We start from the raw sequence: 101,609 nt of genomic DNA, 5'->3' as shown, positions 1-101,609 counted from the left end.
CCGTCTTGACAAGCGTGGTGCAAATAAAGGAGCTGCTTGTCCTTGATATTCATGGCAGACATTTAAAAGAACATTTAGACACTGACAGTGTGTTCTGTTGTGTAACCTACAGCAAGTGTTAAGAACATGACTAAACCTTTCTTTTAACAGCTTACATGTAACTCCTGATATTGCCAATAGATGGCAACACAGGGTCAGACTGAAAACGCTCCATGTTTCAGAGACAGAATATACTTAGGAGATGGACTTGATAGTTGCATAGAGTCAGTAGTGGAAAAAGTATTCAGATCCCTTACTTCAGTAAAAGTACTAATACCACATTGTGAAATTACTCCACTACAAGTAAAAGTCCTTCACTCAAAACTTACTGAAGCAAGTACAAAAGTTTCAAAATGTACTTAAAGTATCAAAAGTGTAAGAACTCATTATACAGAATGGACCCACTCAAATTGTTTTATATATTCTAAATATATTATTAGATAGATTCATGTATGTATTTATGTAAGCAGTGTTTTAATTTTGTAAAGACAGGGCTCATTTTAACTACTTCAAATACTTTTATGAGTTGTTGGGTTTTTTTTGGTTTTTTTTTTAAGTCTAATCACTTTAAATTGAAAAAAAGAAGAAGTATTTCTCATGTTAAATCTTGACCTGAAAACGAACTAAAGCTGGCAGCTGAATGTCGTGGAGTAAAAAGTACAATATTTACCTCAAAATATAGTGGAGTAAAAGCATAAAGTTACATAAAATAGAAGTACTCAAGTAAAGTACAAGTATATCAAAATTGTACTTGAGTACAGTACTTGAGTAAATGTACTTAGTTACATTCCACCACTTATAGAGTAGCATCGTACATAAACAGGACAACTAACTGCAACACAGACAGAAACAATATATAAATATGAAATGCTTCTAAACTGCAGTCAAGCTAAATGTAATAGCACAAACTTATAATGCTAAAAGAAAATTAAAATAATAGTTTGGAGTTTCTGAAGGGGGGGTTGTGTGAAGTAATTATCCACAGTCTGTGTACTACCTACAGGAGATGGCAGTCAGCAGGCCTCCAGTATGGAACAGCATGGGAGCTCAGAACTGCACTGATGTGTAGAGGGGCAGCAGCAAAATGTATTTTAGCTATCTAAAAGAAGACCCCACCTTAAAAAAAACCCCATCAACATCAGTTTAAGTGTACGCTATATATAGAATATTATCACTGCTTACATTGGCATCAGTCAACCTTTTACCACAGGAAACTAAAGCCGTTATAGGCTCTCATCAATGTCTAGAGTCTAAAGCCTAACACTTTGCAGTTTTAAAGAGTTAGTTTGGATTCACCAAAATCACACAGTAATACAAACTAACGAACCAATCAAGGCAGCAGTAGACCAGCAAATCTTGTGTTAAAAATTAAAAATTACTAGTTTTGTCAAAGGAGTCTGGTGGCTTTGAAGAGAGCATAGAACGGCTTCAGTTCCTGCTGTGTAAACATAAACAGTGCTGTTTTAGGCGAGCTAAAGGGATGAAAATATTCTAAATATAGTGTGCACTTTAACAAATATTGATCTGTTTAGGTAGCCAAACCATGTTTTGTTCCCAGCAGTACTTTTCTTAGCTTTTTTTGCGAGTATTAATGCCCGTTTCTTCAAATTGCCGGGAATCTGGCCAACAACAACAAGAACACTCTCCATCAAGAAGTCCAAAACAAACTTGATTAGAAGCAGCTGATTGGGAAAATTGCAGTCACATCTCATTATAAAGGAAGGAATGTAACTCTACAGGCACAAGGACCCAGCATCCTCTCTCTGCTGCTGAGCCTGCAGGTTGTGTACTGGTATATTTGTCCAAACGGGAGTACATTCTTGTGAGAAAGAAGTTAACATGGAGCAACACTGGTTGACAGTTTGTGCACTGATTTTAGCTCTCGGTGCAGTTGTGCATTTTGACACAGTTTTTGTTGCAGCAGCTGGTGGCAACTTAACAGGTAGCTATGTTTGTTTGATTTGTATTTGACAATGTGTTTTAATGTATAATGTGCCAATTTTGACTTCCAAAAAAAAAGTGCATGCTTGTGTGTTTCAATCCACAAAGGAGTTGTTTGGCAACCAGGCACCTTCATTGATGTTGTCCCAATCCCCGCAGCTGATTGTATTGTTCTGCTTCACTGCCTTTGTCTCTCAGTGATTCTTCCTAAACCAGGCCACTGCCCACGTCTCCTTAATGTTATCCCATCACATAAGGGCTGTGTGTGTGATGAAGACTGTCCCGCTGACCACAAATGCTGTGTCTTTGACTGTGGAGCTGTCTGTGTCCCTCCTGCTTTCAGTACGAGTCACAATGTTTAACTTTTTCTCAAGTGGGCCATCTTCTCAGTGACAGGCGCGAGAATCAAGCATGGACACTTTTAAATTTCAGGTCGTAGCCCCCTTTGTATATATTAATTTCTCTTTTCCCCTTCAGCCAAGCCAGGAGTGTGTCCTCGCAGGAACTGGGGTGTAGGAATGTGTGCTGAATTTTGCTCCAATGACAGTGACTGCCCCAATGATGAGAAGTGCTGCAGCAATGGATGTGGACATGCTTGCATTGAACCCTACAAAGGTCAGATGTGAACAATGGTTCCCGTTGTGTCTGTGCAATCACATGGTGTGTTGACACTGTGTTTGTTTTTGTCTTGTCAGTGAAGCGGGGCCGCTGCCCTCTTCCCCAGGGAACCCCCATGTGTGCAGAGTACTGCTATCATGATGGCCAGTGTCCAGGAGAGCAGAAGTGCTGCAAGACAACCTGCGGCCATGCCTGCACTGAGCCCTGCTGATCACACAGCTCAGGGACTCAGATACATGAGGAGCACTTGGTTGGTTTCTCTAATGCAACAACTCAACTCAGAAAATGTATTATGTTCACTTTTTTTCTTTCTTTTTACCATTTCTACTCCGTAGTAGCACACTTTGGTACAATATTTGAGCACTGGTTTGCACAAAGTTTGACTCTTTATACTGTTAAGATGCCATTTTATGTCTGTACTATAGTTGAGTACCCTACATTTGGAAAAGAAAGAACTACAGAATAACATGGAGGAAGGTTGATAGGGCACCATTAATAGTGTGTTTGAATTTTACCTTGATTAGTTTACAACATATTATTTCAGGTCATTTTATGTTTCTGTATGAGTACTGATATTGTATCTTCTAGAATATTCTAAACGGATGAAAAATGTACTATACTTATATATCAATTCCTTTTAGATTTTATAGAACAATTTGCATTTCAACCAATAAATGTTTCCAAGAGAAGACATGTTTTATGTTTTCATCACCTTGCTGCTTGTAGGTCTCGAGTTTCACAGGTTACATTTATGGGAGGTTTTTAAACGAGAGTTCGGTTGAAAAAACAACTGATGAAATATGCCAAGAATGGAAAGTGGTTACTGGCAGACACAGGACTATTTAAAGAGGTGGCCAAGAATGTCTGCTTCTGAAAGGTTTCAACACTGTTGCAGCTGAAATTGATTATATAAACAGCCAAATCTATTTTTGTAATTCACAAAAGTGTATTTGTCAAGCTAATCACAAATATGTGCTGAATGAAGTGAAGGCTGTGTCACAGAGAGCTGTGAAAAGACACTTTCTAACTGAAGATATGCATCCTCTAAACCCAGCCGGCTGAGGTATGTTCTGACTATGTGTATCTAATTAATGGAGGGATAACATAGTTCACAGCTGACCAAATGAACATCGTTTATCTGGAATGCTGCTTTTTCCTTTGTTTTTGTTACATGCTTTTGCCAAATGTGCGGGGCTGAGAATCGTTGACCGGCCAAACATAGAGACGTCTGTGTTTGCTCTCTCAGAGTGTGCCAGAAGTGGGGCCAAGTTTGTTTACACAAAAATGTGGGCACTCAGTGGGAAGTAACTCAGCTCCAGCTCTCATGCAGTTTTGAACAGCGTACGTTCTTTAACAGCTAGAAAATGTGAATGAAATGACGGAAAGGTGTTTCGGTTTATTGAAAAGGCAATAAAGAACATTTAAGTTTCGTCCCACATATGGTACCGCTTCGCATACTCACGTTCTGCACACTTTTTTCACAGCAAGTGAGCCAGAGTGGACTTCTAGGCAGACAAACATAACAAAAGGTTTAACAAACAGATGCATGGTAGTATTTCATGGTAGGGTACTATGAACTTCCATAATTCGCTATAAGAAGCACTTCAACTGCATTGTACTGATGAGTGAATGAGATAACAATCCGACAAACTATAGGCGATTAATTATGGAGAGACCTGCTGACAATCGTAATTAACATTCAAGCATGCATCCAACAAGTGCAAAATATATTTTTTTGGTAGCAGGGGCTGTTCCCTTTTTATATTGAACAAGTAGTTTGGAACTACGAAAGTAGTTCCAAACATGTAATGCTATGGTTTGGTAACTTTTCAGTATTTTTGTGGGCATCTCTTCTTTTCTCATATGTTAATCATACTATAAAACAAGCGTGAGATAACAAAAATGAATCAGGGACTTTTAAATAAACAGAGGGTACCACTGGATGTCCTATATTGTCTTAGGAGTAATTAAAAATCCTGTCATAAATAACGTAAATTCTGACTAATTCTGATTCTGACTTGGAGGCTAATTTTGTTTCATCTTTCCCAGCAGGAAGATAGCAATCAACAGGTCAGGACCACAGTATGAGACCAAAGGTGATCGTCCTTTTTCTTTCTCACCCCTGAGGAACTCGGGTAATGCTGTTTAAGGCCACCAGTCTCGTATGTGCAGGAACATAATAAAGTAACAAAATGTCTCAGGGACACTGGATTTATAATGATGTAGTGGAGTTATGGCTTCAAACACCCAACAAACAAAAACAATCAAACCCAAACAATGATGCAGTTGCCATAGCAGCCTACTGCACAGCATCAGTTCCTTGTTAAAACATAACAGAGCTCTGACTTTCCATCCAAGTAGGGAAATGTCTATTCTCCTGTCCATGGCCAGCAGGAAAATACCTGAACAAATTTCAGTTCAAAAGAATCATTTGTTTTCTTCCATTTGAAAACAAAACCTTCAAGTTGACCGTATTAAAAACATTCATACCAGTGCTTGACTCAGTTCTTCCCTGAATGTCCCATGTTTACCAGTGCTTTCACCAAAAAGAAAACTTCCTTTCTAAAAGTAGAGCCAGCTGTCGTCCATGTCCAGCCTCAGAGTGGCGGCACACCCCTCATCTTGCGGATGACGTTGGCTATCCGCTTTGCCAGTCCCGGGCTGGGCTCTTCTATCTGGAAGCTCCGGGTCAGTAGGTTGTAGAGCGAGCCGTAGCCCACGGCTACCACAGTGCAGGTCAGGCAGATGACATTATAAGGCATGCTGAAGTCCGGAGTTGGCAAGTTGACCAGCAGAGGCTCTGTATAGACACGCACAAAGTAGCTGGACTCCTCTTTACAGGGAAAACTGGAGGGAGATGAGAAATTTGATCATTCAACTTTCCAGACAAATGTGATTTTCTACAGGAACCGAAACGAAACATGAATGAGGAGTAAAAACAGACAGTTTCCCTTAGAAAACAAACAACTGTTATACGTACAAGCTACTGAAAAGTGGCTGTTCCACAGTGCTGTTTGTATCCATGGCGACAATGCTGGGTACAAGAGAGCTGATGACTGAAGACCTGCATGTTAAAAAAACAGATTTTGGTCAATTTGTAAGTCAGAAAAAAGGCAAAAATCCAAAGAATAAACACAGATTTCCAAACCATCCACTCTTACTCGGACTGTCTATTGGTATCGAGCATGATACCTTTAATTATCACCATCTTAACTTCTCCAGTCAAACAATGCATTGTTTCCTTATCCCCAGATATAGAAAAAAAATATTATTTGTATAGTTTGCACTCTTCCAATCACCACAAAAATTCTTCTTTAATAATGCGATGTTTAATAATGTGATTCGCCCCCAACAACCCATACAGTCTGAGGTGTGATGAAGTCAAGCGTGATGTGGTGTGATGATTTGAAGGAGTTGGCAGTTGAGCATGTAATGTATTCATGTAAAAAATAATTTGGATGGGAAGGAGTGGTGGTGGCACTTTACGCAACTGAATGCTTCCATTAACATGATGGGTATCAAATGAATTGAAAAGAAAGTATCAGATAAGGCTTTTTACTGGTATCTCTATCACATTGAGGGTATCCTCAGCGATACCCAGCACTAACTCGCCTCAAAATCACACAACACCTTCAATTTTTGAAGGGGCATGAGAAGCAACACGTGCTTCATCTTCTTTTAGCAACCTCTGAAAAATAATCCGTTTTGAGAACATGTCTGCATGCTGCATACCCGACATAGAAGCCGTGGTTGGGATCAGGGGTGTATTCAGTCCACTTGAGCAGAGCCCGCTCAAACTGCACCGTGACCTCGGTGACGGAGTTGGGAGGAAGCTGCACCAGCATCTCCAGCAGGTGGGGCCTCACACGGTCTTTAGACGGCTGGTAGTGGATGTAGCCTGGCAGAGTTAAATTGTAGGTTTCATTTTAATACAGTCATCGAAACATTTCAACCAAGCACCAAATAGGTAGGTTGACCAAGAAAATTTCTTTCAGCTTTCATGACAGGAAATATGACTCATGTTCTCCTCCTTCTGGTGGAAAGATGCATCAGCATGAAATTACCTGAAACAATGATTTCTTTGGGGAAACTGGGAAGGTACAATATACGTCACTCATGTAGCTGGTTCAATCATTTACCTACCTGTGTAGAGGCAATAAAAACTACAACAGTATGGCATAGTAATCAATAAGTTAGTGCATTATAATTATTTAAAAAAATAGTTATTTTCACTTGAACAGAAGCTTCACTTTCCACAAAACCGTGTGTGGGAGCCAAGTTAGATTTATAGAAGTATAACTTAATAAATAAGAACAATTTCAGTGTGTTTTTACGTTAAGTTAAAATCTAAATTTGTTCAATTCAGATAAACATAATAAGATGTTATTCTGATCATGTACGAATAATATTTGAAAAAGAAGTTATTTTTTGTACCTTTTGTTATGAGCAGTAAGGCAGGTTACTTTGACTTTAAGAGAAAGAGTAAGGACCGAGCTACATGGTTTCCTTATCGCAGTTATAGTTTATGATTAGGGGAAATCCACATTGAACACTCTTGTAAGAACAGAACTGTGGAAAAAAGATTTTTGTTAATCGTTTTCACATCGGTGTACTGTGGAAGTTTTTTCGTCGTCAAGTAACTTAACACTTACTATATTAATTGAAATACACTATCACCATCACGTTGTAGGACGGAGAGATTCAAAAGATCCTTCACTCCTACAGCCATCAGGCTGTCTCATTCTTCGAGAGATTCTACCAGACTAACTGAATTTCCCCTCGGGGATGAATAAAGTAATTTTGATTTGATTGATGTAATATTTTGTCTCATTTTACATTCCTCTTTGTATAAGGATAATTTTATTACTATAATCTCAGAAGTAACCTTTCATTCATTTATCAATCATAGACAAACCGTTCCAGCATTTGGCACATTTGTAATTGTTAATTTCACACCGTTATTTTTTTTTGTGCACATGCATACTTCTCAGCTTTCCAAAGTGACTCACTGGGTGTGTTGTCTTTCCCCTTGCTGGTCACAGTGAGGGTGTGGATGTAGAGACGAAGGTACCAAGGCACAGAGTCCAGCAGAAGCACAGGGAAAGATCTGTAGGGGTGGTTGTTGTACATCAGTGTGTGAATCTCTCCTGTCTGCAGCCCATAGCCAGCCACGTAACGCTCACCGTGGAGCAGCGGACGCAGCATGTGACCTGCAGGAGGAGGGGATGAGACAAGGAGGCTTAAGAGTCGACAACGTGGGAAACATTGTAGCAGGAAATATGTTCAAATTTAAGAAGTAGCAGAGCTGGAAAATTAGTTATGACTACTACAGTTGAAATCAGAACTCCAGCCTGTTTCTCATATGTTAAAAACAACTGTTAATAAGCAAGTTCACCCCCATGTTTGACAAATTAACAAAGGAACATTGAGGAACAGATAGCAACAGTGTGGCTTCAGTACAAATCACAACAATCTTGGACACAAGAAGTGTTTCCTTATTTGCCGTTTTGGCTTAGAAAATGTTTTGTAAAAACGGTTAGGCAATGCAATCTGAACATTGCTTCAGCTGCTACTTGCTAAGGACTTTCTGTCTGGAAACAGAGAACAGGTTGCAAAGGAACAGATTGCAGATAAAATGATAATTGCAATGCAAACACAGATCACACTGAATACAGAAGAACAGTAGTTACAAGATACAGTGATATGAAAAACAGAGGCCACTGACACATTCTTGTTCACTCCTTTATAGTCCTTCCTGTTGCATCGAATAGTTAAAGGGAAAATCTGCCAGCTTTAGTGTGGATGTCCAATAGTTCTTGGTCAATATAGCACAGTCTGAAGAATTCATGGCTTCAGTCAACTGCATTTACCATCAAAACTGATTGGACATCTGTAAAAAAGTTGCCAAAATACCTTTAATACTAATGTATGAGCCTGGTCTCACTCACCCTCACTGGATTTCCAACGGATAAGCAGGTTGAGGGAGCGCGCAGTGCCAAAGGTGATTGGTTGGGTCAGATCGTAGACAGAGAAGGTCCGCCTGTCCCCCAGCACCACTGCCTGGCTCAGCAGGGGAGTGGCTGGGCTCAATTCAAACTGCTCCCCCTGCAAAATTACATTGAATTTGTTTTGTGTTGCAAATCTTCATGCATACTGTAGAAAGATTATATCTTGCACATGCTGATACATCAATACATAAAAGGCAGCCTATGGAGTTTTCTTGTAAACAAACAAAAATTATGTTTACATTCAATGCAACAATTAGTGTTAAAAGTTAAAGTTAGGTGTATTTCATTCCTCATCTAACATTTGAAAAATATATTTCTAATTTAAAATTCTGCATTGTTTACATCAATATTTCTGTGTTAATTGTTTTCTTCCAAACTGTCTGTGTTGGTGCATTTCACCATATCCTGGCTACCTTAAAAATAAACAGCTCCATGCTGCTGCCAGAGGTCAAACACTCCAAAGGGACCCTTTAAATAGTTCCACCTTCACTGCTTTGACACTTCAGAGAACTAATCGTCTTTTGCTTTCTGTGAAGTTTGCATGGAGGGAAATAACTAATCTAGTTTAGAATTGATGATAGCATATTATGTGGGAGTCAAACCTCAGGGTTGTCTGTGATGTCGATGTAGATTTTACTGGAGGAGGCCAGTGGACAAGCTTCGGTCAGCGTCCGAGAGAACATTTTAAACAGCGACCACTCTGAAGGAACAAACAGCTCAAGTTAACTATGGTAAGAGAGGCAACATCAAATTTATCTACTGCAAAACACAAAAAATCTTGAACTCTAAGGTTAATTGTGGGAAGAATGCAGGAACAATGTTCTCTGCTCACCTCGTTTGCCCTGTCCAGGAGTGTACAGGTCAAAGACCACATTTAGCGTCTGTCTCAGCTCCCAGGATGTGGTTTTGCACTGCCAGTCCTGACACACGGGTCTGATGTGCACTGCCTGGGAATGGAAACTGCTGTGGAAGAGTTTCTCCGACTTCAACAGGACAGCAAGACCAGCCTGCAAGTGCAACATGGCCACATAAAGAAACAGAAGAAACTGAGTTAGCTGAAGAAATATGCACACCTAATATTTGAGTTCTGCTGTGCTTGTTTGGAACACACACACACACACACACCTTGGATCCACATGGCAAGAGTTTCTTCCAGGGTGTCAAATTCTCAGTGCAAACAATCTCTCGTGGGAGGGTGGCATAGCGAAGGAAGCGGTGGTCCGACACTTCAAATTCAACACAAAAAAACAGTCTATAAGTAATGAAAAGCATCTTTGACAGTATCTGTGTACATTATATGCAACACTTTGTGTGTATCCTTGAGCTAAAAAAAAGTGTGTTAAGTGCATTTTCTTCCTCATCAAACATTTGAAAAGGATATTTTTTTAAGTATGCATTGTTTACATCTATATTTATGTGTCGAAAATATTTTTCTTGTTCATGCTGCATGAGTTTTAAGTGTCAATCTCTTATTTGGGAGATTGGTGAAGCCGGTCTGTACCGTTGCTTATGCCCAGCGGTTTGAAGGATGCACTGGGCTGAACAGTGTTGGTGGAGTCAATGAAGTTCAGTGAAGCACAGAAGATCCCCGACAAAACATTTGTCAGTTCCTTCCACGTGCCGTCGACACTAAAAAGTGCAACAAAAAAATACAGATGAACATTTTTCTTACAAATCCACAAAGACAGAAAAGCTATTTCACCTCCACCAGAGGGCCATACTCACTCTGTCACAGAGTCCTGGAACCAGACCCAGAGTTCAGCCCCAGGAGGGGCCGGCAGGAAGGGCTGCCCCCACTGCATGGTCCTCCAGTAGCCCTGGGTGAAGGAGATGTGCAGCTCGCGCACCGAGAACTTGGAGATGACCTGGCCCAGAGACTTGGGAAAGAGCCGGTAGTGGGACACTGAAAAACACAATAGAACATTTTACAGTTTAGGGGTATGGTGAGCAATGTGTACGGTACATCTGTCTTATCAATTTTACTTCACTAAAGTATATATAAATTTAAAACGTATTTATACAGGAACAGATCTTTCCTGTTATAAACAACATTAAGAATTTTAAGCTATTTTACTGCCAATAAGAGGACACAAAGTTTTTTATTCATAACTGAATAAAAAAAAAAAAAACATGTTTTAGAATATAATCTTTTCCCTATAATCATCAGAGTTAGAAGCCTTGTAGCAGCCTAAAATGTAATAATTTCCTGATAATGTAATAACGCCTGAAAATGTAATAAAAATTTGCAATTAACTTGATTGAAAATGTAATAAAACCCAGTAATGTAATAACTTCACCAAAATGTAATAAAATATCCTGACTGATAGAATTCCAGCTCAGATAAGCTTCTGAGCAGCACTGGAGACCCCAGGTAACTCTTCCCTAAACGTACCTGTTATGTTTATAAGTATATAAAGTCATAAGGTATAACATTATTGGTAAAATTGTTATTACAGTATCAGTCAGGATATTGTATTACATTATTGGTGAAGTTATTACATTATTGGGCATTATTACATTTTCGATCAAGTAAAGTGCAAATTCTATTACATTTTAGGCGTCATTATGTTATCAGGAAATGATTGCATGATAGGGTGCTACAAGTTTGAATAATGAACATTAAACACTTCATAACTAACACAACTCCAAACCACTCCCATATTTCATGAAATATATTGAAGCCCATTTTAAAACTAGGAAATTATGTAAATAAAGATGCTGTAACTCATTAGAAAGAGACACTTACTAAAATAAGGACTTAGTATGTCAAAATGTGATACTTTCTTATAACATACAAAATCATTTTTGATAAAGTTTCACATTATTTTGCCATACCAAATCAATATTTTGAGATACCTTCTCATTATAATGACTTACTGGATCATTTTGTCATCACATTAACAGAACAGAACTGGGCTACCATAGCATTAATCTGAATTGATCAATGACGTGGAGGGTTTGAAAGTTTGCATTCTGTTACAATAAGAATAAACAGCATGTCTCTTCCTGACTCAGAGTGAATGGCATGTGTACTCAGTGCTAACAGTGCTGTAAATAAAGATGCTGTAACTCATTACAAAGAGACACTTTCTTTAATAATTACTTAGTATCTCATTATGTGAAACTTTCTTAAACATACAAACTCATTTTTGACGAGGTTTCACATTATTTTGATTCACTAAATCAATATTTTGACATACTTTCTTAATATAATGACTTAGTATCTCAATATGTGATACTTTCTTAAACATACAAACTCATTTTTGATAAGGTTTCACCTTATTTTGCTTCACGTAATCAATATATTGAGATACTTTCTCATGATAATGACTTACTGGATCATTTTGTCACAGTGAACGGGGTGTGTACTCAGTGCTAACAGTTAGCTTACCTTTGTTTCCCTTCATGAAGTCAGTCTCCCACAGGGTGCGGAACTGGAAGCTGGCGTAAATATCTCCTGAATGCAGCGGCCTGATGACCAATTCCTCCTGAAAATCATCTTTCGGCTTTGGTACGGGGAAGGGGGCTGCGGTTTCAGGGGCAGGAGCGTCCTGTGTGTCGGCTGTAGCATCACCCGGAGTCTCCTCTTCAACCTCAGTAGCTTCCCATCGCCTCTCCTCCACCGCGGGCTGCTCGGCCGTTTGTGTCGCTTTTTCTGTGGCTGTTTGCGGACTAGTGGCATGGTGGTCAGTTAGTGTCGATTCCTGGCTGTCTGCGACGGTAAACACTGACAAACTACAAAGAATAAGCAGCAGAGCCGAGTAGCTGCACCTGAGAGCTGCCATCTTTCTGCTACGGCGGACAGTGCCTCACTTCCGCATTGGCGCGTCATACGTGAAAGCAGCCAATGAACTGCCTCCATATGTATTGCTGTGGCACTGATGTGAACCGTCTTTGTTTTAAGCAAAATATTGTCATTTTATAATATTTTACGAGAAGGTACTAATAAGGAATTATCTACCATTGTAACCATTATCTACCTTAATCCAAGCAATTATTCTAAGCACATGGTGTAGAGTGTAGAAGTTATGTTTAATGTGGCAGCGGTGGCATAGTTATCCACAGTCATGGAAAACATTATTAGACCACATTTTTTCAATTTATTGTTTATTTTAATGTCTGATACAACTAAAGGTACATTTGTTTTGACAGCTATAATGATAACAATTAAATAGCTCATAAAAGTTTAACTTAAGAGCTGATATCTAGCTATTTTCCATGGTTTCCTTCATAATGATTTTGGTCAATATCAAGATAACCATGGAAACTCTTATGAGCTATTTTTGTTCTTATCATTATATTTGTCCAAACAAATGTGCCTTAATTGTTCCAGGAATTAAAATGAACATGGCTGTATATCTTAATAATGCTTTTCATACATTGATTTGATTTGGATTTAGATTTGTAGTTTTAATTTCATTGTGCTTCTCACAGTATGCATGTCGCGCTTCTTTTGACGTAATAACGTCGTATCGTAAAAAACAGATTTGTGCATTCTTCTATATGAATGCACATACAATGCTTTGTGAAGGCATAGAAGAAAATGTTAAACAATACGAACATTAAAATACATAGAATATAAATAAATATCGCTAAATAATTTATTTCTGTATATGTGTACAGCGAATGCACATCATCAGGTGACCATTGCATGTAGTGTGTTTCATCTAATTAACCAATTACATGCAATGTCATATAAATTATCTAAATGAGCCTATTACGATGCTTGCTCGACTTAATATGGCATTTTATAGCGATACCGTGGCTGTTTAAACATATAGTAAAGCTTACGGACCCTAAATAAACGATGTGATGGGGGAGCATAAAAGGGCACTCGTTGCCTTTAAGTTATCGCCATAAAATACATAAATATTAATTAGAATATCTCAAAAAAATATATATGAATATGTGCAGCATGTTGGCTGGTATGTTGTATATTTTGTCGTGTTGCTGGACAGGGACGGGCATCATCGGGGGCATATCACCCCTCCCACATCCACACATCCTCGCGCACACAGCCCAGACACACACGCACACACACACATACATACACACACACACACACACACACACACACACGGAATTTCTCCTCAGCCATGGCTCCCTGGTAGATGCTCAAAGCGGCTGTTGTCAGAGCGAATTAAATCTGCACTCGCTCGCTGCTTTTCCTCCTGACCTTGCCTGCCTCTGGTTGGGTTTTCAATATTTTATTCAGGATTCCTGTGCTGTCTCCCCATGGCTACATCGGATGGACTAGACGGCTGTCTGCAACGAGGCAGATCTCAAAGTGACCCGAACATACTCACCGAACCGGGCATCGATTTGGCTCATGGCACAGGTAAGATAGACGCGTCATTGTCTGGATATATATTTGCTATATGCTTCAGTGTTTTTATGTTTCCGCTTGTTTGGCGATGCAGCGGTTTCCAAAAAGCATCATTGCCTGCCCAGTGGGATATCGGAACACCAAGGGATAATTAGCGCATATGCTTCCAACCTTGGACGTAAAATACAGGCTGTACTAAATCGTGGAGCTGCAAATTGAAAATGAATGTGCTATATCAGCGTCTATGAATGGCTGCATGCCTCCAGATTTGCGCGTTATAAAGACGCCTGTAGCCTATTGGGCTGTTATGGCTGCAAGTAGTATTCAGGAATCAGCGTGTAGGCCGTTTAATACCATATTAATGCCTGCAACATTTATACTATCTATTGCTTTCTGCAAAATGCCAACCAGCCTTTGGAGCGCTTATCGTCACAAAATCCGCATGCATGTGTGGTCCATGATGCTAGGCTGAGCGTATTTGTTGTCTTATCCAAGCCACCATTATAGTCTCGTTATTTAGGAGACACATGGGTTTTGGTGTGTTGGATTTTCAAAATGCATATGCATTTTTTTGCCTATAGCTCTGCCATATTGACAGCTCTGTCTGACGACCCATCCCCGCTCCCCCCCACACTGAAATGACCACTGTTGTGATCAATGACCGGCTGAACACGTGATGTAGGCTATGGGTGGAAATATCCCCCAGTTCAGCACAGCCATGCATTCACAAGCGATCTCACCAGTTCATGCATCCTTGCAGGTGTGCTCTCCAACATGGAGCCCTTGTTTATCTATCTGTGGTGTGTTACTCCTCCCTCTGCATATGGAATAATGAATTGATCGTTCATTAATAACAGGAGAACACCAGGGAGCAGTCCTGTTCTGCACTTCCCTGATGAACTCCTGCAAACAGACTTCATGTGCTCCTTGTTGTAAATGTCTCCTCACTCTTGAATTAAACAGTGGATTCAGTGCAAATACATGGTTTGATTTTTTATGTAAGTGAGGCTATTTTTGGTCATGTTGTGTGGGTTTGGTAGGAGTCATAGCCTTTTACTCCCACGCATGGTGAGTTTTACGCACATGAAGGGTACTTCACTGAATGATTCAGAAAAAAAACTGTGTCATTCACCTTTCAACTGCTCCCTAATGTTGCTTGTCTTTTTTCATCTCTCAAATCACACCTGTCTGCAGTCATCAACTGCCCATAGCACATTTTTAATGGACCCTTGCTGATTTCAACCCTCCTATGGCTGGTTTAATTCACACATGAGGATGTGATAATGCCACAGTGGGTCTTTGACACACCTGAATAAACAACACAGCAGCTTGGCACATCAGTCAGTGCTTGTGATGAGGGCAAAAGCTATCAGGGAACACTGGATATCAGGCTCTTTTTCTGGAATATGCACATCTGCATTACTGTCAAAGATGTGAATACAGTTGTCAATACACTGCAAGGACAATGTCAGTGTCTGGTGACCCAAAGTACACAACATCGCCCCCGCCCCCTCTCTGTGTGGATCATCACTGCGCTAGCGTCTGGGACACCAGTCTTTGCCAAAGGATTACTTTGGCAAAGGCTGCCTTTTTCCCCCAACACAGTGGCCCTTGCAGCTGCAGTGGCTGACACTGTATTCATCCACTTACTCAACACTGGGGAGGAGAGTCAATAGAGACAGCAGTCACAGTTGCCCATCACACAGAATCAAAGCAATGTTTTCTCTTGAATGAGGGTGCAGTAATGATACAGCAGGACAAGTCAATCCAACCATCCAACAATCCAATTCTACTTTTTATTAAGTGCAACATTTCAAAGTGCTTAGGCTCAATACTGTTATCTCTTATTGCTGCTATAATCTTTTAGAGTTTGTATTGTGGAAACTGAATGGAGACATCCTCTTTGAGCTGTTGATAAATATTTCACAGTTATTTCGAAACATAAGTCTGGTAACAGGAGCAGCAGCATAAAAACTTGTTTAGTCAGTTTGTTCAGACAAGGACCCTTTAAATTCTCCTGCTAATAAAATGTCACTCTCGCTCAAACTTCCACTTAGTCATTGCGGAGTGTCGAACAAGGTAATGGTGTGGAGAGGACACCTTGAAGCTTTGCGGACAGGGATCGTGTCCAAGCAGGGCTGTCCCTTTGGCTTCATTCCACTGAGTAATTCCTCTGCCCTATAGAAAGATGTACACAGAGAGAGAAACACCATTGAGGAAGATTTAGGCAGGAAGTCATTTGAGAGCAGAGTAGAAATATCAGAAATAATTCAGTATATAGACACAAATAGTGCTTATGTAATAATGTAATAAAATAATAAAACATGCTCACAACTTCCAAGTGCTAAAGAGGATGTCTTCAGATTGCTTGTTTTGTCTGATAAACACTCAATTTAATAGAAAATATTCAACATATTGTACAATGATACAAGACAGTAAAGCAACATTTCTCCACCTTGAGTAGCAAGAAATGTTTGCTCCCATTTTACAAAATGAAGAAACAAATTATCAAAGACTTTTGAGACCCTACATAACAAAAAAATGTGGTAATAATTCAGAGAGAACATTGTTTTTTTTCTAGAAACTAGAAAGGCAGACTTCCACCAAGGCCAATGGTGCATTCACATGCTCCTTGGATCGTCCCATTTCCCAAGTTGGGAAGTTCTTCTAGCTTTGGTGCCTTCATGAACTTTAGGCTGTAAACTGGCATAAACGCTATAAAGAAGAGGTATTGAGCATTTAGACATCACATTGATAACTGTTTCCAGTATTTGCGTGTCAACAAAGAGCAAAGGATTCAATGAGCAATGAAATGTTAAAAAGGAGCTAATTTTTTAAATAATTTTAACACTGCATGAATGTAACTGTATCTTGCAATGTTAGCACAAGTGAAAAAAGATTTATGCAATTGCCCATGATTCAGATTCAACACTTAATAAGTCCTTTCCCAGTCATGCTAAACTTTCACCAAGTTTTATGGAAATTGGGCGAGTAGTTTTTCTGTAATCATGTAACCAAAAACATAATCTCCTTGGAGGTGGTAATGAAAAAACAGTGTCCCTTGAGTTTGCCATCTTCCTGAAGGCGACTTCAACATGCAGGATCTCAGTTCACATGGCGGCTTTAACCTGCAAACAGTCAGACCAAAATTGTTCAGTTATCGTACAATGTCTCTTATCCCACGTGCCAACTGATCAGGGATCTTTTAGGTCTCATCCTCCTTTGCCGGCCCGACTGACACCTGGATAATCCTCTCAGATCTGACATCAGAAGAATCTCTGAGGATTGTAGATATAAGTGGAGCCCCCCTAATGAACAAGGAGATACATCAAACCCTGGGAAAGCTAATATTGAGCCGTGACGATGACTCACCCAAAACAAGAGCAATGTCTAGTACATAATACCTCCCCTATGCTGAGCCCTTGATGAGTAAATATGAGAAATTCTGAGTCAGTGGGTCTTATATAATGTGCTCCCCATTTAACTAGAACTTTGTTATGAAAATGAAGAAGTCATAAGGGATGCAAAATGGTATGAGTAACACAGGAAAGATGCAAGCTGGTTGTAAGATGGGAATGACTTGCTGTAGCATGAAATTAAATCCATCCATCCATCCATCCATCCATCCATCCACTGTTTCCAGTGTATCTATATTAGATAGAAACCACTTTATATGAAGCTACTGCCAAAAAAATGTTAGCTTAGCTTAGCTTATCTTAGCATAAAGACAATAAACAGTGTCCAAAAGCTACCAAAATCCACCTACTAGCACCATAAAAAACAAATGGCTATGTACCAGAATATTTCCGGCAGCTGGTCCCAAGACAGGCTAGCCGTTTCCCCCTGTTTCCAGGCTTTGGCACCTATTTTTTGGTGCCAATCCACTCTTATCTTTCCATTTAACTGCCAGTAAGAAAGCAAACCTCACAACACTCTTTTCCATTCTTTCTATTTTTCTGAATGACTGTCAGCCTCCTCTAGATACTAGAAACTTGTTATATTCAGCTGTGGATCATATGTGGTAAGTGGATAAAACAACAGAAACTGTGACTGAGAGGTGAGAAGTTTTTCAGTCTAAAGAAAGTGGGAAGAAGTGAGAATCAGACACCAGAAAAGAATTCCTCTATCACAGTGCAAGTCTGTAAATACCTCGATATGACATCACGCTGTCTATGTTTGGCCAGGTTGTCAGTGTTACGAAGCAAAAATACAAATTGAAACCTTTGAATAAAGGAAAGCGAGGGAAATTAAATGCCAATAACTGTGTTATTAGTATGGGAAATGTTAAAGGGGAGTTCTTAAATTTAAATTTTAAATTTAAAGTGATCTTATAAATACAGTAATATAATAAGCTATATTAATATTTGCATCTTTTTGAGATCTGTAATATATTTTAAAGCTGAAACAATTAGCTGTTTAATTGATTAGGTGAATGTCAGGCCATTCATTGGCAACACTTTGATAACTGATCTTTTTTTTGAGTAATTTGTTTTAAGCAAAAATATTTGGATTTGCTGCTTTTCTGATTTATATCGCAATAAACGACTGTTGGATGGAGAAAACAATATATATGAAGATATTTACCTCTGGGGAATTATTATGGGCATTAATTATTATTTATGGCATTTTATCAACAAAACAATTGAGAAAATAATCCGCAGATTAACTGGTAATGAAGATAGTTATTAGATGCAGCCATAAATCTCACAGTTTATGGGGGGCTTGTTGCTTTCTGGCCAAGTCTCCATGTGATGCAATGTTGATTATCAAGTACATTTCCCTCTCCTCTGCTTGTGCTCTTTTGTTTTTTAATTGTTCATCAAGCAGAACACAATAAAACACATGCACACAGAGATGATAGCAAGCTTACAGGAAACACTGTAGCTGCATTAAATCATGAGAACAGAAGAACCACCTGCACCTAAGCGAATCTCTGCCTCATTAAGCTCTTACTTCCCATTTCCAGTAGCGAAGCTGCAATTCACGCCAGCGTCACGACTCATTCGTCACGGTCAGCCTTAAGGGACTGTGAGTCAGTCAAGGCCACCTGTTAGGAGTAGCCACTGGAGAACTATTTATCTCTCTCCTCCTTGGTGCTACAGGAGAGAGGTCCCCACAGAGGCCAAGGAGAAGCACTCAGCCATCCAGAGTCTGAGAGAAGCTTCCTGTTTGCCAAACAAGATATCTCTGTCATGAAAAGTTTAGTTGTTATTATTAATTGATGGACTGTGGGAAGCAAAGGAAAACTGTACGTTAAGATAGTGATACATATCTGTCGGTCCATCGCTACAAGCACTGACTCATTCAGTCATGAAACACTTTATGTTGTATAACATTATATCTTATTTTACACAATAATAGTCACTTACAGTCATGGAAAAATATTAGAACACCATTTTTCTTCAATTTCTTGTTCATTTTAATGCCTGGTACAACTAAACGCACAGGAGTTTAATTTAAGAGCTGATATCTAGCCATTTTCCATGGTTTTCTTGATAATGATTTTGGTTATCATCAGGAAAACCAGGGAAAATGGCTAGATATCAGCTCTTAAATTAAACTCTTATGAGCTAGTTCTGTTGTTATCATTGTATTTGTCCAAACAAATGTACCTTTAGTTGTCAGGGTATCAAAATGAACAAGACATTGAAGAAAACAATGGTTTAATAATTTTACTATGTGTCGGTCCATCTCTACAAGCACTGACTGATTCAGTCATCAAACTCTTTATGTTTTGTAACATTATATATTATTTTACACAATAATAGTCACCTATATAACAAATCAGAATAAATGATTCATTCTATATGGAACGGGGTACGAGGAGTCACTAAATGGTTTAATTAAAATAATATGAGTCATATGCTGCAGCCTTCACAGTCATCAGACCTTTCAGAGCAACGTGTTAGTTTCTCCACACACATATGAAGGAATATCTGTTGAATGGTTTCATCCCTTCACTGACATTCTTGGAGAATCGATGCCAAGAAGAATTGAAGCTTTTCTTATTATTTCTTTTTTTTTTCTTACAGCTTCCTACTTTTATTACTTTCTTTTAATGTTGGGTTTTTCCTTGAATCCGTCACCCATCTGATTACTGGTATTGTTAGGCTTCTGGGAATTTAATTGGAAATTGTTTATGAAGTGAAAATAACAAGTTGGGATGTTTTTTGTGTGGAATCAAGTATAACATATTTGACAATCAAGGCACTTCATTACATTGATTAGAAAATAAATATTGCCATAATGCAAAGCCGCCCACTGATTTGCAACACTGTCCCCCACAATGGATTATTTCCGTAAGAGATATTATTGTAATACCTTTGTTGGAATTACAAAGCAATGGTGGAAGAAGTACTCAGCCCATTTAGAATAATGTATGTTATAGTATTGAAATTATAATTACTGATGTATTAATCTTTGTATCACTTTAATATTGCAGCTGGTGAAGTTGGAGCTCATTTGAAATACTTCAGATAATGCAGTATTTATAAAAAAAAATGCATCAATCATGCATTTTGTATGAATAAATGTAGGAGAGTAAAAATTACAATATTTGCCTGATTTGTAGTGGAGTAGAAGTAGAAGGTAAAATACATGGTTACCCATAAAGTTGGAATAATTTTGTTTTCAGACACAATCCTCCTGTTAATTGTGGTTTTTATTTTCATTGTGATATGTCTGGAAGAGATTAATTAATAAAGTTTTGAGAAGATATACACTTTATCTGTCAAGAATAAATCACATTGTCACAATCATTTCATTGAAAGAGGTAAAAAGTATTTTATTCCAACTTTATGAGTAACCTTGTATAATGGAATTGTAAGTGCAGTACTTGAGTAAACTTAGTTACTTTCCATCATGACTGGAAGATAAATCTCTTCTTCACTGTCTCTTAGACTGTGCTGCACCAAATATAGTTTATTAGTCCATCTACAATTTGTATAATTCATTGTTTGATTTGTAAAATGTCAAAGAGTTGTGGGAGGAAAAAATTAGTCAGAATAATCGTCACGATTTCATTACCAAGTTTTTGTCTTGTTTTTTTCCAATCAACTGTCTCAAACCAATGAATATTTAATTTACAATGATATAAAACTGTGGCTCATACTTGTATTTGAGAAGCTGTTGCCAGACAGTTGGCATTTTTTTGTGTTCCTTTCTTCTCTCTGTCTGAAACATAACTGTATGTTGAACCAACTGCATTGCCACATTGTGGATCCATGGCTGCTGAGTAGTGAATGGGGATAAGCTGCATCTGGACGCCTTGTTGAGCTCCACTCTCTGTGGACGCCTGCACTGTATTTCAGCCGCCCATTAAAATGGAGCACAAAAAATGACGACAACAACAACAACAAAAGCCCTACATCACGCCTGCTCCCTGTGGATGCGGTAGCAGATTAGGAATTTGACAGTGCTTGAGCCATGTGTTGTTTGCATGCGTTCACCTACGTGTCTGCGTGATTTTTTGGTGTGTGCATCCGAGTGTGCATTGATCTGCTGGAGAACTGACAGGTCTGCAGACTCGTGCAATGAAAGCAATCACAAAATCACAGCCAGAATATGCTAGAACCAGACAGTGAGACAGTTCAACAGATTAAACCCTTGGAGAACAGAGAATGAAGATCCAAGCAGCCCCCAACACCTGTCAGAGACCCCAGCATAAAGGCAGCATGTAATGGAGCTACTTAGTCTTTTAAAGGCTGAGGTTAAGTGGAGTTCAGGAAGTTGCATGCACTACACTGTGAAGGGTAAAGTGCTAAGAGGGCGAATTCCTCTGGGTATCCAGTCTGCAGAACAGTGGAGATGGGGTTTTTTGGTGGAAAGGAGAAGAAAAGGAGAGGAGAGTGAATTAGTGAGGCAGAAAGGAGATGGAGGAGAGGGAAACAGAGCAAGGAGAGAAAAAGATGAGGAGGAGGAGCTGGCCTGTGTTGAAGAAAAGCCAAGAAGTTGTCCCTGTTGCTAACTGGTCATGTTGAGATGATGGATAGTCTACAAGAGACCATTAACAAAGAGGCTGTGTGGGTCTGATTTAGAAAGCCTCTGCAACTCCAGAACTGAACAGTTTTCCATGTAGACTTAAGGTGGATTTTTTTCTCATTTACTTCACTTGCACTTCTACATTGTTTGTTGTCTTTGTTCCGTTCAGCCATTCATGGCAATAAAAATACAAGAATCAACTTGAAGAGACTTGAAGATGCTCGAGATAGATCAGTCATTATGGGGAACATTGGATTGGATTTATTTAGTTCAGTTATTGTTGTGAGCAAGTACTGCTTTGGAGATGCATTCAGTGAAGCTCTGAGATCTGAGATTTACATGACTGACTTGCTGCAGAATATATAAATTATATTTAGTCACAAAATTAAAATCATTAAAGACAAACACTAAGCAAACAGGGACATTATTTAAAAAACAATATCATTCAAGTTTGCTATTTTCTTGTAGTGCTACAACTCATTTTCATCACCCATTCATCTCTGTTATTGTTTGATGATTCCGTCAGTTGTTTGTTGTTCCCATGGTGTCATTTTCAAACTAACAATTCAAAATCCAAAGATAATAAATCCAGTCAGAAAAAAGAGTAAGAGTAAATTACGTCTAAATGTTTGTAGATGAAGTCTCTATTAAAAGACTTCAATTTAATAAAAAAGTGATTTCAGCACAAGCATCTTGTATTGAACAGTTTATACTTATTTCCTGACAGGCTGCATGGAAGCGAGCAAATCCTTCTTAGAAATGGTGAGCATGTAAAATGTATGCGATTCATGATTAATATTCTAAAACATGCAAATCCATAATTTATGTGTTAAATCCATAGACTGTATAAATAATCATGGACGTAGTCACTGCATGCTACATGGGGCCATTATTTGAACTATTAACATCAGATTGTCTTGAAGAAGATTTTTTACTAGTGATTGAGACCATAGTGTTGTCCTAAAAAAAAATTTCTGAGGTAATAAATCAAGTGAGAAGTTTTCTCATTTTGTATTGAAATGAATGGACCGAAATGCTTCTGCAGCCGCCATCAGCGCCCCCTGTTGTAATTTTCGGTAGAATGCAGCTTAAGGCACTTCCTGATTTGCCTCATTGCTCAGACCTGGAGGTTGCTGCCTGCTTAAACCATTATAGCTGTATTTTTTATTTTTATTTTTTATTTTTTTATCGTATTTTGTTCTCCACCAACCCCTGAGGAAAAATATCTCCCACTCTAACACCAAAATATCCCCCTGTCCACCAGCTTGTAACATTGTCTGTTTTGTATTAAAAAAAAGGCAACAGCTGCCCAAAAATGACTCTATTGATAGCCGTGAAAGTGAAGCATAACAGTTCCATGCTGTAAAACCAAAACAATTGGCTAAAAGACACTATAATCTCCATCTGATCATAATTGTATGTAGTCGTCATGTGATTCACAATTAATACAAAACTATTGATTAAAGATGCTTTAAGCAACGCTGTATGACACAAAAGTTTGTTTTTTTAAAGTCCTATTTATCTTCTTGCTCCCACCTCAGAGACACTCATAAATCGATGTGCTGTATCCCCACACCTGTTCATAGCCGCTGTGTCCCTCTCTCCTAACGAACCTGCCAGATCCAGTCAGAGATAGATGAAGAGGGCAGAGGGGAGTCCCGAGCCCCATCACCGATAAACGCTCCTGTCTGCAGCGGAGAAACATAGGGGACAGGCAGGCATAAATTAAGGCTGGAGTGAGAAAGTAGACGAGCCAGAGGCAGGTAAAGCTTCTAACGTAAGGGAGGTATGATGAGCCAGACTGACAGACTTTAAACAACCGCAGAGATGAGAGGAAGTGGTGTGAAGCCTTCCATAGAGTGACTGTTTTTATAGGCACTTACACTACAGTATTATTGAACATCTCCGCAGGGCCTCTCAGGAGATGGTAAATTAAATACATAGCCAGATCAGATAACTGTACTCCAAGTAATACAGTCATAAAAAGGAAATGAATCGAAGCTTTTCATTGTGTTGTTGGACCGACTGTGTGTGAAGTGAAGAGAGGAGCTGGGAGGGAAGTGAGTGGAGAGTTAGATTCCTTGGCTGCGTTCGAAATCACTTAATATTCCCTACACACTAACAGTTTGAGCTATATTTTGAAATGTATGTACAGGGAAAAGTGCATAGCCTGTAAATCATCGTTTTTGCATCATCACTGACTCATTTTTTAACAAAAGTAGTACATACTGTGCTATGGAGGCACAGTAAAAAAAACAATTTCAGATAATACTAACGTAAGCTTTCTTTCTGCACAATGCATGATGGCAGATAAATCCTGACCAAATTAAATTAACATTACTTATTAGGTTGCATTGTGGGGTGATTTAAGTCCACTATAAAGGGTAATATGATGACATTCAGAAAGCACTACAGCACTATTTTCATTATTGTTTAATCTTTTGATTATATTTTTAATGAATTAGTCAACTTTTTAATTACATTTTGAAAAAAGCCCCGTCTTATTTCCCAGAGTCTGTGGTGATGTATTTGAATTGCTTGTTTTTTTAACAGTAACAGTCAAAACCTAAAAATATTCATGTCACATTCACACAAACAGAAAATCAGCAGTGGATTACACTTCATGACTTATGGATCATAATCATTTTTGCTCCATCATTGTCACATAACTGTATAAATCTATAGTGTAGAGCTGAAATGATTAATCACTTCACTTGTTCATCAGGCAAAAATGTCAAATATCCTCCAGTTCCAGCTTCTCCGATGTGAAGATTTGCTGCTTTTGCCTGTTTGTCAGAAGGATTACAGAAAAACTACTGGCTTGATTCTCATGAAACTTAGTGGAAGGGTGTAGCACAGGCTTAAGAGAAGGCCATTACATTTCGGAGCAGATTGTAATAACAGGGCAGAGACAGGGTATTGCATTGGTGGAGGTTTGCACTCTCCAAGTTCCCTTCTGGTTGTAGATTGAGTTGGGATTTGAACCGTTAATCAGGTGTCACTTGGGGCTCTGGGAACTGGGAAGATTTTCTTTACTGTTTTTGGACATTCATTGACTAAATAATTAATGGATTATTGGAGGAAATAACCAGCAGATTCAATAGGTCAATAATAAAAATCACTGTTTGCTGAAGCCCCACTGTGGTGAATGCAACTGGTGGATATTGAGGAGTGACAATCTGTTTTGATTACAGTAGAGTAAACAATACTTGTGTTACGATACGATTTAGCATTTTGCAATATGGTGAGTATCGTGATACAATATATTGTGATTTAACTGTTTAACTGCATTTTGTGTCCACAAAATTAAATGTAATTGAAGAGAAAGAAAGAGAAAGAGAAAATTCTCAGTCTATTAATTTCACTTCAGTCTTTTTATTTCTCTTCAATGACAATTATACACACAGTCAGGGGTCACATGACTGCCTTGAAAATCACAATGAAACGTCAAAAAAATGCCAAACTTTGCAGCATTATTTCAACAACGTCCAGACATGATATCCTGAAAAAAAGAAAAAAAAGGCGAAAATACTGCTGGCAGAACGCTAAATATCGATAAATGGCCATGAATCGATATAATATTGCCACGCAAAATATCGCAATACTATGTATCAACTTTTCCCCCAACCTCTAGCAAATAATGTGGATGATTTTTACACTTATAATTTTAAAACTCAAAACAGTGGGAAGGAAATGTATAGCACCAGGGAGCTAATAGGGAGTGATATTGGACTTGAGTTTTTCTGGTATTATAGCAGAGTGAGTTTCAGCACCATGGACAGCTCCAGCCTGTGCATTGCAGCAGGCTGCTGAACCGAGCGGAGCCGTGTTCTGTGTGCTGATAAGTCTGTCCTGTTCCACAGATGCCTTCGACTCAGCCGCCTCATGATCTGCTGGGAAAGAGACCCAGCTATTTTTTTTTCTTTTGCACCGATGACACATTAATGAGGAAAGCACATTGTGCAGATCCAGGCACAAATTCCATTTAATTTAATCATCCCATACATCCATGTAAGCCAAAAGCTCAAATCCAATCCCATTAAAACTGCTATTAGAACTGTGGCCAAGCCTGTAGTACAGAGTTTGTGGTCATTATTGATGAGTGAGTGACTGGCTTCTAGCAACTTCTCCATCAACACTTATGGCCCAAACTTGTTTGGCTACCAGATAATGTCTTTTTTTCTTCTTTAAAAAAAACCATGGCAGCATCTCTCTTGTGTTGAGTCACTGCAGGAAAGCTGCAAGTGTGTGGTCACACAAGTGAATGTGTTTGTGTAACTGGGCAAAATCTTTTGTGGACAGTTTTCCTGCCTGCCATCAGTCTCAGACAGCTCTCACAACAGATTCTACTGGAGGGCTGACTCATTTTTGCTCCAGACCAAAACAAATGTTCAAAACAGCAACATTTTTTTCTATTGACATCTTTTCAGAGATCTAGATTTGGATCTACTTGTAGGTATTTATAATTTAGATGGAGGGATGAAGCCAATACTTTGCTTCCAACACGCAACATGTAATTTTCTGCCACTAAAGGTCTCTCAATCAAAGCAATGCCAAAATATGCAGTTTTAACATGGTCCAGCTGCAGCTTGTAGCACCTGCAGTCAGCTTTTCCCAGTTAGGATTCCTTCATTACTCATTGTTCAGGAGGTTTTTACCAGCAGCCAAATTATCCACAGCGATATTGAATCTCAAAAACAAATAAACCAGGTGATGAAAACAGGTACATACGCTGAATAAACCAGTTTCATGTTAAAATTGAGTGTTACTCCAATGCAGTTCTGCAGACAGCTACTGCTGGCATTGGCTCAGCTTGTTTCTCTCATAACTTCCCCATGTCCCCAGTATGTCTTTCATGATATGCATGACATGGCTATTGACATGGTTATTACATGGCATAATGACAAATAGGACCATGCATGTAACGCCTGGCCTCTTTAAGTATATCCATATGTCCATGACAAATGAGGTTACTGGACAGTTAGCGCACTGACTCGTGTCTGTACTGTCTGGAGTCACAAAAAGGGCTGCTGGCCACTGTTCATCCTGGTCAGGCGTGATCTATTTGAGGTCCAGCACATGGGATAAACACAGCTTTTTGGACAATAACATGGTGAAAAATGTCACGCTATTTTTACTCACTTTTGTGTTCCCCTTTAGGAGTAGCAGCTTTGCACACACCACTGCACATTATGGCATCCTGTTCTAGTTCCAGCTACTGCTTGGGCTGCTACATGAAGTTGTTTTTAATAGGCCCAAACCGTCCCACGCTCGCACACTTGAGGAAATCCAAATGCTAGAGGTTTTCTTGCAGTGGGAACTTGTTTGGAGATTACTGCTCTAACAGTGGTGATTTGTTCTGTTCCTCTGTGCACCTCCCATTGTCTTTCCTGCCTGGAGACTGTGATGTGTTCTCCTCCCTGCAGAGCGATGGGAGCCCAGTGGAACTGAGCTATCAGCTTCTGTATCAAGTGTAGACACAAAACATGTACACACGCTCATGTAGCCACACAGATTGTGGTTGCAGTGAATATTTACTCTCACATGCTCGCTCTCTCTGTCTCATGCACACACTCCGTATGCTTTATCTAAATGTTTCAGGCACTGACCTAAATCAGTGGAAATAACAGGAACAAATTACACTCCAATGCTCACCCACCTGACTCTGATACTGGAGTCTATTACTAGCCTTGTTGACTGAAAACACCCACGCCCCACTGGAGACCACAGCTAACTCACCTGAGCATAAACTTTGAGAGTACCAGCTGCTTCCCGGAAGCAACACATTTGCATTCGCAGTTATCTCAAGGAAATAAAAAAGGCTGTTAAGGATATTGTTCAAGGACGCTTGAATATCCTGTTGATAGACACGTTGAATGCTGGAGGATTGAAGCTGTGACCTTTTTGTTGCCGGGAGAATCTTTGGAAACACAAGGCCACCCGCCACTTTGTAATCCTCTGGGTCTAAAAGTGTAACTTCATAATTAAACCATTTCTGTGAGGATGCGAATATTTTGCAAGCAGCACTTTTGATTTTATAAAAAAGAGCTGAATGAGTCAATATGAATCTTGCAGTTTGTTAGATTAATGTGATAGACTGCTGAAGAGCCCAAGGTACAAAGGGTGAACCAAAACTTCCATTACCTGATTAGAGGGAGCTTTTTGATGGAACAGGATGAGATTTCTCATAACAGGAACGCAGCCCAAAACTTCACTATGGACTGGAAATCTTCTTGGACACATTCAGGGTCTTCTTCTTTTTCTGTTGGTGGTTGTTGTTGTGGTTGTTGTTTTTGGGTGAACAGGTTGGAATGACATTTTCCGAGGCTCGCCCTATAGTGTGGGTGACAGGAAGAGCACTTTTAACAGGAACATTTTAGACTCACTGGGTGGATGTGATGACTGCAACGAGGCTTTCACAGTTTGTCCAAGATAGCTTGCCTTTTTTTGGTTGAAATGCAGAGGCGTGTCTGTAAATGTGGCATGTGTGTAAGTCATCCATAGTTTAAGTAGCTCTATAAAAGCATGGGCATAGTCTCCGTCACATCACATATAGGTTTCTGAAGAGCCACAATTAAGCTCAACAACCACATCTACATGTTTAATAATATAATTATAATAATTCTTTGTATATTTCCATCCATCCATTCTCGTCCGCTTATCCGGGGCCAGGTCGCGGGGGCAGGGCAAAGCAGGGCATTCTAGGCGGCCCTCTCCCCAGCCACAACGTCCAGCTCCTCCTGGGGGACTGTTATAATGTTCAGATTGATCCAAAACCATTTGCAAGCCAAACCAAGTTCTTTTTTTTTTAGCCCAGAGGGAGCTGCTTTAGTTGACTTTCTTAAGCTTCATTAACTGCCATTCAAATTAATTTTATATTTAATTTATTACTTCTTATCCTAACAAACATAAGTACTTAAAATTAAAAGGCCGAAACAGATTTGGTTATTTAACTTGAGATATCTGTTGTGGTGTTTTTATCTGCTCACTTCTCATTTGTTTTAAAGTGGGCGAGGCCCAGTTGGAAAAAAAAAACACATCTGGCTACCAGTCACACTTCAGCAACGTTTAAATCAAAATGTGATGACAGCTGATGTGTTGTCTCCACCCCCACACAGTCCTGATAAAGCAGATGAGTTTTTGACTGTTAAACTCAGTACATAATAAGTATGTTTCTTGGGTGTGGAATTTTAACTTTGATTGTTGCCTATATAGTCAGTTATAGATCACAATGTAAAAGTAAATACAGAGCTTAAGGGGGCTTTGAAGAAACAAAATTAATATTCATTAACATTATACAATTCCCTCAACATTTGAGATAATTGTCAGAGATTGTTTAGTTTTAGCATAATAATAACTTATTTTTCTTTCTTTTTTTTGCTTTTAAGAGGCATGCTGAGAGTTGTGAGGGACCAAAGGGTGACGCATCCTTACTGTTACCTAGCTTGAGTCAGGCTCCAAAAACACTGAAATGCCAGTTTGAAGTCTCTGAGGAGAAGCTATGTAACTCTGATGACATCACTAGGTGTCATTTTTGTCAGCAGAAAAAAAAGCCCCTCCAGAGCCACAGAAGACATCATACAGTAATCAGGCTCCGTAGTACTACTGTACCTCCATTATTATGCAATCACTGATAAACAAAAAAACAAAAAATTATATTTTTGTCACTACCCGTCCACCATATTTAAAAAAAAAACGACAAATGGAATCAGAGAAACAACTTTCATAAGAAACTAAGAATGAACTAGATTCTTGGTTCTCCTTGGTGATGCTGCAGCAAAGGCTTACACACGAAAGCCACCCACTAGTCTCATTCTCAACACCAACATATGGTAACAAACAAGGGCCTCGGGCATTTCCGATTGGTTGCTGGCTTCACTGACATCATTTCACTCTCTTGATGCCAGTAGCCCACACGCTGCAGTTTCACACTTGGGCTGTAATCACTTTGATGATCTGGAGGCTTGACCTTTGCAGACTCATGTAGCCTTACACCACACTGCCCGATCTTCCCAGAAATGAGTTTCCTTCCCAAACAAGTTACTGGGTGGAAAATACATGTTTGGATGAGTCATCTGGGTGGGTTCACCTAAGGGGCGCAGCTAGTTTTATTTTTCATTCATAAGAGTTCATATGGACCATTCAGTAAACAATGTCTTTTTTTCCCTTTGTTGAAAAATTAATTTAATTCTCATTGTCAAATGAGAATGTTGTGCATTGTTGTATGAAAAATGGAAATGAATGATTAGAGAAATAAGGACATGACCTCAGGTCACAGAGGCCTTATGAATGCTTTATGTAGATGCAGAAGCGTCCAGAATATGTTTTATAATAAAACTATCCTGAAGAGAAGAACAGTCTTTTACTCATTAGAATTTTTATTATCTATGTATTTTTGAAACACAATTCAATGAAATAAATATTGGTGATTGGATGTAAAAATCTGCAGTGGAAAAATAAATCTGATACAGTAGAAGAAAGAAATCAGTTTGAGACCGGGCTTTGAGATGTCATTAATTTCCAAGTTGGGTGGACCTTGGTCTTCATCCGAGGCTGAATAGAGTCATTTTTGTAAAAGTGTTAATTATTTTCTCTGCTTTCCTTTGATAAATGACTCTACACCTGACCACTAGAATTCTTGATCTCATCCTTTGTCTCTCATTCTTACTATTTTCATCTTACATCACTTCGGTCGTTCTGCTCTTCACTCTCTTCCTGCGAGTTGTTAGCTGTGTGCCCTGACTGTGCCCGGGCCCCCGAGGCAGCGGGGCTACGGACAGATGGCAGCACAGTTGTAAAGCCAGGGGGGATAAGTGAGGAGGTTAGCTGGCGTGGCAGCGGGTAAGGAGGTGGTCCATTCAAGGGCACATTGTCAGTTGCCTGGGTGGAGGGAGCAGGGTGGCTTTAGCGTGGAACCGAGGCACTGTGGGGCCTGTGGAGATGATGGGAGCCATGGGTCGGTCTCATGTTATTTATAGCTGTTATGAGACCTCTGAAGCACACACAGTGTTTAGCAGGGAAGGTTGCACAGTGAGATTTATTTTTTGTTAATAGCCACAGGTTTGGTTCACTCTGTGGCTGTGAGGCTGTACTTAGAGTCAGCCATGCTTTGAGCAAAATGCTAAAGGTAGCATGGCAACACTGGCAGTGCTCACATAATGGTTGGCAATTTTCCGTACAATGTTTAACATTAATATTTTAATTTTGCATGCTAACATTTGCTTATCAGACTTAATAAACTCAAGAACAGCTGATACTGTCATTACTTTTTGAGCTCGCTGGTCATAAACCAAATGGTAGGACCTGATAATGGTGCTAGAGAAGGGACCACCTAAGGTGTTACAGTTCATCCTGAGGTGATCAATACAGTAGACTGTATAAATGAAGTGAATGTAGCCACCGTGACATCCCCCGTTGGTTTGTGGACGACCATGTTGAAGACTGTTTTGGCCGCCGCGATCTTGGTTGACTGAAAGTAGTTCATCACAGAACAGGAGTCAGAGGAACAGCTTGGTTAGCATGGTGAATTCGTAAAAGTGTCTTTTAGTATAACATTGATTGCAAAAAAGTTGTTATGTGTAAAATTGAAATAGAAAAAAAAGTCATAATTTTTAATTCTTCTGCAACATATTCTCAATTGAAAACTGTATAAAGACAATATACTGTATATACAGTACAAAAATCTTAGGCAGGTGTGAAAAAAATGCCTTCTTCTGTTCACTCACTTTGCATTTTGTTAACTGATATATATAGTAAATATACACTATACACAAATGGGAACATAATTAACAAATGGACATCATGCTGTTTTGAAGATGACTTGAAACAGCGATTGATATCGCTTGAGACCATAAACTCATGAGGAAAATGTTTGCTGAGGTAATAAATTATGTGAGAAGTAGAATAATTTTCTCATATACCTCTCATCTTACTTCTTCTGCAACCAGGGGAGTCTCCTCCTGCTGGCCATTACAAAGAATGCAGATTAATTAATTTCCACATTGACATCATTTTTCAGTCCTGGAGGTTGGTGCTTGGTTGAACTCAACAAACTGAGCCATGCCACTAGCGTGCCTACAAAATTACGCTTATAATTAACTGAACAGATCACTAAAATGTAACTTTACTGTGCAAGACAGTGCACCAGACTGTACTCGTTTTAAGATGTAAATAGTATTGTGTATAATGTAATAGTATTCGTAGTAAAATAGTATTTTCTGACTCACTTGACAACCCTCCAAGGCCTTTTCTGCTATTCTGGTCTGAGTGCTGATTGTGCTTGAAAGGTTTAAGCACCTGCTTGCAAAAATAAGATAATAAATACTTGAATGTTCGATGTACTTGTACTTTAGTTGAATAGTGCAAGCACTTTGGACATAATTTGTATCCCAGTGAATCACTGGATTAAGACTATTCTGATTTGTCTTTCAATACTACAGAGAGAGCTTTAAAAACACAAACCCACTCAGCAGATCAGGTGAATCAGGTGATTCTGCAAAGCAAGGCTTTGCCTCATACAACCTCCCTGCTGAAACCGTGCCACTAATATTATCCTATCCCTCACAGTGAATCCCTTTTATTGCAAAATCTGAAAAGGTCACATACAGATTCAAAGTTGTATTCATTGCTCACACACATTTTTTTTGCAACTGTGAAACAAAGCATGACAAATTGGCACTTCTTCATTGACAAAGCACTTTTTATTTAAAGTTACCTTTTCTTTTTAGACTTCCTATATTTTAGCAGAACATATTCCTGTTGGTTCGCTCACCATAGGTGCTTGAGAAAGGGATGTGTACATGTGGGGAAAGATCTTATGCTCCTGAATGTGCTGACAAGCTGGTTAAGCGGGGTGTGGTCCCTGGTGGCACACTAACACACTCTGATGTAGATTTCTTGCCAAGTCACATTATCATATTGCCTACTTTATTCCACTCTTAAATCATTTTGGAGTTCACACTGCAGTAATGCACCATAGAGTGAGGCATTCAAAGTTTTTATTTGCCTGCACTCCTGGGGTCGTTTATGAATTATATTACATTTTCTGTTGGGAATTTAATCTTTTAACTTGTGTAAAGCCATGACGCCACCACCTGATTGGAACTACAGTGTATGCAGACTTGTGTTGGAGAGGACTGTAGGCATAAAGCAAACGGCTATTGGTCTACTGCATCAGCATGACACATGGATTTAATAAATCCTATTTGCATTAGCATATTAATTAGAATCACCACATGGTGCATGTAGTTCATTCATGCTTATCTGACACACATTTCAATACATCCTCATCCGGCGGATAAAATAAATCTCCATGTGCATGCATGTGTTTTCACCTAATTCCTGTGCTCCTGTCATTTTTCTGAACAACCACCCCTTCTATGAAAAATGAAGAGTTACTTGATATGCATTATAAATAGCTGCTCCGTGATTGGACGAGCCCAGATTCTCCTGCAAGCTCTTCCGTATAGCAACAGCCCCCTCCCATCCCTCCTTCTCGCCGCTTCTCCCTGGAATCCCCTTTCTCTCCTCCTCCTCCCCCTCCCCTCCCATCTCCTTCCCTCTTTCAAAAATGCAGACAGATCTCGTCCTCCATGTGGCTTCACCCCCTACCCACAATGCACTGGGTGCTGCCACTGGCTTTAGATATGGCAGGCAGTGTCTGTGTAGGGGGCTCCTCTGCTCTCCTCCTCTCCTCTAAGCTAGAGACTGACTCGCTCCTCCCGCTGGCTCCCACTGCTGCGGCAGCATCTGGATGTGGATGTGGTCGCCATGGCAACAGCAGTGGGCCTGACCCCACCTCCTCTCCCCTTCTTTTCTCTCTCCCTCTCTCTCCACACATACATACACACTTTCTCCCTCACACACACAGACACAACGTTTCAACCCCTCCTGCTCCCCCTCTCCTTCTCTTAAGCTTTTTTTTTTTCCCTCTGCGCGACTGGGTGCGTTTCCTTCAAGCTTGACCTGGATTCTGCGTGCGGCGCCACGTCTGCCACGCTGCTTGTGTGACAGTAGTGATGATGACACGGTGAGGGGCGAGTGTGCATGGTCAATTGACCTGTTTCAAAGAAGTTTTAGGGTCAAACTGAAAATTGTCTCCTTTCATCTCATGTATTCATCTTTACTTCTCCTTTTGCTTTCTACCATTACTTTTTATTTCCTGTTCCCTTTCCTTTCATGTGCTTCTTTTTCCTTGTGTAGCTGCCTTTTCTTTCCTCTTCTCTGCTTTTTTCTGTCTTGTTTCGTCTTTCCTTTCCTCCTCTTTTTTTGCTTCTCCTCTCCTTGTTTCCACATCTTCCACTTTTCTCTCCTCCCCCAAGCACTACCTCCATCCTCTTTCTCCTCCCTACCCATGTGCTTCAGGGCAGAATCAAGAGGCTGCAAAAAAAAAAAAAAACTTGAAAAGAATTCAGCTGTATCCTCCCTCCTCCATCACTGTACTCCATATCACACCCTCAGCCACTCTACACCCCTCTCCCCGATCCCTTCCTCCCCCAACCTCCCCCATTACAAATCCTTGCCTCCTCCTCAGCTGAATATTTGAACAAAGATATCAGCTTCCTGAAGGCAGATATTGCTGCATTTTTGTCACATTGACGCATGCAGCTCTTAAATACATGGAATTCATTGTACATTTCCTTTTTCTTGGCTCTCTTTGTGACTACAGCCCAGCAGCAATGTTCACATGGATCTGTAGAGCCACACTTTGCCTGATATGAGTCACAGCCATCATTCATTGAAATCCAAGTTTCCTTTAAAGACAGAAAAGGACTCTGTGTGCAGGGATGGCAGCACGGCTCATTATATTAAAGATAAATTAATATCATGGACTGCTCTCAGAGACCGCTGCATGTGATCTGTTTCATTCTGAAGAGTCAGTTTTTTCAAAACCAACATGGCTCAGTTCAAAATTTTGTTTCAAAACAAAATTTACTTTAAACTGTTTTATTCCTTTTATCTGAAACATAAAACTAAAACAGCTGAATATCACGAAGATGTAGTTCGTAGTTTGTGTTTTGGCTTTAATTCATTTCATCCCTTTTATTTGCAAAATAAACTGATTTATTTTCTGATGTTAACTTTACATTTCATTTTACTTTCACTTTAATGCTTCATGTGTGCTTTTGAATGGATATATACAGTCATGGAAAAATAATTATTTATTAGACCACTTTTGTTTTCTGCAGTTTATTGATCATTTTAATGCCTGGTACAACTAAAGGTACATTTGTTTGGACAAATATAATGATAACAACAAAAATAGCTCAAGAGTTTAAGTTAAGAGCTGATATATAGCCATTTTTCTTGATACTGATTTTGGTTATTGTCAAGAAAACCATGGAAAATGGCTAGTTATCAGCTCTTAATTTAAACTCTTATGAGCTATTTTTGTTTTTATCATTATATTTGTCCAAACAAATGTACCTTTAGGTTTACCAGGCATTAAAATGAACAAGAAATTGAAGAAAACAATGGTCTAATATTTTTTTACATGACTGTATTTTTATGTGGACCCTGAGTGATCAGGAAGCACTTTGTGGGAGCTAGTTGAAACCCCAAAAAAAGTATTTATCTGCATGTAAAACACAACATAACCATGACCACATGTGGTTTGGTTTCATAACATAAACACAGACATAAACACACCCATTTCTTTCTGCCTGTTATGCGGCATTATGGAACATATTTACACATTTGCACCTCCTGAGAACACTTGTGAGGAATATGTCCTGTGAGAGTGAAGACAGAGGACATGTATATGCAGCAGAGGTGCGGTGTATTACAAAAAAATCTGGTTGATACAATAAAACAATCAGCAGTGTTTCAGCAGGCAGGCACGTCTAATGCTGTTTCTGGGAAAGCGGTGATGCTGGCACACCTGTTGGTCCCTGTGGAAATGCATCTTTTGTAGTGTTATGAGGCTGTCTGTGCTCTTATGTTCCCTCCAATTCTGCACTGGCTGAGATATTTATTTTGATACATGACGTATGGCTCGGAGGGAGGCGATTCGCGGGAAAATAACAGCCGTGAGGGAGTGTGCCTTGATCAAATTAGTCTTTCTAATTCAATCTGTTCACAGCACTTGGAGTCCATCATGGTTTATTCAGTAAGGTGAGCATACTAATTGTGCTCTGCTTTCTCTCCCCCTCTCTTTCTCACCTACTTTTGCATATTTGCTGATTTTTTTTCCCTTTACCCCGCATCCCCACCTCCATCCTCCCCCCTCCCCCCTTCTCTTTGCCCTCTTTTCCCTGCTTTTGATACTATTCCCAACAAATCCACTCCCACTCATTCCTTACCCCATTTCATCCTCATGCAACAACTCTTCTCTGGGCTTCTTTCCCTTCTCCACTGTCTCTGTAGTAGAGTTGGTGGACCAGCAGAGGGTGCTAAGGACCGGTTGCCTGGTGTCCGGGGTCCACACTCCACCCATCCGACGGAACAGCAAGCTGGCCACCCTGGGGCGAATCTTCAAGCCGTGGAAGTGGAGGAAAAAGAAAAATGAGAAGCTAAAGCAGAGTTCCACAGGTATGGTGCTGGATGGGTGGAGGGTGAAGTGATGGCACATATAAAACAATACATGACAGGCACATCACTCACTGTGCCCAATGGGATGGGTGTTAGATCCAAGAAATAACTAGCAGAATAAGAAAATATGTTCGACAAATAGCTCTTTTGTGGAGGATTTTTAATGCAAGTGATGTTCCAAGCCAACTGCCTCTTCTTCAGACTTCACAACCCACAATGCAATGCCTCTACAAACACATTACATATCAATATATATACAGTCATGGAAAAAATGATTAGACCATCTTTGTTTTCTTCAGTTTCTTGTTCATTTTAATGCTTGGTACAACTAAAGGTACATTTGTTTGGACAAATATAATGATAACAACAAAAATAGCTCAAAAGAGAGTTTAATTTAAGAGCTGATATCTAGCCATTTTCCATGGTTTTCTTGATTGATGATTTTGGTTATTATCAAGAAAACCATGGAAAATGGCTAAAGATGGCTAGATAGAAATTGGAGAAAAAAGGTGGTCTAACATTTTTTTCAATGAGAGATGAGATTAAAGAACAGTGCCTGCCGGCTTAGCACTAACCCAAGACCCCATGAATGTTTTATCAGTCTTAAAATGTAGCACAATATGGCAAACTTGTAAAAAAAAATCACATATAATTAGATTAATTCAATGTAAGTGTAATGTGTTACATCAGACTTGTGCCTTTCATGAATTACCATTACATAAGAAAGAAGCAGTCAGTTTTAAAATAACAATAAAAAACCTGTGACCTTTGTAAAAACAGAAAAAAGAGGTTGCTTTCTTACCTAACATCTGTTCTGAAGGTATTTCCGGAACCCAGTAAAAGACTTGTTAACCATCTGGGTGCAAAACAATATTTTGTACAATACAGCAGATTTTTAACCTGTTTCTGTTTCTGTTATGACTACACAGTCGCCCATAAAGTTGGAATAATTTGGTTTTCAGACACAATCCTCTATTAATTGTGGTTTCATTTCCATTGTGATATGTTTGGAAGAGATTGATTCATAAAGTTTTGAGAAGATATACAATTTATCTGTGAGGAATAAATCACATTGTCACAATAATTTCATGGAAATAGGTCAAAAATATTTTATTCCAACTCTATGGGCGACTGTGTATTTCCTGTTCAGAAAGTCTGAAATGTCATGTGTCCTTCCTCTCTTTTTTTAGAATAAGAAGAAAATATATACACACATTATTTTGTTTTAAAATAAACCGTAGCACGCTAGAGGGTAACACCAGCAGAGAAAAACTGTTAAATCCTTTAAGTAATGCTCACCACATGAAAAACAGGTTTAAAAATGAATCAGCAAACAATATAACAATGAATATTTTTTCAACCAGATGGTTAAAGGACTCTTTGAGTATTCTGGAAGTACCTTCAGAGAAGCAGTTAGCTTTGTGAAACGACCTTCAAGGATTTTCAAATTTGCCATGTATTTATTTATTGGAAAATTGTATGTTTATCTCAAATATAATGATAACACACGGGCCACAAGGTTAAGCTTATCTTTAAACACACTTCTCTTCCAATCATTAACAGACATCTACCTAAATCATGGTACAATTTACTGAAAGTTGATCACTTAGTCACCTTGCTGTTTAAAGCAGGCATAGCAGCTATCTACAGTATGTCCAGCATTATATTTGCTGAACACATGGCTAAATGTGATGCTCTTGCTGTAATGGAGAGTGCTACGGAATCAAGGTGACATAAAGAGTGAAAGTCATTGAGGGAAATGGGGACAGTTGGCCACATCGGAGGTTTGATGCAGTGGACTGCAGTAGCTGGACCTGCCTTTTCATGCTCTAAATTATATCTATTTGTAGAAAATTGTATTTTCACTTCTATCTCATAGTGCACAAGGTGAAAATAAATCCTTAAACCAACCTAATTTCACTGACTAAATTGCAGAATCATTCTGATTTAACAGACAATACTCACATGGAGGAAGTAAGACACTTGAAATGCTGTTTCATTGTTACTGTATCAATCAGCCAGCTGAAAAGAGAGGAACAGAGACAGAACGGATTAAGCAACAGGAGGTCAAGCATCAATAATTGCAGTTGCTTTCTGATACTGGTAGTGATGGAAATAATCATAATCACAAAATCGTACAAATTTGGTCGATCACGTGGAATTTTTAATCGATCTGTGTATTTTTTTATTTTAATTTTCATCTCAGACTGCTTATCAGTACTCACTGAACTGAAACACGTCCAAGCGTTCAGTTCTGTGGTTGTACCTGAATAAGCCAATGAGCTGAGAACTAGAGTTTGCAAACTGAAACTTGCAATAACAATTATAAAACATACAGAAATACAAGAGTATTAACTTGAGCAAAACGTGCTTGCTGTATCAAACCTTGCTAGGTTTAATTTTACCCAAAAACGTATTTAAACACAAAACACACTTAAATATGCAAGATTGCTGTGAAAACTAACCTCATACTTCTCCGGTGGCTAAAACATAAAACATTGAACTCCACCTTATCTTTAGTTTAATCTCACTTGAGTTAGTTTTACTATCGACAGGAAGTCTCTTTTTGTCCTTTCAAAATAAAAGTGTCTATTATCAAAGTAGGCTTTTGTATAGTACTGTATATACATATCTTTTATTTTGCCCATGTATGCATATAAAATTATAGCGATAATCGATTGATAGTTAGCGTTATAGATGCTCAAGTTGGCAGGTTTCTTCCAAACCCCCCTCCCTTGTTACTGGAGATAATTCATATGAACGCACTAAGTTCTGTTTATCCACCTTACTGAACCCTCTGTCCCCTCTTGTCCTCTCACAGATGTAGCATTATCCAGCGGTCTTCTATGCCACGACCCAAACTCCCCCACTCAGGGCTGCTGCTCAGACGGTGCAGTCCTGCTTGGAGGATTCGGGGGACCTTTGCACCCAAACCTCACAGTCAGCAGTGTGGAATACCTTGGTCCTGAGGAGGACCTCCCCCCTCCAGGTAGGACAGTCCCTCGCTGTACTGAGTGAATTAATCAATAGACTTTATAGAGCTGCAAAAACAACAGTTGATGAGGGAAAATGGCTGGGTGTCTTTTCCTTAGCTTTGTGGTCGATCAATATGAGAGTGTTAAAGACTGCTGTGAACCTGAAATAAGATGAACAGTTGTATACTGCTTTCTTACAGCAAAAGTTGTTGATGTTATGACATAATTTCAGGTGAGACACTACAGGCAAAAACATTATTTTTTCTTTAACTGATCAATTTTGAGATTTCTGGCATGCTTCCATAACATGTTTTCTGTCAGATTTGGGTGGAACAAAAACATTCAACATCCACATTTAAGTGTTTATTTTACTACACTTTGTCTATTTATGTGCTGTTAATTTCTCCTAAATTCATCAAAAGTTAGCATTAGATAATGCCTAATTTTCATATTGAAACTAGAATTTCAGAAAACATACAAATACAAAAAAAATACCTGACATTTCTTTCTTTTTTATGGTATTCAGTTGTAGTGTCTCCCTTCAGTTATTGCTATATGTAAAAGTTTTGTGTCAATTCTCAAATGTACAAATGTACCATTAGAGGGCAGCAAAGACAATTCAATGACATTTGATGCCTCCACTCTCATCTGCTACAATATGGATAAACCAGTACAAATAGTATATTTCAATATAGTGGGACATTGTGACAGACAAAAGCAAAATGTGACAGCAAAAGTAATATTACCTTCATTTTAAAAGTTTTTTAATGTCTTCCAGTAGCTGCCCCTCCTCCGGACTGTGAACGGGTGGAGGAGAATGTATTACTACCGGAGGAAGAGGGAGGTGAGGAGGCGAACCCTGATGGGGATTTACCTGAGGGGCTACAGGACGCGGGCGAGCAGATGGAAGAACGGTCAGAGGAAGACATTCCCCTGAGAACGTCCCCACCACAAGTACCTCCGAAACTTTTGCCCCAGCTGAGTCCTGGAGATGGTGAGTGCTGTGAGGTTAAAAAAGGTCATTTGAATCTCACATACATTCACTGTGCATTCACAGTGAAAAGTGGCCTTATAAAACCTGTTTCTGTTCATATTGAACTGTAGACGAGTGAAAATTTAAGGAAAACTGAATAAATTAAAAATGATAACAAAAGGGTCACTGAATGGTTGGAGAAAAAAAGTGACACTAGAACACAATAATTAACACCTATGTACTTAATCAATTCCACAATGTAAAAATACCCCATTACAAGTAAAGTCTGTACATTTAGAGTTCTACTTTAGTAAAGAAATATGAGTGAAATATACTTATATAAGACAACAATAAATATACAAAAGTAAAAGTACTTTTTCAGCTCTCGTCTGAGTGATACATTCTTAAACCGATACTGACACATCAATACATGACCAGCATTTTACAATTCCTGCGACTTTGAACTTTTCTGTCTAGTTCATTAGTCTAGTGGTTCCTAACTTTGTGGTTGGTAAAATAAATCTGAGAAAACACATATTTGTATTCACTTTTTGGGATTTTCTCAAATTTCTGCTTTTGTTGCGTAATATTGTATAACTTGGGCCTCAAACTGATTTTGGTCAGTAAGATGCAGAAAGGTTTTGGGCCAGATATCAGTCAGAGATAATCTAAACTTCTCCAGTCAAATGACACCTGCAGTTGATTCTTTTTTGGTACCCAGATCTAGAAATAAAGAAAAATGTTGAAAGACATAAGTGCTAGACAGGCACTTTAACCAACTAAACCACATCACCTCTTAAAAAAGTATATTTTGTATGGTACTGGAGTAAATCTTCTTAAGAGACTTTTCACTGCTGTCAAAAATCGAAATAACTAATCGTCTTTTGAAAGAATGGTGTTCATTCTTCCAAATAGAGTTCCTGCAAATCCTCAATCTTGTACTTTTTTAGCCAAGAGAACACACATACTTTAGAAACACTGCAAATGGCATGTTGGCAAAGTTTTTTGCTCTCTAATTTCTTTGCAAGAAACCTTGTGGAAACTGTTTTATTTTTCCTCCAGATGTTCAGTTATCCTCTCTTATTAAACTGATTTGCAAGCCAAACGTTAGCCCCATTAGCCTGCAGATGATTATGAGGATAAGAAAATGAAAGAAAGAGAGATTTTGTTGATTAACCTCCAGTGTTTATCTGCTCTTCCTTCTCTTTCAGACTCAGGCCCTGCGTCTCTCCCCACTCACCTGCCCAACTCCTACCTCCCCAAGGAGCCTCCACCCAGGGCCACAGAAAGCATGGCTTCAATGACCCTGCCGCTGCGAGGGTCCCTGGGCAACACCTCAGGGTCCCCACATATAGGCAATATGATGCACCCTCCCATGCCCCCTAGCTGCATTATGGAGGAACTGCAGAGAGCCTTCGCTTCCAAGAACAGACAGGAGAGGTGAGTCCTCAGGTTGACACATAGACTGTATAAATAATGAATAAATAATGACCGTGACATCACCCGTTGGTTTGTGGACTGCCTGCTTGAGGCATCTAGTTCAGCGTTACACTCGTTGCAATCTTGTTTTCGGAAACGGGGAGCAGACCATATTTGGACTGTGTTAACATTTACTGGAGCATTGATTGGGACGTTAGTTTTGGCTAGCATAAAACAAAAACAAAATGTATGTTACTGACCTAAGAAAAATGAACAGCGACTCCTTGGAGTGTCTATTAGTCCAACCACATGCCAAACAAGACATTTTCTCATAAACAAAATGTTCAAATAAACTGTCATTAAGTGAGAATATAGTGTATAGGGTCAAAGTTATGAGACCAAACTGGTAAACGTCCTTATATATATATATATATATATATATATATATATATATATATATATATATATATATATAACTTTATTGACACGTTGCCGTGGATACCCATTGTTCTGCTTCTCTCCTCATGACGGCTCGCATTGTTAGTGACCTGTCAATCAAAGGTAGCCACGCCCCAAATCATATGATTCTTTATCTTCTATTTTCTTCTAAATGGGGCCATTATTTACACTATTGACATCAAATTGTCTTGAAGAAGATTTTTTACTAGTGATTGAAACCATAGTGTTGTCCTAAAAAAAAATTCTGAGGCAATAAATCAAATGAGAAGTTTTCTCATTTTGTATTGAAATGAATGGACCCAAATGCTTCTGCAACCTTCGTCAGCGCCCCCTGTTGGAATTTTGGGTAGAATGCAGCTTAAGGCACTTCCTGGTTTGCCTCAATGCTCAGACCCAGAGGTTGCTGCCTGGGTTGACCCCATACTAGCATCCTCACTCAGACGTACTGGCACTGTGATTATCAAATATGTTGCTTTGTTCAGTATTACTTACTGGTGTCAAATCTTTAATCCTTACATTCCTCCTCCTCCCTGTGTGTCCAAAGTGTCCATGAAGGGTGTGAGCAGGCCTCACCCCCAAGGCTGTGGTGTTCAGACGGACGTCTCTCTCGCTCCTGCAGCTCTGAGAACCAACACACGTCGTCTTTCGGGGGCGGCTGCATGGGGGGAGGGTCGGACTGGCCCAAGAAGGAGGCAGAGGAGAATAAGGAGAACATGCGGCTGGACCAGTGCTTCTCCAACACCTCAGGCCTCCCCACCGACTTGGATGGCTGGAATGACTCTGTCATATCTGGTGGGTTGAAGAGCTTAAAAACATGGTGACACAATTACGAATTCACACATTTCAGTTTTGGCTCTGTACTGAACCTATTGGATCTAAAATTAAACAATGACTGGTGAAGGAAGAACAATGTAAGGAAGTAAGGGGTCCAAGGGGCCTCAACACTTTACGTCCCTGTCCCACATTGCAAATTAGCACAGAAAATGTGTTAAATGCCACACAGAACACGGTGATTCTTACAAAGAGTTTACAAAGGATGATAATAAGGTAGAGTTTCCTGTGTTTTAATGCATACACATGGTTGCAGGTACACTTCCTCGCAGGCTAAGGAAGGAGTTGCTGGCTGTCAAACTACGAAACAGACCCAGCAAGCAGGAGTTGGAAGACAGGAATATCTTTCCAGCCAGGAGCGACCAGGAGCGCCAGGAAATTCGCCAGCAGATTGAGATGAAACTTGCCAAGTAAGAAATTAAATCTTCTCCACGTTGCCATCTGTGTCTGTGGAGTATTAGTGTGAAATATTTAAATGATATCAGTAACAGAATTTGTCTTTGTTCTTGCTTAAACACCCTTTAATAATATAGTCAGTCAGTTCATGATTTCTGCGTTATTCATGGTGCAGTAATGCAAATCCATGACAGATCTGGGCAGTGCTGTTTGCAGGGTAAACCTATATGCTTAATTGCTTCAGTTATGTAACACCCCATGCCAGGAGGTGAGATCAAAATCTGATCTAAACGGATTATCTGATTGTTTTGCACAGACTTGATGTATGTTGTGTAATCTGCTGCTGCTCAGGGGAGACTGTTTGGGTATAACCTCTTTACACAAAGCCAATCTACAGTCATGGAAAAAATGATTAGACCACCCTTGTTTTCTTCAGTTTATTGTTAATTTTAATGCCTGGTACAACTAAAGTTACATTTGTTTGGACAAATATAATGATAAGAAACAAAAATAGCTCACAATAGTTTAATTGAAGAGCTGATATCTAGCTATTTTCCATGGTTTTCTTGATAATAACCAAAATAATTTTTAAGAAGACCATGGAAAATGGCTATATATCAGCTCTTAAATTAAACTCTTAAGCTATTTTTGTTATAATTATATCTGTCCAAACAAATGTACCTTTAGTTGTACCAGGCATTAAAATGAACAAGAAACTGAAGAAAAAGGGTGGTCTAATATTTTTTTCCAGGACTGTATATGCTTGAAATATATTCCAGAATGACTCTAAACCTTAGAAAATTAGATTCCAATGTGGGAAAATTGTATATCTATTCAAACTACGGAGGCCAAATAGTCCCAAAAGTCCTTTGACGCAACAAATACACACATTTAGTAAATTCCTGGATGCTTTTAGAAGCAACAACAGCATGTTTCTTGTCTTTGGAGCAATGGGTCCAGACAGACGCTGCTTCCAGGAAATGTCCCTGCACAAGACATGCCACTGAAGTTTGCATCTGTGCTCTCCTGCCGGGACAGTAACAGAACAGGTTTTTCTAACACAACTGAGAAGTTAGTATGCAGAGACTGACAGCAGCAGTCCTGTGCATGAATGTGTCACAAGACCCAGGTTCTTTAACACCAGCGTATCAAACCGGGGCACACCACGTCGTTACATAACCTGCTGTGCAATATCTAGCAGCCAGGCACAGAGTGCCACCCACACTTTCTAGAGAACAAGATCTATCGCCTGTCTGTGAGACGACTATGAATACATCTCCCTGATCTATTCTTAGACTCACTGGAAGAACATTTATTGTTATCTGTGAAATGTATAGGTGTTCACAAGCAAACAGCTTATATAAAGGTGAGGACTGAGCCCGACTGGAGCTTGCATAAGAGCCAGTAGGGTCTGTGAGAGAGAGAGGGTCCACTTGTAACATGGCGGTGAGAGGCTGCTTGTTACATAAAGATCAGGTTCTCCACAGCTCCAGATTCAGCGAATCTTGAACTCATCTTTTTGATTTATAGCTGTTCAAATGACAGAATACTACAGATAAATTATTGATCTCAGGAGGGAAAATGAGCAGCCTTATTTCTCTGCTTCGTGCAAATAAATACCATAAAAACCATAAAGGGTAAACCATATGGCAGCTGTTTTTTGCTGCTCTATGTGGACTTCACCAGAGGCTCTAAAAACATATTTAAATGTTACTTCACCTACAGTGTCAAGCATATGCAAGAAAATGCATTTTCTTCCCACAGTACAGTACATGAATAAATTGAAGGCACACTGCACCATTTTAGAAGGAAATCCTGGCTAAAAATAGTTCAAAAGGGTGAAGAGGAGGCAAAAATCTCATTTCCCATGGGCATTCACAGTGAATGACAAAACAATCCATCACACATTCCTCTGGATTTCTCCGGGTGACTCCCACAAAAGATTCGATCAGCTCTTTTTCCCCAGTCTTATCTGCAGTTCGCAATGAAAACCTACTGTTCCATCTGTTGCCGATCATGCAGAAAATGCCATGAGGATGTTGATAATGACACCTTGTCTGTTCATCGTGTCAGTGATAGATGACCTTTCTATCTTTAGAGACTCCCAGCTTGGCACTCACACTGCAGCCGCTCTCTGCTGTTTCTAATCTTAGCTCCTGATACTGTTCAATAATGCATCTCCCCATGCTCCACAAATGTGATGCCGGGGAGTTATATCAGCAGAAATAATATGGGGTGAGAAGCAGGTGGGGGGGGCTGCTACTGTACTAAAAGGGAGAATGCTGGGAATGGCCAAATTTATCTCCGTGCACAGTTGGCAGCTGAAATAAAAGAACAGACTGGAAGCCTCTGCCACCCACTCGTTTCTTTCTTCATTCTTTTGTTTGGATTTTTTATTCCTCCCCTGGCAGGCATAGTTAAGGTTTTCTATTCTAGCTCATTTTTTTGTTGCACATCCTGAGTGGGAAATGGAAACCCTCATGCCAACAGGCGTTTATGCGTCATCCCGGTATTCTGGGGTATACCTCTCAAAATCTAATTTATGAAATCACATCCTAAACCCGTAAATAGAAAGCAGTGAGTCAATGTTTTATAGTGATGATCATCATCCCAAATAAGCCATCTTCTGTCACCAGAGAGCAGCAAAGTAATAAGGTTCTTTTTAAATGAATGTGCCTCACAAAGAAGAACATGATTTTGTTATCAAAATAGTCGACAGTGATCTCTTATTTTTTTCCATCTAAGCAGCAAATACAGTGGTCTGATGCTAAAAATAGCCACAGACTCTCTGTAAAGCACACACACCTCCGTATGCAACAGTGAACTCTCCATTAGTGTGTTGCTAGGGAGAAGTGAGAATTTCTGCGGGAAGACTCTGTTGTCTCAAAGATACCGAGAGTTGTTGCTAAGCAACTCGTTGGCCAGGTCAATAATACAGTGGATGGTCGTATTCGCTGGGGCTTTGGAAATGATTTTCTGTTTCATCTGTTTAAAATGTAATACACTAAGAGCTGCGGGGAACATTTTGTCTCTTGCTTTGTTTATCGAAGAGGCTTGAAACAAAAGAGTGCTCGTGACTGGCTGAGATAGTGAGACAGCAACATGATAAAAGGGGGACCCTTCTCACAGAGAAGGAGGAGGGAAAGCAAATAGGAACAAATTGATCCAACTCTTACGTGCTGATTTTGTGAAAAACACAGAAATTGTTCTGGACCACCTTGTTTGTGTTCTTTTGTTTAATGTTATTTCTCAGATAGGGAAGTCAAATTTTGCATTATTACTCATCCTATTCTGGGATGCCTAGTCACACATGTACTCACTAACATAGAACAGATGTTTTTTGGCTGTACTCATTACTGTATAGATATCTACAAGTGTGATTTTGTGTCTGTGCAGTCAGTCTGTTTCCTCTGCCAATGTTCTGGTGTAGAGAACAAATCTAAGACAAATACTTATTACATAATACTGTTCACTTTTGATGTCTTATCTGTTTTCATGGTAGCATCTACTGTTATACTCTTCATTGCCCATCTACAAAGTGGTACCCCCACACATTGTGCCATGTGCTTTGTGGGTGTCCAGCTCTCAGCCCCTGTGACCTAACTTTGATCTCATACAGGACAGAACTATAAAGTCCCCAGTGTCATCTTGGGTGAGGGGGATAAAGAGAGTCGTGCTGCGTGGCGGCATTCTGCCCTCTCTGTCCTTTCCACCCCTGGGATGGTGCTGTGGGGTGTGCCACATGCCGTCTGGGGCTGAGCCTGTTGTGCTGCTTACATTTATTATTTATACAAAGTATAAATAGTTCACATGCACAGGGGTCTGCGGGAAAACATTGGATTTTGGAGACCTTTTGGATGCTTTGATGGTGAGGCAACGTGACAGCTTTAAATGACTGTACTACTGACAGTGTGAGCTGAATGTTTAAAATTGGCCATCAGAGCAAAGGAGATACTTGAAATAATGATAAAATAGGCTGCAATATTTTTTTTTAATCCATCACATATTGTATTCCCTGTTTGAGATAGGTTATTTCCCTTCCTCTGAAAGATGTGTGTTTTACGTGACTAAAATAAAATGGACTGGCAACAATGTGGGTAAACTGACTGTGCCAGTAAACCAGAGTAGAGCAGGAGGAGGTTGGGGATACCGTGAGTAGGAGCCCTGTTAAGCTCCGCCTCCTACAAATTATGCATGCAGTAACCGGGGAAACTAGGGGAGTCGCGCCCCAGCAGCTCATCACGACCCAGCTCAAAAGCGCCTGTAGTGTGAGTCGGATAGTAGAGAGGAGTGCTCGAGCTCAGTAAACGCAACACGGCTTCACCTGAGATGCAGCATCTCGACAATTAATTTGGTGGAGAATTCTCAAACCAGAGAATTGCGCTTCTTTGATTATTCCAGATGTGGGGAGCGCCTCTGTCGAAACATCACAGCCGGGGTTTGGATGCGAGATGGAGACATAGGGGATTCCTCTCGAGAACGCGAACAGTGAAGAAACTACAGCCGGTTTAAAGAGGATAGGACAGGGGCAGCTGAAGGCAAAATGGTTCAAAACGTGGTTTTGGTGTTTCTCCGCAGGAGGCTGAGCCAGAGACCGAATGTGGAGGAGCTGGAGAGTCGGAACATCCTGAAACGTAAGTTTAAATTCTTCAGTTTCTGTCTTTAAAACTATCGCCTGTGTAACCTTATACTAATATTTACAACTTGTAAAAAAAAATGTATAGAAAAGCCCTGATCAGAAACACTTAATCCAGGGCATGAAGATGCATTAATAATAAGACAGGTTGCCCAGTGTAGTACATTATTTAGCAGAGTAAGAACGCATGAGCGCACATTTCTTCTCTACACTGGGAACCCTGTTGGTGTCAGAAGCTGAATTTATGAAAAACATGCTATGATTTTTTTTAACATCAATTTAATTACGAATCTGTTAGTTTTAAATAAAAACAATAACATGTAGCGTATTTTAATACACACACACATATATGTGTGTGTGTATACATATATGTGTGTGTGTTATTTTTTTTTTTTTATGTTTACTTGTTGATGTGTAAATTTCTAATTTGACTGTTTTCTTTCCTCCAGAGAGAAATGACCAGACAGAGCAAGAGGAGAGGAGGGAAATCAAACAGCGGCTAAACAGAAAGGTACAAATTTTGTTTAACTTTTCCATACATTTAAAAAGATTTGGTCCTGATAACTAACACCAAAACAATATCAACCAAATGAATACTAAAGGGCATGAAGCTGGGGCTGCAACTAACAATTATTTTCATTATCGATTATCTGCCAAATATTTTCTCGATTAATCTTTTGGTCTATAATGTCCATCCTAGTTTCTCAAAGTCCAAGGTGATTTCTTTAAATGTCTTGTTTTATCAGTCCAAAATCCAGAGATATCCGGTTAAATATTATATAAAACAGAGAAATCTCCATATTTGAGGCAGAAAACATAATTTTCTGCATGAAAAATAACAATTAATCAACTATCAACAAATCAAAATAGTTGGCTATTTTTCTTCTGTCATTGACTAATCGATTGGTTGACCACTTGTTGCACCTGAACACGATATGCATGGAAATTCTGGTTGATTGATTCAAACTGAGTAAAAGTAAACGTTTGTCCAATTTCTTGTGTTCCAGCTCAATCAGCGGCCCACGGTAGACGAACTACGAGACAGAAAGATTCTGATCCGCTTCAGTGACTACGTGGAGGTGGCCAAAGCTCAGGACTATGACAGGAGAGCAGACAAGCCCTGGACTCGGCTCTCTGCAGCAGACAAGGTGTGTATTTGTATAGAACACAGACAGATACTTGATATCAGAGATAGAACAGCCATATGTCCTTTATGACCTGCCAATAACCATTCAGACTTATCAGCTAAAGCAAATTTACATTTTAAGGGCAGAATGATAACAAATTCCCCAAATTCTATGACCTTTAGCTCATTAAGACTATCTGCATCGTATGTTGCTGTTATCAGCTTATGTCACCAAATCCCCATGTTCTCTTTAGTCTTTTTAGACTGATTATCTTTCCTCTTCTTCCTGCTGTCACTTTGCTGTCCAGAGGTTGCAGCACCCTGATGGCTCAGGGTGTACTTAGAGACGCACTAATGTTGTTTTTCCTCTTTTCCTCCAAAAGGCTGCCATCCGAAAAGAGCTCAACGAGTTCAAAAGCACTGAGATGGAAGTGCACGCCTCAAGCAAACACCTCACGAGGTCAGCATTCTAAAGTGCATGTCTGCATGTCGTATGTTTGGGAATGCGTGCGCTATTCTGGGCTGCAGCGGTCTAAATTTAGCTCTCCTTGCTCATCCAGAAAGCAGCGAGGAGCTAAAGATAGATGGGAGGGCTTGTAAATGTGGGGGTTGGGGAGGTTGTCCTCTAGAGAGCCCGTACTGCCGAACAGAGAGAAATGATAAAACGCCACGCTGTCCTTGGCTAAGCTTGTTTGGAAAGCAGGGGTCCTTGTTGCGAGTTGTAACAGTGACCCACAGGGGGGACTAAATGCATTACATTTCCAGCCCTTCAGCACATGTAATGACAGTGCTAAAAATAGCCTCACAGAACTGATGAATAGCTGCAATTGAAGCTGGGTGGCATGACAAAGGCACCCTCTGCTCTCACGGTTTTCACCTTTTCACACTGTTTCTTCCACCTTTCTATCTCCAGGTTCCACCGGCCATGAAAGCGAGGAGGTTTCTTCTGTGAAGAAATGCTGATCTTGGAAATTTTCTGAAGCTGCTCAGCGGTGGACAGTTCAAAGAGCCTGGAGCCTTTTCGTCTTCAGTGCGTCTTTAAGCATTCTCCCAACACCCATGGCTATCATGTCATCTGTATGAGGGCGCGGGTGTGGGAGAGAAGATGACGGTAATGTTTGCGGCAGCGTGTCCTGGAGACTACTGAACGTCGCCACATGGAAGCTGGCTGGTGGAAGAGGACTCTGGTGGAGCCTCCGACTCTCATGATGAGAGCGGGGGGAAAAACAATCTTGTCATTCAGTCAGTGTTGTTTTTTGTACTATTTCATGGACTTCTATGACAGGGCGGTTTGAATCTGTGTAGTGGGAAGAAGTTGTGCATGTGACCAGCTTCACCTTTTCTTAACTGATGAATAATGTGTCACTTGGACTGTGTAAAGACTGTGCAGTCTGGGGGAGGTGGTATTGGGGATGAATTTGATATTAACTGTACATACAGTATGTCAATCTGAATGGGACCGTCAATGTCTTCACTGAAAAGAGAAATAACTTTGTAAGCACTACTTGTCTTCAAAATACAAGGTCTTTTTTAAGAATGGCTTATCTCGTTTTTGAACTGTTTTATTTTCAGTGAAGAATCACGTTGAAGAGATATTTAAAAACAATTGATGATTTCAACACAAGTATTTAGTTTTTCATTTTTCAACACTTAACTTACCTACATACATAAATCAGGAATTTGTATTAAAAATAGCCAAAAAGCTTATTACCTGTATTTACTTTCAAAGAACACTTTAAATATTGGAATTCATAAATTTCATCAAAAAAATATATATCAGAACAACAAAAAAACATATCGCAACAACACATCCAGTCAAAATAAACCAAACATGTCCACATACAATAAAAGCAGAGCCTGGGAAAATCAACACATCAGGCAAACACTTTGAAATGAAACCAGCACAGCTCAAGTACACAGCGCAGTGTATCACGTGCTGTCATGAAATACACAACCTTGTTTATAGTGTTGAGACCTTTGGCAGGACTTTGTTCAGCTCAAATCTTTGCTCCGTCAGGGGAAAAACAAAGCATGCAGGCTTCTCTTCACACTCTGGATCTCTCCCTCTTGCTACAAAAGTTACACAAGCACAAAGAAACAATCAGGAAAGATACTTCAGTTAAAATCTCTCAACATCAAGACTGTGTTATAAACTCCTCAAAGAAAAGGTTTGGAAACATTATTTCGGTCAATTACTTCTCCCCTTTAATAATACTAATTGGTGTTGTATTAAATATTGTTGGATAGTCTGATTAGTTGCCTTTATGACAAGGTACAACTTTTAAGGATCGTGCTTCTGTGGAATGAGCACCACACCTGAATGGGTGGGTAGTCCCCTGCAATATTCTCCTTTTGGTATTCACTCTTGTTTTGAGTTGCTTGGTGGTTTGGATGGTTGCACTCTTGCCACAGTAATAAGGAAAAAACAACACATATTGACCATTTTACACTGTCAGGGACCTCAGTAGCGTGTGGGAGATCCATATGCAGCCACATTAATGTTTCCAAACTTTTTTTTGAGGATTTTATATACAGACTTTCAAACGCAGTGAAGGATAGTGTTCCTGGTCCTGTACTACGAAGCAGAATTTTTGGTTAGTGAGGTATGTTCAACACCTGCCCTGCTTGGAGCAGGTTATGTTCAAGATTAAAGATCAACACAGACAAAAGCACCACCTTCTGATCAATCATTTGGGAAATTAATAATAATATAGATTCTGGTCAGCTGGACTGAGTAGTCGACTGTATAAACGTCGAAGCCATTTCACTGAGTTTTTATACTGATATGATCCTACAACAGAGACTGAACTGCACTAAAGTATTGTGCTTGTTGTACTTGTACGATATTAAGATATGAAAGTAAGTATCATTACTGCTTTGACTTGTGTTTTTAGATTTATTTTTTCATTCGATTTCATACCACTGGTGTTGCAGCTCAAAGGATAAAGCTAAACTTGTCATACACGCTATAAGAAACACATCCAAGCAACACATGTATTTAGTGGAATACCCAAATCTATTTATAATCAGATCTACTTGTGCCAACTTAAAAAGTTCATTACCAGCGTCTTGTACTGCTTAGCCTGATTGTTGGGTAAATTGAAGCCAGATAATGGAAGCAACTTCATAGTACAGGGCCTGGTCTAATCCATGCAGAAGGATTGTCTGTGTCATGTCTACTCACCATCTGACTGAGGAGTCTGTCCTGAATTGACTTCATGTCGTTTCTTATCAGGCACATCTGAGAGCAGCAAGCGGAGCAGCAGGGTGTGAAACATAGAATATGATACAGTCAGGACAAGCAGGGGACGAGTTGACACGTGAGACAATGAGATAAGCAGAATAGGCCACTCAGCAAAAAAAATATTACTGGAGAGTCAGGATGACAGGCAGATGTTACACTCTATTTAAAAAATGGGTGAACTGTGAATTAAAATCCTTAATTTAAAGCCACCAGAGCTCTGGATTTACACAGCTAATTAGATGTTTAACACTTGGGCAACACAATGGAGCACATATTAGACGTCAGCTGTGAAGTTAAGGCCTGAGGATCACACCTGGGATATGAATATTCTCTCCTCATACTCCAGGCTGTGACACACGTTGCTCTGGAGGGCTTTCTTCAGGGCCTCATTGCTGGAAGGAATGGACACAGACAGGCACACAACCAAATGAAGGACAGCCAAAGAAGGACGGAGAACACACAAGCTCAAGGTACAGGAAAAAAGTAAACAGACTGCAGGTTGAAGGAGAACAGGGGAAACACTGAATAACATTAAAGACAATATTTCTTAACCCTTCTGCCTCACTAGGGAGCTTTTTGGCTTTTTAAATTGACTGTTATTTCTTACTTTCAGAGTTTTAGGAAGTTCAACCTCAAGCTTTAATTATACAGAAGGATTATTGGATTGGATTATTGTTTGCAGTTGTAATTAATAGTTTTTGTTGTTTTTGTTTAGTTTTTTACCATTTTCCACTGGATTGAGCCACTTCCTCACATATACCCTATGGGGCAAATACTGTACATGTTAATTTCCTGGATTTAACTCGGCTAATAATGCTGTATTATGGAACCCTGAAGTGCTTAATGCAATGTATCAAAATCAATGGTGCTAATCATTGACATATACCATGACAAAAGATCAATTTCCCCTTATCATTAATATATCAAAATAATAAAAAACATTTCCATGATAAAGTTCAGAATTATGTAAGCAAACTGGCAACATCTGAAGGGTTAAAATACAGATATTAAAATGAACAGAGCAGCTTATTTAAGTGAGGTTTGAGGGTTGAACAGTACCCTTGGTGTGGAAAATTATTTCTGGTTTACTTGACACAATTACAGTTCTCTGAAATTCAAAATGGTCTGAAGATGTATTCAATATACTTTTTATGTTTTTCATGATATGTACCAACAATTAGAACATTTACCACTGGCCCACTTTAATGAATTTCAGTAATTCACTATTAATCTCAATTCTTTCCTTGTATGGAAAGGCAGATAGCCTATGACGAAGTCTACAAATGTGAGAAAGCATGGATCTGATCAAGACTAAAAAAATATTTTGGGTATTAATGTTAGTGGCCAAAAAGTAGCAGCTCACCCACTTAACACTATCACTTCTCTGAATCACAAACCAGTAAGATAAGACACTTGGCGCACTTCAGCAGAAGGAACTAAGATACTTATATGGACAGAGTGAATTGGGTCAACTGAAAAACTGATTATTTTGAGCAAATTCAGAGAGAGGAATTATTTGCTTTTTTGAAAGTTGGATGCTCTTTTTAAACACAAAAACCAAGTACTTTGTGACCATTCAAGCTACAATGACAACAAGATGGCCTTTGGCATCAGGTCAGCAGTGCCTGACTGGATAATGGTAGGAAAAAGCTTAAAAAATAAACATCAGTGAACACAGCTTAGTCATATGAAGAAACACTTCTAACCCCAAAATAGCTGAGGGTGCATATCAAGCTTATGATGATTAGCCTAAGGAAGAACTTATTTTCCAAGCTTGTCAAGCTTTTTAATCTGTGTTCCACTGAGGAAACAAGTGTGTCATTCAACCTTTTACAGGGTATTTGGGTATAAGCCTGTGGGAAGTGGATTGATCAGAGTGTGGCAAGAATACAGCACGAAACTAACAATATGGCTCTTTCAGTGCTTACACAAAAACACACACAGGCCTTAATTTCACCTCATGGTTTCTTGCTCGTGGTAAGAATGGAAAGCCACGCTCTGCTTTTTCCAGAACATCTGTGAAAGAACAGAGACCAAATGCTGATCAGAAAATGGTCAAATAAACATCAAGAACACATCAGATTTATTGGCAATTAGGGCTGTGATGATATGGATTTTTTTTATCAATGCAGTGAAAAAGCAATGTTGCCCCATGTGCCAAGGCTCGCCCTAGTTGAGTCATGGAGTGTGGGAAGCAGAAAGTGATGTCCTCAGTGAATACAGGTGGCGTACAGGAAAAGTTTAACAGTAAGTTTTTAGTATGGCAGTAGTACAATACAGGTTAAAGTGTGTCACTTAATAAACACTGCAACTTCATTAATTCATTCATCATCTTTAACCGCTTATCCGAGCCGATCCAGGCTGACATAGCTGACACAGAGACAGACAACCATTCATGCTCTCATTTACACTTCTAATTTAGAGACACCAATTAAACCTAAGCTACTTTGGACAGTGGGAGGAAGCGCAAGAACGCTGACACGGGGAAAACATGCAAACTCCACACAGAAGAGCTGCAAACCGCATTCAAACCTGCAACCCTCTTGCTGTGAGGTGAAAGTCCTATACTGCAGCTTCTCAAAAACTAATCTCGTCTGTTGTTAACTGCTAGAAAAGTTAAGGGGGTGTGCCATTCCAAGGAAGGCTGTGGTACGATCCTATCCCGTTCAGTAGCTTTAACGCAGCCTTGTATTTAGGGACTTTAAATAAATTCATAATGATAAATCAAATACTGAGTCTCATATTTATCAATTTTTTCCGTGTTGAAAACTGTACTTTGTTGTTTTTAGTTGTCCATTAACAATCCCCTTGATGCCTTGGGTTCAACCTGTACACCAATCAGAGGCTTCCTGACTGTGGATATGTGTGTCAGTTCTGATTTCAAATGCATTGCGCACTAGAATAACAGGAAATTGGCAGTACAAAAAAAAATTGGGACGACAATGGTGATGATCTCATCACTGGGTAGGTTCTCGTAACCGTGAAGATGCAGTTTCCGTTTTTAACAGAGTGCTGTGTGGTGGGGATCTTCTTGAGAGAGAACACTGGAGTAGAGTAAGAGGGAGACATACGGTCATGTCCTTCTCCATGTTTTTCAGCACAGCGTCATTCTGCTCCAGTTTGCGAGTCTCTTCGAGGAGGACCTTCTGAACCTGTTCAAGTCTCTGAGTCCTGTACAGAGGAGAGAGAATTTACCATTGCAGAGTCAGTCAGTGCACACAAAGTGCTTAAGTACTAAAAGAATAAACTAAATATTAGTCTGGTAAATTAATCTTGACTGCTGACTGCACAGTTGTTTTCTCTAAATAAAGCTTTATCTTAATGTAAAAAAACATCAAATGTGCATATTTATTTTGTAAAATATTAGCCAATATGATCAGCGGATGGAAATGTTATCTTTTCAACTGTAACTTAATTCTAACCGACCTGTGTTTCATAACCTGCTTGTTGAGGGAGGAGACATGTTGCTGCATGGTCTTCAAAGTCTGCTTGTTGTAGACTTCCACCATATTAGAACGGTTCTGCATAGAGAGACATTTGGTATATACTTGTTCTGCTAAGCCATCATTAAACATCATTTCAGAGGTTCAGGATTATGAAAACAGAACAGATTTAAGACAAAAAGTGCTAAAGAGAATTTAAATTTATGAAGTCTAAAAAGGTTATGGTCACCACACAAACACATATTTTTTTTCAGTCAGTGCCTTTTATAATTCCTAAAAAACAAATTATATAATGCAGAGTGTCAGTTATGCAGTTACTGCATCAAATTATTGTTGCCTGTTGAGTATTTAGATGTGTTTCATTGTGTGTGTGTGTATCTGTGTCCAACCTGGAACTTCTTTTTCAGCTCAGAGCTGAATTGCTGGCACAGATTATTCGGGTTCACAGCAAGTTTTGGCAACCTGAAATCCTCATCCGCATCCATGTCCTCATCCTCTACTTCAGCCTCCCAGTGACTGGAGCTCATTGTGTTGGAAGAAGATGCCACGCAACTCACCTCACGCGCAGCAGACACCTTAACAACTGAGAGTAACAGACAGACCCGATGCTTTGTTAGAAGATTAAAAACTTATGATGACTTATTTAAATTATAAAAGTTGAGTATAATGTAAAAAAAAAAGAAGGCCTTGAAAACCAAGGAGTTGTGAGAAAATAATCATAAAAACTTGTTTTGGTGGTTCTACAAGAAATGTTTCACTGTTGGCATACAGTTCTAAGTACAATCAAAATAAAAAGTGAATGCCAGAAAACAACTGCAAAGTAGGATTCTAATGTCTAGTAAAAACTGGGGAAAAGAGTACCTGTGGCACGAGGTGCATCTTTTAAAGTCTTATTCTTGATATTCTGATATCCTCCTGTTATCCCTTTCTTTTTAACTTTTAAACTTCTGTCCTTTGCCCTGCTTTCCTTGATTTCCTCTTCTTCTAAACTGCTTTGCTCTCCACAGCTCTCGGCCTGACCATGAGGTTTGGTTGCTGGAACAATAAGGAAATATGTCTAATACCCCACATGGAAGTCATTTAGAGATAAAAACAATGAATGTGCTCACTCAATTGTGTGAATTGTATTGAATTTTGTATTGAATTGATAAGTAACTTATGATCTGCAAGAGTGGCACAGATTTTTCAACAGATGTTATTGTACGAGGACATTTGACATTTTTTTTTATTCCCGACTGAACTGACCACTCCTTTCGCTGAACTTACAGGACTTGAACAGCTTCCTTGGTTTCATCCGAGGGGACCGTTGCCCTCTCATCTTGCATTTCTTCCTCTCTTCCTTCTCATCTTCCTCTGAATCACTGAATGAGGAGATGTGGCGCTTGCGACTGGGTCCTGTGACAAGAACCAACAGTACTTACACAGAAACAGTACACAACTGTTTCTTGACACAGGGCTTTCCTTTAAAACAGAGCAGTAACTGAAGATAAGGCCTGCTCATAATGACTGATTAAATTATCAGTACAAGGTTGGACTGTAACAACTGGGAAATCCATTGATCCATTTGCCAAAGACCAAGTTGAACACAAAAGATCTTTTACCTGAGATAAGAAGCTGATCAGACTTTATGTCTTGTTCTGAAGACGGAGTTTTCTGTCAGGATAGACAGTAACGCATTAGTCGTTTGTTACAGCTCATCAAAAATCTACGAAACTCAGTGGTTTAATCGGTCAATCATAAAACTAAGTGTGGTAAAGCCTTACCTCTTTTTTCAGAGACACAGCCAGGGCAGCAGTGGGGCTGTCCCCAACTCTATTACTGATTACTGAGGACTGGCTCAGTGAAACCCAGGATACTGAAGACACTTTACTGTAAAAATGGCTCCCATGATTGACAATGTCTTCTGGTAATGGAGACTGAGGAGGAGAGGGCACGGATGGATTGAGGAGTGTAGATGTAAAAAGGGGCCGGGTGGACAGAGACAAAGGAGACTGAGCTGCTGAGGTTAGCTGCAGCTGAACTGGACTTGTCTGGAAACAAATAAAAGAATGTAGAGGGGAAAGAAAGTGATGAGAAAATGACGGACTAAAAAAGATGGCCAGTCATTTAGTGGTTATCTAATCACCATGTCTGTCATGGATTGGGGACAGTAAAATGATGGACATTTTCAACCATGCAGTAGGAGACACAGATGAAGTGTTGCAGCACTATTATCTGCTCTGTCTGGAGTTAAATAGGTCATTTCAATCATGCGACTTAATCATTTAGATCATCATGTGCAATTTCTACATCCAGTATATAATTACATGATGTATTTATCTGGGAAAGTTGAATTTCTCACATGGCTGCTTCAGACACACGGTAACACATAATTATCTTGGCTTGGCTTAGTAAGACCTCAGTCCTCTGCTGTTGTGGTTAACAGTAAGCAGTTGAGGCTGGGCAGTTTGACATCCAGTGTAACCAAACTTCTACAAGAGCCAACATCAAAGACAAAGTATCACTTCTTTACTTTCTCTGCTCACGTTTTCTCAGCTTGCCTGGGAATTTCAACCAGCAATCCTTAAATTCTAGGTTACTGTTTATGAAGGCCTTTAGTCGTCTAATAATTCACGCCTCCTTTACGCGTGATTCTCACGTGATTGTCGAATGACGTCAATAACTTCCATGTAGTGTAAAGGTGTGTGAATCACTCTAAGATGTTAAATACCAAGGAACTCCATCGTTAAGATAATGAGGCCAAGTTAAAATAGACAAATATAACATAATGTAGGCTACAATGCCAAGATATATACGGTCATCCATAAAGTTGGAATAAATTATTTTTTTTATCTATATCCATGAAATAATTGTGACAATGGGAGTTATTGATAGATAAAGTGTATATCTTCTCAAAACTTCATTAATCAATCTCTTCCAAACATATCACAATGAAAATGAAACCAAAAATGAACAGAGGATTGTGTCTGAAAAACAAAAATAATTCCAACTTTATGGGTGACCATGAATATATTTGGGGTGAAAGGGAGTATGTGGCATAATGCTGGACTAAAAAGCTCTTAAAGGAATAGTTCGGAATTTTGGACATAGGACCTCATTTGCAACTTAGCCGGTGTAATATAGGTCGGTGGAGACCGTTTTCAGCACATTTTATGCAGTCCTTATAGTTGCACAAGTCACTGTTGCTAAACTGGTGTTGAGCTAGCGCACGAGAATAGTAACATCCAGCCACTAAAAACAGCTTTACCTGCTCCGCAGAACACCCGAGACAAATGCATTATAACGTCGGACTATCGATGTACATGTCTGTGTTGATAGAATAATTTTAGAAATTAAACCAACCTTGCATAGCATTGGAATAGCTTATACTTTGTTCCCTGTTGTTGCTTAGGCTACGGCAGCGGCGGAGTGATATTATCTCCAGGCTAGTGAGGCTACAGTGGAAGACGGTTTCGGTTTTGCTGACAATCTGACTGGAGGGCTCTTCTGGTTTCGTTTTGACGCACTACTACTAACCCACAAAGTAAAATTCCGCTGCTGCTGAGAAACTAGTCCCTCAAAATGTTTTAACATTGAAAATGCAAGGTTGGTTTAATTTCTAAAATTATTCTATCAACACAGACATGTACATCGATAGTCCGACGTTATAATGCATTTGTCTCGGGTGTTCTGCGGAGCAAGTAAAGCTGTTTTAGTGACAGGCTGGATGTTACTATTGACGTGCGCTAGCTCAACACCAGTTTAGCAACAGTGACTTGTGCAACTATAAGGACTGCATAAAATGTGCTGAAAACGGTCTCCACCAACCTATATCACACCGGCTAAGTTGGAAATGAGGTCCTATGTCCAAAATTCCGAACCATTCCTTTAATGTGATTGTAACCTTTAACACAGAATCCACATATGACCATAAGATCTACATAAAGTGTCAGAGAGGTGATGTTACCTCCAATGCACTTTTTCCAGTGGGAGCACTGGGTGCAGGGGTTCGACATATGGGGGTCAGTGAAGGGAGAGAGGGAGAGAAATTCTTGGCTGAGTTGCGCTTCTTCTCTGCACTGTAGAAAGAGGAGGGCCTGAGGTGTCCTTTACTGCTGACTGTAGAACAAGGTTTGGGTAGCAGCAGGATTGGCGAGGGGGTGTCCTTGCAGGGAGGGCTGGGGGAGGCAGGGAGTGGGGATCCCCGCGGGCTGAGGAGAGGGGAGCAGGTCAAACCCAAGGTTGGGGCTGACCTCTCAGCAGCTGTGAGGGTCCAAAATAAGCACAGATGTTGAAGCAGCTGGCCTCAGAACTTGGCCAGAGAGTAGAAGGTCAATATATACATGCCTTTCTACATATCAATTTACAGCTAAGAGGTTGGAGAGCAATTGGTTCATTTATGTAACAGTTTTAAAACTTAACACATAAAAGGTGAGAGTGAAAATCAACATAGTGCAAAGCTAGATGAATACAGGCTTGTTGTGTTACACTTTAACAACCACATGAGGACTTGACTAAGATGAAGTCAGGCCCCCTATCAGTCTGAATAAAGACAGGTGGCTTCATTTATTCGTGAGCTAGTTAAATAAATATGCAGTGTCAAGACACCAAGTGAGAACTGAACATTATCCTGCTATACAATCTTTTCAATGACGAATAACAAGTTTTAAAGTGTCAAAAGTGTCTTAAGTACTTCTTGGGGCAAATGTGGTGGAGTTAACTTAACTTAACTGAACCATCTGACCCACTATGAAACATATAATAGACATTAAATGATGTCAAAGGAAATCTAACTGTTGATGTATGGCTCTCCAAAGTCTTACATCTCATCCTCTCGATGAAAGGAGGGGACCGACAGAAAGAGGTCTCGCGGGCAGCCCAGGAATCCTTCAATCCATTTGTCTGTTCTTTGGCAGGGATCACATCTTTCTTATTTAACTTTGAAGGTTTTGGAATAATGTTCTCAGGCCTCTGTTGCTGAAAGGCAAAGTGTTTCAGTTATATATTATGTTTAAAAAGTATTTCAAAAAGCCATTCTCCACCACAATGCGAATGTTCAAATTCAAGGATCATCCCCAGCTTAAACAGCTAGAAAGTAACATGATATTTAGATTTGTATTTTTTTCAGTGACTTTGATGTTAAGGTGTTATGTATGTAGATATGTATACATCAGCTTTTGAATGTTTCTTATGTTTCTACCTGGCATTCATAAATGCTATAACATTTTGCACTGGCTAGCATTTTTTTTGGATGTTCTTTTATATATATATATATATATATTTCTATTTGTAGAATGTAACTACTCATAACTATTAGCAGTCAATCTTCACAATAAAAAAAACATCACTTGTGCTTAATTAACACAAACTATTACTTTTCAGAAGGTAAGCTGGAATGACCTATAAATAGAGGGCTGGGCTCCCACCTTCAGACCAGATGGCTTTTTCAGATCTGACTGGTTGTTGCAGTCCAGACTCCTGTATGTATCTGTGGATTTCTCAGTGGAGGTTTTCTTTCTTTTCTCTACCACTGGAACGTCTACACGGGTCTTCTCACTTCTCCCCTTCTGGCCTCCAAAATAATTCTGTTGGCAGACAACCTGAAATGTAATGACACGCTTATGATTAAAGGTAACATTGGGTATGTACAGATCCAACATAATCAGTCCTAGTACCAATACCTAGGTTTTGGGTTTCAGCTGATACTGAGTACCATTCCAATACCAGTGCTTTATGTGTGTCAATAATAAGCTCTTTGCCTTACTGGGTGGAATAATTAAAATAATAAATTATCTTGATAAAATTCCTAAATTAACTAGAATCACCAATTAAATGTAAACATTTTAAATTCAGCAACAAATCTGTCAAAATATAAACAGGAATTTAATTTCCAGTATAAAATTAAGATTAAGATTAAAATTTCCTTTATTAGTCCCACAATTGGGGAGTTTCCAGAGTTACAGCAGCAAAGCGGATAGCAAAATAACAATAAATAGTAAACAACAGTATAAAGTAAATCACTAGTGCATCACAAATTAATGCAGCTGGGATGTTAATTTGATTTGTGTATTCTCAGTAAAAGTAGAGTAAGAAGATTTGTGTGGACTGTTAGAAAGTATTACAGGTGAGAAAAGTTGCCAGTGGCTGAACTTTTCTTGGTCATTGTCTTAAAAAACAACAATTTGGTTTCCACTCCTTGTTGTTATCTTGCCAATGTAATTTTGTTTAAAAAAAAATAACAGCTTTAACAACTGCATTAATTCAGAATACATAGTTCACAGTGAGTTCTGAAATTTGAGTGTCTGAAAAGTTTGATAGATGCTATCTAATACATGCCCTCACACTAGATAGTCAATTAGTCACATAAAATAAAGAGTTAGTTTGTGGTGAAATGGATGTTTTCATATAAATTTAGACTAACAGATTCTTTGTGGTGTCCAGAACAGATAATCACTTGATATCAATAACATGAGACATAACTCAATGACCTTGGAAGTAGCTGGCTGTTCGGGCCCTGAATCCGACTCTGACTGGCTGCTTTGACGGTCGCTCTCTAGCTTTGTCGAGATTTTAGTTACATGTTTGCTGGCAGCCTTTTTCTTTGTCACTTGAGCAGCCTTGTGGGCTTTGTCAGCATTCTCCAGATGATTGGTGGAGGAGTTCTATTGTGATGTGGACAAAGACAGAAGAATTTTAGTTTATTTGCGACAGCACTATATTTAACTGTAGTTATTTTAATATCACATAGAATTTCTGTGCAAGACATCGTCAACTGTGCATGCTCCCACAAGTTTTTTTTTGCTTGTGTACTTGGACTGTGGAATCTACCCGAACAAAATTTTGATGCATCACACTTAACTGAAAAACACTCAGCATTTCAAGTATTTTTCTTTCAAACACATATTACGCTTGCTCAGGAAAAAAACATTTAGAACTTTAATAAAATACTGAAAGAATTGGCTTGGCATTTTCGCTGAGCATTGCACTTTGTGTGCAAGAGAATGAGAGATCAGGATTGTATGTGTATATTAGTGTGAGGAGTAGCACTGTATGAAAACAAGGTGTTTCATTATTTAATAGGATGTTTGGAACCATGATGTATTTTCTTTCTTGACACCATGTTTGTACAGTACTCCCTGTCATGCAACTGCAATGCAGGGAATATAATACCTTTGACTGTAGATGATAGATAGATGGTACCATCATTTTTGTGCTAATTGGATTTTAGATGTCTGCTCCAGTGTCATGCAGACTTTGATCACACTGTTCTGCAAGACTACTTAAATAATAGCTATAATAACAGCAATATCTAGAAGAGAAAGTGACATAAGATATTGGGAATTATTTTGCCTTGGGAACAGGAGACTTCTCTGACTCTGACTGGCTGTCATCAGTGTCTGGCTCCCTGTAACTCTTGGTACAGGTGGCTGCAGTTCTCCGGAGCCTCCTGCCTGCTGCATGTGGTCTGCTGGGTGCTGCTGCTGGATTCACAGTCTTGTTTGGCTGCTCCGCTCTCCCCTTCAATTCAGGCTTCTTCTGATTAAACAACAATGACACACTGTGGCTGACTGGGATAGTGCATCAAAGGCTTAATGCGCATGGTTTACAATGAAACAAAAAAAAAACGCCCATACCTTACTGAGCTTGTCATTGTGTTTTACTGGTTTTTGAGTGTTTGGGGGTAAATCTGGAGATTCATCTGTAATGAAATAAAGCACATTTGGTAATGGAAATACTAATGTTTCAACACAATCATGTATCAACAGTCAATGTGATGAATTCCAGATTGTGAGCAGCCTACATGAAGTATGAGGTGACAGAGCTTTAGGCTTGACAGGCGCCTGTCTGGAGTATGTGGTAACTCTGGGTTTGGGTTTCCTGCTTGATTCCCTCAGCCAGCTGACATCTGTCATGCCACAGTCTGCATCTGTGTCACTGAACAGATGCTTCCTCACATGCCGCTTGTCCTGCAACAAACAAGGTAGTGGAAGACAGGGAAGAAAAGATACATTGAAAGAGACAGAGAGAGACAGAGAGTGGGATGGTTTATTGTATGGAACATGTTGTATTTTGATTATGTTATTGCTGCATAATTTATACCCTAATGTATGTGTAAGCCATAACTTTTTAAGTGGGATTTCCTCATTTGTTTCCTGACAAGAGCTTTATAATCATGATAAAACACAAGAATACAAAGAAAGCATACTTTTGTCACAGGTGGTCCTTTCTTGTTTGTGCTGAAGAATCCTGAGGAGTCATGGGTGCCACTGTCAAACAATATGCGGAATATAAAAATCAGACAATTTTCAATACAAACTTTTAACAAAATGCAACCTTTTCAAAGATTGCATTTTTCAAAAGGCCATTCTCAAATGTGAGACCTACCTGCTTGATATTGTTGAAGTGTTATTAAGTGTTTTGTTCTTTCCCTTAAGAAAAATAAAACTCACTTTAAATACAACAGTGGCATACCAATAATACATTTAGATGACAAGGTATTAAATAAATTAGTAATACTTACCCCAGCATATGGCTCATCAGTGTTAAATGCATAAACATCTTTTCTGTAAAACAGAGAAAGAAATTAGTTAAATACACCCTAAAATGCAAACATCTACATGCTGCATAAAACGTAATATTTTAACTGAATCACGTACCTCTGCCTAGTAGAGTTTGTTGCGGTTTTGCTGTGGGATTTAACTATGGCTCCAGATACATCTCTCTATAGTAAATAAAGATCATGTTAATCAAGTAAATCAAGTCTTAATTTTGTTTTACTCCTCATCATGAATAGGTAATGATCACCTACTTGATAAGTTGAGAACCAGCTCATATTAAAGACAGGCCTGTTACAAAAACACGCTCAATAAGGCACAGTTATGCTAGCAATAACATTTGTTGATTTACTACGGCACAACATACTGTAGCCCTATTATCATAGATGTTCATACCTGTTGACAAGAGGAGGGATGCAGCTCTTAGGGATCATTTTTGCGGTATGTTTCACTGTAGGCTGGGTGTTCATCTCATAACGGCTAGAGATGAGCTTCACCATGCTGCCTGCAACCTCTGTATCTCTCTGCATAAAGACAGTGGGTGTGAGAACCACAATATACAACATTTCTGATCTTCTACAACCTACAGTGAGATGCTTAAAGCTTACAGAATTCTTACCTTCTGTTTGCTTGAAAGGGCCCTGTTATTGTCACCTATAACATTAAGTTGTGTTTTCTTCTGCAGGGCTTTGGTCGTGGAGGCCTTGGCTGGAGCTTTTATTGGAGCAGCATCTGCCCCTGCTGACATTTGGCTTTTTCTTTTGCCTTTGGCCTGGCCATTTCTCTGGGTCTGCTGTACTTTGGGAGTACACAGTGTTGAAGCACTACGATCCACAGAGCTTTTGCCTTTAGAGTCTTTGCTGACAGACATTTTTATCTGGGGTTCAGATGGCTGCAGAGGTGCAGGATCTTGGTTCCTCTCATTGAGGACCTGCTGCAGGCGCTGGGTGAGTTCTATATGAAGTTGCTTTTGGCTGACTGAACTTGACGATCTCTGGGCTGAGGATGGTTGCTCCTGTTGTTGGGCCAAACTTGAACAGAACTCTAAAGAGCAAAAGAATTTAATAAAGGTTGAATTTTTGTTACTAGCTTTTATTATACAAAACATTTAGTGATGTTCTTTCAGATACTAAAGACCTGATAACTTATTTGCTTACCAGGTCTTGACAGAGAATTGATTTTCTGTGTAGGCATCATAAGCATTTCAGAAACTGACAGTTTGCTCCAGTTCAAAGTTCTGCAATTTGATTAGGAAATGTTAACATATGCAATCTCTATACATATACTGTATAAACACAAACACACACAACATTACCAATCAGAACACTGGCTAATCTGATGGGAGTAGATTTGCAAACAATGTGGAGGTCCTTCACAGTGCTTACATGTTTCCTCCAGTTCTGGGTTGGGTATCAGGCACAAAAGTAGGCTCTGTAAGTAAAAAGATCAGTGGTGTGTTCAAGCGGAGTTTCTAGCGGAGCTAAATTCAAAGTTATTGTAGTTATATAATACCCAGAGACTGTTCTCCTCCCTGTCCAGTTGGAACAAAACCTGTTTTTGCCACTGCTGTGCCCTGTGGGACAAGCAAAGACAGCAAACGCTATATATATTACAACAAATATAAATTGGTGTGTCAAAAATGATGGGTTAAATGCAGAGTTTGAATTTCCCCATTGTGGGACTAATAAGGGAATCTTAATCTTAATATATTTAGCACCAGTCAGCTACAAGAGACCAGTCTTTGGTTGGGATCTATAGCCTCAAACATTATTTGGGCCTGGGGTTATCAGATTTGATCCTAATCACTAAGATGATTCAAAGTTATATTACTGTGTTCATAATTCAATCATATCATACCCTCACACAGTACGTGTATGGTGAAAACAGTTCAGAGGGATTGTGCAAATGTAAGACAACATATTCTAGCGTGACTTTGCTCATAAAAATAATTAATTTGGTAACTATACCTTTTTTTGTTTGTCAATCTTACTCTTATCAGGCAGTTTGGAAGCCTTGCTCTGTAGAGATGTAGAACTCTGAGACAGACACAATAAAATTAAACAAAATCATATTTCGCATGCTTTGATGTCATTATGGGAATGCTGAGCTTAAATTGAGTATTCCGTATTGCGTCATACGTAGCCTGGGTATACCCATACTGCCTTGCACGCTCGATTTGATTTCGAACCTGCAAGCGGTCTGGCAACTAAGGCCGTTTCTTAGCCCTGTTTTAGGGATCCAATCACAGAACGGGGAGGGACGGCAAGACGATGACACATACTACTCGACAGATGGAAGCTTGTAGTTTTCTTACGGATCCAACATGGCTGCAGCAGACGTGAAACTCTCTTTTGATCTAGCTGTAGACGTCGTTTTAAATAGTTTAGAGCGAAAGTTGATTTTAAAAGAAGAACAACGTTTGACTTTACACTCCTGTTTCACCACGAAAAAGGATGTTTTAGCCTTGCTTCTGACAGGATTTGGCAAAACCCTAATCTACCAACTAGCCCCACTACTGCTCACAGCTGTAAGGCCAGTGATCTCGATACGAGCCGGGAGCCAGCGGAGCCACCGAGAGACCCGCAGCAGCTCGTCTATTGCCCATAAAATCAGTGGATGTGTGTGGCCGAATAACATGAGGGGGAAATAAGGCGTAAAAATGAATAATCTTGCAGAAATCGAGAACTGGAGAAGCAGAGCAGCAAGCAACACTCTCTCACAGACACACACAGACACACCAACACTGCTGGTAGACTATGAGCAGCCAGAGCCAGAACATGCTGCAGAAAAACGTTGCAGAAGCAGAATTGAGCATTTTAGTCTCAAAGTAGAGATGGGCTAGTCTGGCTATGTAAACATCAATTTCTGTCGCTCTACATACGTCATCTGGTATAACTGATACGATTGGCTAAGAGCTACGTACAGATGCTTTTGATAGACATTCGTAGCGCCCAATAAACGGCTCTGGAGGATCGTAAACCACGCCTCCTCTACGGAGAAATGAATTGCTGGTGTCCAGACTAATCTCATTTGTGATTAGTCTGGCGTTAGCCAGGCTACGTCATACCTGCTTGGTCATGCCACCTGCTACTGTGCTTTTAGGTGTTGTGCCATTACTACAGCTCTTAGCAGTTGTTCTCAGCTCTCCCAGGCAAAATTCCTCTTGCCTATCACACGAACGAACCATCTCCAGAGGTGGCTTTCCTTTACTCTTGGCTGAAGTGTCTAAAAAGGAAGGAAGAGGATGAGAACAATGTTAGAAAGTTGAAAGCTAAATTGACACACCTTGCTTAAATTCATCGTTGTCAAATAAATAATTAATTTCTAACTGTTAATCCTATATTCATCGAAGAAGATAAAAATATAGAAACTAATTAACCACAACTGGTGTAGCAGCTATTCTGGACGATTTCGGGTGACACCTACTTGTTGACATTACAGCAGAGAGGGAACCGGCACTGTGCACTCTTCCTCCTCCACTGCCGCTGATGAAAGTGGTAGACTCTGAAATTCTCGTCTTGAACGGGGTCACCATCTGGATCGAAAATCAGAATGTGCTTGTGAATCCTTTGTGTAGCCTCCGATGATGGTCAATATAAATGCAATACAGAAGGTAATAACACCTTATTAATAATTACCTACAGAATAGAAACTTAGAAATTCTACAGTTAACAAGGATTCAGTGTCTGCAGAGTCAATGATTCCTTAGTAGGACAGAAAAAAGCTTGAGCTTCTCTGCACCCCCTACTGGCCTTACCTGCTATTTTTAAGGTATTTAAGTTGGAAATCTATGTTTCATCTTATTTCAAAGTCGTTTTAACTATCCCTCATAATATCCATTCCATCAAACAATCTACTTGTTGGAAATTTTGGTAGGCATAAATCATAGTGGTGCTATGTACGAAATAGCTAAATTATTATTATTATTATTTTTTTTTTTTACCAAATACTTAAATAACTGGACAAAATAACTGGGGTAATTAGGAAAAAAAATATGTTAACAGCAGACTGAATTAATATTAATTACTACTGTAACCAAGTGACAAAATGACAAACCTATGTGTTGTTAATTAAACTTCACTGCTACATATTCACCTGCACAGGTGCAGCTGCAGCAGGTAAAGGGTAGGGGGCAGTATTTTCTTCACTTTGACTTATGGACATCTGACTCTCTGGAACGACCTACATGGAGAGATATAGTACAAACACACAAATGCAACAAAGCTGTCATGCTGATTCACATCCTCCAGTGCTTTTTTACGATTTCAAACGCACTTCTGATGCAACAATATCACATTATTGTGAACCTAATTTGTAAGCGATTCATTTTCTTTATCTAAAACCATATCACCGGCACCTTGTAATCTGACAATGTGAGCCAATCGCAAAAATGTGCCTGTCCAATCCATCAAAATGGCACCTGAGGCATCTCAGAAAAATGCATTTTCGCATTTGCAATGACCACACCTTACCTGGGAGCTGTTATTTTCCATTATAATTTGAACTGTAGTCTTCACAACAGATGTGCTTGTCTTCCCAACAAAGCCCTGACAGGAAGAGATGCTTGTTAATGCAAACTGACAGAACGCACTTTAGACTAGAGCCAAGGCAAGAATGTGGTTTCAAAATACATTTTTTCACAGTTTGCCAGGTTCTTCTCAATGTCATTATTGTATTGCTAACATTTAATAGCCCTGATTTTAATGCCAGAAAAAAACAATAGAGTATTCTTATTCACACTGCGGTCAATAAGAGCGGAGGGAATAAACCATGACATACTTTGTCTTTGCTGTGACCATAGACAGTATGAGCAGCCTGCAGGATGTCAAGGGAGGGGCTGAAGTGGATGGTGAGACTCGAACCTTCCGCCTCACCCACAATCACCACCTCTGACAACGTTAACCGCAAGACTTTCCTCTTGCCCTCATCTGGAGATAAACAAGACTGTTTTATAATTACACATACACGCTTGCTCACACACACACACACACACACACACACACACACAAATACTTTAAAGACAAGGCCTGTCGCATGCAAATCAAAGTGGAATGTAATCTTCCTGAAATGTATTGCTCTTGAATAATGTGTTATCCTTATGTCCTGAGTATAAAAATGTCTTTAATCACATAAATCCATCAATTTTAAGATTCATACAAGATAAAACGGTGGTTTAACAGAGACAAATGTGATTTTTCAATCAATCCAGGTATATGAGAATGTGTGGAATATCATAACACAATATATAACATTCAAATACAATGTTTAGGTAAAATTTGCAGCTAGAGTGCTGAGCAAGATAATACAAATGCAGTGGACTCTGTGCTGATTACCTGTAACAGTGTAGCTTTGGACTTCATTTTCATTGATACATATTGTTTCCCACTGGCCCTCCTACAAAAGAAACAATTATTTCTTAGGCTCTAATAGAAATACATCTACTGTTAATATAAATATTGATTATATAAATGTCAATTTTCATTGTGTTTTACCTGTGCATCTTCATCAGGCAAAGAGAAGTAAAAGGAGATGCTGTGGCTGTCAAGGTTAAAGTCGATCCAAAATTGTTCCAGCTTCTCATCAGCGGGCATCAGTAGCTGAAAACATAACCACAAATCTCGTAATACACTTAGGAGTACAATACAGATTACGACATTCCACCTAACATACAAACTTTCTTAAATGAACAGTTAATTGTACCAAGAAGGCAAAGGCTTCTTTATATTTTTTATATCATCGCCTCAAATTTGAGACGGACAAAACCTGTTTGTTACTTTGTCCCTTTTGACATTTTTCTTTTGACCCTGTAGATACTGACCTCATGCTTGTCCAGATAGGCCTCCAAGCAAGGATAAGAAAACACTCTGTAGTAGAGAGGGGACATTTAGGGAGGGAGATTTTTATGTAAAGATACTGTTAGAAATAAGCTGTTGCAGAACTACACAATATTTTATTCTATGGATGCATATTGCTGGATAGAGGCAGACCTAAGACCAAAACACTTTGTTTGAAATAACATTTAAACTAAAATATTCCTCTTTTTAGTTGCAACTCTAATGGCCTTCCCCGGACCATGTGTTAGACAGCATGGATGTATTTGTGTACCTTCTCTTGTCTCCCTGCATCCCATTCACCAAGTTCAGAAACTTGCGACAATCCTGAAATCAGACATATTTATATTAAATTATATGTAGCTGAGCTCCTACAAAATGCAAATCAGATGCAAATGTAATGTACTTGGAGAACTTATACATTTTTACCGTCTCAAACTCAGAATCACGGATCCTAACAAAGGCACTGGCCACATGCTCCATGCTGAACCAGCGATCAGCCAGCTCCTTCCTCTGGTTAGGAGTGGCCATTCTGCACAATGCCTCCATCAGGGCAGTCTGCAAGTCATAATCTGACAAAAAAAATGTGTTAAATTTTTCTCTTTGCATGGTTTTGAGTGAAGAGAGACGGAACTATTGATAAAAATAACTCACCACCACCCTTCAATATCTGCCCAGCAAGCTTGATCCTATAGAGATGTAAAAACAAGCAAAGGTTCAAGAGCATGTGGATAGTGACATAGTATACAATTATGAACAATGATCCTTACTAAGAAAAATATCATGACATACATGATATCTGAAGCTTCCTGTGATGTTAGGAGCTTCCTCTCTTTCTTAAGCTCCACTGGGATTTTGTCCAGAATCAGGTTAAATTTACGGACTGCCTGTTAGAATATTGTTAGCAAGTTATTATATAAGTAACATCTTACTTACTTTGTAATGCTACTCCAAAAAAAGTAGTCTCAAAACCATTTCAAACCTCTTTTTGGATCAGGATGTGGACTCTAGGGTCTACTGCCAACTGACCAACAGGATACAGAAAGGACTCTGTGACGGTGTTTGTTCCTGCAAAAACATGTTACAGAAACACTATGAGCAGAGACAAATGTTTTGTTATACACTGAGATTCATCATGTGAGTTGATGTCCTAAGAAGTTTGTGTTTGTAGGATAAATACTCATTATTATGTTTCTCAACGTTTAGCAATTCAAGGTGGAATATTGTTCTTATTGAAGATGAAACACACACATACTGAGGACAAATAAAGAAATGTACAAGCATACCCTCTTTGCATGCGTCATGAACCACCTATAACAGATAGAAGATAAAACTGTATTAGATCATGGACACTAACATAAAGAATATGTTGAATTATAATAAAATACATATTTTCATTTTAGACATCAACTCACCATTAAAGCATCAAAGAAGTCTTCAGACAGGTTGAACATGGTCTCATCCCAGTGTGGGCCACACTGGATCCATAGCTGCCTGCATTTCTCAAACCATTGCACCATGTGCACAAAACCAGATTCAATCAACAACTGAGTTAATGAATCTACCTATACAACACTGGGTTTCTGTATGTTCTGGAAGTATACTTATCTTTTTGAGAAGGCCTTGACTTATTATTCCTGACAGCCCTTGACAACCACCAGGCAGTTTCAGGTGTTTCCCACACTTGTGGAGGATAGTGAAACCCAAACTGGCTGACCTGGTATCTGTTTTTTTATCCAAACTCTACATAAACAATATCGATATGCTTTCAGTAAATCTATAACCAACCATAGCTCACATATTAATAAGTATGCTGGGCTACATCTTACCCTGCTGACAAGCTTATCCAATTTGTTGAGAAACTGTGGGGAACATTTCACGGGGCTTCCTTCATATTTGCCACTTTGCAAGAATACTTCCAGTTTATGGACATCCCCAATCTTTAACACCTCATCAATGACTTTCTCCAACTAGATTTGAAGAAGATTAATCAAAGTTCACTTTTTCACCACTACTTAACATTTAAATAAGGTTAAGTTTATCAAAAGGACTGTTTGTAAGCTTGTGAAAGGTTTGTACTCCTACCCGAGCGTCTTGTCCCGGTGCCATTTTTCTTTCTGATGAACAACTTTACGGCCGTTTGATCTCTGGTGTCTTCAGTAAGACTGTTAGGATAAAGACATTCAATTCTGTACTAACGTTACAAACAATAAACTTGAGGTAACTGTAAGGTTAACGTTGACCTGCTTAGGCGGTCTATAAACCTCCACTGGCAGTTGACATTAACCAACACAGGGGTCAGCAACCTTTTCCATGAAAAGAGACATTTTTGGCCAAAAAACCAGAAAGAAAAATCCCTCTGGAGCCGCATCTTTGAGCCTTATAATGAAAGTAATTGGCTAATTTCTCGATGCAAATCAAGCAAATCACTCATCGTGAAGCACTGGCAGTTCATGTAAACCAGGGGTGTCAAACTCAAATACACAATGGGCCAAAATTTAAAACTTGAATAAAATCGCGGGCCAAAATTGAACAAATAAACCTTTTAATATATACCAAACATGTTTTGCTTTAACATTAAATATGGAACCAGCAATGCTTATAAACATACAATATATAACTAAATAGAGCAGACATGCAAAATCAAATTTCAAATAAAAAACACATCAATGTCATTAATTTATTAAATAAAAATCGTATGCCTCTTTTCTATTTGCATCCTTCTGATTTAAATATCAAAATAAAGTTTTGCAACAGGTTAATACATTTAAAAATAAAATAACAATAATAAATCTAGTATTAGCGGTAAATGCGCCGTATAATACCGGCGGGTCACCTTTTATAGTACAATAATATAATAATTTGGTATTGCCACTGCGGGCCAAATTTGAGTTTGACACCCCTGATGTAAACGAATCTGTCTTTTCTGTTGTAGCTATTTTGGGCAAAAATTTTGAGGATAGGGAGAAGGGCCAGATGGTCATAGGCTATGATGCACATTTAAGTCGACTAAAATATATATATATATTTTTTACAATTGGAGAATGTAAGAATGAATCACTACAACAATGTGGATTACATTTTGGACAAAATCCATAAAAAAAATTGTCAAAGCAACAGGGAGTCACTGCAGATGGCCTGAAGAGCCACATGTGGCTCTGGAGCCTCAGGTTGCCTACTGACCTAACAGTTAACCGCACTCTGGCTCAGTAGCATTCTGCGCAACGTTAGTCAGATTATTTTGGAACATATAGTTAACTGACGTAGGCTGGCTAACGCTAACGGTTAATAAACTAACCTTATCACAGCGTTCTGTCAACACTAATAACGTATAATTTATCTACTTTAGGAAATGTTGCTTTATTGTTGTAACGTTACCAGAGTTTAGACATAAGCTAAACTCCTTCTAGCAAAGGAAGTTTAAGGATGATATTACTGGCTAATGTAAGCTAATGTTAACTGTTGACGACACGGTGCCTACTGCGACGCTAGCTAACGACGTTAACCTTAGGTAGATACTGAAAAACTACGTTAAACTCGTTGATTTTATTATTCCTATAAGATTGCTTACCGTGATGTCAAATATCGCCCGGACACATGCCATTCCTATTTTTGACCATGGATGGATAAAGAGAAGAATATTTTTGACAGGTCGAGTGCAAAACGCGCGAAGCATATTCCTATTCTCACTCATTGCGCATGCGCGCGGCATTTCGTCCTCATCGAGTTTGAGTTCTTCTTCTTTGGTGCCACTCGCACACGACTTTGCAAAGCTCACTGGCAATAAAAGCCCCCGGGGTTTCGCAGAAAGGGAGTCGTTTATCAGTTAAATTGAGAAAGGTGAAACATGCCTTTCGGGGTCTCTGTCCATATTTTGTCTTAAGCAGGCATCTACTCCTGTGCTGGATATTACATTTAGAACAAGTCCCCACTTTAACTTTGATGAAACTACATTTCCCATGAGCTTTAATGAGTCCTGGATCTGGGCTTGTTAGCTTTATTAGCTACTTGTTACTTGTTACAGTAGTATACTTGTTACAGTAGTATATAATGTTTTGAACTATCTCAGGAATAAAAGAAAGCTACAAGAAACACATTTGAGTCATACAAGCTGGTAGAATTTAGCCAGGAGAGGTGGCAGACTTAGCTTTCAATAAAACATAAAACATTACACTAGTAATAATAATAATAAAACATGAACACTATGTGGAATTGTGCTTTATTGTTAAACAAAATACATTTATGATTCATTAAGATTGTATCTATTGCATGTGTATGGCATTTGGTTTAACAACTTTTGACTGAAAAACAAACTCTGAATACAGAGTAAAATGGTTCTGCAGAAAGAATTCCTGCATTGTATAAAACTATTTTCTATGTCAGATACCCAGCTGGATGAAAACCATGGACTGACGTGGATTAATTTAATTTCCAATGAATATTAGGCAACACTCAGTGGATGTCATTTCCATTTGATATGTCCATATTAAAGTGCTTTTTTAATAGCCATGAAAATCTAATAATAGAATGCAATTTTATAAAAGACAACACAAAAGTTAAATAGTGGCACCAAAATCATGGCATAATGTAGAAGTGCATTAGTATTTAGTGTTCACTCAGACTAATTCTGAGTTGACAGTTTATCTTGAATCAAACTTAATAAAAACAAAATCCTGTTTGTCTAACAAAAAGAACATTATATGTCACAATGCAGTTATTTATGCATATTAAACAGGTCTTGATGACCCATCATAAAGTGCTGTATACAGACTTCCTTTACTTTTAGTCAGAATTCTAAATGAAGTGCACCATGCTATCCTCACACTCTTTGGGCACAGTGAGCTTGTAATTATGGCAAACTAACTTATAATTCTCTCCATTATTATTGTCCCAGTATTCAGCACCAGAGACCTTGTATTGAATGGCAAACTGTAACACTGCTCCTGGCTGAAGGAATGGAGGAACAGGCAGGTGGAAATGAAATGTATCACAACTGAGTTCCCCTCCTCCTTCCCAGGTCTTGGTGATGGTGGACACCCAAGTAGCCTGAGTTTCTGTGCAGCTCTTCCACTCTGTAAATGAATAGCGAGCGATAAGATCTTTCTCAAAGCCCAAATTGAGGACCTGGGCAATTCCGATCACACCCAGTTCATTACACAAGACTCTCTCCAGGCACACTTTCTGCTCATAGAGGCGGTGCAGGAACCCTTGCTGGTCGCCAGGTTGTTGAGCAAAAACCGGCTTCAAGTATGGCAGGGATATCTCCAGATGCCTTCCATCTGCCAACTCAGCACCCATCAACAATCTGAAGGCAACATGATGTGGTACAAGTGGATCCTCTCCAGATTCAAAAAGCTTGATGTTCTCCAGGTCGAGCCCCAAAGAGTCAACAAACCGTACGCCAACATTTCTACATCGTTTCTTCTCTTCTGTGGCAGAAGGCAGAGAGTGTGAGCGCTGTCGGATGATGGGTTTAGGCGTGGGTTCACAAGAGAGGCTGCAGTGGAACTCTTTCGCCCTGGGTGCAGAAACTCTGGGGTTTGGGGGGCGGATTGGAATTGGCTTCTTCACTGCACTCGGTTTGTCAGCTCTAAGCATTTCAGTCAGGTTGATAGTCATGCAGGGTCTTGAGACGCTGCTGCAAGAGCTGGAAGCCTCCTCCTCTGAAGGGGGAATCCTCTGATTTCCAATAAACCAGCCACTATCCATGTTCCGTGGGAACTGGTGTCCTGCTCACCTGGGGAAAAAAGTTTTGAAGCATAATTTATTAGTATTTTATTACATTCATCCTCAAACATACTCTTATCTAAATCATAATGACACAGTATTAACATTCCTTTCCCTTTTTTACCTAAAATGTATTATGTTAAGCTGCAAATATAACATTTATTGTTGTTGTAAACATGTCAAGACAAACAGCAGTCACAGCGGGAACAAAAAGTGGGCGTGTACTCTGAGTACGTGACTGAAAGCATATAGCCTATACCTCTCACTCTGTACAGTTGTAGCATTACTCAAACTGCCAATAATATGGTTCAATAAATTAAGACGTTGACATCACCTCACCATATAAAGATACGAAGCGTTAGGTACATCTAAGCTGCAGGGTGTAGCCTGAGCTAGATCCTCCATATAAAGAAGTATTTATTGGGGCTGCGCGTATCCGTGCGTCATTGAGTCTCCGCAGTGAGCCGCAATCTGTAAAGTAATCCGTTTCATAGCTCTCAAGCACTACACGTATATGTACAAGGCGTGCTTTCGATGGAGATCAGCTAATATGAGCGCAGTTAACAGGAAGCTTCAAACGGACCAGGACATCACAGACGTTGTATGGGAGATTGAGTAATTTAAGACTAGCAGTTGCCTTTGTGTGCATTGTTTTTAACTTTTTTCCTCAAACACCACATTGGGCGATTCACCACTTGTCTTCTCCATTATTAATCAACAGTAAGTAGTATCGTCAAAGAGCGTCTACATATTCTGTTTTGAAGAGCGACTTGTATGGCTTCACTACAACTCCCATAATGCACCTGTGATGCCCACTTCGACACAAGCGGCGAGCCATTCAGCAGCAGGTAAACAAACCTATCTCACTGGGACGACGAGCCAAACAAAGCATATGCGCTCTTTTACCGTCTTGCATTTTTAATGGCGAGGAGGATGACAGTCGAAAAAGAGACACGTCTGCTGTCAACAATTCAGTAAAAAAAAAATCGCTGTATTCTAATTCAGCAGAGAGGCGAGTCGACGTCGAATAGAAGGACGCGTTTGACCTGAAACGACTGTCGGTATCTGCGCATGATGCATTGCAGCACTTTTGAGAAAATGGGTGTTTTTAGCCTCATTCTCAGAATAGAGTATCTGATCCGAGATGTTGGTTGGGTTCTTTAGCTACCGTGTCATTTGATTGTGCTGGATTCAAAACAACATCCCCTTCTGGCGACCTGCAACATGGGGCCCATCATGCAGGAGCGCACAGCATCCACGACACTGAAACGCGTCGTATCCAAAGAGAAGATTCGGGTAAAATATACTGAAAACAGCGGGCCAGTACCCAGGTAGGCCTAATTTTACAGTGACACATCTCAGACTGAATTAAACATGTTGTGTTTTGCCTCAGACACTCAGGTTAGATGCGAGTATGACAAGCCACTATCATGTTTCCACAGTTTGAAGAAAGGTAACAAGATGAAGAAAGCAGTGGGACAGATGAAAAATGGCCTTCCAGGACCAGGTCAGGATAAGGACACAGTGACAGCAGTGCAGAAGGTGGGTGAATGACATCCTGCCAAATTGATGAGACAGAATGTCAACATTATTGTCCTTTTACAGGACAGTGTTGCAGCATGTGCTGTCAACTATATACCTCATAAAACTCAAATAAGCATTAATCAATTCCCATAATGATTGTTTTGACAGGGTGCCCTGGCTAAAGGTGGCAGGATCAAATCTGGCACGACACGCAATACTAGCAAGCTCTCCAGGTATGTGTGGCGAGTGGTTTGTATTCTGGATAATTTCTTGCTTCAAGTATAGTAAATCCCTAAATCCTGAACAGCTTTCCCTTATCTGTCTCTTTACAGCCCTGAAGAAGAAGAAGATTTAAAACCTCAACTCCGCAAACATTTATCTGTGCACAGGAAAGACGAGCAACAGAAAAATCAACGGCTGTCACCATGCAGCAACGAGCAACATCAGATTCGTGGGGGGATGGGGAAAAACCGACGAGCCCTCTCCCTGCCCCTCTCCCCAATATCGGGGCTACGACACATGCCAGCACACCCCCTGACACACTCCCCAGCCCCCACCCCAGAGGCACTACAGCGGCACTACAACCAGAAAGAAGAAGATACTGACAGTGCCAGCGATCTGTCAGACTCTGAGAGGCTGCCTGTTCTGCCCTCTCCATGTACCCCCTGCACTCCTCCTCACCTCAACCTCCGGGCCGAGGTCATCAATACTAATGACTTTCCACCTGACTTCCCAGGTCCTCATGGGGCTGTGTGTGATCAAGATGAGAGTGAAAAACCTTGCTACAGTTACCCAGATTTTCTGCCACCTCCCTTCAACAGCTGGAGCCTGAGACAGCTGGCAGTGTTTCTTAATACGGAGGGCCGTGGTGCCCCCCGGCCCAAGCCTGTAGGGCCCTTAGAGAAGTACCTGGAAAGGCTGCTGCAGCTGGAGTGGCTCCAGATACAAACAGTGCAAGCAGAGAGCAGCCGTCCACCTGGGAGCCGTACAAGGCCACAGGGTTTCCCCTCTGCCACCACTGCTCATCCCCCCAGGCCTCACACAGCTCCATCATCCCGACTCAACTCCCCTAAAGGGCTGCGGCACAGCCAACGAGCCTTCCCATTCACACCTGTCAACAACCCTCCATCACCTGCCTCGTCACAGCAACCGCACTCCCGCTTCCCGGTTTGCCCTCACTGCCACATTCGCTACCCCTTGTGCAATGGAAGCTGCTCTGCTTATGCCTACCAGCGTCACTCGAGGCTCAGCCCACTGTTGGAACGCCGAGCCAGGCCTGGGGCACCAGTGAAGAGGAGCAGCAGCGAGACTCGAGCAACCTCAACAGAAGGAAGGAGCCCAGGAGGACAAGGCGGAGGAGCAGGACAAGGCGGAGGAGGAGGAGGAGGAGGAGCCCAGACCCCAGTTAGCCCCTCAGCTGGAAGGAGTCATCTCAGGCACATGCAGGCTGCAGGCAATGCCCGTAAGCAAGCCCCGGAATCTGGAACCAACCCAAACGGCAGAGGTCAGGTGAGAAAAAGCCGCGTCAGAGCCAACTCCGAGACAGATGTTAAAAAGGACCCTTGTGGCAATAAAGCAGCTGGTGCAGAGAAACGGGTTTTTGCTGCAAGTAAAAGAGAGGTCATCACCTCCAAGAGAGCAGAAAAGGACTGGCAGAGGACAGAGGCGGGAGGTCAAGCCTCAAAAACTGCCATGAAAAGAGTTGCGAAAGAACCGCAGTCTCAATCCAAAGCTCCGCTTAGTAGTAAGCAGAATGGCAAAACAAAAAATGTGCACTTTGTTGCAAAGTAACCCCTATAAATAACAGTATAGTGCTTTACTTAGCGGTTACTTGGTACAGGAGCTTGAACCTATGCTTGCTTTCTGTGTAATCTATGTAATACTAACATGTTGTAACTGTTGTACAGCAGTCTAAATCAGTCAGTGGTGTACAGCCTTCTAAAGGTCAAAACTAACAAGAGGTTGAGCAGCTAGAATAGAGATAAAACAGCAATGATTTCAAAACATAACAGAAACTTAAATAGAACATAAATATATACACTATTCATTCAAATGTACAGTAAGTAAACAGTCATAATGTTTTGACAGAAGGCTCATTATGACCCTAGCGCTACTAGGATTCTAATAACAGCTTTCTGCTGCACTGCACATCCTCATCTCTCAGTATACGACTAATGTTGAAGTAGGCATAAAATAAGCATCTCCTCTACTACTGAACAGCTTTCAGCATAGGTAATCCATAGTGAAGTTTAACAGTTCATTATATTTTAGTCGTCAAATACAACCATAGCCGTTACTAGTGGAGTTTGTAATGTTGGAATGTATTTGTTTTCAATGCTGTTAATTTACTTGATGTTGCATTGTTATCTTTTCTTTGGTGCCTCTTGTTTATATGTTCAATTAAAGCATCAGTGGCTGAAAAGAAGGAGGCGCAATGAGTGGTGGTGTACTGCAGTGATGTAATTTGTTTCGGACGTATTTGTGCAATGGTTTAAAATTTTTGGTTACAAGGGCTTTTCATGTTTGAACAGCTTGAATTGTAGTCTATGAGAATATACTGTATTTTGCATAGAGCTGAGCTCTTTCTATCATTGAAGACAGTGTAATGTTTGCTACGAATGTAAATGCATATTTTTCCAAATTTTATATACCATAGTTATATTTATGTAAAGTGTTGTGGTTGACCTGTATTCACCAATGTCATTATTATGTTTACATTGTCATGCACAAAAGAAATGTTTAGTCATAGAGCTGAATGTAACCTAATGTCTACCGTGCTGTGCCATTGGTCACCCTGTGATTCAATGGAAATTCAATACATCATAGCTGTTTATGCTGTAACATGGTAATGTTATACATATCACTTCCATATCACACCACATACTTGAAGTCTGTAGAACACTGTGTTTACATTAGAGTGTCTTATCTGTTTGTTGTGATTTACCATGTGCACTTGATTCATGGGAACACTACATCATTGTAATTAATGTGATATGTATTCAGATTGCACCTCTTTACTTAATATTCAAGTAATCTATCAAAGCCATAGATAAGGGGCCAGGAGGGGCAGTGTTATTATAAATGTGTACATTATGTTGACACGCACGCAGAAAGATTGTGGTATGTATTTTCTCAATGTTGAATGCAAGTATTTGTAAGGCATAGAAATAAATGTTTTGCACTCAAGGGATATTGATTCATTGGCCATGCTTTGAAACACACAAGGAAATGATAAACAATTCATAACTGTCTTTATTTATTTATTAAATGCTACTTAGTTAACCAGCCTTATCCCTGTAGCTGAAATTTTCACAAGGTTTCTTGCACACAAGAAAAGCTCAGATCATCACATAGCTCATTTTGTATAGAATGTTACTGATGTTTTTCAGTTATCTGTGTTCACTGGAGCCTGTCTTTTCTCAGACACACACTTAGTGCAACAGTGGTGCGACATAAGAAATGTTAAGTGTGTTACATCCTCTTCTGACCTGGAAATGGTTTCAGAAGCCAACGAAGCTGCTTTTCTCTGTCATTCACACACCCTGCAACACAGAACAGGTATTTCTAGCAATGACATTTTTTATAACATAATAATAGCACGATCAAGTATTTTCTACATGAACAAATACATTGATCGTCATTGCACGCATGATTTAACACATTCAATCAGAATGTTGTTTTACTCTTACTTTTTTTTTGCCAAAAATGTTTGCATTGGCAGCACAGTCAGGTTACCTAAGTGTGTGTTGGCAGTGAAACAGGAACTGCCAAATGTTTCTAGGTTGACATCTTCTTTATAGACAGGCCCGTCATTCCACATGAGATCGTAACCACCCACTCTTTTCTCTTTGCCAGTCAGCCTAATGAGGGGGAAAAAACACAATGAAATGAACTCATCGACATTCACCTTGTCATCTGTGGGGAATTGTAATTTTTTTATGTTGCAATGACAATATGTTAGTGTCTTAACCCCAATGTTCTAAACTTTAACATATTACATAATCCAGGATAATACTCCTAGATTTGTTAATATCAGCAAAGAATGTAATTTCTATAATGAATGGAGGTTCACTGATGACAAAAATGCAAACACTATGAGAAAGATGCCTTTACCTTCCCTCCATATCAACAACATTCAGAGTGTCTTCCAGCAGTCGGCACTTCATCTCGTAATCCTCTTGACTACTGGGTGTGTGTGATGGAGAGGCGTTCACCTCAATTAACCATCTGCAAAAACATGGATGCTGAAGACATTCACCAAGTATTTATTTGTCCCTTTGAGCAGGCATTAGACCATGTATGAGCACATCCACATCCTCATCTCAATAAAGATTGTTCAGTAGGTACGGGCAAGTATATGAATGTTGCAATACTTGCACTGGAGAGAGTTTTGTTATTTACAGCACGATTATTGCATACCTGTCAATTTTTTAGATATGCTGTGCAGATTTATGAGTTTTTCATACGTTTTTTTTTTCTGAAGCCTAACAGATTTACTGCTTTGCTTTTGGGTTTCCAGGAAAGCAAAGCAAATGTTTTCCTTGTTTTCTTGTCTGTGCAAGTACTCGTCTGTTCTTCTTTGTCAACGTGCATGCCTTTGTGCATGTTTACAAGTGGATATGTGTACGTGATGATGTGTGTTTGCCATGATTATGGTCCACGACTGATGAGGACTTACGGTTTGAGGTTTTGATCCAGTAGAATGTCGTACCCATAGAGTTCAAAGCAGTGTTTGTCATTTATAATGACCTTTTGCACACTCTGTAGACTGCGGACAAAGATGTTATCCATCTCTTTAAACAGGGTTTCAACCATCTCTCTTCCATGCTTTGCAGTCAGGTATCTTCGAAGTTGTTGCATTTGCCACTTACATCCCTATTTGGTGATTAATAAAACATTGCAGGAATAAAGAGGAGATTTGTTAAATGACACATTTCAGAAAAACTGACTGAGGTATGCAGTAAAATGATCTGTAACCTATTCTCCAAGACAAATTACACACCTTTTCAGGATCATAGTCTGGCGCTGTTTTCTGAACAGCCACATTGGTGAGGTGCATATCTGAAGAATGACACTAAGTAGAATTTGGGAACTGTAATGATGTCATCACACTTTCCATGGGCATGTGGCTGAAAGTGACAAAATTAGGAACAACGGCCTAAGAAATTGGGTCAAAGCGGGCTATTTAAAACTGACTTTGCCTGAATATTTCATGAGACAAAGCCTAAACTTGTTAACGGATGACTCACAACGCATAACTCAGAACCAGACTATCTCTTAAGTATATCAGCATTCAAATGAATAAAGAAAAAAATGTTAAGACGGTGTGAAAAAAAGGATACACTTGTCATCAATACTGATAAGAGAGAAGCGGGTGCTGGAGAAGCGGCCAAAGCCATCTCGATAAAGCCAGGCCTTCAAGGGAACATACTAAAAAACAAACATACACTGATTCATATAAGCAGCAAAATTATATTTTGTAAGAAACAATGTAATTTACAAGGTGTGGTACATACTGATGTGACCAGCACATAGACTCTCAGATCAAATTTCCTACCTGTGGGGGAAAAAAGTATAAAACGTCAGAAGATATAAATCTAATTCTATTTGCTCACTACCCCTCCTGTTCACAATTTGTCCAATTTTAGTTTTTGTTAATTTTTAATTAACACTTTTAATGGCTTTCATAGAGAATTAGGGGTGAGGGACAGGGAATTTTAAGGGGTAGATAGCAGATTAATAGTAGATGCCTCATATAATATAGACCATATGGAAGCTGGGAACCTGAAGATTAATTTAACATGAAGATCAGCACTGTGTGTCAAACGAATCTAGTCATACAGCTGTTAAAATAGGACATTATGGTTTGAGTATATGAAGGTAATTTCCATGCTCAGTTATGTCTCATAAGTTGTTGCAGAAACTTTAGGTTTGATATACCATTTGTTAAACAGATTTGATGCCAAGTTAACCTTTTTTAAACTTGAAAGTTGATTAAAATGGTCAAACATACCACACTTAGACACCAAGCCCTTGAGGAAAACCACAAAAAAACATGCTCTGATTTGGTAATAAAAACTGCTTTGTGTTTTTGGGGACTGGATTGTGGAGACTTCTAGATTCTGGTTGTGAACTTTCATTAAGGTCACAACATCACACATGAATAACATAATTAAATTGAGCTCATTGGATCGGCAACAGTCACACACCAAGTATGCTATTCCAAGACTGTTTAGGGACATTTGAATGAAATATTAAAATACAATAGGTGAAATTAAAAAATTCATAATGCAAGACAAAAACTGCAGTCTTTGCCTCAAACTGCATGACATTAGCGTAAACTGGCCACAGAGGTCACAGGACCCTTTCAAAATGGCCATGTCAGTTTTTCCCTCCCTAAATTCTGACAAGATATCACAACATGGTTGGTACCAATAGATTCCTTAGGTCTCCATATTATTCAAACTGAGCCCTACAGACTCTGAAAGAAAAAAAGTTGGCCTGCTGGCAGGTAGTTCATAGTATATAAAATTAGATTTATAATAAAAGTGCATTTTTCATTCAGTTTATTACCATTAATTAGGTAGGGGTTCTCTATATAGCGTTGGGCCACATAGCTTTCCACTTGTGCTGCATCTTTCTGTTCTTCTGAGCGGGTGCCATCCTGTGTAAACACAAAATTATCAATTGGAATAAGTGTGTGCATATGTAGAATGTCTGTTTTTAGTCATGTAATTTATTAAACCCTTTTATTTAAATACATACAAATTACCTTCTTCCAATCCATGATGTCTTTCAGTTTCCTGAACAGGAAAATGCCTTTCCCTTGAGATTTTGCTACCTAAATAAACAACAGTTCATTTTCATGACTAAATGCAATTTGGTACTAACTCAACTTTAGTTTCGGAGGTTATCAAAATAATGAATTAAAGATCATTTTATTGCACTGGATTACATCTATGGTCTACTTTATGTTACCGGCTTCATGATCCAGGTGCTGCCAGGACTTCTTTTGAATTCCTCTACAAAGAGATGATATTCACTGGGCAGTGCAAAGGTGCAGGGGAAAAAATCACATTTGGATGCCTCCATGCGGCAAACATCCCTTTCAAGATTTTTCCGGTGTCTTTTGAGGTTTTTCACCATTAGGTTTTTACGAGTCAGCTGTAACATAAAATAGAAACACAGAAAAAGACTCCATGATAACATTTTGATATTTTTTTCTGTTTAAATCTACAGTTTAATAGATTTAAAACATGCAACATTGATACTTCAAATCTCCAGTTTATAGATTTAAAGCATGCAACATTGATGCTTCCTCACCTCATAATGGTTGCGAAAGTGGTTTATCCTAACATGTTCCTCCATGTATGAATGATCAAAATTCTCCCTGAGCCAGCCCACATCACACCAGTTGAAGTCCCACTCTCCTTCACTGTGAGAAAAAAATAGCAGATACCAGATTCATGCCACAAAAATGTCAAATATGAAAAGCTGATAAATTATAACTATACAACAATCCTTACTCTTTGACTTCAACCCAACCTGGTCTTTGGCGCAGGACATCCTGTATGGTGTTGAGTAGACCACATTTGTAACGGACACAACTTCTTCCCTCCCTGAGGAGACAGCAGTGTTACCAGTACTTTCAAGATTGATAATTGTCATTCTACAACAAAGGAAACTGGATGTGCATAACTGGTTATTTGCAACCAACTAAGAAAAAATACTCACCGCTCTTCGCTTTTGCTATTGTCATATGACCCTTTGTATCCAGATGCCTACAAGGTGAAGAAAGAAAGACCATGTTTAATGATTTAATTCCCCATAGACTTTAGTTTCATTTTACAAATTCTTTACAGCTGCAAACTAGCGTTACAAGTCACATAATAACTCATGTTGGGCTTGTTAATTAACCCCACTACCTAACGTTAATTACTTGCTAATTATTCTGAACAATGATATTTAACTTATTCTTAACCATGTACCATAGTATTTCTTTATTTAAGGTCCCAATAATGCTGTGTTTACACAGTACGATAACTTTGCTAAGGCGAATCAATAAATCAACTAACTTAAATTAAGCTGTATTACCTTGCCAGTAGAAAAAAAAAGCCTTAAAGACAACAAAATGTAACGCAGTCTTTTCTATTTACCTTATACTTTGACATGGAAGCACCCGCTATGATACTAGAAAAAGTTAACTAGACAGTTAACTAGCGTTGTATTAAACAAAATTCTACTAAATAGCATTTAGTAAGCAGTTTATCTAACGTTAGCTAGTTCTTGCGGAGTTTGTTGTCAGGCTGTCATGGTAACCGCATACCAAAATGACAAAGGTGGACTGTCCCACTTTCCGTAGAATCGCGACCACAGTAATTTTTTGATTCTGTCCGGTGACAATAATGCCCAAAATAACCCCTATAATTTATTATTTTGTATCATTATTAGCATATCAATAAGTTATTCGTTTTAGGAAAGAAAATGTGATCCTGATTGTCAATTTTGGGGTAAATTTTGCTTTTTCTCTGCTGGGTTTGGTTGGTCTGATTTATATATGAGAAGTCTAATTTTTAATCCACCAGATATTAGGCTATTACAGTTCTCATAAGTTTGAGGTTACAGAAACAGTTTTGAGTATACAGCAGTGGCGGTTCTACACAGGGGCCTACAGGGGCCACTGCCCCTGTGAAGAAGCCTTTGGCCCCTGCTGTGGCCCCTGTGTCAAATTAATAATAAAATGGTCAATTTATAACAATGAACAATGGAACAATTCTAACCTTTTTTTTTGTTCAAACAATATCTCATTGCACACAAAAGGAACCCAGAATGTGAACATTGTATAATAGTTTAACTCTATGGAGTCTTATAGGGCTATTTTGTCCATTTTTTAGTCTTTGTAAGTCATTTTGTGTCTTTTTTTTTCGTCATTTTGTGTCTTTTTCAAGACATTCAAAGATTTTGAATGCTTAAATATCATCTTTGCCATTTTTTCATGTGCTAATGTGCCCCTCTGATTAAACACTGGCCCCTCCTTGGCCCCCACAGTAAAACTGGTCTAGAACCGCCACTGGTATACAGTATTAGTATAGAGACTGGCTTTATAATTGTATTACATCCTAAAACAAAGAAAAACCTTAACCTAACATTCCCCAGATTCTACCACTTAGTGGCGCCAAAACCTCATCTAACAGGGTAGCATTGTGCTTGTCTTAATAACCTATAGGCGAATCATTGTTGTTGTGTTCTCTGTGCTTAATGAAAGCATTTTACTTGTATGTATTATCTATGTTATGACATCAGTCTTTTTTGTTTTGTAAATATAAAAAGATAGCTAAATAGGCTTGCGGTCAAAAATAGCCAAATTTGTTTCACTTTGCAAATGCATGGAAAAAAGTTCATCGCATACTTTATTTCTTCTTGGATTTGTCTATATATATGATTATATCCTCGCTTTATATTATTTCAGTGGTAGCTCAGATTTGACTTTAAATATTTAAAAATATGAAAAGAGAAGATCAACGTTATATGATTTAGGATTACAAGACATAGTCAAAGGACACATGGCCCATGAATTGCACCCAACACCACCAGGATGACAGGATGATTAAGAAGCAAAACAGTCTGGAGTGGCAAGAGCTATCATAGTAGACATCCTACTTGACCTGTTAACCTTAGGGTAAAGTGAGAACCTCTATGACCAATGAGAAAACACATGGCCCTGCAAACTTACCCTATCTCATATCATCTAATGGTTATTGATTGCAACTACATTGTTTATTTTTCTAAATAGCAGGAACCTGTTTTATGTCTGAGTGCATTACTCTCCTCTGAAAAATTACTTGTGGCTGGTCCATGTCTCATTGATCCTCAGATTATCCTTTATGTGATCTGTCTGGGGGGCACATGAGATTCTTCCCTTCTTCTCTGAATGATAAATCACAATAGCCACTCAATCTATAGCCCTCTCCTTAAAAAAACATTTACATTTATTGCTTTAAAACCCTTAATGTCAGTTCTGTAAAAGGAGCTCATACCTGAGTCAGATTCCTTTGCAAAGCTAAATAAATGGGTAGATTACAGTCTCCAGTGCCGTTGCGGTGCTTTTTTTTCTGACCCAGCCACCCACCACTAATCAAACAATCAACCATACATTAGGCTCTGACATAAATAATCAGAACAGGCGAGAGTTAAGGGGGCTTTAAATTGAATTTGGATGTATGGTTTGGCTCGGTGCAGAGTAGTAGACCCAAAGAACATAGGCCAGGCCTTTCAGCAGTGTTTAATAGGATCAGCTGAGCCAAAACACAGTCTCAAAATGTCCCTGACATGCATGTAAGCTACAAAATCAATTCCTTTTTTGTGCCATTTCATTTAAATTACATCCATTACAAAACATAACATATGGTTAGGAGAACTGCTTTTCTACTAAGGGCTGTCATATAGGGATTTTGGTATTATTTCTAGAGACAGCAAAGATTAAATAACAGAATACAAATCTAGTGAAATGTGCCAGGGATAGTATTTCATATACAAAACAGCTGGTTATAAGATGGAATCAGTTTCTTTCATACATCATCTGCTTGGGCGAGCCTCAGGCAAGAAAAACATACTTCGTACATTCCCTTTGATCACGATTTCTGGAGAGGAGATGTACATACATGTGCTAATTTATTCTCCTAAAGTGTCATAAATATTTCGATCTCTTCCAAACTGACTGTATATGTCAAATCTAAAGACTGCAGTTTAAATTAAACAAGATTGTGACTGCAGCAATCAGTCAAGATGTCAAAAGTTGGCTTGTGACGAATGATAACTGACTTATTAAATAAATATAGAACTTGTGTTTTTTGTCTGAAATCCCCTGATCTTTAAGCTGGTAAAAAAGTAATTCAAGTAAGCTTGATGTTGCAAAATTACTTAAGACCTGTGTTTAAAGCCCATTTGAACATCTAAGCTGAATGTGTTTATTTCTCAGCTGCTCACAGTTATTCAAGTATTTTTAATTTAGCTGTAAAAACATTTCAGCAAACCTCATCATGCCCTAAAAACATTACAGTGAAATTACTGCACTATCCCAAATTGCTGTAGCTTCCAATCCCAGGAGTTTCTGTTTTCAACACCACCGCAGCATTACAGATTACATCAAGTTCAGTGCTTTATATTTCATGCAAGACAATAGTTTAAGTCCTCTGAGATTTTCAGAAACAAGCCTCTGCAAAGAATATTTCTTAAAGGAATTATTTTAAAATTAAATTATTTTTTGAAGTGGGGTTGTGTGAGATACTTAAAAACATAGTGAAAGTTAGTGCATGACCAGCGGTTGCCGGTCGGCACTACTCCATTATGGAGTTTTAAATGGTTAGTTTGGATTTCCAAAAGTCACACAATAACACAAACTACCTAACAGTGTTAGAACAACAACTGCTGTTTTCTGCGAAGTAAAACTACTGTGTTTGTCAAAGCAGTTTTAAGAGAGCATAGAGGCTTCAGTTCAGTTCTGACAGTAAAGCCGTGGAAATATTCAATATAACATACACTTAAAATGCACAATATATTTTGCTGATTCCCACCAACTGGAGTACATTGCTTAGCTTCCACCCAGTCCTCCTGCCTGATTTTCAAAACTGGGGCCATGTAGTTAATACACTGACTATAGATCAGTTTCCATGCAAACCCAGTTAAAAAAAAGATTTATCCCTAATCATTGGTTAAACCATAGGTCCCAACCTCTAGCAAGCTTTTAATTTAAGGCAGATTTCCTGCATTTGTGTCTGTGCAACAGTTTATGGTTTGGCAGATGTGAATTCAGAGAATTTGTATCAGAAGTGGCTGCACCTATTATGCTTATCATTTTGGCTAACCACATATGCGTTTGTCCTTATGCAACCTGAACAAAACAACTCCATGATCACCCATATCTTGGAATGGAAATTGTTTTCCAGTATCAACACATGGGTTTGTCTCTTTGGAACATGAAGCCCCTGCTTTTTATGGATCTGAAAATAAATTCCAACATTATTGTTCAGTTTATTGTCCTTTTAAACCTAGGTTTTGCTTTGGCATGCCCTCATTCACTTGCCTATGCTCATCTGATTTTACCACATTGTGGGTTTTGCATAAATCTCAATACCACCACTTACTGTGAGTGATACTCATCAGTCCCGATAAACCAGGAGCAGGAAATCTGTGGTATCCAGGAGCATCAGCTCTTTCTCATAATGGAGGCCTCTTGCTGACTTTAGAGATAGATAATTCTCAGCTTGGCATGTTGTTCTGCTTGGTGGAAAATGGAGCTTGGCCATAGATGTTTTTGCAGAATCCACCCTGTTCAAACTCCTCTCCACAGAGACAAAACATGTCTGGTATGTCACAGATTCAGGACAATGAGCAAAGGCAAGTAAGGTTAAATCTTTGAAGTGTGAAAGGCCAAAAGCCAATCAAATTACATTATTACTCTAATTTCTACATTACATTTGCAACACAGAATTTCTCAGGTCTATTATTAATTACTAATATTATTACTAATATAATTACTATTATAAATGATATCTGTACAGTATAATTTTCAAGGAAGTGTCATAGTTTGAGTTCAAACCTGCCATTGTGACATGACAGATCGTCTCTCCTGCATATCAACGCTCTGTGTACTTACAGTAACTACAAAGAATATTCCACTGAAGGTGCTAGAGTGTAAGTGCAACTGACAAACTGTGAGGAAATTATTGCCCCTTATGACAGGCTTCTTGCCTGCCTACATGCACTGGTGTCCTCTCATTTATTGCCATACAGAATCTAATTAGATCAGTTCCACTGATACAGGGAGTATGTTACCTCAACCTGGTCTTTAAGAGGGGAAGGCCAGAAATAAAGAGGAGGTACTGTGGCTTTTGTCGATACTGAAAATTGTTTCCATGCATCAGTGACTCTGCATCCCAGGCACTTCCTTTCTGTGCTTGATTTTCCCACTCTTATCAGATGTGAGAACCTTTTAACATCACAGGTCCTCGTGTTCATTTCAGCAGGCTTACATATCTGCAGCCTCTGAGATGTTAAAGCCACCTGTTTATTGTTTCTATGCTCCCTACCTCAGTAGCTCCACAGCTCTCCAGGGGTAATGACTGCAAATCCCCAGGCTTTGCACACCCAAAATGTTTTCTCATAAAACATATGAAGAGGCCAAGAAAAACAGTAGTGGCTGGAATCCTCTACGAATGCATTACATTCCCACATGTCTCCCAAATAAGTCGAGAATCCATGTGATGAGTTTTGCGCTGCTCCCCTATAATCGACACTTCATAAGCAGATGTTGGCAGGCAGAAAGTGTGCATACAGAACATTTAGTGACATATGATGTGAAAACATATGTCTGACGACCAGAGGTAAAAGATGGAGAAAACAGGAGGAATGAAATTATGTAGTTTTCTGGAAAACACCACAGGTTTCCTGTTGGAAGACTTAAGTAGGTTTTACAGTTGATTTTTTATAATGGCATTGCTAATTAATAAAAGGTTAAAAAAATCTAAGTAGTTAAATGTGTTGCATAATGCATTTAGAATACAGTGAGTTTATTACCTTGGTCAGCTGCACTATAGCAATCTATCCATTTATATTTATGACTACTTAAATTCTAAACAACAATCCATGATCATATGTTATCACACTGCAACGTCAGGCTCACTAAATACTTCACATAAAAAACCCAAATGCTACCTTTAAACAGGCATGCATCATGTGACCGCTAAATCACACACAGTCAACTTTCTGATAGTGTTCTGTCTCCACAACTCTGGTCAGGGGAACAAAAACAGAATATGGTCTTCATTTATCTGGAATTCTCTCTTTTTCCCAGCTTAGGGAACGTGCCAGAGAATTGGGGTATGGCACAAAACCCTAGCCTTGGGGAATTTGGGAAGGAACCAGAGGGCAATCATGAGTCAGAAAGATTTAGGTTTACTGGATGCCTCAGTAGCAAAGTACACATCCAAGACACTTACTGTATATAACCCAGAGAGTGAGAAGATAAACAGTATGGGGGATTTTGGCCCTCTATGCCAAAGCATGAAAATAAAAGCCTCAATCTTCCCACGTCATGCATTTGTTGCACATTTGTGTATTCTACCTCAAGTTCAGCAGCAAAGACTATCTTATTTTTCAAATTCTACATCTATTAGTTCATCTTTGGATAATCATTCTAACATGCAATGATGAAATAATCGGTCAGACAAGATTACTACAGGTTTTTCCTCTGTAATCCTCTGCCCCAGTCTTTTATGATGGTCTGATGTTTGATAGAAATGATCGCCCCAGGATCCAACACACAATGAAAGGAAATTGGAGTTGGAGGCTCTGTGAGGTAAGTTTGTTTTAATTATAGTGATATAAGCGCTGTAGGTAGGCTACGCCCTCACATAATCTGCTGCGTTTTCAGTTTTCATATGCTCACTCATTATCTCTTTCAAGTTCCCAAAGGCATTCACATTTAGCTTCCAACTTTAGAGCCCAACTAATCATGGATTTCTAGGACCAATGGTGACATAAGGAAATAAAAATGTTTTCTGTACATTACTGTTACACTATTATGTTATAACGTATATACAGAATGGGCTAAGTAGTTTGTTAAGTTGTTGTTTTATGTTCCAAAATGCTGATATATATTTTCTTGACACTGGCTATATTTTGCTTCAGTGACAGCTTTTTGTCTCTTATTCTGTGCTGCTAGCCAAGACATTGTAGATCAGAGTGTGCTCTGCTGGATGAACTTTGTAATAAAAACATTTCTAAATTACCAAAGCATATTTTTCTGCATTATAGACAGTGTTGGGGAAAATTACCTTTAAGACTAACTAGTTACTTTACTAAGTTACTCTTTATTGAAAGTAGCTAATAACGCACATTTTAACCACCTTTTTAAACAAATGTAATCTATTTAATAAACCATGACCACAGCATACAAAAATGTAAAGTGCACATGTGATTTAAGACTAGGCCAAAACCTTACGTAAGAATATGGCTAACCGCGTTTGGTGTGAAAGGTTAGCGTATTGTGTCTCTTCCTGTGTTTATGTACTCATAGTGTCTGCTTGTTGCTCTCGCTAAATACAGTTAACTGTGTTAAAGTTACACATTATATGGGATGGTTGTCTGTTTTATTTAACCATACGCTAGTTTTTCTTAAGCACTTATATCTCTTTCCTTCTTGTAGCCACTTTAAACGCTAACCTCATCTGTTTAGGTTATTCAGCTCTGCTAGCTACGTAGCTTAGCAGCTGTCTTTAGCTTTATACATACTTACTGATAATTGTATAGATTAGTGTGGTGTTTTAGTTGTGTTGGAGGCGAGGCTTACTGAACTGGAAGTGCAGCTCCCCATTGGATGTCCAAAGGAGGCATAGATGTAAAAAAGCTTTTATATCAGCGCATTTACGCAGAAACCAATATATCTATGATAGTCCAGTATTGCCCCATACAATCAGCAGGCCAATATATCAGTCAGTCCCTATTAGGCACTTTATGTGTCTCACAAACAAAAGTGGTTGGATTTAATTGAGTTGAAATAAATGACATACATTAAATACATTTCAAAAGGAATCTGACCTGGTCCTCGCCAATATGACAGGCTTTTTATAGATTGGTTTTAAAACAATCACTGACTGCTAGATGTCTCACATACACTTGACACTACCTCTATGATGCTCACACAAGCACAAACTGCAGTCTTTATTATTTTGGCTTGTTTCAGTAGATTTTTCCTTTTAGTCTGGTCTAGGAGAAACACATGTTAAATTTGACTGTCAGGTCTGAAATCAGGTGATTGGATCAGTCAACAGCATTCCACTGTTATTATCGATAAAAGGTTTTTTTTTGGCCACATTTTGAGGATCATCGTCCGGTGCCTATGACCTCCTCTGTTTGACAGTTGAGATAGTATGCCTTGGATTTTTAGCCGTTCTTTCCACTTCCATCAATCTGGAAGAGGTTGACCTTTGTTTCCTCTGTCCAACACAGTTATTTTCAAACCTCTGCAGATAGAAGGGCAAGCTTGTCTTCGTACTCTTCAGAAGGTTCACAAGAATCCTCTGAAATGATGTTGGGTGTCTTCAGCATACCTCCACCTACAGTCTGGACAGTCTTCTTGATCTGCGGGAAAGGTGGCGCCATCAACTTTGTTGGTCCTGCAGGGTCTACAAGGTAATTCGCAACTGCTCAGCTCGCTTGCATGTTTATTTAAACATGTGATATTTTGGCTGATTGATTAGTTTATTTTTTTTACCCTTACTCTGGAAAACTTTACTGGTGTTGACATCATCAAAAGTAGTTGAAAGAAAACAGAATCCAAAAGCTCAGAATCACTTGCAGACCCTAGTGCATTATACTGACGGCGAGAGACACACCTGCACAGAGGCACTTTAGTAATGAATCATACAAATGCATTTGGGGTTCCTGTGTATGGAACAAAAGAGATAAATATAAATGCTCCCCTGAGTCCCCCATCTGCCCCCCCAAACCAAAATACCTCAGAATGCAGATGTAGATTAACAAAGACCCCTGTTACACACATGTACACATTTCTGTACAGTCTAATTGCAGTCATCAATCACTGAGATAATGTTTGAACAATCCCACTGAAAGCCATTTGAATGTTAGTTTTTATGCTACGATTTCAAACAAAAATAAATATATACTGTAGTATATATTTATATACCCTCAGTAATGTAAACAACAAATGCAATTAACAAACAAGTAAAATCATTAACTGCAATTGCATACAATTTGTCTGACATTTATACATTAAAAGACTGACTCTGGATATTTACATACACTCTAACACTTGACACAGCCTATATTCCTCCCTAAAGACAAAGTAATACTGCAGATGGAATGTGCAGCATAGATTGACCATGTGTATCGAGCTTCACCTGCAAAATTTTTCTCTGGGAGACCCCTTCCAACCAGATTAAGATTAAGATTAATTACTTTATTAATCCCACAACAGGGAAATTCAACCTCTGCATTCAACCCATCCTTTTTTACACACAAGTGAACACACCATGCAAGGAGCAGTGGGCAGCACATTACTGCGCCTGGGGAGCTGTGCAGGGGGGTTAGGTGCCTTGCTCAAGGGCACTTCAGTCCTTGACCTGTCAGTACTGGACTTCGTACCGGTGACTCTCCAGTTACAAACCCAATTCCTAAACTTTAGGCCACGGACTGCCAGGAGGAGACTGAAGATCAGTTCAATTCTAGGGGCTATGACTGACAGGGGCCCTAAATTATTATCATTACACACCTGTCGCCTTCAGAGAATACTTTCTTCGCAGTTTTGTGACTTTTTTCCACACAATGATGCTAAGATGACACAAAAACAGACTACAGTTCATTTTGGATGTTGTTTTGGTTATGTTACAAATAGTATTACATTTAAGGATGTATTAGCATTGCATAGTTTGCAGTAGTGAAGTGGTGGGGAGTGGACCCAAAATCCCTGTTGGCGCTGCTGCTCAAAATGACCACAAAGAAACATAAAATTATTAGGAAGACACCAAAACAACTACAAAGAAATAAAAAAATAAAAAAAACAAACATCGAGAAGGGACAAAACAACTACAAGGAGATACAAAGAAATTACAAAGAGACAAAAAAACAACCACAAAGAAACACACGATAACTACAAAGACAGCAAAACAACAGAAATGAGACACTAAAAGACATCATAGTCAGTGAGAAAGAGTAAAACAACTACAAAGAGACACAAAATAACTACGATTTACGACGATGACCAGGCTATGGTCACAGTCATAAACTATGATTAGGGCCAAAACACAGAGTCCATTAGAAATTTACCCTAGCAAAGAAAAGCAAAAACTCCTTCATTCCCACTACCATAACCATCTTAAATAAAAGGTGCTGATCCACACACACACACACACACACACACACACACAGACATTTTGCTGCTTTGAACATATTTTTAATGCGTAATTTTTTATCCTGCATAAATTAATTTCATTTGGTATTTTATTCTGTTTTTTAGGAAAACATGTGGTATGTCTATTGTCCGAGTTTGCTTTTTGCACTGTATGTTGTTGTATGTGAGACGATTTTCTGTCATGACAGACAATAAAGTTCTCTGATCCTGATTCTGATTCACAAAACAACCATATAAAGATGCAATACTGCCTCAAAAAGGGGTAAACAACCATAGACAAGACTTAAAGACCAAAAGCAGTTACAAAGTGTCTCAAAACAAATTCAATAAGACACAAAATGACCACAAAGAGAAACAAAAACGAAGTAAAAATGCATGACTACAAAGACTCATCAAAAAACCACAAAGAAAGAGTCGTAACAGCCATAATGTGTGTTTGTGTTGCTCTCGAGTAAGAGCGGTGGCAGGGCCTGTCTGCATGTCTGTGCCAGGGCCCAGTGTCTCATAATCAGCCCATGCTGTGGAGACATAACAATTCTCCTGTGTGGCAGCAGCTCTGTGTGTGCATGGCCTTGGGGTGAGTTTGTTCAGATCAGCAGGATTATAAACGCCAAAACGGTAACCCAGTCTGGAAATTGTTGCATGAATTGATCCTCAGAAATGATGTGAGCACTCAAATGTTCTTAAAACATTCTTGAAACATTTTGTCTGGGGAATGAAGCCTTGAACTTTTGCTCTCAGCTGTTGGTGCATATTAGGCGCAATGCCTTTATTACTGAAGTTGCGAATCAGCACCTCCTCTTTGCCTTTGAGCTGGTTATTATTACTCCCAGACTGTGTCTTATATAACAGGGCAGTGTTTACATGTGAAGCTAAGGTTATAGGTCACATTTGCATACTCTTTGGTGTGTCCAGATTAATTTTATTGTGAGTCATGTGTGTGCATTTGCATGTAATTTAATGGTGAAGTAGCCTAAAATACAACGATAACAAAAAAGACTTATCTTAGTGTACTATTTGGGACAATATTATTAATACCCCATGCTGTTAATCGTGCAAAATGATCTTTAATAATCTTAAACTAGTATTATTTTGCATGCATCAAAAAGAACTCTGAGCAGTTCATGTCGGTGCACATACACTGCTACATTTGACAGAGTGGGTGTTATGGCAGGAGTGGGCGTGTACCCAAGCCTCTCCAAAGTCCTTTACCTTGGATTTGGGCTTTTAGACGGTAGAGTGACTTGGGGGAGCATCGTCGCTCACTTTGCTCCACAGACGGATCAACTTTTTTATATATTTATATATACAAAGCACACTCTGCTGTGTGACTGGAAAACAATTTGTTTTTGTTTGTTTTTATAGAGAAACCGCAGTTTCCTCTCACTGCACACTGCATAGGTATGATTTATGACATGAAGCTGTAAACCGCTGTAAAAAAAAAACCCATCCTCTGATCCGTTATTTGACATCTGGACCGTGTGAGATGAGCTGCACGTGGACGTCTACACTGAAGTTAATGGATTTTCACTCGGTGGTGGGAGATTAATTTGACAAGTGCGCTGCATCCTCATCGGGCTATGATTCATTTTGGGAATATCTGACATGGCAAGGATACTATCCATCCTAGTAAAAATTATGCTTTTTAAAATGCTCGCGTTAATTCTCTTGCAAGGTAAGTTTGGTATCTGCAAGATGCAACAAACTTTTTTTCCCCCCCGTATATTATTATTATTATTTTTTTAATTTCATGACTTAGTGTATTTACTCATAACGTGTGTCTTGTGCTACACAAGGTGTGTTGACGTCCGACCCCTCGGTTACATCCGAGGTCAACCCCGGACGTCTCCCCGGCCAGGTGTCTGGCTCCGGGAGATCAGCGGGTTCACAGCTGTCTGAGGCAACGGAGGCTAAATCCAGACCAAAGCGCTGTACCTGTTATTCTTACAAGGATAAAGAGTGCGTCTACTACTGCCACCTGGACATCATCTGGATCAACACTCCCGAGTAAGACGCTTTTTTTGTTAAGTACTATAAAAAAAGATAGCAACTGCATAACTTAATTCTTCAATGATCCACTCAGTCTGCTGCTGTTGTGCAAGCATCTCCGGGCTTGCACAATAACTTTTTTGTCAGTGGGGATAAAGTGGCAATTAAGACCGCAGATTGACAAGTGGCTGGCTGGAGGTGCAAACAAGCTACAATGTTGCAAGTCACGCCCAATAAATGCTTACCCTGAGGCTGCAGATGCAGTCATGGTTCAAGTGATGACAAGCCTAACAGAGGCTTTACCCGCTCTGAAAGGTCACAATTGAAGAGTTCGTTTTCCACAACAAATTTATTTTCCGAATCCATGTCCAAGGAGTTATCAATCAAACTGATGGTTGGGTTGTTTTAATGAGACATCTCAGAATTTTTTTATTTTGCTAAATTGTGTATTTATAATGTGCAGTAATGGCAAAATATTATTTTTTTTATATTTATTAATTTTTTACTGAATTATGGTTCTCTGTATTTTAAAATGAGAAAGTTGCAGGTTATTACAACTTTTTTCATTGCGTTACTCCGCGTTATATATAATTGTTTTATAATAATAATTAGAATAAATCTGTACTTTTCTGAATCAAACAGCTGGAATTACACTGTATAAGAGTGACAAGGTGCTTATATAAACATGATCAAAAGATGAAGTAGGTTGCATATTTTTATTTGCATGCATGCCCCATGTGCATCAAAGGCACGATTAAAACCAGATACAGTTGTGCAACAAGGGTTGCAATTTACAAGTATTTTCATTATTGCTTAATCTGCTGGTTATTTTCTTGATTTATGGATTCATTGTTTTGTCTGTAAAATGTCAGAGAACGTTAAAGACGTCCATTGCATTTTATTAAAGTCAAAAGTGATGGGGTTTTTTGTTAGTCATAAATCCTATTATATTGAGTTTAATATATAATAAAATAGAGAAAGGCAGGATATTTACACATATGAGAGAAAACAGAGGAAGGTCCCATGGAGAATGCTTGTGTACAGGGTTCAGAATTTTGTACTACTCCCTTCTGAAGATGTGAGAACAGATGTAGTTCCTGCATCATTTCGATGTCTTAAGCAGTTGGAATACTTATTAATTAGCAGCATGGAGCTTTATGAGGCTGAGTGGACAGAGATTACAGAAATCTGTCATGCAATTTTAGTAATCCACAGGGGCACCAGAGCTGGGTTTCTTTAAGGCTTATGGTTGACAAAATTGTACGCAGTTGTGGTGCAAATGTGTGTGACATTGTGGATTGCCTTTAGTCTGCTTTAGCCAAAACCAAATGAATTCATTAAGAAAAAAAAATAAAATTATTCTTAATCTAGATTAATTAACTTTTTCATTAGAGACAGGCAGAAGTGGCCTTTGGCATAAACATCTTGTGCAGTCGTGTACGGTTTCACACTGAGGAAGCCAACATAATTAAGTTTAATTAGGTGAATTGGTCTTGGCAATACCAACGCAGTCATGTTCACATCACCAAAACCCAGGACCCTGTCTTGGCCCGAGGTATGCCAGCAGTTCTTCCTGGGTTATGTTGGCTCTGCAGGTGATGAAGAACAATGAAAAGTAAACTTTACCAGTTGGCATAACTACAGCAAGTAGGCTAGTGTTTTTTTTTCTGTGCTTACATAAAGTGTGTTTAACATGTGGCGTAGCACACCGGATTTATAGCAATACTTAAATAATACTAAAATATCGTTATTCATAATCTATTCTTAATCTATCTAATCTGTTCTTTTTATTCCTTTTTCTGCCACTTTTAACCACATATTAAAATGCCTGGCATGATAGTAGGAAAGCATTCTTTCTTCCTCTTTCTACTTGTGCCAGGATTGCTGTTGGCTGTTTAAACTACACAGCACACTTTATTACTGCTTAGCAAGTTGAGACAAATTAACAAAGTTTTGAAGAATGAGCGGATTATTGACAGATAGCACAACATTCTTGGAAAAGCGATGGGTGTCTTTTTAATATGTGTGCTCATGAAAGATGAACTCCCCCAATAATTCTGTCTGTGGCTCTTTCAAACTAAAGTTTCATAGAAATCCCAGCATGGAAAGTGGAAGAAAGTGCATCACCTTTCTCCATAAAGCACCACTAATGTTGCAGGGGAGCCCCAAGACTATTGCACATGTCGAGGGTGTTCTTCCGGGACACCTTTCCGTGACCTATCCCCTACTCTACAATTAAAGTAATTTTCTCAGCTTGCTATAGTGTTCACAAGGCAGGTATGCAGAAAAAAACATCATTACATTGTCAGACAAAAGTCTCAAGCAGATGTCAGCAGTTCCTGATCCCAAGGTGACACACAAAAGCAGAACTTTGACCCTCAGCTGCCACTTAAGGCTATGAGGTTAATAGGTTATTTTCCCCTGAGGTCAACCAGGTTTACAACTGTTCATTGACATGCTGCAGCAGTTATTCAATCAGATACGGGCAGCAGGCAGTCAGATAGAATCTGTCAAATCCACAGGGGGAAAGCCACTTATAAAGTATGAAAACAGACTTGATAGTCTTTTTACCGTGATGGAAAGACCTTTCCCTGCGTTCTGCACAAATCTGCATCAAAGAGAAGAGATTCTTGCAAGAGATTCTCCTTCAGACCTTATGACTCCTACAGACACAAACATCTTTGCATTATTTTTATTATTTTTTACAAAGTCTATCACAGACTGCCAGAAACAGAAAGTAAAGCGAGGGGAAAGTGCTGAGAAGATAAGCGATGGCAACCTGACACTAAGCATTACCAGTGATATTTCAAACGAGAGGTTTAGAAAAGTTTAGAAGTGTAAAATATTCTGGACTTGGCATAATCATGATCTATGGAAATAACATTTCAAGTTTTCACTTTCAAAAGCCTTTGTTTTTTCATTACCAATACTGTACAGTCACCAAAAACAAATGTTCTCAGGCAAATCGTTTCATCACTAACAGTAGATTGATTCAGTGAACCATCAGTGTTTCTGGACACCCTAAAAGCCTTAACATATCGCCTTCAAATTGCTTTGAACGCACACATCGTGAAGCACGTATGTGCATGCTTTTTCTGAAATTGAAACTTCTCTAACATGTGCTCTGAGCCAGATCTCTCAATCAGTGGTGTGAAAAAAGAATATTTATGACTCCTGGCTTGAGGCTTATAGAAGATATTATGTTCATGTTTGAACACTCTAAAGTTAGATCTACCAAATATTTGTTTTTCAGGGTGTTTTTCTCCATGTCCCTCATAATTGCAGTTACATGTATCCCACATTTTTACTGAAGAACCCACCTCTTTTCTGCCCTCTCAGACGCACAGTGCCTTATGGGATGTCGAGCTACAGAGGACCACAGCGAATCAGACGTGCTGTCAGTGGACGAGCAACTGACCATGACGGGGCGAAGACTCAGCGATGCGTTTGTGCTGTGCATGATGCAGACCCGCAGTGCCATGGTTTTTGCTTGTCAAGGTAATTCAGATTCTTCTCATTGTGTCTCATTGTGTCTATATACATCATCAAGGGAATTAATGAATTAGAAGTGAAGATTATCATGTATTACCTTCATAGAAAAACGATTCTAATGTTGAATAAAACACTGGATTTTCCCTTCAATGTTATGGATTTAATGTGAAATGTTCTCTTTCACAGTCCCCCAGAGGAAAGTCTCCACAGGGTCCCGGGTCCTGGATGACAGTTTGAAGTCTCCCCATCGTCTGCTCCTCTCCTCGGGCGATTGGACTCTTCAACCCTTTACTCTCCATTTGGCACTCCTTCCTGCACAGGTACACTCACATACAAGGAAAAAAACTTTGAAGTTTGACACTGCAGACATTCCTCAGCATCACAACTGTTGGAGCAAGTTCCATCAGGCCGAGCGGTTTCAAGAACTCTTCAGCAAATTTGATACAGATCCCTGGAGGCTATCCCTTTTTTGTTCCCTCCCGAGAGCAGCATGAGGATTACTTCCACCCTGATATAATAGCCAATGACCTTGCTTCTGTCAAGCTTGATCAGACAAACCCTTTGTTTTCACATCTGGTCGTGTTGAAGACTACACTTGACTCTTTATTCCAAAAGAATGAAAGCCTGCTTCAACCTATGA

General features: G+C 39.3%; 8 protein-coding genes across 15 annotated transcripts; 4 read left to right on the top strand and 4 right to left on the bottom strand.

The window, feature by feature from the left end:
• Positions 1-1,846: 1,846 nt before the first annotated feature.
• wfdc2 (WAP four-disulfide core domain 2) lies at positions 1,847-3,287 on the top strand. 2 transcript variants are annotated; one of them, XM_059333726.1, is made up of 4 exons: positions 1,847-1,981; positions 2,179-2,322; positions 2,458-2,595; positions 2,676-3,287. In XM_059333726.1, the coding sequence occupies exons 1-4, from the start codon at positions 1,879-1,881 to the stop codon at positions 2,807-2,809; spliced, it is 519 nt and encodes a 172-aa protein (XP_059189709.1). In that variant the 5' UTR covers positions 1,847-1,878; the 3' UTR covers positions 2,810-3,287. The 2 variants fall into 2 exon arrangements, with proteins under 2 accessions (XP_059189709.1, XP_059189708.1); XM_059333725.1 differs by lacking the exon at positions 2,179-2,322 and having other exon boundaries at positions 1,850-1,981.
• A 1,106-nt stretch (positions 3,288-4,393) lies between these two features.
• On the bottom strand, positions 4,394-12,403 carry pigt (phosphatidylinositol glycan anchor biosynthesis, class T). Its single transcript, XM_059333724.1, has 11 exons — positions 11,998-12,403; positions 10,332-10,509; positions 10,108-10,235; positions 9,732-9,832; positions 9,439-9,613; positions 9,209-9,306; positions 8,547-8,703; positions 7,608-7,808; positions 6,331-6,496; positions 5,579-5,662; positions 4,394-5,445 (listed from the first exon to the last, which is right to left on the bottom strand). Exons 1-11 carry the CDS (start codon positions 12,389-12,391, stop codon positions 5,196-5,198), a joined length of 1,932 nt encoding a protein of 643 aa, XP_059189707.1. The 5' UTR covers positions 12,392-12,403; the 3' UTR covers positions 4,394-5,195.
• A 1,279-nt stretch (positions 12,404-13,682) lies between these two features.
• Positions 13,683-50,532, top strand: phactr3a (phosphatase and actin regulator 3a). 3 transcript variants are annotated; one of them, XM_059333412.1, is made up of 12 exons: positions 13,683-13,944; positions 36,280-36,441; positions 39,263-39,430; positions 40,195-40,410; positions 41,601-41,829; positions 42,812-43,059; positions 43,355-43,508; positions 48,073-48,128; positions 48,580-48,641; positions 49,138-49,278; positions 49,640-49,716; positions 50,170-50,532. In XM_059333412.1, exons 1-12 carry the CDS (start codon positions 13,842-13,844, stop codon positions 50,183-50,185), a joined length of 1,632 nt encoding a protein of 543 aa, XP_059189395.1. In that variant the 5' UTR covers positions 13,683-13,841; the 3' UTR covers positions 50,186-50,532. The 3 variants fall into 3 exon arrangements, with proteins under 3 accessions (XP_059189395.1, XP_059189394.1, XP_059189393.1); XM_059333411.1 differs by having other exon boundaries at positions 36,277-36,441; positions 40,198-40,410; XM_059333410.1 differs by having other exon boundaries at positions 36,277-36,441.
• A 270-nt stretch (positions 50,533-50,802) lies between these two features.
• sycp2 (synaptonemal complex protein 2) lies at positions 50,803-74,490 on the bottom strand. Of its 5 annotated transcripts, none has more exons than XM_059333404.1 (48): positions 73,880-74,490; positions 72,394-72,473; positions 72,138-72,278; positions 71,917-72,051; positions 71,724-71,828; positions 71,595-71,619; positions 71,291-71,376; positions 71,101-71,195; positions 70,963-70,997; positions 70,738-70,880; positions 70,583-70,635; positions 70,296-70,341; positions 69,970-70,074; positions 69,811-69,871; positions 69,257-69,405; positions 68,950-69,024; positions 68,573-68,659; positions 67,904-68,012; positions 67,545-67,702; positions 66,445-66,513; positions 65,990-66,050; positions 65,863-65,908; positions 65,635-65,714; positions 65,097-65,521; positions 64,874-65,001; positions 64,732-64,768; positions 64,580-64,644; positions 64,444-64,486; positions 64,308-64,351; positions 64,129-64,189; positions 63,724-63,889; positions 63,557-63,621; positions 63,273-63,458; positions 62,411-62,584; positions 61,349-61,522; positions 60,746-60,899; positions 59,890-60,185; positions 57,707-57,973; positions 57,545-57,596; positions 57,210-57,338; positions 56,805-56,978; positions 56,333-56,526; positions 55,927-56,021; positions 55,572-55,671; positions 54,458-54,516; positions 52,814-52,892; positions 52,441-52,497; positions 50,803-51,326 (listed from the first exon to the last, which is right to left on the bottom strand). In XM_059333404.1, the coding sequence occupies exons 2-48, from the start codon at positions 72,415-72,417 to the stop codon at positions 51,270-51,272; spliced, it is 5,169 nt and encodes a 1,722-aa protein (XP_059189387.1). In that variant the 5' UTR covers positions 72,418-72,473; positions 73,880-74,490; the 3' UTR covers positions 50,803-51,269. The 5 variants fall into 5 exon arrangements, with proteins under 5 accessions (XP_059189387.1, XP_059189391.1, XP_059189389.1 ...); XM_059333408.1 differs by having other exon boundaries at positions 57,707-57,859; XM_059333406.1 differs by having other exon boundaries at positions 60,746-60,893.
• Positions 74,491-74,544: 54 nt separating this feature from the next.
• Positions 74,545-76,512, bottom strand: ppp1r3da (protein phosphatase 1, regulatory subunit 3Da). Its single transcript, XM_059333866.1, has 2 exons — positions 76,375-76,512; positions 74,545-76,045 (listed from the first exon to the last, which is right to left on the bottom strand). The coding sequence occupies exon 2, from the start codon at positions 76,015-76,017 to the stop codon at positions 75,103-75,105; it is 915 nt and encodes a 304-aa protein (XP_059189849.1). The 5' UTR covers positions 76,018-76,045; positions 76,375-76,512; the 3' UTR covers positions 74,545-75,102.
• Positions 76,513-76,755: 243 nt separating this feature from the next.
• fam217ba (family with sequence similarity 217 member Ba) lies at positions 76,756-80,410 on the top strand. Its single transcript, XM_059333865.1, has 4 exons — positions 76,756-77,366; positions 77,478-77,577; positions 77,728-77,792; positions 77,892-80,410. The coding sequence occupies exons 1-4, from the start codon at positions 77,260-77,262 to the stop codon at positions 79,348-79,350; spliced, it is 1,731 nt and encodes a 576-aa protein (XP_059189848.1). The 5' UTR covers positions 76,756-77,259; the 3' UTR covers positions 79,351-80,410.
• Positions 80,411-80,802: 392 nt separating this feature from the next.
• ttll9 (tubulin tyrosine ligase-like family, member 9) lies at positions 80,803-85,860 on the bottom strand. The gene is made up of 14 exons (XM_059333548.1): positions 85,716-85,860; positions 85,294-85,340; positions 85,086-85,178; positions 84,883-84,994; positions 84,538-84,723; positions 84,332-84,400; positions 84,133-84,223; positions 83,076-83,116; positions 82,902-82,989; positions 82,562-82,620; positions 82,238-82,434; positions 81,673-81,786; positions 81,295-81,419; positions 80,803-81,101 (listed from the first exon to the last, which is right to left on the bottom strand). The coding sequence occupies exons 1-14, from the start codon at positions 85,728-85,730 to the stop codon at positions 81,031-81,033; spliced, it is 1,308 nt and encodes a 435-aa protein (XP_059189531.1). The 5' UTR covers positions 85,731-85,860; the 3' UTR covers positions 80,803-81,030.
• An 11,106-nt stretch (positions 85,861-96,966) lies between these two features.
• edn3b (endothelin 3b) lies at positions 96,967-101,198 on the top strand. Its single transcript, XM_059333031.1, has 4 exons — positions 96,967-97,163; positions 97,285-97,495; positions 100,817-100,975; positions 101,156-101,198. Exons 1-4 carry the CDS (start codon positions 97,094-97,096, stop codon positions 101,196-101,198), a joined length of 483 nt encoding a protein of 160 aa, XP_059189014.1. The 5' UTR covers positions 96,967-97,093.
• The last annotated feature ends 411 nt before the right edge of the window (positions 101,199-101,609 follow it).

Source organism: Centropristis striata, chromosome 5 (genome assembly GCF_030273125.1).
Source record: "Centropristis striata isolate RG_2023a ecotype Rhode Island chromosome 5, C.striata_1.0, whole genome shotgun sequence".
Taxonomy (NCBI): Eukaryota; Metazoa; Chordata; class Actinopteri; order Perciformes; family Serranidae; genus Centropristis; species Centropristis striata.
This window is presented reverse-complemented; position numbering and strand designations above follow the sequence as displayed.

What these genes read in the sequence shown, in the direction of transcription:
- wfdc2 (XM_059333726.1), top strand. Translation starts at nt 1,879, where the DNA reads ATGGAGCAACACTGGTTGACAGTTTGTGCACTGATTTTAGCTCTCGGT. An exon ending in AGCTGGTGGCAACTTAACAG is followed by an intron (nt 1,982 to 2,178) that starts GTAGCTATGTTT and finishes TTTGTCTCTCAG; the next exon opens with TGATTCTTCCTAAACCAGGC. An exon ending in CTGTGTCCCTCCTGCTTTCA is followed by an intron (nt 2,323 to 2,457) that starts GTACGAGTCACA and finishes TTTCCCCTTCAG; the next exon opens with CCAAGCCAGGAGTGTGTCCT.
- sycp2 (XM_059333404.1), bottom strand. Translation starts at nt 72,417, where the DNA reads ATGGCACCGGGACAAGACGCTCGG. An exon ending in GGGAGGAGAACAGTCTCTGG is followed by an intron (nt 65,909 to 65,989) that starts GTATTATATAAC and finishes TTTTACTTACAG; the next exon opens with AGCCTACTTTTGTGCCTGAT. An exon ending in AGAAGTCTCCTGTTCCCAAG is followed by an intron (nt 62,585 to 63,272) that starts GCAAAATAATTC and finishes ACATCACAATAG; the next exon opens with AACTCCTCCACCAATCATCT.
- edn3b (XM_059333031.1), top strand. Translation starts at nt 97,094, where the DNA reads ATGGCAAGGATACTATCCATCCTAGTAAAAATTATGCTTTTTAAAATG. An exon ending in ATCTGGATCAACACTCCCGA is followed by an intron (nt 97,496 to 100,816) that starts GTAAGACGCTTT and finishes CTGCCCTCTCAG; the next exon opens with ACGCACAGTGCCTTATGGGA. An exon ending in CATGGTTTTTGCTTGTCAAG is followed by an intron (nt 100,976 to 101,155) that starts GTAATTCAGATT and finishes TCTCTTTCACAG; the next exon opens with TCCCCCAGAGGAAAGTCTCC.
- fam217ba (XM_059333865.1), top strand. Translation starts at nt 77,260, where the DNA reads ATGGGGCCCATCATGCAGGAGCGCACAGCATCCACGACACTGAAACGC. An exon ending in AACAGCGGGCCAGTACCCAG is followed by an intron (nt 77,367 to 77,477) that starts GTAGGCCTAATT and finishes ATGTTTCCACAG; the next exon opens with TTTGAAGAAAGGTAACAAGA. An exon ending in AATACTAGCAAGCTCTCCAG is followed by an intron (nt 77,793 to 77,891) that starts GTATGTGTGGCG and finishes GTCTCTTTACAG; the next exon opens with CCCTGAAGAAGAAGAAGATT.
- phactr3a (XM_059333410.1), top strand. Translation starts at nt 13,842, where the DNA reads ATGGCTACATCGGATGGACTAGACGGCTGTCTGCAACGAGGCAGATCT. An exon ending in GGAGGACCTCCCCCCTCCAG is followed by an intron (nt 39,431 to 40,194) that starts GTAGGACAGTCC and finishes AATGTCTTCCAG; the next exon opens with TAGCTGCCCCTCCTCCGGAC. An exon ending in ATTGAGATGAAACTTGCCAA is followed by an intron (nt 43,509 to 48,072) that starts GTAAGAAATTAA and finishes GTTTCTCCGCAG; the next exon opens with GAGGCTGAGCCAGAGACCGA.
- ttll9 (XM_059333548.1), bottom strand. An exon ending in TATCAGTATTGATGACAAGT is followed by an intron (nt 82,621 to 82,901) that starts GTATCCTTTTTT and finishes GTCATTCTTCAG; the next exon opens with ATATGCACCTCACCAATGTG. An exon ending in GTTGTTGATATGGAGGGAAG is followed by an intron (nt 81,420 to 81,672) that starts GTAAAGGCATCT and finishes CCCCCTCATTAG; the next exon opens with GCTGACTGGCAAAGAGAAAA.
- ppp1r3da (XM_059333866.1), bottom strand. Translation starts at nt 76,017, where the DNA reads ATGGATAGTGGCTGGTTTATTGGAAATCAGAGGATTCCCCCTTCAGAG.
- pigt (XM_059333724.1), bottom strand. Translation starts at nt 12,391, where the DNA reads ATGGCAGCTCTCAGGTGCAGCTACTCGGCTCTGCTGCTTATTCTTTGT. An exon ending in CTTCATGAAGGGAAACAAAG is followed by an intron (nt 10,510 to 11,997) that starts GTAAGCTAACTG and finishes TGTGTTTTTCAG; the next exon opens with TGTCCCACTACCGGCTCTTT. An exon ending in CAGCCACTTTTCAGTAGCTT is followed by an intron (nt 5,446 to 5,578) that starts GTACGTATAACA and finishes ATCTCCCTCCAG; the next exon opens with TTTTCCCTGTAAAGAGGAGT.